This window comes from Amia ocellicauda, chromosome 5, assembly GCF_036373705.1.
Source record: "Amia ocellicauda isolate fAmiCal2 chromosome 5, fAmiCal2.hap1, whole genome shotgun sequence".
Taxonomy (NCBI): Eukaryota; Metazoa; Chordata; class Actinopteri; order Amiiformes; family Amiidae; genus Amia; species Amia ocellicauda.
The window spans coordinates 11,552,160-11,692,491 of record NC_089854.1 but is presented as its reverse complement, the minus strand read 5'-3'; the positions used below and the strand labels follow the sequence as shown (position 1 = coordinate 11,692,491).

Below are 140,332 nucleotides of genomic sequence, written 5' to 3'. Positions count from 1 at the left end.
AAATGAAAAACACTGACAAACATGAATGTATCTTTTTTTTGGCAATCAGATGTTTATTGAGAAGATTAAATTATACAACAAAAGGTATTAGTGGTTTCGTATTTACAAGAACTAAAACAGTGTACACTTTGTAAATTGGATTACATTTCATTAAAGTCCAAACTTTTAAGACCTAGGGCTAAATACAAACAAAGCTACTGTGGCATATTGCAGAGCATTGCTCTTTTATATCTTCTTGTGTTTGCACTGATTTTAATCTAGATCAACTATCCTTCGTCTAACCTAACTTTTACCAACCATGAGCCGTTTATATGCCATGTTCCTCTAGGTTTCGTAATTTCTTACTCCAGTGGGACCACAGACTCTCATAAATTTGACAAGGCACAGCAAATAACTCCAATCTTATCAATCAATGTCACTGACTCGCCTGGTTTTGTTGCCATGTGTTTGATGGGCATGGCCCTACTTTGCAGAATCTGATATTTCCTTCTAACTAATCCAATAACCCTTTCGACATGAATATGCACATTAACTATTTTTCTAGTTTGTTCCACCTGACAACTGTCTTTTCCCCTTAGTGAATGCAGGTATCTTTAGGGAAGCACAGTAGGATCCTACACTACCCCCAACATTAAACCCACGGTCTGCTAGAACAATATCTCCAGGTAACAGGTTTTTTAGGAGGTCATTCTCTTCAGTAATCTGTTTATCACTAACTCTTCCTCCCCAAGCAGGAGATATGTAAGAGACATACCCTTGGGGAGCAACACCAATCAGAAACTTCACAGTGTGGTGATGCTTATAGTTTGACCATGTTTGTGCTCTAGCAAGCAAATTAGAAGGTCTTTCGATAAATATTTCAAAACAGTCTATGATCACAGCAACTCTACATCCAAATGCTTGCCTAAATGCCATTGGCATTGTGGCTTGAAGTACATGTCGTTCTGGACACTCAATTAAAAACTCCAATCTCTCATGAAGTATGTCAATTAACTTGTGCCAAACTCTAGAAACAGTGGAGTAAGAGACGTTGAACCTGAAAGCCAAATCTTTTAGAGGAAGGTTTAGTCTCAACCTCAGCAAAACTAAAATTACCTGTTCAAGCACAGACAAATGGCCACAGGTGATATAAGGCTCACACAGCTGAAAAACCTGCATTAAAACTAAGAAGTTGGGAAGTCCAGTGTAAAAGACTCAAGAGTCTGAAAAGACTCTTGGCTAAACTGTGTGTCCAGTGCTTTAGTCCTAAGATCACCCAGCTCTGTTGTGGTTTGCTTCAGAACATCTTCCATCCTCTCAATGTCATCCATGGTTAGGTCTGTCTGGCATCCTGCCTCTGCATACAATATATGGCAGTTGGGAGAGGGATTAGTTATTCAAATTACTCTTCAAATTATTAATGATGTGAATTGTTGTCTAGTTCTACTTCTTAGTTGTCAACATTCTTACAAAGGTTCAAGTTATCTGGTCCAATGTATATGTTTATACACTTGTTTAACCAGGTGAGTTCATAGAGAATTTAGTTATCTATTGTGTAAACCTAATTCAAAGTTGACATGCATTATTTGTTGTCAGAATCACATCTGCCTTATACAACTATAATACTGGCAACACTTATTAATACCATTACTTTACCTTCGATCATGTAACATCTCTGTGTTGTCCTCTGGCTCTGGGTTCTCAGCTGACTCTTGGAGATCTAGCAAGGCCTCTGCACCTTCTGCGTGTCTATGTTGATTGTCTCCTCTCCTCTCGTATACGCGATGCTTCTGACTTGGGCTTACCTTTCTGATAACCGAGGATAACGGTAGGAGCCCAGTCTACAGACTCAACGTCGTTTAATGCACCAGGGCACCCCAAAGAGAACAACACCGTAGCAATAAGGCTGCACCCTGCAAAACACTTTTTAGTTAGCTTTGCTAATGTTACGTATTTTTGTTCAGTTACAGGGGTAAAAACTGTTGTAATACAGTGGGTTATAGTGAATAGTTTCTCCTCTCTAACGATTGAACATGACTTGGAACTTAAACTGATTTATTCCCGTATCAGCATCAACTTAAAATGTGGATGTGTAAGAAAAAAAACACAATAAAAAAGGGAACATTTAAAATGAAGAATATTGCCCAACCAGTTAAAATCAGTTTAGTTTTAATATGCCATATAGATGAATATAGCAAAGGTCCAAATCCTGCATTATGATTGGCCAGAGCGAAATAGAGTGACATCACTGCCTTACTGTAACATGGCGCATTGTGACACATGTGGTATCCATGACAACAACTTTAGAATGCTTCACATGTATTCTAATGGTCAACCAGTCAATACAGAGAGAGCCACGCCTTCTCATTGTTAACCAGACCATACAGAGAACCTAAAGAGTGCGCCAAGATGTGTAGAGATTTTGTAACACAGAAAGTTAAAGACTTTTTTGGCAAATTAGAAAAAAAACGGGCCCAGATGGCTATAGAAGAACCCATGGAGATTGATTTTAAATTTCCTGTAGATGTGGAAATGTAGACTGTGGCTCCCCAGGCTATTCCACTCAAGTACAAGTCCAGGAGAAGATGGAGCCACAGAATGCACCCATACTGACACCGTTAACTGGGCATGGTCCTCTCCTTCAAGGCCAGGTCCATCTGCTGGCCTCCCTCCTCCGTCCCCGAGGCTGTGCTGCTGGAGGCTCAGCCGGAGGGCTTCACAGAGGAGGAGGAGATGAAGATCTCGACCTCACTGTGGAGGCAGACAACAGCTTCCTCCTCTCCTTCAAGGCCAGGTCCATCTGCTGGCCTCCCTCCTCCGTCCCCGAGGCTGTGCTGCTGGAGGCTCAGCCGGAGGGCTTCACAGAGGAGGAGGAGATGAAGATCTCAACCTCACTGTGGAGGCAGACAGGAACCTCCTGCCTTTTTCCAAGTCCAAGTGTATTCGACCCATGCTTTCTCTTTTGATGATGCCTTTTGGATTTCCTTGATTGTCTTGTTCGTTCGATCACCTGACCTGACCACTCCACTACGCCTCTTGCCTAGCCCTATTGTACCATGCACCGGATTCCTGACCCTCAATCAGTTTTCTGACATATTCCCACTACCTGCACTTCGATCCCCTTCTCTCCTGTCAATTGTGATCCCCAAGAGTGACAGAGGGGGCGAGGGCTTCCTGGTGATGGCCTCTGCACTGCCTAACACCATTCAGCGGGCTACACCTCCCAGATCCAGGCACTAGGCATGTGCATGGGGCCCATGCTGCGAGGCTTCCTGCAGCAGAAGCAGAGTGCCTGTTTGGGGCAATAAATAGGAAAACCAAATGAAAAATCAAATCTCTAATATAACAGTAAATATATATATATTTTGTGGTTCTTGTTTTCCATCTTTGTTATTCAATTTTCTTGAACTGGTTTGATTACAAATGCATCCAACTATGTGTCCACAACCTGATTTTTAAAGGGGAATTTAAAAAAAAAGTTTTTTACAGTTCATTTCACACCTTTCATTTTATTTGTGTGTGGGGGGAGAGGGTTGGGATGGAACTGAACGAGCCTGTATTTACAAAAATCTCGGATATACTTTTTATGCCTTCCTAGCACATCCTGCCCCGATTCTTCTAACTTGTTGCAAGATTCCATTTTGTAGTAAACATTTCAGTTAACGTAGCACTAATTATGTTGTCATGTGCAGTAGGGTAGGCAATGCTCCAGGTTTGCTGGCTCCGGCTCCGGAGTGGCTCCAGAGTCTCAGTTCTAGCTCCAGGCCGGCTTAAATCAAATGGTGACATTTGCAAAAGTCAACACTGAGATCATTTGAAAAAACTCCTCCCCTGAACCCATATGAGTACTTTTACAAGTATGTGCCAGCTGAGATGATGGTTCCCAAATTTTCTGAGTGGTGCCCCCCCAAAAACATTTGAGTCACAGCTCATTCCCCACCCCCCCATGTCTCACACCGTCATATTTATATTAACATTTCTTTTTTTGAAAGCCCTAATGCTTAACAAGGATGAATACACTTTAATACTTGTTTGCATTTCACTTTTCACAATTTTATTTGTTCATTTACATTGGGATCTCTCTGCATGAACCTATTCTTACTCCATCTAGTGCTGCTCACTCAAATTAATGAGACGGGTGAGCCTGAAGATACATTAACGAGCCTCTTTCCATTTCATACAATTTTACCCATTTTATATATATTTTCAACTATTCGGTCTCATCCCTAATTATATATATATATTTCTATGTTAATGCGTTTCCAAAATATTGTAGCAGATTCCTGGCAAGCTCATTTCCCACGACTCAATTACATTTTGGAGCTGCAAGTTATTCTTATGTATTTATTTTACCGTAATTATCACCTCACATGCTGTGTATTTTGGTCTGAAACTACCAATTAGTGGCTTTAACAGACGCTGCTATCTGACAATCCACTATTCTCATTGGACTGAATCTCATTGACTGGATATGAAAGAGTCCAATAACTGAGAACTGATTTACACTCTTATTAATCGGGACAGTACAGTTTGTTTTTAATGTGTGTAAGTGTGGAAAAAGTCGTTTTATAGAGATAGGTAGATGCAAAAGAAATACGATTATCCAATCATGCGCCCCACAGTTTGGGAACCACTTTTTCGTGCACAACCAACGAAAACTTAATATAGGCTGAAAGTAGCAAGCTAACCTTAACTGTGAGGGCTGCTACTCGCGTCAAATAGTTAGCTAGAACATTACGTATATTGGTAAATGATTTAGCCTAGGCTACTAAAACAAACACCAAAACTTAACATGAACTGTTAAAAATGTTAGCAATTTATGCTAAAAAGCGATGGAAACCTACACGTTTCTCACCTTGACCATCTTCTTCAGGTATGGATCAATTTTCTGTTCTGATCTCAACAAGTCTGGGCAAGTAGGCACCAATCAGAGGCAGCATTTTATGATGTCATCATGTAGACTTCTCACAAAGTATTTTACAGTATTTTTAAAATACAAAATACAAAACACTAAAGTATTTTGATACAAAATATGAAGCCATTTCAATCAACCCTATCAAATACAAATTACAAAATCCTATTTTGTATTTGAAATAAGTATTTTAAATACATGTATCATAAATACTGCCCATCCCTGTCTCCACACCAGCCACCTCTGTCCCTAGTGAAAGGGTTTTTCATCAGCAGAGGACATTGTGAATGTGCAGAGATCTCATGGACATGCTATTTCTTAAAAAAAACATTCCAGGCTAGAAAAGAGCACAGGCAAAGCCTTAGTTTGTTTATATGAAGAGATTTATTTTATTTGTATTATTCATTCATTTATTTGATTTGGGATTTGTTTTAAAATTTCAATTCAGTTTTGTTATATGACATAAAAGATATATCAAATTCACAAAGAAATGTGCAGCATGAGAAATAATAAAAGGACACTTCTTCATTTATAATTTGTCTTCAATCTCATGCTGTGAAAAAAAAATCGCGAGAAAATCGTATCACAATACCAGTATCGTGAATCATATCGCATCGTGAGTTGAGTGAATCGTTACATGCCTAATACTGAACACTATATTCTGAGATGCATACACTTTATACTGAGACACAAATATATACTGATCACTATGTACCGAGACGCATACACGTTATACTGAACACTACATTGAGACGCATACACTATATACTGAGACACACACATACAGTGAACATTATTGTATGTATTGTATGTCTTACTATAATATACTTACTTACTATTGCATGCATGTCACTATACATATATATATATATATATATATATATATATATATATATATATATATATATATATATACTATATACAAAGACACATACACTATACACAGAGATGCATAGATGTTATACTGAACACTAAATACCGAGACGCATACACTAAATACTGAACACTATATACTAAGATGCACACACTAAATACTAAACACTGTATACTAAGACGCACACACTACATACTGAACACTATATACTACAACATATACTATATACTGAAATGCATTCAATATATACTGAACACTATATACTGAGACTCATACAATATATACTGCGACACACACACACTATATACTAAACCCTATACACTGAGACACTTACAATATATACTCACATTATACACATTATACTAAACACTATATACTGAGATGCATTCAATATATACTGAACACCATATACGGAGACGCACACACCATATACTGAACATTATATACTGAGACACACACATGCTATACTGAACACTATATTGAGATGCATACACTACACACTGAGATACACTATGTACTGAGACCCACACACTATACAATGAACATGATATACTGAGATGCATACAATATATAATTAGACGTATACACTATATACTGAACATAATATACTGAGACACACACTATATTACTGAATATTAAAAAGAGATACATACAATATATACTGAGGCATACACGTTATACTGAACACTACATGTGTGTCTCAGTATATATCTTAAAAATGGTGTTTGTGTGAGCTAATGGGTGTGGACCTGACCGGGAATGTGGCATATCTCAGTATATAGTGATCAGTATATAGTGTGTGCGTCTCAGTATATAGTGTTTAGTATATAGTGTGTGCGTCTCAGTATATAATGTTCAGTATATAGTGTGTGCGTCTCAGTATATAATGTTCAGTATATAGTGTGTGCGTCTCAGTATATAGTGTTCAGTATATAGTGTGTGCGTCTCAGTATATAGTGTTCAGTATATAGTGTGTGTCGCAGTATATATTGTATGCGTCTCAGTATATAGTGTGTGTGTCTCAGTAATGTTTAGTATATAGTGTTTAGTATATAGTGTGTGTGTCTCAGAATAAATTGTATGCATCTCAGTATAAAGTGTGTGCATCTCAGTATGTAGTGTTGTACCACGGAGTGAATTATGTCCCTAACGGCGCTGAGTTCAGTCTCTCAGTGTCACTCGGTCAATGCTGTGCGGTGACAGCAGTCTACCCTGTGTAAGCTGTGTTCAGCTCCTTGTTGAGCATCTGAAGCAAATTCTGAGAGAGAGAGAGTAGTGGGGCTGTTTTTTTTTTTTTGTCTGTTCTGTAAAATATAGAAGTGATTTTTCCTTATCATTCACCTCTCCACCCCACCCTCTCTCTCTTTCCTCTGCCCCTCAATCCTACTACTCCTCCTCTGCCCCTCTCAGTCATCTTCCCCCTCCTCCTCCTCCTCCTCTGCCTCCAGCTCCTCTGGCTCCTCCTGCGCTGCTCTGTGCGAATCCAGAACGGCCTGCAGCACCTGCTCTTCGTCAACGGTCGGGTCAAAGGACGCTGTGATCTCAGGGCCTCTGGGCTGCTCGTGTTTGGGGGGCGGGGGCACCAGGGGGGTGTAGCCCTCCCCCTCAAACTTCTGACCCCAGCCGATGTAGAAGTTCTCAAACTTCCTGAGAGAGGGAGAGGGGGATCAGGCTCTTACAGAGAGACACACAGGGAGACAGAGGGAGAGGCACAGTGAGAGACAGGGGCAGGTGGGGAGTCAGAGGGCTGCCTTACCTGCCAGTGGAGATGGCGTAGGCCCCGGGCCACAGGATAGAGCGCAGCACAGCGATGGCGAACTGCGGGATCAGTGAGGATGACACACGCACGGTCCAGGGAGGGGTGCCATTCACCTCTGTCAAACAGGAGACACACATTAGCACATCACTCAACACAATCACCCTATTATTGCATAGTGCCCAGACTGGAGACAGCTCTGTGGGGGTCTCACCTGCATCCTCGGACAGGGGGGTGAGAAGAGGGGGTCCCACCTCAGGCTCGTCGGGCTCCTCTTCCTTCTCTTCCTCCTCCCCCTCCTCCCCCTCTTCCTCCAAGTCCTCCTCCGGCTTCTGGGTCAGGTTCACCCAAACACAGCGGCCCTGGGGGAGAGAGAGTGGTGTACAGTACAGTGTCATTCTCTCAGTGCATACACAGTGCCCAGTGTGTCTCTAGAGTGTGGTCTATGGCCAGTGCGTGTGGGGCGGTACCTGTGGCAGGATATGCTGCTTGTGGTGGACCCAGGTGGACAGGGACTTGGAGAGTTGAGACACGGGAATGCCCTCAAAGTCGGGGTTCTCCTCAATGCCTTCCTGCGCTGTGTCTTCCTCCTCCTTCTCCCCGAACTGGTAGAACCCCAGCGGGCTGACATGTGTGCCGGCAGAGATGCGGGCGATCTGGGCGCGAAGGAAGTTGGCCTCATTGCCAGGGAAGGGTGGGTAGGTGACCACAGGCGCATCTAGCCGGCCGGTGAGCAGGTGGTGCACTTGGCGGGCGACGGTGATTTGAGCTGGGGTGACGGGCGGCAGGCGGACCCAGGGCCGGCCCGGCTTGCTGCACACAAAGTAGCTGAGCTTGTTGGTGCCGGAGCCGTTCTGCTCCCTGGGCACCACCGGGGGGTGCCTGTCGGAGGAGTTGGGAAGAGGGTCCATCTGAGAGAGAGAGAGAGAGAGAAGAGGGGGAGCAAGGGAAAGGAGGGGGTGTTAGTGTGTGGGGAGGGGCTCAACAATAGGCATGTTTACACTGCCAATTCTGATGCAGATCAAATGCATTGGTGCATTTCACCAGGATCAGTGGTGTAGCGTCTACAATGCCATTCGATCAGGATTAATTGTCAGCCGCCCCATCTTCACATGCTCAGTAGCATGCACGTCCCAACTTAATTATATGCATATATTAAATTAGTCCTTTAGAACACAGGGATATATCAAAAAGTTTAAGTTATTATGCACTATTATGCATACTCTTCCACAAACTATGCATTATAAATAAATAAATAAATATTTAATTTTATTTTTGCTAATATAAAAACAATCCATTTAGTGTTAATTTTAACAATTTTATTAATAATATGGGAAGTAGGGAGATGTTCTCTAATGTTCTCTCTTTCCTGAAATCCCCCCAATCTCTCTCCTCCCCCAATCCATTCCAATCCAATCCAAAAATCTTTTGTCCTGAAAGGGCAATTTGTTTTGCAGACAGTTAGCAACTATTAAAACACTGAAACACCATATATATCAATCACATAAAAACATTCCTGGACAATACAACAACCAATAAATAAATAACATAACATCACCATCAGCATGACCATCATAAATCATGAATATAAGTACAATCAGATAAAAAGGGTAATCCACAATCGATTGATATGTGTAACTCAGCCCAGTTTGTTAATAAACTCAATAGCTGAAGGGACAAATGATTTCCTGAACCTATTTGTTCCACACCGAGGAAAGCTAAACCTGCATCCTGATGGGAGCAGCCGAAACTCTTCATGGGTGCTGGTGGTCTGATAAAATAGCGTGTGCCTTTTGAGTGAGCTGTGCTTGATACAAATATGAAAGATTGTGGAAAGAGACACCAGTAATCTTGTGACACAGCTTCAAAATGTTCTCAAGCTTATTTTTGTTCTTGACACTTAGGTAACCAAACCAGCAAATCATTGGAAAGGACTGAACAGACTCAATAAAGGAAGAATAAAACTATTTCATGACAGTCTCGTCCACGCTAAAACTTCTTAATTTCCTTTAACTTAATTTCCTTTCGTTCTTACGCTTCTGACAAATAAAGTCTGTATTAAACTCAAAATGTAATTTACTGTCAAGGAAGGCCCCTAAGTATTTGTGCTGTTGCACATCGTCTACTCGCATGCCTTTAATGAGAGCTGGCACAAGGGATGCAGGCCTGCTACAGAGCCTTTTCTTCAGTTTTAGGAATGTTAAGTTGAAGGAAGGACTGGTCACACCAACTTACAAATTCATATACCACTAAACCATGGCCATTCTCCTCGCCAAATAAAAGGCTCATGATTACAGAATAATCCGCAAATTTAATAACGTGTCTTGACCTGAATGCTCTGACAGTCATTTGTATATAAAAAAAGAAAGTGAAGAGTACAGAGCCCTGTGGAGAGCCTGTAGAAAATGAAAACTTATTTGACAGGGCGCTATTCACTCGAACTCTCTGAGATCTATCAGTTAAAAAATCAGTGAGACAAAATATAATGTTAAAATCCATATCAAACAGGCTTCTTTCTATATGTGCAAGGACATGTGGCTGTGTACAATTAAAAGCAGAAGTAAAATCTTTAAAAAGCAGTCTAGCATGATTCTTATTCCCCTCTAAATGCTTCAACACTAGATTGAACAGAGTGCTAGTAGCGTCTTCCACCCCCCTCCTAGTCCAATACAATCAGGACCAGGTCTTTTACTATCCTTAATATGAATGAGATATCTGCACACTTCAGCCTCATCCACCTTAATCTTACTCTGTTCCTTTAAACAGAGGTCTTCCGTAAAATCAAAAGTATTAAACCTTGAGTAAAATGCGTTTATTCCTCTGCAAGAGTAATATCTGATTTCTCAGAACACAGCACATCCTTCCTTATACTCTGCATCCCTTCCATGGACTTAATCCCCTCCCACACCAAACATGAATTACCTTTACTCAAATTACTCAACACTTAATTTTTGTATCTCAGTTTTGCCATCTTTCTCTCTCTTTTGGACCACCTGACTCTGAATATTGTCCCCCTGATCGAATGTAATCTTCTTCTGGTTAAGAACACTTTTAAGAGATTTACTGTATTCACACAGAAACTTGTCTGAAACAAAATATCTCTCACCATCTCTTGTCCCACTCCGTCCTCATGATTGACCCTGGCCTCACTGCCATCTCCCTCCTCCTCCTCCTCCTCTTCTTTGTTGCCGTCCTCATCTTCTCCCTCACGGAACTCCACCTCGGCCACCAGGTAACTGCCACGTGTGCCCAGCACCTTGCCCCAGAGCCGGCAGTGCTGCAGGGGCTGTGTGTCCACCAGCTGCTTCAAGGCCATGAACACCTGCTGCGTCTCCTCTGTGCCCAGAGTCACCCCGGCCTGCTGTAGTAGGAACGCCAGTTCCGCAACATTGGGCAGAGGGGTCTCCACCTGGGGGAGAGAGGGGGAGAAAGAGTGGGAGAGAGCAGTAAAGGAAGGGGGAAAAAGGGTGATACAGGGAGAGAGGGGAGGGAAAAAGCTGAGATGAATATAAACCAGGAGCATAAGTTGGCCCTGCGTCCCCTGAGAAACAATACACTGGCATCGTCTGTCATTATTATTGCCTCTATCGATGTCTGCCTCTCTAATTCCTGTCTCTGTCATTATCCATGTCCATCTCTGTCATCTCCGCCCTACCGGGACTTACCAGCTCATTATTGAACTCGGCATCACCGCCCCCCCGCTGGAGGAAGAGCCCAATCTGCTCCTGGGCCAGCGCAAGGCCGGGGGGGGTCTCGGGCTGGTCGCGCAGGGTGCCCTGGCGGTGCTGTAGGCTGCTCCTCTTCACATCAGAGCTCAGGGTCTCCAGCACGTCCACTACGCTGTCTGGCCGCTCATTCAGGATACGGGACAGCACTGCGGACAAGTGGTCATAGCTGAGAGAGAGAGAAAAAAAGAGAGAGAGGGGAGACAGAGAAGAGGGGGAGCGAGGGAGAGGAGGGGGTGTTACTACATGTTTTTATGTATCACCTTTATCTTGCATGCATTGGCAATACCAAAGAAAGATGTCATGCCAATAAAGCTCAATTTGAATTGAACTGAATTGAGAGAGAGACAGTCAGGACATACAGCACTGCAGACAGGTGGTCATAGCTCACAGGCAGAGAAAGTCTCTCTCTGTTTCTTCCCCTTTGCCCTGTTCCTGAGCTCTGTCTCTGTCAATGTTTCAGTAGCTGTTTTTTCAGGCCCTTGACCTGTGTTATCGCTGTATTACAATGCAGATACTTTGGGTTATTATCTGGAACCCCCTTGAGGGAGTAAATGTTGTTGGGGGGACAAGTTGTACTGGGGTAAAGAACTGCAATGGAAAGCAGGGGGCACAGGTTTATTATTAGCAGAAGTGCTATGAGAATTAGTATAATATAGTATCATATGGGGATATCATATGGTAAATATTTCTTAAAAGCATGGTAAAATCATAGAAAATTTGCTATAGTGAATGAACTGAGGTGTATAGGGTAGTTTTATGACCAGGTTTCATAGGGCAAAGGTGTGAATAATATGGAATAACAATAAAATAATCCATATTAATAATAATAATAATCCATAGGCAGCATTGTGGAGTTGTGATTAGGCCTCTGGACTTATGACTGGAAGGTTGTGGGTTCAAATCCCGGGTGGGGCAGTGCTGTTGTGCCCTTGAGCAAGGTACTTCACTTAGATTGCTCTAGTACAATGCCCAGCTATATAAATGGTTACAAATGTCGCTGTGGATAAGAGCGTCAGCTAAATGACAATAATAATATTAAAGCCACGTATACACGAATTGAATGCAATATAATTACTTTTAGTAGTAGAAATGGTAAAAGTGTTAGTATAATTATATATAATATGCGGAAATCAGATAATATTAGGACTGCAAAAGAAAATCCCAGCACAACACGACAGACAGAATCTGACCGCGTTGAAAGAAGGCAAACTGTGGGAACCGTGACCAATCAATCACTATCGAACCTAGCCGTAAAAAAGCACAACTTATCGTAATGAACCACTGTAGGAAGTCTGGTATATGTACGGTAACAATTGTAGCAGGAGGAGTGTTTAGGACGAACGGAATAATAATAACTAGAATGTCCCTATTTCTTTTATTTTAGTTATGACTCACAGGTTTAGACCACTGTGGCGGCTGGGCTGAAGCAAAAACGCCTTAGCGCGGAGAAACGCCGATTCCGGTCGTACGTCTTCATTCACTTTCTGTAAACTAAGCGCACAGGCCTCGGCGATCGAACGCGGGCTAGCAGTATGACGTCATACTCACTTATTGACGCAAGCGACACGACACAACAATGGACGTATCGTCACAAATACTCCATGCCCTTCATGGAGCGATGAAAGAGTACGTACAGTGAATATCAACAAAGTACAGCTTTGTTTTCATATAAGTATGTATTATTAATCTTTGTATTAGTTGTATGTTAGTTTAGTATAATCAATTAAAAGAACAACATCATTTACAGTTGAGAACACATGACTATAAAAACTTCCTCTTTCACTAGGAAAGTACTCATTAGTATTCCCAGTGTGTGATATTAGTGCTACATTTCACATTAAAGCAAAGTTCAGATATAGACTAGTAGAAAGGTGTGTTAAGAACATTGTAAAACAACAAACTCAAAAAATGATAATGTCCTCCCCAGCCAATAAAATGAATTGTAGAGACAACTTTAATTTATTTTAGCAGTTCAATTTCCCTGCGTTTTCTTCTCATATCCCTCTGCTCAGCTTTCTTCCCTCTTTTGCTGTCGCCATTCATTGGTTTCTATGAGGGTTTCCAGCGTCTTGGTTCTTTTCGCAGACTGATCTGTAAAAAAATGTTCCTGCTGTATTTCTACCGGGTGTCTTGGCTTTTCTTTTCTGGGGGATGTGTTGTGGGAGGGAGGCTGGCATCTCAATGGCAGTCCTGATGTTGATAGCAGTGGTTGGGAAGAGACTGTTGAAGGGGTAGATTGTGGCACAGACACATTCTTGTTTGGGGGTAAAGTCACTGTGTCTTGCAGTGCAGACTATCCAGTGCCTGGGAGGATAATAAGTTACACAATTTAAATTGTCTTTCAGGCAGTTGTTATATTTATCAGGCATTTGGTTGAACCCTTCATCCACCCTGACATGCAGGGTTTTACAAATGTTCATGTAATTTATATATATACACACACTGTACACTCACCTAATGGATTATTAGGAACACCTGTTCAATTTCTCATTAATGCAATTATCTAACCAACCAATCACATGGCAGTTGCTTCAATACAAAGAATGGTGTGAAAAGGGAAAAACATCCAGTATGCGGCAGTCCTGTGGGCGAAAATGCCTTGTTGATGCTAGAGGTCAGAGGAGAATGGGCCGACTGATTCAAGCTGATAGAAGAGCAACTTTGACTGAAATAACCACTCGTTACAACCGAGGTATGCAGCAAAGCATTTGTGAAGCCACAACACGTACAACCTTGAGGCGGATGGGCTACAACAGCAGAAGACCCCACCGGGTACCACTCATCTCCACTACAAATAGGAAAAAGAGGCTACAATTTGCACAAGCTCACCAAAATTGGACAGTTGAAGACTGGAAAAATGTTGCCTGGTCTGATGAGTCTCGATTTCTGTTGAGACATTCAGATGGTAGAGTCAGAATTTGGCGTAAACAGAATGAGAACATGGATCCATCATGCCTTGTTACCACTGTGCAGGCTGGTGGTGGTGGAGTAATGGTGTGGGGGATGTTTTCTTGGCACACTTTAGGCTCCTTAGTGCCAATTGGGCATCGTTTAAATGCCACGGCCTACCTGAGCATAGTTTCTGACCATGTCCATCCCTTTATGACCACCATGTACCCATCCTATGATGGCTACTTCCAGCAGGATAATGCACCATGTCACAAAGGTCGAATCATTTCAAATTGGTTTCTTGAACATGACAATGAGTTCACTGTACTAAACTGGCCCCCACAGTCACCAGATCTCAACCCAATAGAGCATCTTTGGGATGTGGTGGAACGGGAGCTTCGTGCCCTGGATGTGCATCCCACAAATCTCCATCAACTGCAAGATGCTATCCTATCAATATGGGCCAACATTTCTAAAGAATGCTTTCAGCACCTTGTTGAATCAATGCCACGTAGAATTAAGGCAGTTCTGAAGGCGAAAGGGGGTCAAACACAGTATTAGTATGGTGTTCCTAATAATCCTTTAGGTGAGTGTACAATGCATCAGTAAAAAAACAGTATCACACCACAGTGACAAATATGGCAGAGAACAGTTGCATGGTCTGCAAGTAATGAAAACAGTTGTATTTTAGTGTTATATTCTACATACAATATGTGACCTACCTTTTGTACTTCTAATCAATTATAATATAGCAATTAATTGCTTCCCTTCCTTAACCCATGTCAAGATAAACAGTACTTAACTCAAAGTACTCCCATGTAATGTGGGTCTGTCCAGACTCCCTGCTTCGGTCCTTTGCCCTGTTATAGGTCACAAGGAGATCGTTCCATTTCTGTTTTAGCTTCTCAGCTGTAGTGTTATGTCCGCACAGCTGGCACTCATTCAGGATGTTTGTAAACATTTCAGGGCACTGAGGATTGTAAAGGTCCCAGTGACGTCTTGCTGCCTCTAGAGGTAATAGAGCTTTCATGGGTTCCTGTAAGAGGGACAGTGAAACAAGTTGACATTTTTTTTAATCATTGTTTTCAGCCAAGTTGTCTTTATTAAATTGAACATTATCACTATTGAACACTATCACCCTCAGGATCTGGAAACAGAACAGATCTTTCATAAAGACGGTCACAATATAGTGATAATTTAATTGCATGTATTGTCTTGACAAGTAGGCCCTCTCTGTGAGGCGTCCACAGATATACAGTGTAACTGTCCATTTAATTAACAGGTTATCACGTTAATTAAGTGAATGGTTTAAGTCAGTTATGCCTTTGATTGTATAACATGACCATGAGTAACTTTTATTTTGGTTGGAGAATCCATCATTCATTGGTAGTATATACAAACTAACCAGCTAATTTGAACTGTTTAATACATATTATGCAATGTAATTATATTGAATTGATACACAATGTATCATACTTGGGCATTGCATTCCATCATAAATACTGTATCTGCCTTAACTTCCCTGATGTTGTTTCCTTACGTGTGTTTATTTTGTAATGTAATGTTCATCGTCTCTGTGTAATGTTGTACAACACTGTATTGAAATGACACTCATATAAAACCACCTTTGATGGGCATTGGCTACTTTATTGTTATTAATATATTTAGCAACCATGAGAAATACATTACTTCAAATACATCTTACATATTTTACATTCGTGTGGATTATCAGCCTATACAGTAAGACTGATGTAATTCATTGACATTACCTTTTATTATTTTATCTGGAACTTCACATTGCGCTATTCAGATTCTTTGTTTTATATTAATTTGGCATCACCAATCATTTAGGCTACAGGTTTGTTATACATCATGGGTATTTATACATTATTGTTAAAATAATTGATGTAATTTAATTTTTATAATTTATTTCTTGGCAGACGGCCTTATCCAGGGCTAATACACCTTTGCCAGTGCTGTTCACGGCTTCAGTGTGTGAGAAGTTGACATTCAGCTCTGCTAACTAGGGGGCAGTAGTAGTTTTCATTCAGTTTAACACTTCCCTCTTTACCTGTGCATTGTCTCTTCTGTCTCACAGCCACAGCTCGCCTCCCGCAGCAGCTTCTCAGAGCTGCACTCTGCACAGATGTCTGCGGGGGCTTAGGGATGTCACGCAGCAACACTCCAAGAACGCAGATTTCTGAATTTCTGTGCAGAACTGCGCTTCACAAACATGACCGATGGCATTATTTCCACAAACGTGGTAGAATTCAGGTCGAATTTTTATATAGTGGTGTGCGAGTTAAAATAATACAATTAAAAAAGAAAAAAGTCAGACGGGCACTTTTATTTAAACAAAAAAGTCATTTAATACAATTATAAGATCCAATTCAAAAATAAAATAATTCAGACATTCAAATTAAAAAAAAAGAAAGCAAAAACTAAACTGTCTAAGCATATTAATAACTAACAGAAGCCTCCAGCCCTGGTCCTGGAGAGCTACAGTACTGTCTCTGGTTTGTGTGTATGTCTGGGTGAGAGTGTCAATATGCATCAGTGTGTGTGTGTGTGTGTGTCAGGTTGATTGTAGGCATTTGCATTTGAGTGTGTCTGTGTATGTGTTTGGCTTGTGTGTGTGTGTGTGTGTGTGTGTGTGTGTGTGTGTGTGTGTGTGTGTGTGTGTGCGCGCACGCCTCAGTGTGACAGGCTGGACACAACCAATCTGTTTTTCTCACTCCATCTTTTCATGCAGGAGCCATATATCTTGTCTCAGTCATTCACAGTTATTTTTCTCTCCTCTCCTTCACTGGTCAGATGCTCTCTCCTAATTCTGGCCCCGTGGCTCCTTCGCCACTCTCCTCCATGGCCTCTTCTGACTGATCGACTGGAGCGGCCGGCTCTGTATTGGAGTCCTCCATTGGCTCGTCCAGCTTCTCGGGGGGTGCTGGGGCCTCCTGGCTCTCCTCAGGGTCCTGGGGGTCCTCCTGAGGGTCCTCCTGAGGGAAGGAGAGGAGGATGGTGGAAGGGAAGGAAGGAAGGAAGGAAGGAAGGAAAGGAGGGGAAGGAGAAGGTGGGAGGTAGAGAAAGAAGTGGAGCACATGGAGAGAATGGAAAGGAGAGTGTGAGATACATTGAAAGAAAGGTGGAGGGAAAGGAGGGAGAGGGAGTTAAGAACAGAAAGGTAGAGGGAGAGAGAGAGAAGTTAAAGCAAAGAAAGAAAAAGACTACACACTACCCAGCCTAATACTGTATATTTTGTGGTGGCAGGCTGCAGGTCAGTACCTTGGTGCTGAGTGTGGGGGGGCTCACTGTCACGGGGGGGTCCTCCTGCTCCCCTCCCTCCTTCACCTCCATCACCGCCTCCTCCTGTGAGGGGGCGGGGCGCTGCTGCAGCTGCGGATCTGGCCGCGATGCTGTCGAAACCTCCGCTACCACGGTGCCCTGAGAGTCCTTCTGAGAGAGGGAGCGGTCAAGAGGTCATTGTTAGGTTCCTTTCAGTTGCTCCACTCTGTGGTCAATACAGTACAAGTCAATGCACTACACTAGTCATGGAGAACACTGCTGTTCAACACTGTTCCTGGGATATTAACAGGGGGAAAAAATTACTTTTTTGGCCACTAGCCACTGTGTCTGGTAGAAGGAAAAAACTTACCAGCCACTTGGTATTTTTACCAGCCAAAGGCAAAGATTACAAAAAACGCATAAGGGTGTGTAAATGGTTAATCAACATGTTAAAACAGGTGTGTATGAGGAAAAAGGATCTGGATAGAAAAAGCATGCTCCCACACACTGTTTCTACTTGCAAGTGTTATAAGGTCTTTGACCAAAACATTGCATTCTATTGAATTATAACACTTGCTAGTAGAAACTGCGGGAGCATCATTTTCAAATTAATCAATCACATTTGCAATAACATGGCAGCTAATGGGGATCTGTATAAACACTCTAAACTACACATGAGAAGGGGTGTTATATGATGACACACTGTCGCCCTTCATACTCCTCTTCCTCTTCACTGCTACTCCCTTTCTGGGTTCCCGCGCATTCTACAAGTCATTCAATTTGAAAGTATTTTCTTACTTTGTAATTGATGTAATTAATGAATACTTATCTTTGTTAAATAAATATTACTCTATGTAAAAATACCTTCCTATTAGAAGACGTATGGAAATTACATAACAGCAGCAATAAGCAACTGCCAGCTCTCAGGCATCTCGTGTCAGACTCTTGTATTATTGTTTCCCAACATTATCACAACTTTTTATTGTCATTTTCAAATTAACTATAAAGGTTGTGACTATTTGGGAACCTTCCATGTGCTTCATTGCTCTGCATGAAATTTGCTCTCCTGGATCAAAGGCTGTCCAGATGCTATATGTTTTCAAAAAACATGACATTATGGTTGGTCAAATCAACTAAGATACCAACAGTACAAAGTCAACAAATGATTTCTTATTTTGAGACATTTCGACCAATATGCTATGAGAAACTAAAAAAGTTGAGTTCCTTTGCACTTGTTGGCTGCCTGCCAAAGTGGCTGGTAAGATTGACAGATTTACCCGCCACTGGCTAAATCTACCCGGATGGCGGGTGTTCCCAGGATATTAAGATAGTTATTAAGTTATATATCCACCCCTCCCTCCTCACTGACCGGCTCAGTGTCCCGGGGCAGTGTCTCTGAGTCAGGTTTGGTCTCAGCCTCCAGAATCGCCATTACAGAGGAGGGAATGTGAGCTTGCTGGAGAGAGAGAGAGAGAGAGAGAGAGAGAGAGAGAGAGAGAGAGAGACTGTGACACTGTATACTTTGAATGCGTTCATTTTATGAAAAATGTCTGTAAACAGATGTTAAAATGTATAATTTGTGTTTACTGTTCCCATTGCCCTGTTCTTGAGGACTGGACATGTCTCTCAATGTTTTGGCAACACTGATGTCAATTATTCATGTCAATAAAGCTTTTTTGAATTGAACTGAATTGAATTGAGAGAGAGAGGATCAGCACTGTAGCTGGTACAGTGTGAAGGAGTGGAGAGAGGGATGGAGGGCTGGAAACAGATGGAGGGAGTGTACCTGGTGGGGGGTGAAGGAGTGCACGTGGCTGAGCAGGGGCTGCTGCAGCTCGGGGCAGCGCTGGAACACGGCGCTGAGCTGTGGGGGGGGCAGTTGCAGCAGCACGCTGAAGGACTGCGGTTTGGTGCGCTGACAGCACTTCACAAAACCCTCCCACACTTTGGGGTACTTCCACACCTGAGAGAGAGAGAAGGGTGGGGGGGCATCACAGCCTGACTGACAGACACACTGACCGACTGAGACAAGGCCCGACACACAGGGGCTGAGGAGTTGGGACCGAGACGCTACCTGTTTGAGAATAAGGCGGGACAGGATGTTCATGACGAAGCCGCCCAGGCGGGGGTACATGGTGAGGGACTGGATGACCGTGCGCATAAGCAGCATGGGCAGTGGGCTCTGCTCCATCAGCTGCTGCATCACCACGGCCAGCACCTCTGAGCTGTACACGTTCCTCTCACTGAAACACAGGTTAGTGGCTGGGGGGGGGAAGGAGAGACAGTGAGGTGGGGAGGGAGAAAGAGAGAGAGATGGGTTAATAGAGACGGTAGAGAAACATCAATATGCGTGGTCCATTTCCTGTCATATCTAGAGAGGGAGAGGCAGAGTGCGCTGCACCTTTAATGATGGACTTCATGTCACACTTGCTGGAGTCGATGTTGTGCAGGGCGATCAGCAGCTCCCCAGGGGTCAGGGGTGACACACTGGAGCTGCCCTCATCTGAAGAGAGACACACAGTCACTACAAACACCACACACAGTTACTACACATACTACACAGTCACTACAGTTCACTAGAATTACTGCACACAAGCGATCACTGTGATTTTACACTGGCACTAACTGTCACACACTGATCCCGACACACACACACACACACACACAAACTCTCTCTCACTGTGCTGTGTGCCCAGTAGCCGGTTGAAGACCTCCTTCACCACAATGGGGTTGAGCTTTATCAGCTTGGGCAGAGCCTGGATCACCTCCTTCTGCAGAGAGACGGGCGGAGAGAGACACTCAGCACTGAGGGACACAGGAACTGAGAGGTGGACGGTGGGGGGGAGGGAGGCTTGCTGACCTTGTCCAGTCCGGTGATGACTGGGATGAGGAATCTGACGTCAGGGACCCGCTTGTGGTACAGGTCTCGCACCCGCTCCACCAGCTCCGGGGACGGGGGCACTGCAATACACACAACACCAATCAATACACATGCACCTATCACTGATCAATACACACTGACCACTGATCAACACACACACTGATCAATACAAACTGAAACACACACATCTATCACTGATCAATACACACTGAAACACACACACCTACCACTGATCAATCCACACTGCAGTACAAACATACAACATTGATCCAACTCACAGTTCTGTACCCTTGGGTGTGTTGTGCTGTACTCTTGTCAGTGAGGATGTGCAGTGTGTTTGTGTGTTGTGTGCCGTACCCTTTTCAGTGAGGATGTGCAGTGTGTTTGTGTGTTGGGTGCCGTACCCTTGTCAGTGAGGATGTGCAGGCAGCGCGTCACCAGCGTCTCGGCTCCCTTGGGACAGTTCTCCACCAGCAGCAGAAGCTCTGGAGATGACATCCCCATTCCTCTGATCTAGAGAGAGACAGACAGAGAGAGAGGGGGACAATCAAAAACCAACAGAGGGGGGAGAGAGAGAGAGAGAGAGAGACAAGAGAGAGACTGAACACAGACAGACGGGCTGAGGAGAGACTGGGAGAGGGGGCAGGGAGGGGCGGAGGAGCGTGGCTGCTTACGGGCTGCTCGATGACACGCAGCACGGTGCGTTTGATGTCGGCAATGGCCTCGGTGTAGACGGACGCCAGCTCATGCACCAGCCTGTGGCTCAGTGGCAGCAGGGCCAGGTACAGGTACAGGCACTGGCGCACCGTCTCCTCCGTCCACGGGGATGCCACCTCTGCAGAGGGAGAGGGGAGCACAGGATTATCAGTCTGTGTGTCTGTACGTGTCGCTGTGTCCGCCCGTCTTTATCTGTGAGTCTGCTTGTGTCCACGTCTCTGTCTTTGTGTCTCCGTCTGCGAGTCTCACCGGTGTCCTTGTCTGCCCCAAACAGCAGTGAGGGAGGGTTGGGGTGCACCAGAAGCTGCATGTAGTTGAGGGCGAACTTCTCTATGTAGTCCCTCAGCTGGTCTCTCTCGTACATCCGCTTGATGAAGTTGAGAGCGTGGGTCCGCACCTGATGCATTGAGACACAAACACCCACACAAAACCCACACCACACAGACACATGCACACATGATGGAGAGAGAGAGACACACAAAGAGAAATGGTTAGCGTCGAACAGAAGCAGAAACAGATTAATCAACACAACTGTAGAATTACTGACATGTCTATATAATTGAAACAGACAGGTGGCCAGATGGGCAGAGACGGGAACACACAGGGGACAGACGGACAGACTGACCTTGTCGTTTTCGTGGGAGCTGAGGTCCAACAAGACGTGCAGGTACTGGAACTGCCGGGACGGCCGCTTTATTATCAGCTCTTTCAGAGTGGTCATCCCCAGATACACACGCGACTGCAACAACACAATCAACAACCACACGCAGATTCACCAACAGCTCCTTCAGAGCGGCCATCCCAAGAAACACACGCAACTGCAGACACAGACAGGTAGCGAGAGACTAAACAGGAGGTAAAGAACAGATAGAGTGAAGGGGCTGGAGGGAGACGAGGAAAAAGAAAAGGAGAGGCAGAGGGGAAGGGAGAGAGCAGGAGAGAGGGGGGAGTCTGACCTCGTCCTCACAGTAGCGGCGGATCACATCCAGAGCAGACTCAGTGATCAGAGGAGCCTCCAGGACCAGCTTAGTGAACAACCTGAGAGAGAGAGAGAGAGAGAGAGAGAGAGAGAGAGAGAGAGAGAGAGAGAGAGAGAGAGATGCTATGATATATATTACTTTTATGTATTGAAATGTACCTAATCTTACGATTTTCAAATTATTTTATTTATTAATTTAATCATGTTTAATCTTGTGTTTATTTTGTATTCTATTTTATATAAATCTATATTTTCCTGTTTATATGCATCAATTATATCACATGCTTTGGTAATACTTGCATATAAATGTCATGCAAATTGAATTGAATTGAGAGAGAGAGAGATTATTTTGTATTCCCCATTGTTTTGTTCCTGAGCACTGAACCGGTCTGCCAATGGTCTGGCGACACTGATGGAAATTAGTCATGCTGATAAAGTTTAATTTAAATTGAATCTGAATTGAGAGAGGGAGAGAGAGAGTGTGACAGACGCAAGAAAAGATTTGCTTTAAAACGCATCAAAAATGTGACAATGCTCTGGCCACCGCCCTCCCGCTCCCCCTCATCCCTCTCTCACCCGTCCCTCTGGTCGGGTTTCTCCTGCAGGCCGGACAGCAGGGTAAGCAGGCAGTGGTCGTAGCTCTCCAGCGCCCCCTGGGGCCCAAGGGCGAGGTAGCGGCTGTACTCCTGGTACAGCAGGGAGAAGGCCAGCTCGGCGCGGCCCCGCAGGTCCTCCAGCACAAAGGACAGGACCTCCCCCAACAGCCTGCCCTCCAGCTGACTGACCAGCCTGGCAAGCAGCTTCACACGCACCTGAGAGAGAGAGAGAGAGAGAGAGAGAGAGAGAGAGAGAGAGAGAGGGAGGGATGAGACCCTGCCAGTGCAACTATCCCTCTTTTAGGCTGGGGGCTATAGTGACTCACATGGGACATCCCTGTGCGGGCGATGGCCTTCTCTGAATGGAGGATGCGGTTGATGGCATTGTGTGTCAGCTTCTCCGCCTGGGCATCCGACAGAGGCTGGATCACGTCAGCCAATCGGAACACCTTCTTCCGCCCACCTGCCCCAGACGGTCTGAACAGAGGGAGGGAGAGAGAGAGAGAGAGGAGGAGAAATCTGTCAGTGTCTCAGCCAGTCAGTGTCTCAGACAGTCAGTGTTGCAGTGTGTATCATTCTCTTACTTGGTCTGGGTAGGAGGCAGGATGGGTTCTGGGAGCCTCTTCACCTGGGACGTTCCCCCAGTTCCGGAGGCCCCCGTGGCGCCCGCTCCTCCAGCAGCACCCGCCGCACTGCCAGCCACCGTCGCCCCGGTCCCCTTCCCCCCCTCCTCATCAGGGGACTGGCTCCTCGCGGCCCCGAGCACAGAGATGGCCTGGCCCAGCGGCACTGCAGACAGCTTCCTCCGGATGGACACACTGTCCACTTTGACCTCACTGCTCTCCGCTTCGGGCCCCTCCCTCGCTAACTCCTCTTCTCGCACCGACTTACACTGCACTACTCCTGAGGAGGTCAAAGGAGAACGGGTGGAGGGGGGAGAAGAGAGAGAGTCAGAAACTTACAAAGTGGTATTTTATTTTATCTATCTTCCCCCATAGCTCCATCATCCTCCTCTCACCTGGTCCTATGCCAGCTGCAGTCATCTGAGTGGCCATCAGTCTGGCCAGATGTTTGATCTGAGCGTCAGTCCCTGCTGACTCCACAGGTGTGTAAGTGGCCTGGAAGGATGCAGGCATCACATCTGGCAGGTACACCATACTGATCAACACCTGTACAGTGAGAGAGAGAGGTACACTGTAGATGTACAGACACAGATAGAAGACAGACAGACAGACATCCAGTGAAGAATTCCTCCTCTCTCACCAGGTTGGCCACGTTGTCGGGGGCGAGCAGAGGCAGCAGGAACTGTGCAGTCAGGTCGATGGCCGACTGTGTCGCCGGGGCAGACGAGCTCTGGGGCGCTGAGGGTGGGGCGGCCTCCAGGTCCTTATCCTCATCATCCTCCACAAGGGGGGGCTCTGAGAGAGAGCGGGAGGTTCTCTCAGTGTCAAACCCTAATCCCTCCCCTTCCAGTGGTCAACCCTAGTCCTGGAGGAACCCCTTCCCTGCTGGATTGTGTTCTGATAGAGCTCTCAATTACTTAATTAAACCCTTAATTTATGTAATAATTATTTGATTACATTTCACTCTTTAGATTGTGTAACTGATAAAAAGTTGGTTCCTTAATAAGATAAGTTCTATATACAATTTTATACTCAACTTATAACCCCTACTGTTTAAAATGATTAAAGGCTCTGATTTAGGAAATTATTTAAATTAAGGGTTGAATTAAGTAATTGAGAACTCTGCTGGAACACAAACTGTAGGGTAAAGCAGTGTTTCCCAATCCTGGTCCTGGGGACCCAAAGTCCTGCTGGTGTTTGGTATTTCAACTCCTTAATTGAACTTATTAATTGCCCTAATCAGAGCTTATTAAGAATTTTAAACCATTGGAGATGTCAGGTTGAATGTTACAGAATTTCGGTACATGATATAATTTTACTTTTAGAAATTTAAATTTTAGTCAAATAAAGTAAATTAGTTCAATTAAGTTTTTAGTTAATTGAGGGTGGATCAAAAACCAGCAGGACACTGGGTGCCCAGGACGAGGATTGCGAACCACTGCCTCCCATCCCAGCAATCCCTCTCCTCCACTGTCTCTACTAACCGTTCTCCCACTCCTTCCTTCCTCTCTTCCCTCGTCTCCGCAACAAAAACCTCACACCTGCCCCCCATCTCTTTCCTTATCTTCTCAATCCTCCCGCTCCACCAAGCCTCCCTTGGGCTCCCCTGCAACCTCCTTCTTCCTCCTCCCTCTCTCACCAATCTTGATCTTCTTGCCAGTGGAGTCCGTGTCGTGCCGGGCGGCTCTCTTGCGCTGGTCGCGGGGCGCGGGCGTGCAGCGTGCGATGTCCTGGGGGGGGGTGCCCAGATCCAGCAGCAGCGTGCTGATCTGGCTGTGGAAGGCGGCGCTGCTTGGGTGCCTCAGCACTGTCAGCAGGTGCAGCTTCAGGTTCTTGCGCACGCTGCTCACCTGGGACTTGGCCAGAGTGGGCGGCAGGTTAGCTGTGAGAGGAGAAGACTTATATAGAATATACACTTTACATACTCTGCTACCTCCCTCCTCCTCCTCCCATCCTATCCCTCAATTCCCCTCTCCCACTCCCTCTCTCACCGTGCAGTGTCTCGTAGGCTTGAATGACCTCGCTCATGAACATGGGCCGCTGCCGGGCGATGGTTGCCAGAGAGCCAAGGGCGGCAGTGAGGTTGATGCTGGAGATGGCCGGGTGCACCATGAACTTCAGTAGCTGCTCCAGAGCGGCTCGGCCCTCCGCACACAGGGCGTCTACACAACACACCACCATTAGTAACAGAGCCCCAACCAGCCTTCCGCACACAAGGTGTTTACACAACACACCAAACAGCACCAAAAGGATCATCTCCTCTCTGCCCCTCTAAATGTAGTTTATATAGGGGTGGTCTCCCTCTCCACCCTCTCTCTCACCATAGTGTATGTAGGGGTGGTCGCGGGGCACCCTGTCCAGGCTGAGGTCCGCCTCCTGGTGGCGGGGGGTGTGGGAGTCAGCCGTGCGGGGGGACAGCGTGACCACCAGCGCCTCGGTGAACTTCACGGCGTGGGTGCGGACGCCATCGTTGTCCGAGTCCAGCAGCGCCAGCACCTCGTCCTTCATCTGGCACAGCAGCGCCCAGCACGCCTCCTGCATCTCCGACACCGCCCGGCACCGCACCAGCCACTGGGGAGTGAGGGAGATTTATGACAGTCAAGTCCAGTGTCATTACAATCCAGTAGTGTGTTCATTCGTGCAGTAATGTGCTCTGAAGCTTCAAAGGCAAAAGTTATTACAGTACAGTGCTGTTATTTCAGTTGCGTTTTAAATCAGTTCAGTACCTGAAGGGCCACCTTGTAGAGCTGTGTGAGAGCGAGGATGGTCTTCTTCACCACATTGACACTCTCGTCGCGCAGCAGCATGTTCAGGTTGGCGATCAGCTTCAGCAGCAGCTCGTTGTCACGCTTACTGACAAGACAACCGATCAATAATCAATAACACCACAGCTACTCAACAAAATCACCTATACCATCACAAGTCACAAGGTGAACACTTCTAATGAACAATACCTAAACCACACAGTGCGCAATAACACTGATACCCATCATCAATATTAACCATTTTCAGAAGACAAACACAAAAACAAAAGTTAATTAATAACACTAATATGAATAATAATAATGAGTGCGTGCTCACCACGCCTCCTCAATGAAGCCGATCACAAACTTCCGCACTTCCATTGACTTGTCTGTCTGGAACGCTATGATCTCCTGAGAGAGAGAGAGAGAGAGAGATATCAAAGGTGGAAATAGAAGGGGTAATAATATTAAAGAAGCATATGATTTTAACAGTAGTAGTAGTAGTAGTAGTAGAAGGAGCACTGTTGAGAGTGAGGGTGAGACTCACATCCAGGAAGTTGTCCAGCAGGCTGGGGTCCTTGTTGATGATGAGCTCCTGCACCTGCTTCAGGACGGTCAGCTTGTTCTCCGAGGAGATCAGAGCCGCCTGGTTCAACAGCTCCACCACCTGAGAGAGAGCAGGGGACAGGGTCTGTAGCAGCGGTGTAGTGGTTCCGCAGTAGATGGAACATGTTGTTCGGTGTGATGCTGTGTGTCGTGCACAGTATGTTCTGCGGCTGCAGTGCGGTATGGCGGGTCGCAGTGCCTACCTTCTCGCTGGTGGTCATGTCGATGGCTGGGTCCTCCTCCCCGCTGAAGAACTGTGAAGCCACACTGGTCCTCACACCCCCGGCTGCCTCCCCGCTGCCTGACGCCATCCTGCACCACCCTGCACAGGAAGTATAACACGCAGGCCCTGAGTATAGCACACACACAGAGTATAACATTAACCGTATCTACTACTGCTATTTTGATTAACCCACATACTGTCACCATATGACCATAAACAATGACATATTCAGTCAAACTATCTTCAGACAGAACAAGCAGTGAGAATTTACAGTCCTTGTCATTCGCTACCTCTGCTTAAGATTCAATAGTAACCAGCACGGTTTGTACTGACATTAAACTGCATCAAGACAATGAGTAATATCAAAAGCTTTCATTTTAAAATACAAGTACATAACATAAAGGTAATATACAGCACCTGTTCATTCCCTATACAATAATAATTATGCTTCACTCAACCTCCTCTGTGTATAGTACTAAAATAGTAAGTGGGTATACTACATTATTAATTGAACTGTGTGGCCTGTCCAGGTTTTGTTTTTGTTTAGTTATCTTGTAAGATGCAGGCTGCTTGTGCATTTGTCGTTTTTACATCGTCTTACATTGTTGATTTATAACAGATTAAAAAGCAGAAGTCCCTCTAAACCCCCGCATACCCATATACTTTTGGTAGCTACATAATGTACATACACGACTGTACTAACCTACTGCAAGGAAATTCTGCCGGTTCACACAGAATACCTCACGTTACGTCACTTCTATAAAGCAGGTTAATGAAGAGAATTAAACAATATACTGTGGAACAGTGTTTAACGAATAAGGCACCGTCTATGTGCAGATAAAGAGACAGTTTAGTCGTTTATAATAAGGGAACGTAAGTATACGGTTTAATTTGCAGATTCGGTAACTTTAGGCCTGGTACCAAAACAAAAACTGTAAAACTTATAAACGCGTTTTACCTCCAAGATAAAACGCAGCTCTCTTTCTCTTTCGTTCTCTGATTCTTTCTGTAACTCTCTAGCCAGTCGGCAAAACAACTTGGCGGCTTTTCCACGCTCCGCTACACGATTCTTTCCACAGAAACGCAGTCAGAACCAATGTGAGGGAGACGCCATGTTGTTTTCCGACAGGGGCGGGAACAAGCCAATCGATTTACAATAAAAAGAAGTGTGCGGCGGTGAACGCGCGGGGGTTTGTGGGAAGTGTAGTTTTGTGGAGCGAGAGCAGTCGGACTTCCTGTAATGGTGTAACATTGATATTAATTTTATTAGTCGTTTTTGACTACTCGTATTCAACAAGCAAATGTATTATAGTATACTATAGCGGCCTACTGTCCTGGTTTGCGCTGTCTGTCTGTTGGTCTTTTGTAAACGTCACACCAATGGGAGAGCTCGGTGTCGGGTTGCCAAGGAAGTGCCGGCGACTCTCTGCCCCGGAGCCGTGGAGACCTCCTGGCGATGTAAACAACCGGAACACATTGGACTGATTATTCTCAATAAAAGTAATGATATCATAATAGTAATAGTTCAACACAACACTAAACGTGCTGCAGAGACTGAAGGTAGGATTGTCTTATTGGAAAATAATCCTTTGTGTAGGATAATGTGTGTCGAGTATTATCTGTTAACAGTGTTCGCAGATAGTCAAGTGTAAGCGACCGGTGTTGCACTCTATAAACTGTACAAGTTATAAAGTTACGCTATGTACTAATTACCCGTTTTCACTGGCGTATGTGCCTCTCTAAAGTGGAGTGGATTGCACTGGGAGATGAATGAACTCGATCCACGTCTCTCTCTCTCTCTCAGGATGGCTGAACTGCACGTTATTGGTCAGATCGTGGGGGCCAGTGGCTTCCCCCAGTCCAGCCTGTTCTGCAAGTGGGGCGTCCACACAGGTACACAGCGTGTGTGTTACAGTGTGTTACTGTGTGTGAAGCAGTGTGTCTCTACAGTGTTACAGTGTGTTACTGTGTGTGAAGCAGTGTGTCTCTACAGTGTTGCTGTGTGTGAAGCAGTGTGTCTCTACAGTGTTACAGTGTGTTGCTGTGTGTGAAGCAGTGTGTCTCTACAGTGTTGCTGTGTGTGAAGCAGTGTGTCTCTACAGTGTTACAGTGTGTTGCTGTGTGTGAAGCAGTGTGTCTCTACAGTGTTACTGTGTGTGAAGCAGTGTGTCTCTACAGTGTTGCTGTGTGTGAAGCAGTGTGTCTCTACAGTGTTACTGTGTGTGAAGCAGTGTGTCTCTACAGTGTTGCTGTGTGTGAAGCAGTGTGTCTCTACAGTGTTACAGTGTGTTGCTGTGTGTGAAGCAGTGTGTCTCTACAGTGTTACTGTGTGTGAAGCAGTGTGTCTCTACAGTGTTACAGTGTGTTACTGTGTGTGAAGCAGTGTGTCTCTACAGTGTTACAGTGTGTTGCTGTGTGTGAAGCAGTGTGTCTCTACAGTGTTGCTGTGTGTGAAGCAGTGTGTCTCTACAGTGTTACAGTGTGTTACTGTGTGTGAAGCAGTGTGTCTCTACAGTGTTGCTGTGTGTGAAGCAGTGTGTCTCTACAGTGTTACTGTGTGTGAAGCAGTGTGTCTCTACAGTGTTGCTGTGTGTGAAGCAGTGTGTCTCTACAGTGTTACAGTGTGTTACTGTGTGTGAAGCAGTGTGTCTCTACAGTGTTACTGTGTGTGAAGCAGTGTGTCTCTACAGTGTTGCTGTGTGTGAAGCAGTGTGTCTCTACAGTGTTACTGTGTGTGAAGCAGTGTGTCTCTACAGTGTGTTGCTGTGTGTGAAGCAGTGTGTCTCTACAGTGTTACAGTGTGTTACTGTGTGTGAAGCAGTGTGTCTCTACAGTGTTACAGTGTGTTGCTGTGTGTGAAGCAGTGTGTCTCTACAGTGTTACAGTGTGTTACTGTGTGTGACGCAGTGTGTCTCTACAGTGTTACAGTGTGTTACTGTGTGTGAAGCAGTGTGTCTCTACAGTGTTACAGTGTGTTACTGTGTGTGAAGCAGTGTGTCTCTACAGTGTTACAGTGTGTTACTGTGTGTGAAGCAGTGTGTCTCTACAGTGTTACAGTGTGTTACTGTGTGTGAAGCAGTGTGTCTCTACAGTGTTACAGTGTGTTGCTGTGTGTGAAGCAGTGTGTCTCTACAGTGTGTTGCTGTGTGTGAAGCAGTGTGTCTCTACAGTGTTACAGTGTGTTGCTGTGTGTGAAGCAGTGTGTCTCTACAGTGTTACTGTGTGTGAAGCAGTGTGTCTCTACAGTGTTACAGTGTGTTACTGTGTGTGAAGCAGTGTGTCTCTACAGTGTTACAGTGTGTTACTGTGTGTGAAGCAGTGTGTCTCTACAGTGTTGCTGTGTGTGAAGCAGTGTGTCTCTACAGTGTTACTGTGTGTGAAGCAGTGTGTCTCTACAGTGTTGCTGTGTGTGAAGCAGTGTGTCTCTACAGTGTTACAGTGTGTTGCTGTGTGTGAAGCAGTGTGTCTCTACAGTGTGTTGCTGTGTGTTCCAGGGGGAGCGTGGCGGCTGCTGTCCGGGCTGAGGGAGGGGCAGACCCAGGTAGACTCTCCCCAGACTGGGGACACGGCCTACTGGAGCCATCCCATCGACCTGCACTACACCACCAAGGGACTGCAGGGTAACTGCCTCTCCTCTCCTTCACCCACCTCCCTCTCTCCCTCCCTCTCTCTGTCTGTCTTGTTCTTTCTTGATAACTGTGATAACACCACCCCTCAAAACCATAAGGCAACCATCCTGCCCTCCATCTCTCTCTCTCTCTCAGGTTGGCCCAAGCTCCACCTGCAGGTGTGGAGTGAGGACTGGCTGGGCCGCTGCCAGCTGTGTGGCTACGGCTTCCTGCACCTGCCCTCGTCCCCGGGGCCGCATCGCCTGCGCTGCCCCACTTGGCTGCCCCTTGGGGGGACGTGGCCGGAGCGGCTGGCCCACAGCTTCGTAGGTGGGGGGCCCCAGCTGCGCTCCCCCGATCTCGTCTACACCGGGGCGCAGAGGTACCGGCTGCATACCGCCGCCGCCGGGACCGTGGAGCTGGAGCTGGCCGTGGCTCTCCGGCACTTCGATCGATACGGAGTGGAGAGCTGAGAGGTGGGGGAAGGGGAGAGAGAGGGGAATCAAGTCCACTCCAGTACAGTGTTGCAATACCACAAACTACACCCTATATAGGCTGTGACTGTCTCTAGGTATCTGTCTTTTGTCTGACTTTGTTTTGTACTGTGTCTGGTTGCTCGCTGCTGTTTTCAAACCTAGATACGACCACCAGGGGTCGGGCTGACCCCACTAATGTTTTCTTCCATGTAGTGTCACAGTCACAAACAAACAAGCAATATACTCTGTCAATATGTATATATGATTTTTATATAGATATATTCACAAGCCTTTTTTATATCCTGTAGTCTGTGTTACAATAATGAGCCTATAAGTTGTTTTTATTGTGTGTTTGTGTTTTTTCAAAAAAAAAAATTTTGTATTAAAAAATACTTTATAACAATTCTGTATCAGCTGTTTGCTATAGTTGTTTTTGAGAAGGGGGGATGGTGAGGGAAAGGGAAGTGTGTGTTTTCTGTGTGTTATTTATATATGTGTGTGTATCTGTGCGTCTCTGTCTCTATATTTGTATACCTGTGTGCGTCTGTGTTTGTCTGTCAGTCAGCGTATCAGTGTATCGGTGTATCAGTCAGTGTGCCAGTGAGTTAGCTAGTGACCCAGTCTGCCCGGTGTGTCAGTCAGTCTGCGATTGAGTCAGGGCTGGTGGACAGTCTGTTCGAGAGAAAGAAATCAAGAGAGCGGCAGAGCAATAAAGGAAGGGAGACATAAAAGGAGAGAAAGCGAACAGTTAAACACACCATCTCTGCAGTAGCTCCACAGATGTTTTAACACTATAACCGGTTGCCTTCATTTCCTGGGCGGAGAACAGACCTCTGTAACGGGAACCAGACGAAAACAAAAGAGAGAGAGAGGGTGAGAGAGAACGATAAAGGGAGAGAGAGAGAAGGTGAACACAAACCACACAAATCATTTTGTCACTAGCAAGCTCTGACAGGCAGAAGCACTGTTAGAGAGCACACTAAGGCGAGCAAGAGAGAGTGAGGGAAGGGGGAGCTGTTAACAGATGGAGAGAGAGAGAGCAAGCGAGGGAAGGGGGAGCTGTAAACAGACGGAAAGAGAGCTGTTGAAACAGAAAACAAGGCAGAGGAAGAACTGTTTAGAGCAAGAGAGAGAGAACGAGTTGCTTAATGTCAAAAAGCTGTAGACGGAGCTGATTAACTGAGAGACTAAGAAAAATAAAAAAGAGATAGAGAAAAGACAGAGACTGTGGTTCGATCAGATGTCTGAGAAGAGGAAAAAACCAGGACTTCTGAGCCAACTACGACAACTACTGCTACAACTGCTGCAGACTCAGACACACAGAGGCACAGCCAGGACCTGGTCTGGAATACATTTCTTATTATTTTTAACAAACCACCAGATCGATTTCTTGATTGTATTTGAGCGCTTTAAGAAGATTGTGATTTCTGCTTTTCAAAATCCCGGTTTCCTTTCTTTCGTTTCCTTCATGTCCATTCCTTTTTAAATTCTCCCTTTCCTCTTAAATTCCCCCTTTGCAGCATCTCACTTTCATTTTATGCCCTTAGAGGGGGTGGAGAGGGGTGGGGGGGAGAAAGAGGAAGAGAGAGAGGGGGGAAAGGGAAGAGAGGAGGAATGAGACTGAAACAGACTGAGGAGAGGGAGGGAAGTGTGTGCGTGTGTGTGTGTGTGTGTGTGGGGGGGGGGGTTCAGTTCCAGTACACTGAGAATTGACCTGCTGTCTAACGCTACAGCGACTGTGGGGTCAGAACAGACACTCACCTCAGCTCAGAGCTTAGACCTGCAGCTTCTTAAACATGTGAGGTGTCAATATCATGTAGATAATAATGTTCATAATTATCATTTGCATTTGATCTCTTTGTTATTCATGAGCTGCTGATCCGAATTCTGCCTGATTTATTGATTGTGCGTCAGCTCGTATATCTCTATTAATACTGCTAATAGTAACCATCCTTAATGGTAGACATGCTGCTCAGTTAATAATGATGGCTGAGTTGTTTTGTGAACCTGTTGCAGGGTGTCACGCACTCAGAAGGGGCCGTGATGAGTTGTGTGACTCTGTCCATGCGTGTGTGTTTGTGATTGTGTGTGACTGGGTATCTCCTCTCCTCCCTGTTCATCTGTAATTAGGAGCTCGGGAAGTCCAACTTGTCACTGAGAAATACCCTCCTGAGAGAGACAGTGACAGAGACTGAAATTTTAAGAGAGAGGTTGACATTTAAAATACCATCAAAATGATAAGGAGAGGGGAGAGAGGGAGGAAGAATGACAAAGTCAAAAAGGAAGAGAGAAGGAGAAGTTCCATCATTTTCCACTCCTACTACTGCTAATACTGTTATAAGATTGCTGTGTGTGTGTGTTGTATTGAGGCGGCGTTCCAGTGAGGCTGACCTGAGGCAGGGGCGGGAGGAAGGCAGGCTGAGGGAGATGAGGCAGGTTCTGCTGCTTTTTGATTCTCAGTTTTCTCTCCTCTGTCTTGCAGGGGGGTCTTTCTCCACTGGATACAGCACTGCCTGACCAATCAGGTCAGAGGACAGCAGTGTGACAGCAGCGGGACTGAGTATCTTCAGTTGACCAATTCGGATCTGGCCTCTCTGAGGGATGCTTTGACTGGAGAAGAGACTGGTCAACTGCAGTAACTCACTGCATGAACACCCTACACACTGTGGTACGAAGGGATAGAGCCAGGCCCTACTCTAATTAACCAATCTGGAGCAATTAATCAATTAAGGGCTGCATATTCTGGGGACAGATTTGGGACTCAAAATAAGACCCCCACACAAATTGATTGAACAATTAAACAATAACCGGATATCCACCCCGCTGCCATGCAAGCCCTGCTGCTCCTGCAGTCGCTGTCCGCACTGTGGTTGCTAGGCACCCTGTCTCCCGCCGTCGCCATGTCGACCTGCAAGCCCCTGGACCTGATGCTGGTGAAGAAGAAGCGCATCGAGGCGATCCGCGGCCAGATCCTCAGCAAGCTGCGGCTGCCCAAGGAGCCCGGGCCTGAGGACACCTCCCCCAGCGACGAGCCCCCCCCCGCCATGCTGGAGCTATACAATGCCACACTCAAGCTGAGCGAGGAGGGGCTGCAGGAAGCAGGGGGGGCACCGACCGGGGAGCTCACGCAGGACACACGGCCCAAGGAGTCCTTCGGCAAGGTGGTGCACCGGTTCAACATGAAGGACCGTGAGTTGGGGGGGGTACAGTCAGTGACTCTGCATGCTCAAATCCACACAAGCACACACACACACACAATGCAGAGGAAAATGTTGACTTCACTGTACTAATTACATATTGTAATTGAACAGTGTTCCTATACTGCACTACACTACAGTATATCGTAGTATACTGTGCTGTTAAGTATTGTAATATACTGTGCAATGCCGATGTATACTGCAATATACTATACTGTATTCATTTAATGCACTATACTATACTGGACTGCAGTGCACTGCTTTTTTCTATACTGAACTGTACAGGTATATATTTGTCCCTTTCATGTCCTCTTCCTCCTCTACCTCAGTGACAAATTGACATCAGTGTTGCCAAAGCATTGACAGACATGTCTCGATGCTCAAGAACAGGGCACTAATTATACATTTTATCATCTATTTACAGACATCAAATAACAGCCCCCCCCCCTCTTTACCTCCACCTCCCTCTCTCCTTCTCTCCCTCTCTCTCCAGGGACGGACTATTCTGATAAGGTCATGTTGTTTAACATGTCGGCGCTGCGGGAGACGTTGGGAGGAGGTGGGGAGGGCGGGAGGGGGGTGACCCGCGCCGAGCTGCGTCTGTTCATCAAGCGAAACAGTCTCCAGGAAGGAAAGAGTCAGAGACTGGAGCTGTACAAGGTACCCCAGCTACACAACTACACACCTGAAACACAGAGCACTGACCAGATTACTGTAAAGTGTATTATTTTGCTAAAACATATTAAGAGACATCAACACTAAACACTCTCTCCTCCTTTTCTTTCTATCTCTCAGGTCTCAGGCAATGACTCCCAATATCTGAACTCACGCTTCGTGTACAAGGACTCCGCCGACCGCTGGCTCTCCTTCGACGTCACACAGACAGTCAAAGATTGGCTGCCGGGGAACGGTCAGTCGCTGTGTTGTGTTGCTTCCGTGTTCCGTGACAGTTGTGTCATTGCGTTTCACTGTGTCTTGTGTAACTCCTGTGTCATTTTTGGTGTTGTCTAGCTGTTGTTGTAATGTAACAGTGTGTTGCTGTTGCTGTGGTGTGTAGGAGAGGTGCAGGGGTTTGAGCTGACGTTGTCCTGTGTTGTGTTGTTGCTGTGTTGTGTAGAGGAGGAGCAGGGCTTCAAGCTGAAGCTGCACTGTGACTGTGAGGACAAAACAGAGCCAAAACCCGGGTTTAAATTTGAGATATCAGGTGAGAAATGCAACAACACTCTCTCAATTTCAATTTTCGATTTAAGGTGCATTATTGGCATGACAAATTTGTGTTTCTCGAATTTCTCTCTCTCTCTCTCTACTCCTCCTCCTCTTTCTCATTCTCTGGTCCTCCCTCACCTTCCCGTCCACTGTCTGTCTTCATCTCTCTCTCCATCTTTCATTGTCCCTGTGTGTGTGTGTGTGTTTGGCGCAGTCTCTCTGTGTGTAATTAGTTTCCTTTCTCTCTCTCTGCAGTTATAGATCCTCCTTGGGGTGATATGAAGCTGGTATGGGACATAAACAAGAATCCGCCCCACTTGCTAGTGATGTCACTTCCCCCGGCTGGAGCTGGCCATGGCTCTCTAGCACTTCAACCGATAGAGAGCTAAGAGGTGGTGGGTGGGGGGGGGGTGGAGAGAGAGGGGAATCAAGTCCACTCCAGTACAGTGTTGCAATACCACAAACTACACCCTATATAGGCTGTGACTGTCTCTAGGTATCTGTCTTTTGTCTGACTTTGTTTTGTACTGTGTCTGGTTGCTCGCTGCTGTTTTCAAACCTAGATACGACCACCAGGGGTCGGGCTGACCCCACTAATGTTTTCTTCCATGTAGTGTCACAGTCACAAACAAACAAGCAATATACTCTGTCAATATGTATATATGATTTTTATATAGATATATTCACAAGCCTTTTTTATATCCTGTAGTCTGCGTTACAATAATGAGCCTATAAGTTGTTTTTATTGTGTGTTTGTGTTTTTTCTAAATATTTTTTTTTGTATTAAAAAATACTTTATAACAATTCTGTATCAGCTGTTTGCTATAGTTGTTTTTGAGAAGGGGGGATGGTGAGGGAAAGGGAAGTGTGTGTTTTCTATGTGTTATTTATATATGTGTGTGTATCTGTGCGTCTCTGTCTCTATATTTGTATACCTGTGTGCGTCTGTGTTTGTCTGTCAGTCAGCGTATCAGTGTATCGGTGTATCAGTCAGTGTGCCAGTGAGTTAGCTAGTGACCCAGTCTGCCCGGTGTGTCAGTCAGTCTGCGATTGAGTCAGGGCTGGTGGACAGTCTGTTCGAGAGAAAGAAATCAAGAGAGCGGCAGAGCAATAAAGGAAGGGAGACATAAAAGGAGAGAAAGCGAACAGTTAAACACACCATCTCTGCAGTAGCTCCACAGATGTTTTAACACTATAACCTTCATTTCCTGGGCGGGTGTTTGTGTTTTTTCTAAATATTTTTTTTTGTATTAAAAAATACTTTATAACAATTCTGTATCAGCTGTTTGCTATAGTTGTTTTTGAGAAGGGGGGATGGTGAGGGAAAGGGAAGTGTGTGTTTTCTGTGTGTTATTTATATATGTGTGTGTATCTGTGCGTCTCTGTCTCTATATTTGTATAATTGTGTTTGTATATGCCTGTGTGTTTATTTTCCTGGTGGTTATTATTGGCTTCGAATTTTCTCTCCAGTCTGGACTGTGGGGGGTGGGGGAGTGGGAGAGAGGAAGTGTGTGGGGGAAGATAATTCACGAAACACCGTCACCGCGCTGTCAGGCACAGGAACCTCAACGACAGGACTTCCTGTCTGTCTGACTTTATCACTCTGTCTGTCAGCGTGTCAGAGGGGTCCCTTACTCATTCTGGCAACAGAGGGAGGGACTGAGTCAGGCAGGGTGTCTGTCTGTCTGTCTGTCTATCTGTCTGTCAGTCAGTGTATCAGTGTATCGGTGTATCAGTCAGTGTGCCAGTGAGTTAGCTAGTGACCCAGTCTGCCCGGTGTGTCAGTCAGTCTGCGATTGAGTCAGGGCTGGTGAGCTGGAGTAGTTAGTCAGTTAATGGGCCAGACAGTCTGTTTGAGAGAAATAAATAAAGAGAGGGGCAGAGCAATAAAGGAAGGGAGACAGATAAAAGGAGAGAAAGCGAACAGTTAAACACAACATCTCTGCAGTAGCTCCACAGATGTTTTAACACTATAACCGGTTGCCTTCATTTCCTGGGCGGAGAACGGACCTCTGTAACAGGAACCAGACGAAAATAAAAGAGTGAGAGAGAGAGAGAGAGAGAGGGAGAGAGAGAGCGAGAGGGAGGTGAGAGAGAAAGATAAAGGGAGAGAGAGAGAAGGTGAACACAAACCACACAAATCATTTTGGCACTAGCAAGCTCTGACAGGCAGAAGCAAAGTGAGAGAGCGCGCAAAGGCGAGTGAGAGAGAGCAAGGGAAGGGGGAGCTGTTAACAGACAGACGGAGAGAGAGAGAGAGAGAGAGAGAGAGAGAGAGAGAGAGAGAGAGAGAGAGAGAGAGAGAGAGAGAGAGAGAGAGCTGTTGAAACAGAAAACAAGGCAGAGGAAGAACTGTTTAGAGCAACAGAGAGAGAGAGAACGAGTTGCTTAATGGAAAAAAGCTGTGGACGGAGCTGATGAACTGAGAGACTAAGAAAGAGAAGAGAGAGACAGAGAAAAGACAGAGACCACGGTTCGATCAGAGGTCTGAGAAGAGGAAAAACCAGGACTTCTGAACCAACTACGACAACTACTGCTACAACTGCTGCAGACTCAGACACACAGACACAGCCAGGACCTGGTCTGGAATACATTTCTTATTATTTTTAACAAACCACCAGATCGATTTCTTGATTGTATTTGATCGTTTTAAGAAGTTTATGATTTTTGCTTTTCAAAATCCCTGTTTCCTTTCTTTTGTTTCCTTTTGTGTTCCTTTTCTCTTAAATTCTCCCTTTCCTCTTAAATTCCCCCTTTGCAGCATCTCACTTTCATTTTATGCCCTTAGAGGGGGTGGGGGGGAGAAAGAGGAAGAGACAGAGAGGGGGAAAAGGGAAGAGAGGAGGAATGAGACTGAAACAGACTTGAGGAGAGGGGAGAGAAGTGTGTGTGTGGGGGGGGGGGTTCAGTTCCAGTACACTGAGAATTGACCTGCTGTCTAACGCTACAGCGACTGTGGGGTCAGAACAGACACTCACCTCAGCTCAGAGCTTAGACCTGCAGCTTCTTAAACATGTGAGGTGTCAATTTTATCAATCTATTTTATAAAGGTGAAATAAAGGTGAAAATACTGCTAATAATAACCACCCTTAATGGTAGACATGCTGCTCAGTTAATAATGATGGCTGAGTTGTTTTGTGAACCTGTTGCAGGGTGTCACGCACTCAGAAGGGGCCGTGATGAGTTGTGTGACTCTGTCCATGCGTGTGTGTTTGTGATTGTGTGTGACTGGGTATCTCCTCTCCTCCCTGTTCATCTGTAATTAGGAGCTCGGGAAGTCCAACTTGTCACTGAGAAATACCCTCCTGAGAGAGACAGTGACAGAGACTGAAATTTTAAGAGAGAGGTTGACATTTAAAATACCATCAAAATGATAAGGAGAGGGGAGAGAGGGAGGAAGAATGACAAAGTCAAAAAGGAAGAGAGAAGGAGAAGTTCCATCATTTTCCACTCCTACTACTGCTAATACTGTTATAAGATTGCTGTGTGTGTGTGTTGTATTGAGGCGGCGTTCCAGTGAGGCTGACCTGAGGCAGGGGCAGGAGGAAGGCAGGCTGAGGGAGATGAGGCAGGTTCTGCTGCTTTTTGATTCTCAGTTTTCTCTCCTCTGTCTTGCAGGGGGGTCTTTCTCCACTGGATACAGCACTGCCTGACCAATCAGGTCAGAGGACAGCAGTGTGACAGCAGCGGGACTGAGTATCTTCAGTTGACCAATTCGGATCTGGCCTCTCTGAGGGACGCTTTGACTGGAGAAGAGACTGGTCAACTGCAGTAACTCACTGCATGAACACCCTACACACTGTGGTACGAAGGGATAGAGCCAGGCCCTACTCCAATTCACCAATCTGGAGCAATTAATCAATTAAGGGCTGTAAATTCTGGGGACGGATTTGGGACACAAAATAAGACACACACAAGACACCTAACCTCCAATTAGATCAATTGATTGAACAATTAAACAATAACCGGATATCCACCCCGCTGCCATGCAAGCCCTGCTGCTCCTGCAGTCGCTGTCTGCACTGTGGTTGCTAGGCACCCTGTCTCCCACCGTCGCCATGTCGACCTGCAAGCCCCTGGACCTGATGCTGGTGAAGAAGAAGCGCATCGAGGCGATCCGCGGCCAGATCCTCAGCAAGCTGCGGCTGCCCAAGGAGCCCGGGCCTGAGGATTCCCCCTCCGGTGACGAGCCCCCCCCCGCCATGCTGGAGCTATACAATGCCACACGTGAGCTGAGCGAGGAGGGGCCACAGGAAACGGGGGGCCACTGGACCAGGGAGCCTGCGCAGGACACACAGCCCGAGGAGTACTTTGGCAAGGTGGTGCACCAGTTCAACATGAAGGAACGTGAGTGTGGTGGGGGGGGTACAGTCAGTGACTCCAGCATTATAGTCCAGTCCAGTCCTGTCAGTGACTCTGCAGCAGTCCGGTCCAGGACAGTGCAGCAGAGTGACTCTTGTTTTGAGATTAGTTTGCATTAATGTTAAACTGATTACAAACAGTGCAATGAGTGATTAATAAAATTAATAAAATAAACTGTAAATGTAGTCGGGGCTCTGGGGACCACAGTGAATTGCAGGGCTGTATGCAGATGCTGAAATTCATCATCATCATCATCATCATCATTATTTTTATTATTATTAATCACCTCTGTGGGGTCCAGCCTTGCACCCTCTGGCTTCCCTGCGACCCTCACCAGGATAAGTTTAGAAGATGGATGGATGGATGGATGAATGGATGGATGGATGGACCTCTGTGGGTGTGGGCTGTGCTGTTGGTATCCATGGTGATTTATTGCCAGACTTTATTGGTCTGAGTTTTGCAGCTCATTAAGGAAGTGGCATGAACGATGTTTGCACAGTGAGATAGAGTGTGGCAGTAAGGTCTGTATGTCTGCCTGTGTCGTCCAGTCAGGGACTGTGCAGCAGTCCAGTCCAGTCAGTGATTATTATTATTATTATTATTATTATTATTATTATTATCTGTCTCGTGTGGGACAGTGCTTACTCACAGTATGGAGATTCAATCCACACCCAAACTCTCCCTCCCTCCCTCTATTTCCATCACTCTCTCTCCTTCCCCTCCCCCTCTCTGTCGCTCTCTCTCTACTTCTTTTACATTTTTATCCACCTCTCTCTCTCCCAAACTTATCTCTCCCCCTCACACTTCCCAGACTTATTTTGCCAATAGTTGTTCTCTCATTCTCTCTCTCTCTCCCATCCCCCCTTTTCCTCTCTCGCAACAAAATCCCCCCCAGTGCTCCAGATAGAAAGAGAGGATCAGGAACAGGGGCTTTACACTGGGAGAGAGAGAAAGAGCAAGAGAGAGAGAGAGAGAGAGAGGGAGAGAGACAAATTCTATCTATTATTAAACAATTAAACACACAGTTCATGTGAGGAAGGGATGACCCCTTTTTCCCTCCCTCTTACCCTCCCTCTTGCTCTCTCTCTCTCTCTTGGGGATCCACTACTGGGGGGTTTCCTGTAACTCGATCTCTGAGTCCTCACTTTGAGAACAGCCCCACACTCCTCCCTCTCTCTCCCTCTCCCTCTCATTCTCTCTCTCCCTTATCCCATTACAATACAACACGATATCAGACATACTACAAAGGTGTCAGTCAGTCAGTCAGTGTATCAGTCAGTGCTTCAGAAACCTGCAATCTAACTATGTACATTACTATTGCAAAAGATAAAAAAAACTTACCAAACATCTCCCCAGAGTGAGCTGTAGTGTATGTAGAATACTGCACTTAAGCGTAGTATACTGCACCTGGATATAATAACACTGTGCCTACAGGCAGGAGAGACAGAGAGAGGGAGATGAGGCTGTAATTACACTGCACAAATCACCCACACCCAGGTAGACAGAGTTAGAGAGAGAGAGAGAGAGAGAGAGAGAGAGAGAGAGATAGAGATAACAAGGAAATGAATGAAGGCTAGAAATGAGAGAGAGAGAGCAAGAACAAGAGTGAGAGAGACAACCAGGGCGAGAGAGACAGGTGCAGAGAGAATGCTTTGGCAACACTTGTGTAAACTTGTCATGCCAATGAAGCTCGTTTTGAATTTGAATTTGAAACTGACAGGGGAGAGAGACAGTCTTTGTGATCGAGAGTTGGGTCGGGTGTCTTGTAATTAAACACAACAAACCTACCTGTCTCTGAGACCCTTCTCTCCCTCTTTCTCTCTCCCTCCCTTCTCTCTCTTGCTCTCTCTCTGTCTCCATGTCTGTGTTTGTGTCCAGTGCGCAGTGTGTATTTATGATCCAGGTGTACAGAATGTAATTGATACTTGTACTCCAGGTGTACTGCAAAGACCCCCCCCCCCCACCACACACACACATTCACACTTGCATACTCAAATGCACACACACACACACACACACACACACACAATGCAGAGGAAAATGTTGACTTCACTGTACTAATTACATATTGTAATTGAACAGTGTTCCTATACTGCACTACACTACAGTATATTGTAGTATACTGTCTGTGCTGTTAAGTATTGTAATATACTGTGCGATGCTGATTTATACGGCAATATACTATACTGTATTGTACTGTATTCATTTAATGCACTACTATACTGGACTGCAGTGCAGTTTTTTTTCTATACTGTACAGATAATTGTGCTACGGTATTTTTTGGAGGGGGGGTGGAAGGGAACAGTAACTACAGTAATTATACATTTTATCATCTATTTACAGACATCAAATAACAGCCCCCCCCTCTTTACCTCCACCTCCCTCTCTCCTTCTCTCCCTCTCTCTCCAGGGACAGACTATTCTGATAAGGTCATGTTGTTTAACATGTCGGCACTGCGGGAGACGTTGGGAGGAGGTGGGGAGGGCGGGAGGGGGGTGACCCGCGCCGAGCTGCGTCTGTTCATCAAGCGAAACAGTCTCCAGGAAGGAAAGAGTCAGAGACTGGAGCTGTACAAGGTACCCCAGCTACACAACTACACACCTGAAACACAGAGCACTGACCAGATTACTGTAAAGTGTATTATTTTGCTAAAACATATTAAGAGACATCAACACTAAACACTCTCTCCTCCTTTTCTTTCTATCTCTCAGGTCTCAGGCAATGACTCCCAATATCTGAACTCACGCTTCGTGTACAAGGACTCCGCCGACCGCTGGCTCTCCTTCGACGTCACACAGACAGTCAAAGATTGGCTGCCGGGGAACGGTCAGTCGCTGTGTTGTGTTGCTTCCGTGTTCCGTGACAGTTGTGTCATTGCGTTTCACTGTGTCTTGTGTAACTCCTGTGTCATTTTTGGTGTTGTCTAGCTGTTGTTGTAATGTAACAGTGTGTTGCTGTTGCTGTGGTGTGTAGGAGAGGTGCAGGGGTTTGAGCTGACGTTGTCCTGTGTTGTGTTGTTGCTGTGTTGTGTAGAGGAGGAGCAGGGCTTCAAGCTGAAGCTGCACTGTGACTGTGAGGACAAAACAGAGCCAAAACCCGGGTTTAAATTTGAGATATCAGGTGAGAAATGCAACAACACTCTCTCAATTTCAATTTTCGATTTAAGGTGCATTATTGGCATGACAAATTTGTGTTTCTCGAATTTCTCTCTCTCTCTCTCTACTCCTCCTCCTCTTTCTCATTCTCTGATCCTCCCTCACCTTCCCGTCCACTGTCTGTCTTCATCTCTCTCTCCATCTTTCATTGTCCCTGTGTGTGTGTGTGTGTGTTTGGCTCACTGTCTCACTGTCTCTCTGTGTGTAATTAGTTTCCTCTCTCTTTGTCTCTCTCCCTCTGCAGGTATGGATCCTCCTCGGGGTGATATGAAGGCAGTATGGGAGATAAACAAGAAGCCGCCCCACCTGCTGGTGATGTCACTTCCCCCCGAGATCGCACAACCTGGGTTCAGCCGCGCCCGCCGGGCCGCCCCAGAAGAAAACTGCGAGTCAGCACTGGTTATACATCTCCCCCAACTCTCTCTGTCCTCCCCTCATTCTTTCTCCATCCCTCGATTCCTACTTTGCTGCCCTCAGTGAGCTCCATTCCCTCTGCATCCCTCCCTTCCTCCCCTACTGTGCTGTCAGCCTTTTGTATACACCTTCCTCATCCCTCTCTCCCTCCTTCCCTCTCTCCTCTACTGCATATAGAGTTGACTGTTGAACTGATCAGTTCCTGCATTGTTGGATCAGTGTGTTGATCGGGGTATTGACGGTGCTGTGTGTGTTTTTGTGTGTGTGTGTGTGTGTGTGTGTGTAGGCCTGGACAGTCCTGCTGTGTGCAGAGCCTCTATATCAATTTCCGTGATGACCTGGGCTGGAAGTGGATCCATGAGCCAAAGGGTTACTATGCCAACTACTGCACTGGCTCCTGCACCTACATCTGGAGCGCTGACAACAAGTACTCCAAGGTACACAACAACACAACCCCACAACAGCACACTGCACCACACTGTGCCGGACAACACTGCACTGCATTGTTGTGTAGCGTGGATATAGTTTGCGTTTATAATGTGTGCAATCAGTTGTTTGTGTATAGTATATGTTGTGAGTGTACAGTGTATTGTATGTCCTGTGCATGTACTGTGTGTATAGTGTACAGTGTGGGTAGTGTGTATACTGTGTATTGCATACAGTCTGGCCTCTCAGGTGATTTCCATTGTATCACTGTTCATTTGTGGGGAATTCCCTTCGTCGTGTCACAGTTTAACACACACAACTCTGTCTCTCTCTCTCTAACACACACAGTGTCTCACTCTCTCTGTCAGTGTCTAACACACACATGCGCCGTGTCTCTGTGTGTCAAGGGCTCAAAGCTGACCAGTTCCTAATCTCACTGCAGACCAGAACACTGCCCCCTGGTGGTGTCTGTAAAGCAGGAGACTATAGTACATTATATCTATCTATAGATATATATAGACAAACACATGCAAACACACAATGTATTAACACCCTCTCTCTCTCTCTCTCTCTATCCCTCAGATCCTGGCTCTCTATAAGCACCATAACCCCGGGGCATCGGCCCAGCCATGCTGCAGTCCGCAGGTGCTGGAGCCGCTGCCCATCCTGTACTATGTGGGTCGACAGCACCGCGTGGAGCAGCTCTCAGACATGATCGTTAAGTCCTGCAAGTGCAGCTAGACTCCACACGCACTGACACCCACACACAGACACACACGCACAGACTCGTAGACACACACAGACACACAGAGACACACACAGACACACGCACAGACTCGCAGACACACAAAGAGACACAGACACACACACACACACACACACACACTAAGACACAGATACAGACAACAGACAGAAGCAAAGACACACAGTAACACATACACACAGATACACAATTAGAGACACACACACAGATCTGTCTGTACCATCGAGTCATTTCCAGCCCTTTTTACAAATTATTTATTGTTTTCCATTGTAGCTTGTCTCCCTAGTATTTGTTATTTGAGTGTAAGTGTATGCATGTGTTTTTGTGTGTGTGTTTGTGTGTCTGAGAGAGAGAGTGTTTCTCTATGTTCTCTATGCCAGTGGATTTAGATCCTTTTAATTATTTTGGTGATTGAGAAGGGGAGGTGGGGGGAGAGGAGCTGCAAGTCCAGAATAATAGAGGTTGTAGAATCACACTGCTACTGGACTGGACTGGACTAAACTGGACTGGACTGGACTATTGCTGTAGTGGACTGAGCTGTCATGCTATGCACTGGACTGGACTAGATATTATTAGGCTGTGCTAGGATACACTGGACTGGACTACACTGTAGTGGACTGGGCTCGACTGGGATACAGTGGGCTGGACTACACTGTAGTGGACTGGGCTCAACTGGGATACAGTGGACTGGACTAGGTTGTGATGGACTGGACTGGGCACAATACACTGGACTGCACTTGGCTGGGTTAGAACACAATGCACTGGACTACACCACACTGTGCTGGACTAGACCATTCTGGACTGTCCTCGACTGGACTGGCTGAGAAGGTCTGTTCTGGTGGTTTGTGTGCGCAGCTCGCTCCCTCTCCTCCTCTCAACCAGCACCAGAACCACCATTTCAATCTGGACCCAAATGGACTTCCGGGATGGAGTCAGGGTGAGACTAAAGGACAGTGTGGCTGATTTTGGGGGGGGTGGAGCCTGTGCTGAGACTGCAGTAGCCAGCATTCTTGAGGAACCGACCCAATTAGTAATTATGCGGGCGGGGCCTTGCCTGAAACGGAAGACTGCTGCGGGTCGGGAAGGGGGCAGCTCAAGTGGAAAGATCAAGAATCTTCCCGTTGAGAACTTTCAAAAGGATTGTGGAGTTCTGGAATCTCGGGACATTCCTCGCTGGCACAGAGTTCCACAGGGAGTGAGATCATCGCCGGCTCCAGACCATCAACTGTCCCCCGATCAAGACGACTGATTGTCAGTCAGCGGACTTTGAGTGCCTTGTGCCGGGCAGCACACACTGCGGACACACTGTCTCCTGGCTTTGCGTCGCAGGGTGCAGTGGGGGTAGTCATCACCTCTGCGGCAGCTGTAATTTGCATTTGTTCTTATGTTTGTTAAAAAAATTTTTTAAATAAAATATTTAGTACTAATGTTAATAAGAAAATGATTAATGGTACTGGTGATTATTTTTTCTTTCTTTCACACACTCAGACACTGCTCTCTGTACTACTACATTAAATACAGCCCCCCACACACACACTATAACCCTCTCTCCATTTCTCTCCCTCTTTAAAATATAAGATTTTTTTTTATTATTGGCTGAAGTTCAATAACAAGTATAGCCGAAACTAAACAACATCAAAACACTACATTACTAAATTACCCCCCACCCCCCACCCCTACTGTGTCAGTAATTACAGTCAATTACACAGGGCTGAGCAGTGCACAGCATCCACACTCACCACAGAGCAGGTCCGGGCAGCTGCCTCTCTCCCTCCCCCTCTGCACGGTACTCCAAGGCAACACAATACACTGCACGGCAACACAGCACACTGCACTGCAACACAACACACTGTACTGCACTGCAACGCAATACACTGACTGCACTGTACAACACAAAACACTGACTGCACTCCACTGCAACACAATACATTGTACTCCACTACACCACACAGCACTTAACTGCACTGCACTACACAGTATTGCACTACAACACAACACAACACACTGTACTGTACTGTACACTGCACTACACTACACTGTACTGCACTGCAATTCACTACACACTGTACTTCTATACTATACTACACACTACACTGCACTATACACCGATCAGCCATAACATTATGACCACTGACAGGTGAAGTGAATAACACTGATAATCTTGTTATCATGGCACCTGTCAGTGGGTGGGATATATTAGGCAGCAAGTGAACATTTTGTCCTCAAAGCTGATGTGTCAGAAGCAGGAAAAATGGGCAAGCGTAAGGATCTGAGCGACTTTGACAAGGGCCACATTGTGATGGCCAGACGACTGGGTCAGAGCATCTCCAAAACTGCAGCTCTTGTGGGGTGTTCCCGGTCTGCAGTGGTCAGTTCCTATCAAAAGTGGTCCAAGGAAGGAAAAGCAGTGAACCGGCGACAGGGTCATGGGCGGCCAAGGCTCATTGATGCACGTGGGGAGCGAAGGCTGGCCCGTGTGGTCCGATCCAACAGACGAGCTACTGTAGCTCAAATTGCTGAAAAAGTTCATGTTGGTTCTGATAGAAAGGTGTCAGAACACACAGTGCATCGCAGTTTGTTGTGTATGGGGCTGCGTAGCCGCAGACCAGTCAGGGTGCCCATGCTGACCCGTCCACTGCTGAAAGCGCCTACAATGGGCACGTGAGCATCAGAACTGGAGCACGGAGCAATGGAAGAAGGTGGCCTGGTCTGATGAATCACGAGTTCAAGGTGTTGACTTGGCCTCCAAATTCCCCAGATCTCAATCCAGTCGAGCATCTGTGGGATGTGCTGGACAAACAAGTCTGATCCATGGAGGCCCCACCTCGCAACTTACAGGACTTAAAGGATCTGCTGCTAACATCTTGGTGCCAGATACCACAGCACACCTTCAGAGGTCTAGTGGAGTCCATGCCTCGAATTGTCAGGGCCGTTTTGGCAGCAAAAATGGGGACCTACACAATATTAGGCAGGTGGTCATAATGTTATGGCTGATCGGTGTATGTGTACTGTACTATACTGTGCACTTCATACTACATTGCACTGTACTGTACTACATTGTACTGGGCTGTACTATTCTGTAGACGTTACACTACACTGCCCTATACTATATTGTACTGTACTGTACTGTATTGTTCACTGCAGTGTACACTACAGTAAAATACACTGTACAATTGTATGCAGTCCTGTAATATACTATACTATACACTATACTACAATGCACAACATTGTACTGTATTATAGTGCATACAATGCACACCACACACTACACTGCTCTAACATGGGAGAATGGCATCACAATCCTCCCTTTTAATCCAGTCACTAATTCCTGCTGTGGTTACTGTCCTTGCCACCCCCCTCCCCCGCCCCAGCCTGTACCTGGTCCTAATTAACTCCAGCTGCTGCTAATTACATTGCCCCCCTGTGTACCTTTAATGAAGCTTGGCCTGTTGCAATGGCAAGAGATGAAAGGTATTGCACAACACCCAGGATTTACAGGGAACAATAAAAAAGAGAGGGGGGGAGAGAGAGAGAGAGGATCCCCCCTCTCTCTCCCTCTCTTCCTCTCGTTCCCTCTCTCTTTCCACCTTCACCCACCCTGTCTCTCTCCTCCTCTGATTCCCTCTCTCTCTTTTTCCCTTCACTCCCCTCCTCTCTCTCTCTGTCGTTCGCCCCCCCTGCTGTCGTTTCACTGCTCCCCCTCTTCACACCTGTGGAGGACAGATAGCGATCACCCACACTTTTCCCCCCCCTCTCTGTCCCTCCCTCTCCTTCCTCTCGTCCTCTCATCCTCTCCTTCTCTTTGAGGGGTGCCTCTTTGAAGAGTCTCCTTGGACCCCTATCACCCTCACGAGAGAGAAAGGGAGAAGGAGAGAGAGAGAGAGAGAGAGAGAGAGAGAGAGAGAGAGAGAGAGAGAGACCACACACCTGTCACAGGTGAGAAAGGACAATATAGTCAAAGAACAGTAAAGGGTAATGCACCACTCTACACAACAGTAAAGTACCACAGTACAGCACAGTGTCTGTCAGTGAGTGTTACAGTGTGTTAGTCTGTGTATTAATGTGTGTATGTCACTCTGTTTTAGTGGTTGTATTACAGTGTGTGCTTTACAGTGTGTGTATGTTGGATGTTAGTGTTACAGTGTTTCTGTTACAATATGTGTTTTAGTATTACAGTGTGTGTGTTATTATGTGTTAGAGTGCAACAGTACGTGTGTGTTATGTCAGAGTGCTACTGTGTGTGTGTACATTGTGGGTCAATGTATATCATTCAGTGTGTCAGTGTGTTGGTATGTGTATTATGTGTCAATGTGTGTGTTGTTGTGTGTCAGTGTATTGCAGTGTGTGTGTGTGCGCTATTGCTGTGTGTTATGTTGTGTTAGTGCATTGCAGTGTATGTGTGTTTGTGTGTCAGTGTGTTGCTGTGTGTGTGTGTTGCTGTGTGTGTATGTTGTTGTGTGTCAGGGCATTGCTGCATGTGTGTGTTGTTTGTCAGTGTGTTGCTGTGTATGTGTTGCTGTGTGTGTATGTTGTGTGTCAGTGCATTGCTGCATGTGTGTGTTGTTGTGTGTCAGGGTATTGCTGTGTGTGTTGTTGAGTCAGTGCCTCGTTGTGTATGTGTGTGTGTGTGTGTGTCAGTGCATTGTTGCATGTGTGTGCATTGTTTGTCAGGGTGTTGCTGTGTGTGTTGTTGTCTCAGTGTGTTGTTGTGTGTGTTGTTGTGTCAATGCCCTGTTGTGTGTGTGTTGTGTGTGTTTGTCAGTGCATTGTTGCGTGTGTGTGCGTTGTTGTGTGTGTTGTTGTGTCAATGCCCTGTTGTGTGTGTGTGTGTTTGTGTTGTGTGTCAGTGCATTGCTGCGTGTGTGTGCGTTGTTGTGTGTCAGTGCGTTGTTGTGTGCCAGGGTGTTGCTGTGTGTGTTGTTGTGTCAATGCCTCGTTGTATGTGTGTGAGTGTGTGTGTGTGTGTGTGTGTGTTGTGTGTCAGTGCGTTGCTGTGTGTGTGTCTGCCCTCCCCCAGGCCGCTGGCTGCCTCAGTGACTCACTCTCTGGAACGCAGGAATAAATATTTGCTAAAGAAGGAAAGGTAGCAATTAAAGCTCTAATACTGCTCTCACACACTCCTCCCTTCCTGCCATCACACTCTCCCTCTCTCCTTTTCTCGCTCTCTGCCTTCTGCTCTCTTTCTCTTTCTGTTTCCTTTGCCTTCCTCCCTGGCTATCTCTTTCTCCACTTCTCCCTCACTTTGAGGGGGGTAGAATGAAGTTTGTGTTTTGTTTTGTTTTTTCTGTTTTTTGTTCAAATAAGTTAATAAAGTCTACCTCACTTGAAGTCCCTCTCTCTAAACTTTTGTTCTCTTTTCATCTTTCCAACCGTCACCCCATTTCATCTCTCCTTATCTCTTGATATTTTTAATCTCTTCCTCTTCTACTCTCTCTCCCTTTCTCTCTCTCTCTCCACAGTTATTCTCACCCTGAGGCAGTACCAAAAAAATCTAAACAATTTTCTCTGTACATTAACACTGACACACACAGGCACGTAGATAGGCATACACACACACACACACTGACAGAGACATAGACACACTGTGACAGAAAGACACACAAACACATAGACAGAAGGACACACACACGCTAACAGTAGGACACACAAACACACACACCCTGACAGAAGGACACACACACAAACACACACATACACACACGCTGACAGAAGGACACACACAAACACACACACATACACACACAAACATGCACACATGCTGACAGAAGCACGCATACACACACATGCTGACAGCAGAAGGACACACATACACACACTGACAGAAAGACACACACACACACACATACAAACATGCACACACGCTGACAGAAGGACACACACAAACGCTGACAGAAGGACACACACAAACACGCACACACGCTGACAGAAGGACACACAAACACACACACACGCTGACAGCAGAAGGACACACACACATACAAACACACACATGCTGACAGAAGGACACACACAAACACACACATGCTGACAGAAGGACACACAAACACACACATATGCTGACAGAAGGACACACACAAACACACACATGCTGACAGAAGGACACACACAAACACACACACAAACACACACATGCTGACAGAAGGACACACACAAACATGCACACATGCTGATAGAAGCACGCATATACACACGCTGACAGCAGAAGGACACACACACACACACACACACACACGCTGACAGAAGCACGCATACACACACACACGCTGACAGCAGAAGGACACACACACACACACACACACAGTGACAGAAGGACACACATACACACGCTGACAGAAGGACACACACACACGCACAGAACCTGACAGAAGGACACACAGACATTGACACACACTGACAGAAGGACACACATTGAGAAGCACTGAACTGCGTCACAATGATCAGTGCTGTACTTTACTGACTAGTGGTCCTGTAATGAATAGTGCTTTACTACACTGACCTATACAGTTCTCCACACTGACTTACCGGCATGTATACGTGGATGTATGTGTGTATATGTGTGTGCATGTGCGTGTGTGTCAGTGTATGTGAGTATGCGTGTACATATGCGGGCAATTGTACAAATGTGTGTGAGTGTGTGTGTGTGTATGTGTGAGAGTGAGCTGGAGGCCACACTGACTCACACTGACGCCCACTTCCTGTCTGAGGCCCTGCTTCGTGGGGGGGTGAGGCTGTGTTTGTGCAACCCCACTAAACACACTCTTGAGCCCCTCACCCTCCCTGAGCTGAGAGAGAGAGAGAGAGAGAGAGAGTATCCACAGTACATTGACAGGAAGGCCACTCTGAGTACAGAAACAGGAACAGGAAGTGCTCTGGCACAACATCCTGTTTGTATGTCCAAGTGTTATAGCAGACAGTGCTGACCCAGTGTGTGTCTGTTTGTGTTAGTGTGTGTGTGTGTTCAGTGCGTATGTGTGGCCGTCTCTGTGTGTTGGTGCGTGCATGAGCAGTATGCTTATCCAATGGCGTGTGTGTGTGTGTGTTTGTATCAGTTACCAGTGTGTGCGCACGATTGTATGTCATTGTATGCCTGTGTGTGGTCTGTGTGAGAGTGGTGTATTGTGTTAGTATAGGATTGCGGCAATGACCTCAATGCTTACACTGATGGGAGAGACAGGGAGGGAGGGAGGAAGGGAGGGAGACAGAGAGGGAGAGAGAGAGGGAGGGAGGGAATGACAGAGGGAGAGTTTCTATACTGTCTGTGTCTTTTTATAGAAGATGACCTGTTTTTATTTTTAACCTTTCACAAAAACTTCCATCCCTTATTTCACCCCTTCACCCTCTACCCCTCTTTCACCTCCTCCTCTCTATCTGTATATCCTTCCCACTCTTCTCTCTTTCCCTCTGCTCCCTCCCCCTCTCCCTCAAGCAAAGAGTGTGTTGTAGTTTGTCGATTCCTGTGTGTCTGTGTGTGTGTGTGTGTGTGTGTGTGTGTGTGTGTGAGTGTCAGCAGCCTTGTTCTCTTGGCCAGCACACATCAAACACTGACCTGCAGAGAGGGAGAGAGAAGGAAAGGGAAAAGGGATGGAATGGGAGAAAGGGATGAGGGACAGAGAGCAGAGATTAGATGGAGAGAGAGAATTGGGGAAAGGGAGAGAGCTGGCATTTCAAAGAAAGAGAATGGAGGGAGAGAGAGAGAGAGAGAGAGACACACACTGACACCCACACACGCACACATTCTTATACACACTGACACACACACACACACACACTCACGCACACTGACAAGCATACTCTCTCTCTCCCTCTCAGTGGGGTGCTGCGTAAAGAGCCGGACAAACACACACTGAGCCCCTGCCACTAATCCACTCTCCCCACTCTCCCCCGCAGTCCACTCCTGACTCACTGCCCACCAGGCACACATTCCACACACTCCCACTCCCCCGGCCCAGCTCCCAACTGGAGAGAGGGAGAGAGAGAGGGAGAGTGAGAAGGAGAGGGAGAGGGGAGAGATGACTCTTTCTCTCCCCTCTCCCTCTCTCTTACTTTCATGTTCTGTTTGAAGTGTTTTAACGCAACACATGTGGTTCTAATAACACAATAGCGTGTGTCAGTGTATGTTTCAGTGTGTCTGTGTGCGTGTGTTATTCAGTGTGACTTTGCAGGAGGGAGAAAGGGATAGATGAAAGAATGGAGGGGGAGAGAGAGAGAGAGAGGGGGTTGGAAAGAGGGGTAACATAATGTAACAATGTTCTGAACTATACAATAATGTACTATACTGCACTGTACTACATTACACTACCACAATGAACACAGTTTTTTCACATAATTGACAAAGTATGCATCAAAGTCAAGTTGCTCCCTCTCTCGCTCTCTCTCTCTCTCTCTGTATAAACTTTCCCAGGACCCCGAGCCCACGCAAAGAATCTCCCTCTCTCCCTCTCTCCGTCTTCCCCCTCTCGCCCAGTCTCTGACCGTCTCGTCCTCCCACTCTGTCTGTCTCTCTGTCTGCATGTCCCTCGCCTGCTCTCCGCTTGATCTCTCCCTCTTTCTTTCCCTCTTTCCCTCTTTATCTTCCTATCGGTTTGTGTTTATCGGGCTGCCCTCCCTCTGTCTGTATTTTCTCATTCTTTCTGACTGCCCCCCCTCTCTCAATGACTATTCTCTTTCTTCACTGCCTCAGTTTGAACCTCTTTCTCCCTCTACACACTAATACAGACAGTAACACACACACAAATACAGTACCTCTCAGGGTAGGTGTGAAGTCAACACAACACATCAACGCAACGCACTCAAGAGACATGGCTCATCATATCATACCAGCAGACACCTCACAGTGCATCACTGCTCCCCCACAGGGAAAGAGGGAGGGCAGGAGGGATACAGGGGGTCTCCCTCTCTCTCTCACTACTCCTCCCTCACTGCCTCCCACCACCCTTCCCTCTCCCTCTCCCTTTGTTTCCCTCTCTCTGTTCTCCCTCTCCCTCCCCACTTCTGTCTCTCTCTGCCCTGAGGGACACACCTGTTTGTAGAATAGCCCAGGCTGTCCAGCTGCCTCTTGTTAACACACTGCAGCTAATGAGTACCACAGCACACAGACACAAGCCCTACACACACACACAAACACACACACTGACACACACACTGCAGACACACAGCACAGTGACAGTGTGGTTAAGTACAGTACTGTCACAGTATAGTGACTGTGGTGAAGTATAGTACAGTACAGTGACAGTGCAGTAAAGTACAGTACTGTACAGAAAAGTGACAGTGAGGTAAAGTACAATACTGGACAGTACAGTATAGTGACAGTGTGGTATAGTACAGTGCAGTACAGTGACAGTGTGGTGAAGTACAATACTGGACAGTACAGTACAGTGACAGTGTGCTATAGTACAGTGCAGTACAGTGACAGTGTGGTAAGGTACAGTACAGTATAGTGACAGTGTGCTATAGTACAGTGCAGTACAGTATAGTGACAGTGTGCTATAGTACAGTGCAGTACAGTGACAGTGTGGTAAGGTACAGTACAGTATAGTGACAGTGTGCTATAGTGCTATAGTACAGTGCAGTACAGTATAGTGACAGTGTGCTATAGTACAGTACAGTACAGTGACAGTGTGCTATAGTACAGTGCAGTACAGTGACAGTGTGGTAAGGTACAGTACAGTATAGTGACAGTGTGCTATAGTACAGTGCAGTACAGTATAGTGACAGTGTGCTATAGTACAGTACAGTACAGTGACAGTGTGCTATAGTACAGTGCAGTACAGTGACAGTGTGGTAAGGTACAGTACAGTATAGTGACAGTGTGCTATAGTACAATGCAGTACAGTGACAGTGTGGTAAGGTACAGTGCAGTACAGTGACAGTGTGCTATAGTACAGTACAGTACAGTGACAGTGTGCTATAGTACAGTGCAGTACAGTGACAGTGTGGTAAGGTACAGTACAGTATAGTGACAGTGTGCTATAGTACAGTGCAGTACAGTGACAGTGTGGTAAGGTACAGTACAGTATAGTGACAGTGTGCTATAGTACAGTGCAGTACAGTATAGTGACAGTGTGCTATAGTACAGTACAGTACAGTGACAGTGTGCTATAGTACAGTGCAGTACAGTGACAGTGTGGTAAGGTACAGTACAGTATAGTGACAGTGTGCTATAGTACAGTACAGTACAGTGACAGTGTGCTATAGTACAGTGCAGTACAGTGACAGTGTGGTAAGGTACAGTACAGTATAGTGACAGTGTGCTATAGTACAGTGCAGTACAGTATAGTGACAGTGTGCTATAGTACAGTACAGTACAGTGACAGTGCGCTATAGTACAGTGCAGTACAGTATAGTGACAGTGTGCTATAGTACAGTACAGTACAGTGACAGTGTGCTATAGTACAGTGCAGTACAGTGACAGTGTGGTAAGGTACAGTACAGTATAGTGACAGTGTGCTATAGTACAGTGCAGTACAGTGACAGTGTGGTAAGGTACAGTACAGTATAGTGACAGTGTGCTATAGTACAGTGCAGTACAGTATAGTGACAGTGTGCTATAGTACAGTACAGTACAGTGACAGTGTGCTATAGTACAGTGCAGTACAGTGACAGTGTGGTAAGGTACAGTACAGTATAGTGACAGTGTGCTATAGTACAGTACAGTACAGTGACAGTGTGCTATAGTACAGTGCAGTACAGTGACAGTGTGGTAAGGTACAGTACAGTATAGTGACAGTGTGCTATAGTACAGTGCAGTACAGTGACAGTGTGGTAAGGTACAGTACAGTATAGTGACAGTGTGCTATAGTACAGTGCAGTACAGTGACAGTGTGGTAAGGTACAGTACAGTATAGTGACAGTGTGCTATAGTACAGTGCAGTACAGTATAGTGACAGTGTGCTATAGTACAGTACAGTACAGTGACAGTGTGCTATAGTACAGTGCAGTACAGTATAGTGACAGTGTGCTATAGTACAGTACAGTACAGTGACAGTGTGCTATAGTACAGTGCAGTACAGTGACAGTGTGGTAAGGTACAGTACAGTATAGTGACAGTGTGCTATAGTACAGTGCAGTACAGTATAGTGACAGTGTGCTATAGTACAGTACAGTACAGTGACAGTGTGCTATAGTACAGTGCAGTACAGTGACAGTGTGGTAAGGTACAGTACAGTATAGTGACAGTGTGCTATAGTACAGTGCAGTACAGTGACAGTGTGGTAAGGTACAGTACAGTATAGTGACAGTGTGCTATAGTACAGTGCAGTACAGTATAGTGACAGTGTGCTATAGTACAGTACAGTACAGTGACAGTGTGCTATAGTACAGTGCAGTACAGTATAGTGACAGTGTGCTATAGTACAGTACAGTATAGTGACAGTGTGCTATAGTACAGTGCAGTACAGTGACAGTGTGGTAAGGTACAGTACAGTATAGTGACAGTGTGCTATAGTACAGTGCAGTACAGTATAGTGACAGTGTGCTATAGTACAGTACAGTACAGTGACAGTGTGCTATAGTACAGTGCAGTACAGTATAGTGACAGTGTGCTATAGTACAGTACAGTACAGTGACAGTGTGCTATAGTACAGTGCAGTACAGTGACAGTGTGGTAAGGTACAGTACAGTATAGTGACAGTGTGCTATAGTACAGTGCAGTACAGTGACAGTGTGGTAAGGTACAGTACAGTATAGTGACAGTGTGCTATAGTACAGTGCAGTACAGTATAGTGACAGTGTGCTATAGTACAGTACAGTACAGTGACAGTGTGCTATAGTACAGTGCAGTACAGTGACAGTGTGGTATATAACTCTTGTTCCTGTACAGAATTCAGATTTACACAGCACTGCTCATTAATGGTCTCTGGCGCCCTCTGCTGGCCAGAGTATAGTATAGCAGGACACACACACAAATATTGACACACATGTACACAGTCAAATTCTCTTAAGCACATACTGAAACACATACATAGTGACGCTCTCTCTCTCTCTCTCACACACACACACACACCTACAGAAACACACATTCTTTCCCACACTCATACACTGACACTTTCTCTTTCTCACACACACACACATTCACACACAGTATTAATACTCAGTGTGCTCAGAGAGACAGACAGACACAGAGGCCGGGTTACCTACACATCTCCGACCAACTACCTGCACAATGAAACGAACTGAAACAGAGCCCAGCTTTGATTGTACCTGTGCTCCCATGGCGCTGCTCACGGTCCGGTTCGGGTGTCTGCTGCTCCTGCTTTCGCTCCTCGGTCCGGTCCAGTCGGGTGAGTTCCGATTATCGATCAGCCAGACACGATCACCTGACTGATTATCGATGACACATCAGCGCAACGTCGCAAGTCTTTGGCGCACTGAGTTTACTCTGCCAGTATATCTCTTTATCACTCTCACTCTTTGCATAAATAAATACATACATTAAGAGAGATGGAGAGATGGAAATAGAGGGAGAGAGGGAGGAGTGAGAGTAGGTGTGAATTGAATGCTCATGTTACCTTGAGTAAGCGTAGTGTCCCACTGAGACAGATACTAATAATTATAATAAGAATATAATCTGATAACAACAATACTATTAATACGTCGTGTATCATACAACTACATAAACTCTGATGAAAGAACGAATTACATGAATAAATAATAGAAAGAATCAGTTTTCTCTCTTCCGTACACTGGCACTTATCTCCCCTTCTGTTGATCTATCTAAATATCCATCAATCAGTCAGTCAATCAGTCTATTGATCTCTCTAGCTGTATGTCTGTCTGTGTCTGTCTGGTATCAATCTCCAGGTGTATAGATGTGTGTGCATTTAAAGTGTCTGTCAGGCTATCTCTCAAATTCAGATTCAGAAATATGAGGGGAGCAAAAGACAGGAATAGTGAGACAAAAAGAAAAGTACATTTTAGAAAAGAAAGAAAGACAGCCGTGCCTGAGGAAGATGCATTCGAGGTCAGCGTCCCAGAACGGCAGAGATGCGTCCCGCCGGCGTGGCGTGGGTTCAGCGCTTGGCGTGCGCTTGCCTTGACACGAGATGCGACCACTCGTACCCTCAGCTTGTCCGATCAGCAGTATTAATAGTAAGAATAATCTCTCCAATGCCCCTACCTCCTTCCAACCACCCGTCCCCTCGCCCCGCTGCGGCTCTCTCAGGCCGGGTGCTCAGGCAGATACAGCAGCGTGTCCTGCTGACCCAGCGGCACAGAGTGAAGCAGCAGCTGCACAGTGTGGCGGCACGGCGCCCCCTGCTGACGGAGGGCCGCATCGCGCAGCCCCTGGACCACCTCGACCGGCAGAACAACCGCACCTTTAGCCAGGTACACTGCACTACAGTACAGTACAGTATACACTTACACTACACTGCACTACAGCACAGTACAGTATACACCTACACTGCACTACAGCACAGTACAGTACAGTATACACCTACACTACAGCACAGTACAGTATACACCTACACTACACTACAGCACAGTACAGTATACACCTACACTACACTACAGCACAGTACAGTACAGTATACACTTACACTACACTACACTACAGCACAGTACAGTACAGTATACACTTACACTACACTGCACTACAGCACAGTACCGTATACACCTACACTACACTGCAGCACAGTACAGTACAGTATACACCTACACTACACTATAGCACAGTACAGTACAGTATACACCTACACTACACTACAGCACAGTACAGTATACACCTACACTACAGCACAGTACAGTATACACCTACACTACACTACAGCACAGTACAGTATACACCTACACTACACTACACTACAGCACAGTACAGTACAGTATACACCTACACTACACTACACTGCAGCACAGTACAGTACAGTATACACCTACACTACACTACAGCACAGTACAGTATACACCTACACTACAGCACAGTACAGTATACACCTACACTGCACTACAGCACAGTACAGTATACACCTACACTACACTACAGCACAGTACAGTACAGTATACACCTACACTACACTGCACTACAGCACAGTACCGTATACACCTACACTACACTACAGCACAGTACAGTACAGTATACACCTACACTACACTACACTACAGCACAGTACAGTACAGTATACACCTACACTACACTGCACTACAGCACAGTACCGTATACACCTACACTACACTACAGCACAGTACAGTATACACCTACACTACAGCACAGTACAGTATACACCTACACTGCACTACAGCACAGTACAGTATACACCTACACTACACTACAGCACAGTACAGTACAGTATACACCTACACTACACTGCACTACAGCACAGTACCGTATACACCTACACTACACTACAGCACAGTACAGTATACACCTACACTACAGCACAGTACAGTATACACCTACACTGCACTACAGCACAGTACAGTATACACCTACACTACACTACAGCACAGTACAGTACAGTATACACCTACACTACAGCACAGTACCGTATATACCTACACTACACTACAGCACAGTACAGTACAGTATACACCTACACTACACTACAGCACAGTACAGTATACACCTACACTACAGCACAGTACAGTATACACCTACACTACACTACAGCACAGTACAGTATACACCTACACTACACTACAGCACAGTACCGTATACACCTACACTACAGCACAGTACAGTATACACCTACACTACACTACAGCACAGTACCGTATACACCTACACTGCACTACAGCACAGTACAGTATACACCTACACTACACTACAGCACAGTACAGTATACACCTACACTACACTACACTACAGCACAGTACAGTACAGTACAGTATACACCTACACTACACTACACTGCAGCACAGTACAGTACAGTATACACCTACACTACACTACAGCACAGTACAGTACAGTATACACCTACACTACACTGCACTACAGCACAGTACCGTATACACCTACACTACAGCACAGTACAGTATACACCTACACTACACTACAGCACAGTACAGTATACACCTACACTACACTGCACTACAGCACAGTACAGTACAGTATACACCTACACTACACTACAGCACAGTACAGTATACACCTACACTACAGCACAGTACAGTATACACCTACACTACACTACAGCACAGTACAGTATACACCTACACTACACTACAGCACAGTACCGTATACACCTACACTACAGCACAGTACAGTATACACCTACACTACACTACAGCACAGTACCGTATACACCTACACTACACTACAGCACAGTACAGTATACACCTACACTACACTACAGCAAAGTACCGTATACACCTACACTACACTACAGCAAAGTACCGTATACACCTACACTACAGCACAATACAGTATACACCTACACTACACTACAGCACAGTACCGTATACACCTACACTGCACTACAGCACAGTACAGTATACACCTACACTACACTACACTACAGCACAGTACAGTACAGTATACACCTACACTACACTACAGCACAGTACAGTACAGTATACACCTACACTACACTGCACTACAGCACAGTACAGTACAGTATACACCTACACTACACTGCACTACAGCACAGTACCGTATACACCTACACTACACTACAGCACAGTACAGTACAGTATACACCTACACTACACTACAGCACAGTACAGTATACACCTACACTACACTACAGCACAGTACAGTATACACCTACACTACACTACAGCACAGTACCGTATACACCTACACTACAGCACAGTACAGTATACACCTACACTACACTACAGCACAGTACCGTATACACCTACACTGCACTACAGCACAGTACAGTATACACCTACACTACACTACAGCACAGTACAGTATACACCTACACTACACTACAGCACAGTACAGTACAGTATACACCTACACTACACTACAGCACAGTACAGTATACACCTACACTACACTACAGCACAGTACAGTATACACCTACACTACACTACACTACAGCACAGTACAGTATACACCTACACTGCACTACAGCACAGTACCGTATACACCTACACTACACTACAGCACAGTACAGTACAGTATACACCTACACTACACTACAGCACAGTACAGTATACACCTACACTACACTACAGCACAGTACCGTATACACCTACACTACACTACAGCAAAGTACCGTATACACCTACACTACAGCACAATACAGTATACACCTACACTACACTACAGCACAGTACCGTATACACCTACACTGCACTACAGCACAGTACAGTATACACCTACACTACACTACACTACAGCACAGTACAGTACAGTATACACCTACACTACACTACAGCACAGTACAGTACAGTATACACCTACACTACACTGCACTACAGCACAGTACAGTACAGTATACACCTACACTACACTGCACTACAGCACAGTACCGTATACACCTACACTACACTACAGCACAGTACAGTACAGTATACACCTACACTACACTACAGCACAGTACAGTATACACCTACACTACACTACAGCACAGTACAGTATACACCTACACTACACTACAGCACAGTACCGTATACACCTACACTACAGCACAGTACAGTATACACCTACACTACACTACAGCACAGTACCGTATACACCTACACTGCACTACAGCACAGTACAGTATACACCTACACTACAGCACAGTACAGTATACACCTACACTACACTACAGCACAGTACAGTACAGTATACACCTACACTACACTACAGCACAGTACAGTATACACCTACACTACACTACAGCACAGTACAGTATACACCTACACTACACTACACTACAGCACAGTACAGTATACACCTACACTGCACTACAGCACAGTACCGTATACACCTACACTACACTACAGCACAGTACAGTACAGTATACACCTACACTACACTACAGCACAGTACAGTATACACCTACACTACACTACAGCACAGTACAGTATACACCTACACTACAGCACAGTACAGTATACACCTACACTACACTACAGCACAGTACCGTATACACCTACACTACACTACACTACAGCACAGTACAGTATACACCTACACTACAGTACAGTACAGTACAGTATACACCTACACTACACTACACTACAGCACAGTACAGTATAATACAGTTCACACACCTTGACCACACTGTACCATAACCCTCTCTCCCTCTCTCTCTCTCTCTCAGAGGTATTTTGTGAACCTTGAGTTCTGGCACCGCTCTGGTGGCCCAGTGTTCCTTTACATCGGGGGGGAGGGCACCCTCTCAGAGTACAGCGTTCTGGCAGGTCTGTCTGTCAGTCAGTCTGTATATCAGTCTGTCAGTCAGTCAGTGTGTAAGTCAGTTAGTCTCACTGTGTCCCTCTGTGTGTGTGTTTGTCCAGGTCACCATGTGTCCATGGCAGCTCAGCACAGTGCCCTGCTGGTCTCTCTGGAGCACCGATATTATGGCCAGAGCGCTGCCTCCACCCTGGATAACGACCAACTGGACACTGAGCGGCTATCACAACTGAGCAGCCAGCAGGCGTGAGAGTGATGGGGAGGGAAAGGGAGGGAGAGAGGGAGGGAGAGGAACAGGTGGAGGGAGGGAGGGGCAGGAGAGAGGGTAAGGCATAGATGAGGTTTAATACATAGATTGTAAACAGATATTTAAAGGCAGAGAGAGGGAGGGGGGAGAGAGACAGAGAGGAAACTAAAATTACCTTTTTTGCATCTCCCCCCTCCCCCTCCCCCTCTCTCTCTCTCTCTCTCTCTCTCTCTCTGTCTCAGTCTGTATGACCTGATGTTGTTCCAGCAGTACATCTGCATGCTCTATGGTCTGACTTCCAGAAACACCTGGATCAGCTTCGGGGGATCCTACGCTGGCAGCCTGTCCGCGTGGCTGAGGGGCAAGGTACTGACACCTGCACACTGACTCAATGGCACACTGACAGCACTGCACTGCTCTGTATTGTCCTGCTCTGCGCTGTGTTAATATCTCTCTGCTGTCTGTGCTCCAGTTCCCTCACCTAATCTACGGTGCTGTGGCCTCCTCAGCCCCAGTCAAAGCCCAGCTGAACTTCACTGAGTACAACAAGGTATTACTGGGGAGGCAGTGCTAAAACACACAGACACACAAAGACACCCTGACAGACACCGACACACACTGAGATCTTGATACACGGACACACAGTGAAACACACTGAGACACGCAGGAGGGCTCACAACACCTTTTCTCTGACACAGCGCCGTTGTTTTTTTCAGGTTGTGGCCAAGAGCCTCAGCAACCCTGTGGTGGGAGGATCTGACCAGGTGAGACCGTTCGTCCATCTGTCTGTCCACCTGTGTGAGTCTGTCTGTCCGTATGTGTCTGTGAATATCCATATTTCCCCCTCTCCCTTCCCCTCTCTCTCTCCCCGTCTCTCTGTCTCTCAGTGTGTGTTGGCGGTGAGACAGGCTTTCTCAGTGCTGGACTCGGCTCTGCGCTCCGGCCGCCTGTCCTCGGTGGCCACGGATTTCCAGAGCTGCACGGCGCTGTCCGACCCCGCTGACCGTCGCGAGCTGCTGTCCAGCCTGGCAGGCATTGCCATGGGCGCGGCGCAGTACGACGGGCAAGGGGTGCCGCTGAGCATCGCCCAGGTCTGTGCCATCATGGGAAATTCCAGCTCTGCAGATGCCTACACCCGCCTGGCACAGCTCGCTCAGGTACTGACGCCCACTGCACGGTACTATAAACATTGTCAGCTGTAAGCATTGTACTACACTACATTGTACTGTAAACACTGTACTATCAACACTATACCACACTATACTGCACTGTGCTGTACTATAAACACTCTACAACACGATACTGCACTGAACAATGTACTACAAACACTGCACTCCACTGCAAACACTGTACTACACACATTCCATAACAATACACACACTGTACAGCACTGTGCTCTGCACTACTCACACTCTACTCCTTGACTACTCAGACTCTCTCCCTCTCCCGTCCCCAGGCGTACCTGCAGCAGGTGGGGGAGCCCTGTCTGTGGTCGTCCTTCCAGCAGCGGCTGTCTGAGCTGCAGGACATCAGGCTGCAACCCGGCGGTGTGGGGGAGAGGCAGTGGAGCTACCAGACCTGCACTGAGTTTGGATACTGTGAGGCCCAAACAGCACGATACTGTTTACAAACCAGTCACTATATAATACACAGTACAGATCAGCCACTGTTTAATATACTGTACAGATCAGTCACTATATAATATACTGTACAGACTAGTCAATATACACTATGTACTGACCAGTCACTATATAATATACTGTGGGTCCAATACCTGTTTGTCTGTGTCTGTCTTTGTGCGTTTCTCTCTCTCTCCCTGTCCATCTCTCTCTCTCTCTCTTTCTCTTTCCAGACCAGTCCTGTGAGGACCCCAGCTGTCCGTTCTCCCCCCTGCTGACCCTGCAGGCTCAGACTCAGCTCTGCCCCCTGGTGTTTGGTGTCAGTGAGGACAGGCTGGCCAGTGCAGTGCAATTCACCAACAGCTACTATGGCTCTGACAGCCCAGCCACTTACAGAGTACTGTATGTCAACGGTGAGAGGGAGGCAGAGTAAAGAGGGGTAAAGGAGAAGAGTGTAGAAAGAAGGGGTGGAGGGATGGAGTAGGGTAGGGGCAGATGGTGTAAAAGGGAGAAGGGTAATGTGGGAGCGTGGAAAGGAGAGAGAGAGAGAGAGAGAGAAAGGGAGAGGTAAAACTGCAGCTCAGAGAACAATGTGTCAATCTTGTCCTCCTCTCATCTTCATCTCTCCTCCCCATCTCTCTCTCAGGTGATGTGGACCCCTGGCACGTGCTCAGTGTCCTCCCTGGCAGCAGCTGCTGTGGAGGAAGAGGGGGCGGGGGGGAGGGCAGCCTGGCCCTGCTGATACCTGGAGCCTCACACTGCGCAGACATGGCCCCCCCCTACCTCACCGACCCCCCGGCACTCCGAGAGGCACGACAGGTGAGTGACGGAGAGAGAGAGAGAGCAAGGGAGACACGGAGGGAGAGGGGGACCAGGAGGAGAGTTGGGGGTGAGTGAGACAGGGAGAGGAGGATGAGCGAGTGGGGGGAAGGAGAGAGAGAAACACAGAGAGGGACAGAGAGAGAGGGGATTGAGAGAGAGCAACAGCGAGAGACAGTGAGTGACCCTTTTGGTCTGTTTGTACAGGAAATCGAGAATCACGTTGCCAATTGGCTGAATGCGGCAGAGCTGGAGGCCATCTGACACTGAGGAGCCAATGGGACTGCAGCATTGGAAGCTTTAACCCAGCAATACAACACTGAATGATCAGATTACTCTAAGCTTGTCATTTTTATATGTATCTATATACCTCTGGCTGTACTGACTGACACTGACACATATACACTGTTGCACCAATGTACTGACACACAATGATACAGTGAATTCTCATGAACACACAAAACCCCACACACACACTGACAAACTGACACACATATACACAGATACACACAAACACATATATGTAGCAACTTCACCTGGGCTTGTTTAGACTGTTACAGGCTACACGTTATTCTCCTTTTTTAAGCAATACATCACTCTTAATTAGGACGCTTGGTATTAAAAAGACAAAACATTAAATGTATTTTTCTCAATGACACTGACTTTCTTGGTTGTGTTTTGTCTGTCTCTGTTTAATTCCCCTCTCCTCGGGCCTTTCTGCTTTCACCTCTCCTCCTCTCTCTCTCCTCTCTACTCTCCCATTTCCTGTCCTCTCCCTTCCTCTCCCCACATCTCCTCTCCTCTCTCCCATCTCTCTCTCTCCATCCCACATTCAGAGGTAGCAAGAAGACTCAACAGTGCCGAGTTTCATTAAAATATAGAGTCAGGGTTTTAATTACAATAGAAACCCACAATATTTAACACCTTCCAGTAGCACATTGGCACAAATTCAGAAAATCAAACGACAGCACAGAAACCAGCAACCAAACCAAACCAGGTCTCAAGAGGAACTAAATAAACAATAAATAAATAAATAAATAAATAAACAAACAAACAATTAAATAAACAAATATATAAATTACCTTTAAATTTTTTACCAACTGATTAAAAAAAATCTGATATTACATTAAGCCACACCTTGGCAAAAATAAATAAATAAATGATAGAAAAATAATAATAACCGCAACCAGTATTCCCATCAATAAATTAATTAATTAATTAACAGAATGAATTTGTAACATTAAGAACATAATTACAGAACCCAGAAGAGAATCGTTAACAGACAGTTAAAATCAAAAGGCACATTAATTAAGATATCAGGGAGAGGAGCAGGGGCAGGGAGCTGGGGCTGTTACACTGATCTACACAATGTGGTTGTCAGTATGTGTATATCAGGGTGTGTATTTGTAGTGGTGTGTGTGTCAGTGTGTCTAGATGTGTGAGTGTATATCAGGGACGAGTGTGTGCATCAGTGTGTTTGTGTGCGTTACTGTGCATCAGTGTGTCTATCAGTTTGTGTGTCAGGATGTCAGTGTGCGTAGCAGTGTGAGAGTGTGTGAGTGTGACCATAATTGTCTGGGGCAGTATGCGAGTGTATGCATCAGTGTATCAATGTGTGTGTAAACGTGCGTGTGTAGAATTGTGTGCAAGTGTGGGAGTGTGTGTAGAGCTGTGTGTTTATCAGTGTGTGTGTATATCATTGTGTTTGTGTTCCAGTGTGTATGTGTACTAGTGTGTGTGGCAGTGTGTGTGTTGGGAGAATGTGGAGCAGTGGTGAATGGGGGGGGGGGCTCACTTCAGACAGTCTCAGCCTTGACAAGATTGGGGTGGGGGAGCAGGAGTGACAGAAGGCATGGGGGAGGGCTGGATTCGGGGCCCATGATTGAAATGCCATCTCTCCCCATGAAAAGCATCTCAGACTTCGTCGTCCTCTGTCCGCCAATACTGACCATTAATACCGATCCTGTTTCTTATATCGAGGGAAGCCAGTCCCTATTCAATATACAGCACAGACCAGTCCCTGTACAATATACTGCACAGACCAGTCACTACACACTGAATACAGACCAGTTACTATACAATATAGTGTACACACCAATCTCTATACACTGGGTAGAAACTCGTCCCGGTGCTCAGCACACTGTACCAGTCATTCTGTTACATATCCATTTCCTACTACAGTTGCAGGATCCCAGAAGGCAAGGGTCACCCCAGACCCCCCTCAGTGCAGCACGCAGCCAGCTGTCTGTTACACAGCTGTCATGTAACTCAATGTCCCCTTGTGGACACCTCAGGACCCCCAGCTACATATGCACACACACACACACAGGCACACACACTCACACAGACACGTACAGATACGCACCCACACACACACACACACACACACTGACATACTGACACTCAGACAGACAGTCACACACCCACAGACACAGGCACACACAGATACATGTCACATCACTGACATACTCACAGACACACACACACACACAGGGCCCTTCCTGTAGTGCCCTCCCTCCCTCTCCAAGATGAGACCTAGAGCCCACCCTCTCTCAGGTCCCCTCTGATATTCCACCCTAAAGATCACCACCCCACCCCCACATCCCCACACCCCCACAGCTCCCTCCACCACTGCCCTGTTGAGTGCCCTACCACTGCACTCCTCCTCCATCTCCTCTCCCACAGTTACCCCAGGCAGTACCCCCCGATCCCTTCCCCCCAAGCCCCAACCCTGCCGCCCCCCCCCCCACACTCACCGTAGGGCTTTATGCCTGCCCCCACAGCAGCCGCACAGTTCCCCGCAGCGCAGACACCCTCGCAGGGGCAGATACAGACACATGCAGGGCACCACCACGGACAGGGCGAGCACAGCCAGCCAGCGCGCCAGGCACAGGGGGTGGGGGCGGCAGCGACATCCGCCCTGCCCCCCGCCCCTGTCGTCGCCCCCCCCCAGTCCCCCCCCGCCACCTCCCGTCGCCCCTGCCCGGACCCCTCCGCTGGCGTCGTCCTCGCAGGAGCAGGGTTCCCAGAAGTCCCCCTCGGAGTCTGACATGCAGTGATACAGCAGTGTCTCTGCGCACCACACGCAGGTCCAGCGGCGCAGGCAGCGCAGGGCGGGGTCTGGGGCATCACGGCAACGGCCCCGCCCGTTCTCCGAGGGGTGGAACACGGCGCGGCAGTACACGCAGTGCGAGGGGGAGGCGGGCAGGGGCGGCGACGTGGACGAGGGAGGGGCTGAGGTGGGGGCAGGAGGGTGGGGGTGGAGGTGATGAGAGCCGGGGCTGGGGGTGGGAGAGCCGCCGCGGCAGCAGGGGCAGCAGCAGGGGCAGCAGCACGGGCAGCAGGGGTAGAAGGCTGGGGCGCCGATACAAGCTGTGGCCGAGGAAGAGGAGGAGGAGGAGGAGGAAGAGGAGGAAGAGGTGGGCACGGTGGCAGACAGGGGACACGCCGACGAAGCCGTTGTGGGGGCCCGCTCCAGGGAGGAAGATACCCCCCCCAGCCCCAGCCCCACACACTCCCCCCCTTTCCCTACCCCCCCACCTCCCCTCTCTCTTTGTTGCCGAGTCCGTGAGGGGCAGTGCGCCGGCTTGGGGGGGGCGTGGAGGCAGCAGGGAGATGGGGAGGGGGAGCCCTTGCCGGGGGGCGGGCAGTGGTGCGTGTGGTGGTGGTGGTGGTGGTGGTGGTGTGGCCCACCGATGCCCAGCCCAGGGGACACCGTGGCCCCAGTCAGCTCCTTCTCGAAGCGCACCACGCACAATTCCGTCTTGTCCAGTGATGAGCCCATGACCCCAGTGACCCCGCCGACCCCCCCCAGAGCCAGTGTCCGAGCTGTACCCGCCCGTCTGTAGTCCTCGTAGCCTTTTGATCCCCACAGGTCCTTACAGGGGTCGACAGAGCGCAGGTCCTGCTCCTCCAGCAGAGTGGGGGATAGAGGGGGAGGGGCGGAGGGAGGAGTGCAGGGAGGAGGGAGAGGAGGGGGGGGTAGGGGAGGTGGCAGTGGGGCAGGAGGAGGAGGCTGGGGGGGCGTCAAGGAGGGGGTCACTCGAGGGGGCGGCTGGAGAGGCCGAGTGTGGATCTGAGAGAGAGGGAGGGAGAGAGATAAGAACAGTTATATAAAACCAACTACATTCGTACATATTCGATCATCTTAAAAGAATACTTGCTCAGTATTGGTAACTTCAAACTGGACTATAGTATATTATAGTATAGAGCCCAGACTGGAGCCAGCGCTGTGTGGACTATAGTATAGTATAGAGCCCAGACTGGAGCCAGCGCTGTGTGGACTATAGTATAGTATAGAGCCCAGACTGGAGCCAGCGCTGTGTGGACTATAGTATAGTATAGAGCCCAGACTGGAGCCAGCGCTGTGGGGACTATAGTATAGTATAGAGCCCAGACTGGAGCCAGCGCTGTGGGGACTATAGTATAGTATAGAGCCCAGACTGGAGCCAGCGCTGTGGGGACTATAGTATAGTATAGAGCCCAGACTGGAGCCAGCGCTGTGTGGACTATAGTATAGTATAGAGTCCAGACTGGAGCCAGCGCTGTGGGGACTATAGTATAGTATAGAGCCCAGACTGGAGCAAGCGCTGTGTGGACTATAGTATAGTATAGAGTCCAGACTTGGAGCCAGCGCTGTGTGGACTATAGTATAGTATAGAGCCCAGACTGGAGCCAGCGCTGTGGGGACTATAGTATAGTATGAAGCCCAGACTGGAGCCAGCGCTGTGGGGACTATAGTATAGTATAGAGCCCAGACTGGTGCCAGCGCTGTGTGGACTATAGTATAGTATAGAGCCCAGACTGGAGCCAGCGCTGTGTGGACTATAGTATAGAACCCAGACTGGAGCCAGCGCAGTGTGGACTATAGTATAGTATAGAGTCCAGACTGGAGCCAGCGCTGTGGGGACAATAGTATAGTATAGAGCCCAGACTGGTGCCAGCGCTGTGTGGACTATAGTATAGTATAGAGTCCAGACTTGGAGCCAGCGCTGTGTGGACTATAGTACAGTATAGAGCCCAGACTGGAGCCAGCGCTGTGGGGACTATAGTATAGTATAGAGCCCAGACTGGTGCCAGCGCTGTGTGGACTATAGTATAGAGCCCAGACTGGAGCCAGCACTGTGTGGACTATAGTATAGTATAGAGCCCAGACTGGAGCCAGCGCTGTGGGGATTATAGTATAGTATAGAGCCCAGACTGGAGCCAGCGCTGTGGGGACTATAGAATAGAGCCCAGACTGGAGCCAGTGCTGTATGGACTATAGTATAGAGCCCAGACTGGAGCCAGCGCTGTGTGGACTATAGAATAGAGCCCAGACTGGAGCCAGCGCTGTGTGGACTATAGTATGGTATAGAGCCCAGACTGGAGCCAGCGCTGTGTGGACTATAGTATAGTATAGAGCCTAGACTGGAGCCAGCGCTGTGTGGACTATAGAATAGTATAGAGCCCAGACTAATGCCAGCGCTGTGTGGACTATAGTATAGTATAGAGCCCAGACTGGAGCCAGCGCTGTGGGGACTATAGTATAGTATAGTATAGAGCCCAGACTGGAGCCAGCGCTATGGGGACTATAGTATAGTATAGAGCCCAGACTGGTGCCAGCGCTGTGTGGACTATAGTAAAGTATAGAGTCCAGACTTGTAGCCAGCGCTGTGTGGACTATAGTATAGTATAGAGCCCAGACTGGAGCCAGCGCTGTGGGGACTATAGTATAGTATAAAGCCCAGACTGGAGCCAGCGCTGTGGGGACTATAGTATAGTATAGAGCCCAGACTGGTGCCAGCGCTGTGTGGACTATAGTATAGTATAGAGCCCAGACTGGTGCCAGCGCTGTGTGGACTATAGTATAGAGCCCAGACTGGAGCCAGCAATGTGTGGACTATAGTATAGAGCCCAGACTGGTGCCAGCGCTGTGTGGACTATAGTATAGTATAGAGCCCAGACTGGAGCCAGCGCTGTGTGGACTATAGTATAGAGCCCAGACAGGAGCCAGCGCTGTGGGGACTATAGTATAATATAGAGCCCAGACTGGAGCCAGCGCTATGTGGACTATAGTTTAGTATAGAGCCCAGACTGGAGCCAGCGCTGTGGGGACTATAGTATAGTATAGAGCCCAGACTGGAGCCAGCGCTGTGTGGACTATAGTATAGAGCCCAGACTGGAGCCAGCGCTGTGTGGACTATAGTATAGTATAGAGTCCAGACTGGAGCCAGCGCTGTGGGGACAATAGTATAGTATAGAGCCCAGACTGGTGCCAGCGCTGTGTGGACTACAGTATAGTATAGAGTCCAGACTTGGAGCCAGCGCTGTCTGGACTATAGTATAGTATAGAGCCCAGACTGGAGCCAGCGCTGTGGGGATTATAGTATAGTATAGAGCCCAGACTGGAGCCAGCGCTGTGGGGACTATAGAATAGAGCCCAGACTGGAGCCAGCGCTGTATGGACTATAGTATAGAGCCCAGACTGGAGCCAGCGCTGTGTGGACTATAGTATAGTATAGAGCCCAGACTGGAGCCAGCGCTGTGTGGACTATAGTATAGTATAGAGCCTAGACTGGAGCCAGCGCTGTGTGGACTATAGTATAGTATAGAGCCCAGACTAATGCCAGCGCTGTGTGGACTATAGTATAGTATAGAGCCCAGACTGGAGCCAGCGCTGTGGGGACTATAGTATAGTATAGTATAGAGCCCAGACTGGAGCCAGCGCTGTGGGGACTATAGTATAGTATAGAGCCCAGACTGGAGCCAGCGCTGTGTGGACTATAGTATAGTATAGAGCCCAGACTGGAGCCAGCGCTGTGGGGACTATAGTATAGTATAGAGCCCAGACTGGAGCCAGCGCTGTGTGGACTATAGTATAGTATAGAGCCCAGACTGGTGCCAGCGCTGTGTGGACTATAGTATACTATAGAGCCCAGACTGGAGCCAGCGCTGTGTGGACTATAGTATAGAGCCCAGACTGGAGCCAGCGCTGTGTGGACTATAGTATAGAGCCCAGACAGGAGCCAGCACTGTGTGGACTATAGTATAGTATAGAGCCCAGACTGGAGCCAGCGCTGTGTGGACTATAGTATAGAGCCCAGACTGGAGCCAGCACTGTGAGGACTATAGTATAGTATAGAGCCCAGACTGGTGCCAGCGCTGTGTGGACTATAGTATAGAATAGAGCTCAGACTGGAGCCAGCGCTGTGGGGATTATAGTATAGTATAGAGCCCAGACTGGAGCCAGCGCTGTGGGGACTATAGAATAGAGCCCAGACTGGAGCCAGTGCTGTATGGACTATAGTATAGAGCCCAGACTGGAGCCAGCGCTGTGTGGACTATAGTATAGAGCCCAGACTGGAGCCAGCGCTGTGTGGACTATAGTATAGTATAGAGCCCAGACTGGAGCCAGCGCTGTGTGGACTATAGTATAGTATAGAGCCTAGACTGGAGCCAGCGCTGTGTGGACTATAGTATAGTATAGAGCCCAGACTAATGCCAGCGCTGTGTGGACTATAGTATAGTATAGAGCCCAGACTGGAGCCAGCGCTGTGGGGACTATAGTATAGTATAGTATAGAGCCCAGACTGGAGCCAGCGCTGTGGGGACTATAGTATAGTATAGAGCCCAGACTGGAGCCAGCGCTGTGTGGACTATAGTATAGTATAGAGCCCAGACTGGAGCCAGCGCTGTGGGGACTATAGTATAGTATAGAGCCCAGACTGGAGCCAGCGCTGTGTGGACTATAGTATAGTATAGAGCCCAGACTGGTGCCAGCGCTGTGTGGACTATAGTATACTATAGAGCCCAGACTGGAGCCAGCGCTGTGTGGACTATAGTATAGAGCCCAGACTGGAGCCAGCGCTGTGTGGACTATAGTATAGTATAGAGCCCAGACTGGAGCCAGCGCTGTGTGGACTATAGTACAGTATAGAGTCCAGACTGCAGCCAGCGCTGTGTGGACTATAGTATAGTATAGAGCCCAGACTGGAGCCAGTGCTGTGGGGACTATAGTATAGTATAGTATAGAGCCCAGACTGGAGCCAGTGCTGTGGGGAGTATAGTATAGTATAGAGCCCAGACTGGTGCCAGCGCTGTGTGGACTATAGTATAGTATAGAGCCCAGACTGGTGCCAGCGCTGTGTGGACTATAGTATAGTATAGAGCCCTGACTGGAGCCAGCGCTGTGGGGACTATAGTATAGTATAGTATAGAGCCCAGACTGGAGCCAGCGCTGTGGGGACTATAGTATAGTATAGAGCCCAGACTGGAGCCAGCGCTGTGTGGACTATAGTATAGAGCCCAGACTGGTGCCAGCGCTGTGTGGACTATAGTATAGTATAGAGTCCAGACTGGAGCCAGCGCTGTGTGTACTATAGTATAGAGCCCAGACTGGAGCCAGCGCTGTGTGGACTATAGTATAGTATAGAGTCCAGACTGCAGCCAGCGCTGTGTGGACTATAGTATAGTATAGAGCCCAGACTGGAGCCAGCGCTGTGGGGACTATAGTATAGTATAGAGCCTAGACTGGAGCCAGCGCTGTGAGGACTATAGTACAGTATAGACTCCAGACTGGAGCCAGCGCTGTGTGGACTATAGTATAGCATAGAGCCCAGACTGGAGCCAGCGCTGTGTGGACTATAGTATAGTATAGAGTCCAGACTGGAGCCAGCGCTGTGGGGACTATAGTATAGTATAGAGCCCAGACTGGAGCCAGCGCTGTGTGGACTATAGTATAGTATAGAGTCCAGACTTGGAGCCAGCGCTGTGTGGACTATAGTATAGTATAGAGCCCAGACTGGAGCCAGCGCTGTGGGGACTATAGTATAGTATGAAGCCCAGACTAATGCCAGCGCTGTGGGGACTATAGTATAGTATAGAGCCCAGACTGGTGCCAGCGCTGTGTGGACTATAGTATAGTATAGAGCCCAGACTGGAGCCAGCGCTGTGTGGACTATAGTATAGAGCCCAGACTGGAGCCAGCGCAGTGTGGACTATAGTATAGTATAGAGTCCAGACTGGAGCCAGCGCTGTGGGGACAATAGTATAGTATAGAGCCCAGACTGGTGCCAGCGCTGTGTGGACTATAGTATAGTATAGAGTCCAGACTTGGAGACAGCGCTGTGTGGACTATAGTACAGTATAGAGCCCAGACTGGAGCCAGCGCTGTGGGGACTATAGTATAGTATAGAGCCCAGACTGGTGCCAGCGCTGTGTGGACTATAGTATAGAGCCCAGACTGGAGCCAGCACTGTGTGGACTATAGTATAGTATAGAGCCCAGACTGGTGCCAGCGCTGTGTGGACTATAGTATAGAATAGAGCCCAGACTGGAGCCAGCGCTGTGTGGACTATAGTATAGAGCCCAGACAGGAGCCAGCACTGTGTGGACTATAGTATAGAATAGAGCCCAGACTGGAGCCAGCGCTGTGGGGACTATAGAATAGAGCCCAGACTGGAGCCAGTGCTGTATGGACTATAGTATAGAGCCCAGACTGGAGCCAGCGCTGTGTGGACTATAGAATAGAGCCCAGACTGGAGCCAGCGCTGTGTGGACTATAGTATAGTATAGAGCCCAGACTGGAGCCAGCGCTGTGTGGACTATAGTATAGTATAGAGCCTAGACTGGAGCCAGCGCTGTGTGGACTATAGAATAGTATAGAGCCCAGACTAATGCCAGCGCTGTGTGGACTATAGTATAGTATAGAGCCCAGACTGGAGCCAGCGCTGTGTGGACTATAGTATAGTATAGAGTCCAGACTTGGAGCCAGCGCTGTGTGGACTATAGTATAGTATAGAGCCCAGACTGGAGCCAGCGCTGTGGGGACTATAGTATAGTATGAAGCCCAGACTAATGCCAGCGCTGTGGGGACTATAGTATAGTATAGAGCCCAGACTGGTGCCAGCGCTGTGTGGACTATAGTATAGTATAGAGCCCAGACTGGAGCCAGCGCTGTTTGGACTATAGTATAGAGCCCAGACTGGAGCCAGCGCAGTGTGGACTATAGTATAGTATAGAGTCCAGACTGGAGCCAGCGCTGTGGGGACAATAGTATAGTATAGAGCCCAGACTGGTGCCAGCGCTGTGTGGACTATAGTATAGTATAGAGTCCAGACTTGGAGCCAGCGCTGTGTGGACTATAGTATAGAGCCCAGACAGGAGCCAGCACTGTGTGGACTATAGTATAGAATAGAGCCCAGACTGGAGCCAGCGCTGTGGGGATTATAGTATAGTATAGAGACCAGACTGGAGCCAGCGCTGTGGGGACTATAGAATAGAGCCCAGACTGGAGCCAGTGCTGTATGGACTATAGTATAGAGCCCAGACTGGAGCCAGCGCTGTGTGGACTATAGAATAGAGCCCAGACTGGAGCCAGCGCTGTGTGGACTATAGTATAGTATAGAGCCCAGACTGGAGCCAGCGCTGTGTGGACTATAGTATAGTATAGAGCCTAGACTGGATCCAGCGCTGTGTGGACTATAGAATAGTATAGAGCCCAGACTAATGCCAGCGCTGTGTGGACTACAGTATAGTATAGAGCCCAGACAGGAGCCAGCGCTGTGGGGACTATAGTATAGTATAGTATAGAGCCCAGACTGGAGCCAGCGCTATGGGGACTATAGTATAGTATAGAGCCCAGACTGGTGCCAGCGCTGTGTGGACTATAGTAAAGTATAGAGTCCAGACTTGTAGCCAGCGCTGTGTGGACTATAGTATAGTATAGAGCCCAGACTGGAGCCAGCGCTGTGGGGACTATAGTATAGTATAAAGCCCAGACTGGAGCCAGCGCTGTGGGGACTATAGTATAGTATAGAGCCCAGACTGGTGCCAGCGCTGTGTGGACTATAGTATAGCATAGAGCCCAGACTGGTGCCAGCTCTGTGTGGACTATAGTATAGAGCCCAGACTGGAGCCAGCAATGTGTGGACTATAGTATAGTATAGAGCCCAGACTGGTGCCAGCGCTGTGTGGACTATAGTATAGAGCCCAGACTGGAGCCAGCACTGTGTGGACTATAGTATAGTATAGAGCCCAGACTGGTGCCAGCGCTGTGTGGACAATAGTATAGTATAGAGCCCAGACTGGAGCCAGCGCTGTGTGGACTATAGTATAGAGCCCAGACAGGAGCCAGCACTGTGTGGACTATAGTATAGAATAGAGCCCAGACTGGAGCCAGCGCTGTGGGGACTATAGAATAGAGCCCAGACTGGAGCCAGTGCTGTATGGACTATAGTATAGAGCCCAGACTGGAGCCAGCGCTGTGTGGACTATAGAATAGAGCCCAGACTGGAGCCAGCGCTGTGTGGACTATAGTATAGTATAGAGCCCAGACTGGAGCCAGCGCTGTGTGGACTATAGTATAGAATAGAGCCTAGACTGGAGCCAGCGCTGTGGGGACTATAGTATAGTGTAGTATAGAGCCCAGACTGGAGCCAGCGCTATGGGGACTATAGTATAGTATAGAGCCCAGACTGGTGCCAGCGCTGTGTGGACTATAGTAAAGTATAGAGTCCAGACTTGTAGCCAGCGCTGTGTGGACTATAGTATAGTATAGAGCCCAGACTGGAGCCAGCGCTGTGGGGACTATAGTATAGTATAAAGCCCAGACTGGAGCCAGCGCTGTGGGGACTATAGTATAGTATAGAGCCCAGACTAGTGCCAGCGCTGTGTGGACTATAGTATAGTATAGAGCCCAGACTGGTGCCAGCGCTGTGTGGACTATAGTATAGAGCCCAGACTGGAGCCAGCAATGTGTGGACTATAGTATAGTATAGAGCCCAGACTGGTGCCAGCGCTGTGTGGACTATAGTATAGTATAGAGCCCAGACTGGAGCCAGCGCTGTGTGGACTATAGTATAGAGCCCAGACAGGAGCCAGCGCTGTGGGGACTATAGTATAATATAGAGCCCAGACTGGAGCCAGCGCTATGTGGACTATAGTATAGTATAGAGCCCAGACTGGAGCCAGCGCTGTGGGGACAATAGTATAGTATAGAGCCCAGACTGGTGCCAGCGCTGTGTGGACTATAGTATAGTATAGAGCCCAGACTGGAGCCAGCGCTGTGTGGACTATAGTATAGTATAGAGTCCAGACTGGAGCCAGCGCTGTGGGGACAATAGTATAGTATAGAGCCCAATCTGGTGCCAGCGCTGTGTGGACTACAGTATAGTATAGAGTCCAGACTTGGAGCCAGCGCTGTGTGGACTATAGTATAGTATAGAGCCCAGACTGGAGCCAGCGCTGTGGGGACTATAGTATTGTATAGAGCCCAGACTGGTGCCAGCGCTGTGTGGACAATAGTATAGTATAGAGCCCAGACTGGAGCCAGCGCTGTGTGGACTATAGTATAGTATAGAGCCCAGACTGGAGCCAGCGCTGTGGGGACAAGAGTATAGTATAGAGCCCAGACTGGTGCCAGCGCTGTGTGGACTATAGTATAGTATAGAGCCCAGACTGGAGCCAGCGCTGTGTGGACTATAGTATAGAGCCCAGACTGGAGCCAGCGCTGTGTGGACTATAGTATAGTATAGAGTCCAGACTGGAGCCAGCGCTGTGGGGACAATAGTATAGTATAGAGCCCAATCTGGTGCCAGCGCTGTGTGGACTACAGTATAGTATAGAGTCCAGACTTGGAGCCAGCGCTGTGTGGACTATAGTATAGTATAGAGCCCAGACTGGAGCCAGCGCTGTGGGGACTGTAGTATAGTATAGAGCCCAGACTGGTGCCAGCGCTGTGTGGACAATAGTATAGTATAGAGCCCAGACTGGAGCCAGCGCTGTGTGGACTATAGTATAGAGCCCAGACAGGAGCCAGCACTGTGTGGACTATAGTATAGTATAGAGCCCAGACTGGAGCCAGCGCTGTGTGGACTATAGTATAGAGCCCAGACTGTAGCCAGCACTGTGAGGACTATAGTATAGTATAGAGCCCAGACTGGTGCCAGCGCTGTGTGGACTATAGTATAGAATAGAGCCCAGACTGGAGCCAGCGCTGTGGGGATTATTGTATAGTATAGAGCCCAGACTGGAGCCAGCGCTGTGGGGACTATAGAATAGAGCCCAGACTGGAGCCAGCGCTGTATGGACTATAGTATAGAGCCCAGACTGGAGCCAGCGCTGTGTGGACTATAGTATAGAGCCCAGACTGGAGTCAGCGCTGTGTGGACTATAGTATAGTATAGAGCCCAGACAGGAGCCAGCGCTGTGTGGACTATAGTATAGTATAGAGCCAAGACTGGAGCCAGCGCTGTGGGGACTATAGTATAGTATAGTATAGAGCCCAGACTGGAGCCAGCGCTGTGGGGACTATAGTATAGTATAGAGCCCAGACTGGAGCCAGCGCTGTGTGGACTATAGAATAGTATAGAGCCCACACTAATGCCAGCGCTGTGTGGACTATAGTATAGTATAGAGTCCAGACTTGGAGCCAGCGCTGTGTGGACTATAGTATAGTATAGAGCCCAGACTGGAGCCAGCGCTGTGGGGACTATAGTATAGTATGAAGCCCAGACAAATGCCAGCGCTGTGGGGACTATAGTATAGTATAGAGCCCAGACTGGTGCCAGCGCTGTGTGGACTATAGTATAGTATAGAGCCCAGACTGGAGCCAGCGCTGTGTGGACTATAGTATAGAGCCCAGACTGGAGCCAGCGCAGTGTGGACTATAGTATAGTATAGAGTCCAGACTGGAGCCAGCGCTGTGGGGACAATAGTATAGTATAGAGCCCAGACTGGTGCCAGCGCTGTGTGGACTATAGTATAGTATAGAGTCCAGACTTGGAGCCAGCGCTGTGTGGACTATAGTACAGTATAGAGCCCAGACTGGAGCCAGCGCTGTGGGGACTATAGTATAGTATAGAGCCCAGACTGGTGCCAGCGCTGTGTGGACTATAGTATAGAGCCCAGACTGGAGCCAGCACTGTGTGGACTATAGTATAGTATAGAGCCCAGACTGGTGCCAGCGCTGTGTGGACAATAGTATAGTATAGAGCCCAGACTGGAGCCAGCGCTGTGTGGACTATAGTATAGAGCCCAGACAGGAGCCAGCACTGTGTGGACTATAGTATAGAATAGAGCCCAGACTGGAGCCAGCGCTGTGGGGATTATAGTATAGTATAGAGCCCAGACTGGAGCCAGCGCTGTGGGGACTATAGAATAGAGCCCAGACTGGAGCCAGTGCTGTATGGACTATAGTATAGAGCCCAGACTGGAGCCAGCGCTGTGTGGACTATAGAATAGAGCCCAGACTGGAGCCAGCGCTGTGTGGACTATAGTATAGAATAGAGCCCAGACTGGAGCCAGCGCTGTGTGGACTATAGTATAGTATAGAGCCTAGACTGGAGCCAGCGCTGTGTGGACTATAGAGTAGTATAGAGCCCAGACTAATGCCAGCGCTGTGTGGACTATAGTATAGTATAGAGCCCAGACTGGAGCCAGCGCTGTGGGGACTATAGTATTGTATAGTATAGAGCCCAGACTGGAGCCAGCGCTATGGGGACTATAGTATAGTATAGAGCCCAGACTGGTGCCAGCGCTGTGGGGATTATAGTATAGTATAGAGCCCAGACTGGAGCCAGCGCTGTGTGGACTATAGTATAGTATAGAGCCCAGACTGGAGCCAGCGCTGTGTGGACTATAGAATAGTATAGAGCCCAGACTAATGCCAGCGCTGTGTGGACTATAGTATAGTATAGAGCCAAGACAGGAGCCAGCGCTGTGTGGACTATAGTATAGTATAGAGTCCAGACTTGGAGCCAGCGCTGTGTGGACTATAGTATAGTATAGAGCCCAGACTGGAGCCAGCGCTGTGGGGACTATAGTATAGTATGAAGCCCAGACTAATGCCAGCGCTGTGGGTACTATAGTATAGTATAGAGCCCACACTGGTGCCAGCGCTGTGTGGACTATAGTATAGTTTAGAGCCCAGACTGGAGCCAGCGCTGTGTGGACTATAGTATAGAGTCCAGACTGGAGCCAGCGCTGTGGGGACAATAGTATAGTATAGAGCCCAGACTGGTGCCAGCGCTGTGTGGACTATAGTATAGAGCCCAGACTGGAGCCAGCACTGTGTGGACTATAGTATAGTATAGAGCCCAGACTGGTGCCAGCGCTGTGTGGACAATAGTATAGTATAGAGCCCAGACTGGAGCCAGCGCTGTGTGGACTATAGTATAGAGCCCAGACAGGAGCCAGCACTGTGTGGACTATAGTATAGAATAGAGCCCAGACTGGAGCCAGCGCTGTGGGGATTATAGTATAGTATAGAGCCCAGACTGGAGCCAGCGCTGTGGGGACTATAGAATAGAGCCCAGACTGGAGCCAGTGCTGTATGGACTATAGTATAGAGCCCAGACTGGAGCCAGCGCTGTGTGGACTATAGAATAGAGCCCAGACTGGAGCCAGCGCTGTGTGGACTATAGTATAGTATAGAGCCCAGACTGGAGCCAGCGCTGTGTGGACTATAGTATAGTATAGAGCCTAGACTGGAGCCAGCGCTGTGTGGACTATAGAATAGTATAGAGCCCAGACTAATGCCAGCGCTGTGTGGACTATAGTATAGTATAGAGCCCAGACTGGAGCCAGCGCTGTGGGGACTATAGTATAGTATAGTATAGAGCCCAGACTGGAGCCAGCGCTATGGGGACTATAGTATAGTACAGAGCCCAGACTGGTGCCAGCGCTGTGTGGACTATAGTAAAGTATAGAGTCCAGACTTGTAGCCAGCGCTGTGTGGACTATAGTATAGTATAGAGCCCAGACTGGAGCCAGCGCTGTGGGGACTATAGTATAGTATAAAGCCCAGACTGGAGCCAGCGCTGTGGGGACTATAGTATAGTATAGAGCCCAGACTGGTGCCTGCGCTGTGTGGACTATAGTATAGTATAGAGCCCAGACTGGTGCCAGCGCTGTGTGGACTATAGTATAGAGCCCAGACTGGAGCCAGCACTGTGTGGACTATAGTATAGTATAGAGCCCAGACTGGTGCCAGCGCTGTGTGGACAATAGTATAGTATAGAGCCCAGACTGGAGCCAGCGCTGTGTGGACTATAGTATAGAGCCCAGATAGGAGCCAGCACTGTGTGGACTATAGTATAGAATAGAGCCCAGACTGCAGCCAGCGCTGTGGGGATTATAGTATAGTATAGAGCCCAGACTGGAGCCAGCGCTGTGGGGACTATAGAATAGAGCCCAGACTGGAGCCAGTGCTGTATGGACTATAGCATAAAGCCCAGACTGGAGCCAGCGCTGTGTGGACTATAGAATAGAGCCCAGACTGGAGCCAGCGCTGTGTGGACTATAGTATAGTATAGAGCCCAGACTGGAGCCAGCGCTGTGTGGACTATAGTATAGTATAGAGCCTAGACTGGAGCCAGCGCTGTGTGGACTATAGAATAGTATAGAGCCCAGACTAATGCCAGCGCTGTGTGGACTATAGTATAGTATAGAGCCCAGACTGGAGCCAGCGCTGTGGGGACTATAGTATAGTGTAGTATAGAGCCCAGACTGGAGCCAGCGCTGTGGGGACTATAGTATAGTATAGAGCCCAGACTGGAGCCAGCGCTGTGGGGACTATAGTATAGTATAGAACCCAGACTGGAGCCAGCGCTGTGGGGACTATAGTATAGTATAAAGCCCAGACTGGAGCCAGCGCTGTGTGGACTATAGTATAGTATAGAGCCCAGACTGGTGCCAGCGCTGTGTGGACTATAGTATAGTATAGAGCCCAGACTGGAGCCAGCGCTGTGTGGACTATAGTATAGAGCCCAGACAGGAGCCAGCGCTGTGGGGACTATAGTATAATATAGAGCCCAGACTGGAGCCAGCGCTATGTGGACTATAGTATAGTATAGAGCCCAGACTGGAGCCAGCGCTGTGGGGACAATAGTATAGTATAGAGCCCAGACTGGTGCCAGCGCTGTGTGGACTATAGTATAGTATAGAGCCCAGACTGGAGCCAGCGCTGTGTGGACTATAGTATAGAGCCCAGACTGGAGCCAGCGCTGTGTGGACTATAGTATAGTATAGAGTCCAGACTGGAGCCAGCGCTGTGGGGACAATAGTATAGTATAGAGCCCAGACTGGTGCCAGCGCTGTGTGGACTACAGTATAGTATAGAGTCAAGACTTGGAGCCAGCGCTGTGTGGACTATAGTATAGTATAGAGCCCAGACTGGAGCCAGCGCTGTGGGGACTATAGTATTGTATAAAGCCCAGACTGGAGCCAGCGTTGTGTGGACTATAGTATAGTATAGAGCCCAGACTGGTGCCAGCGCTGTGTGGACTATAGTATAGTATAGAGCCCAGACTGGAGCCAGCGCTGTGGGGACTATAGTATAGTATAGAGCCCAGACTGAAGCCAGCGCTGTGTGGACTATAGTATAGAGCCCAGACTGGAGCCAGCGCTGTGTGGACTATAGTATAGTATAGAGCCCAGACTGGAGCCAGCGCTGTGTGGACTATAGTAAAGAGCCCAGACTGGAGCCAGCGCTGTATGGACTATAGTATAGTATAGAGCCCAGACTGGTGCCAGCGCTGTGTGGACTATAGTAAAGTATAGAGCCCAGACTGGAGCCAGCGCTGTGTGGACTATAGTAAAGAGCCCAGACTGGAGCCAGCGCTGTATGGACTATAGTATAGTATAGAGCCCAGACTGGTGCCAGCGCTGTGTGGACTATAGTAAAGTATAGAGCCCAGACTGGAGCCAGCGCTCTGGGGACTATAGTATAGTATAGAGCCCAGACTGGAGCCAGCGCTGTGGGGACTACAGTATAGTATAGAGCCCAGAATGGAACCAGCACTGTGTGGACTATAGTATAGTATGGAGCCTAGACTGGAGCCAGCGCTGTGTGGACTATAGTATAGAGCCCAGACTAGAGATAGCACTGTGTGGACTATAGTATAGTATAGAGCCCAGACTGGAGCCAGCGCTGTGGGGACTATAGTATAGTATGGAGCCTAGACTGGAGCCAGCGCTGTGTGGACTATAGTATAGAGCCCAGACTAGAGCCAGCACTGTGTGGACTATAGTATAGTATAGAGCCCAGACTGGAGCCAGCGCTGTGGGGACTATAGTATAGTATAAAGCCCAGACTGGAGCCAGTGCTGTGGGGACTATAGTATAGAGCCCAGACTGGAGCCAGCGCTGTGTGGACTATAGTATAGAGCCCAGACTGGAGCCAGCGCTGTGTGGACTATAGTATAGTATAGAGCCCAGACTGGAGCCAGCACTGTGAGGACTATAGTATAGTATAGAGCCCAGACTGGAGCCAGCGCTGTATGGACTATAGTATAGAGCCCAGACTGGAGCCAGCGCTGTGTGTACTATAGTATAGTATAGAGCCCAGACTGGTGCCAGCGCTGTGTAGACTATAGTAAAGTATAGAGCCCAGACTGGAGCCAGCGCTGTGTGGAGTATAGTATAGCATAGAGCCTAGACTGGAGCCAGCGCTGTGAGGACTATAGTATAGTATAAAGCCCAGACTGGTGCCAGCGCTGTGTGGACTATAGTATAGTATAGAGCCCAGACTGGAGCCAGCGCTGTGGGGACTATAGTATAGTATAGAGCCCAGACTGGAGCCAGCGCTGTGTGGACTATAGTATAGTATAGAGCCCAGACTGGAGCCAGCGCTGTGTGGACTATAGTAAAGAGCCCAGACTGGAGCCAGCGCTGTATGGACTATAGTATAGTATAGAGCCCAGACTGGAGCCAGCGCTGTGTGGACTATAGTAAAGAGCCCAGACTGGAGCCAGCGCTGTATGGACTATAGTATAGTATAGAGCCCAGACTGGTGCCAGCGCTGTGTGGACTATAGTAAAGTATAGAGCCCAGACTGGAGCCAGCGCTCTGGGGACTATAGTATAGTATAGAGCCCAGACTGGAGCCAGCGCTGTGGGGACTACAGTATAGTATAGAGCCCAGAATGGAACCAGCACTGTGTGGACTATAGTATAGTATGGAGCCTAGACTGGAGCCAGCGCTGTGTGGACTATAGTATAGAGCCCAGACTAGAGATAGCACTGTGTGGACTATAGTATAGTATAGAGCCCAGACTGGAGCCAGCGCTGTGGGGACTATAGTATAGTATGGAGCCTAGACTGGAGCCAGCGCTGTGTGGACTATAGTATAGAGCCCAGACTAGAGCCAGCACTGTGTGGACTATAGTATAGTATAGAGCCCAGACTGGAGCCAGCGCTGTGGGGACTATAGTATAGTATAAAGCCCAGACTGGAGCCAGTGCTGTGGGGACTATAGTATAGAGCCCAGACTGGAGCCAGCGCTGTGTGGACTATAGTATAGAGCCCAGACTGGAGCCAGCGCTGTGTGGACTATAGTATAGTATAGAGCCCAGACTGGAGCCAGCGCTGTATGGACTATAGTATAGAGCCCAGACTGGAGCCAGCGCTGTGTGTACTATAGTATAGTATAGAGCCCAGACTGGTGCCAGCGCTGTGTAGACTATAGTAAAGTATAGAGCCCAGACTGGAGACAGCGCTGTCAGGACTATAGTATCGTATAGAGCCCAGACTGGAGCCAGCGCTGTGGGGATTATAGTATAGAGCCCAGACTGGTGCCAGCGCTGTGGGGACTATAGTATAGTATAGAGCGCAGACTGGAGCCAGCGCTGTGTGGACTATAGTATAGAGCCCAGACTGGAGCCAGCACTGTGTGGACTATAGTATAGTATAGAGCCCAGACTGGAGCAAGCGCTGTGGGGACTATAGTATAGCATAGAGCCCTGACTGGAGCCAGCGCTGTGGGGAATATAGTATAGTATAGAGCCCAGACAAGTGCCAGCGCTGTGTGGACAATAGTATAGTATAGAGCCTAGACTGGTGCCAGCGCTGTGTGGACTATAGTATAGAGCCCAGACTGGAGCCAGCACTGTGTGGACTATAGTACAGTATAGAGCCCAGACTGGTGCCAGCGCTGTGGGGACTATAGTATAGTATAGAGCCCAGACTGGAGCCAGCGCTGTGTGGACTATAGTATAGAGCCCAGACTGGAGCCAGCACTGTGTGGACTATAGTATAGTATAGAGCCTAGACTGGAGCCAGCGCTGTGTGGACTATAGTATAGTATAGAGCCCAGACAGGTGCCAGCGCTGTGTGGACAATAGTATAGTATAGAGCCCAGACTGGAGCCAGCGCTGTGGGGACTATAGTATAGTATAGAGCCCAGACTGGTGCCAGCGCTGTGTGGACTATAGTATAGTATAGAGCCCAGACTGGAGCTAGCGCTGTGGGGATTATAGTATAGTATAGAGCCCAGACTGGAGCCAGCGCTGTGGGGACTATAGTATAGAGCCCAGACTGGAGCCAGCGCTGTGTGGACTATAGTATAGAGCCCAGACTGGAGCCAGTGCTGTGTGGACTATAGTATAGTATAGAGCCCAGACTGGAGCCAGCGCTGTGAGGACTATAGTATAGTATAGAGTCCAGACTGGAGCCAGCGCTGTGTGGACTATAGTATAGTATAGAGCCCAGACTAGTGCCAGCGCTGTGTGGACTATAGTATAGTATAGAGCCCAGACTGGAGCCAGGGCTGTGGGGACTATAGTATAGTATAGTATACAGCCCAGACTGGAGCCAGCGCTGTGAGGACTATAGTATAGTATAGAGCCCAGACTGGAGCCAGCGCTGTGTGGACTATAGTATAGTATAGAGCCCAGACTGGAGCCAGCACTGTGTGGACTATAGTATAGTATAGAGCCCAGACTGGTGCCAGCGCTGTGTGGACTATAGTATAGTATAGAGCCCAGACTGGAGCCAGCGCTGTGTGAACTATAGTATAGAGCCCAGACTGGAGCCAGCGCTGTGGGGATGATAGTATAGTATAGAGCTCAGACTGGTGCCAGCGCTGTATGGACTATAGTATAGTATAGAGCCCAGACTGGAGCCAGCGCTGTGTGGACTATAGTATAGTATAGAGCCCAGACTGGAGCCAGCGCTGTGTGGACTATAGTATAGTATAGAGCCCAGACTGGAGCCAGCGCTGTTTGGACTATAGTATAGTATAGAGCCCAGACTGCAGCCAGCGCTGTGTGGACTATAGTATAGTATAGAGCCCAGACTGGAGCCAGCGCTGTGTGGACTATAGTATAGTATAGAGTCCAGACTGGAGCCAGCGCTGTGGGGAAAATAGTATAGTATAGAGCCCAGACTGGAGCCAGCGCTGTGTGGACTATAGTATAGTATAGAGTCCAGACTGGAGCCAGCGCTGTGTGGACTATAGTATAGTATAGAGCCCAGACTGGTGCCAGCGCTGTGTGGAGTATAGTATAGTATAGAGCCCAGACTGGAGCCAGCGCTGTGGGGATTATAGTATAGTATAGAGCCCAGACTGGAGCCAGCGCAGTGGGGATTATAGTATAGTATAGAGCCCAGACTGGAGCCAGCGCTGTGGGGACTATAGTATAGTATAGAGTCCAGACTGGAGCCACCGCAGAGTGGACTGTAGTATAGAATAGAGCCCAGACTGAAGCCAGCGCTGTGGGGACTATAGTATAGTATAGAGCCCAGACTGGTGCCAGCGCTGTGTGGACTATAGTATAGTATAGAGCCCAGACTGTAGCCAGCGCTGTGTGGATTATAGTATAGAGCCCAGACTGGAGCCAGCGCTGTGGGGACTATAGTATAGTATAGAGCCCAGACTGGAGCCAGCGCAGTGTGGACTATAGTATAGTATAGAGTCCAGACTGGAGCCAGCGCTGTGGGGACAATAGTATAGTATAGAGCCCAGACTGGTGCCAGCGCTGTGTGGACTATAGTATAGTATAGAGTCCAGACTTGGAGCCAGCGCTGTGTGGACTATAGTATAGTATAGAGCCCAGACTGGAGCCAGCGCTGTGGGGACTATAGTATAGTATAGAGCCCAGACTGGTGCCAGCGCTGTGTGGACTATAATATAGAGCCCAGACTGGAGCCAGCACTGTGTGGACTATAGTATAGTATAGAGCCCAGACTGGTGCCAGCGCTGTGTGGACAATAGTATAGTATAGAGCCCAGACTGGAGCCAGCACTGTGTGGACTATAGTATAGAGCCCAGACAGGAGCCAGCACTGTGTGGACTATAGTATAGTATAGAGCCCAGACTGGAGCCACCGCTGTGTGGACTATTGTATAGAGCCCAGACTGGAGCCAGCACTGTGAGGACTGTAGTATAGTATAGAGCCCAGACTGGTGCCAGCGCTGTGTGGACTATAGTATAGAATAGAGCCCAGACTGGAGCCAGCGCTGTGGGGATTATAGTATAGTATAGAGCCCAGACTGGAGCCAGCGCTGTGGGGACTATAGAATAGAGCCCAGACTGGAGCCAGCGCTGTATGGACTATAGTATAGAGCCCAGACTGGAGCCAGCGCTGTGTGGACTATAGTATAGAGCCCAGACTGGAGCCAGCGCTGTGTGGACTATAGTATAGTATAGAGCCCAGACTGGAGCCAGCGCTGTGTGGACTATAGTATAGTATAGAGCCTAGACTGGAGCCAGCGCTGTGTGGACTATAGAATAGTATAAAGCCCAGACTAATGCCAGCGCTGTGTGGACAATAGTATAATATAGAGCCCAGACTGGTGCCAGCGCTGTGGGGACTATAGTATAGAGCCCAGACTGGAGCCAGCACTGTGTGGACTATAGTATAGTATAGAGCCCAGACTGGTGCCAGCGCTGTGTGGACTATAGTATAGTATAGAGCCCAGACTGGAGCCAGCGCTGTGTGAACTATAGTATAGAGCCCAGACTGGAGCCAGCACTGTGTGGACTATAGTATAGTATAGAGCCCAGACTGGAGCCAGCGCTGTGGGGATTATAGTATAGTATAGAGCCCAGACTGGAGCCAGCGCTGTGGGGATTATAGTATAGTATAGAGCCCAGACTGGTGCCAGCGCTGCATGGACTATAGTATAGTATAGAGCCCAGACTGGAGCCAGCGCTGTGTGGACTATAGTATAGTATAGAGCCCAGACTGGAGCCAGCGCTGTGTGGACTATAGTATAGTATAGAGCCCAGACTGGAGCCAGCGCTGTGTGGACTATAGTATAGTATAGAGCCCAGACTGGAGCCAGCGCTGTGTGGACTATAGTATAGTATAGAGTCCACACTGCAGCCAGCGCTGTGGGGACTATAGTATAGTATAGAGCCCAGACTGGAGCCAGCGCTGTGTGGAGTATAGTATAGTATAGAGTCCAGACTGGAGCCAGCGCTGTGGGGAAAATAGTATAGTATAGAGCCCAGGCTGGAGCCAGCGCTGTGTGGACTATAGTATAGTATAGAGTCCAGACTGGAGCCAGCGCTGTGTGGACTATAGTATAGTATAGAGCCCAGACTGGTGCCAGCGCTGTGTGGAGTATAGTATAGTATAGAGCCCAGACTGGAGCCAGCGCTGTGGGGATTATAGTATAGTATAGAGCCCAGACTGGAGCCAGCGCTGTGGGGATTATAGTATAGTTTAGAGCCCAGACTGGAGCCAGCGCTGTGGGGACTATAGTATAGTATAGAGCCCAGACTAGTGCCAGCGCTGTGTGGACTATAGTATAGTATAGAGCCCAGACTGGAGCCAGGGCTGTGGGAACTATAGTATAGTATAGTATACAGCCCAGACTGGAGCCAGCGCTGTGAGGACTATAGTATAGTATAGAGCCCAGACTGGAGCCAGCGCTGTGTGGACTATAGTATAGTATAGAGCCCAGACTGGAGCCAGCACTGTGTGGACTATAGTATAGTATAGAGCCCAGACAGGTGCCAGCGCTGCGTGGACTATAGTATAGTATAGAGCCCAGACTGGAGCCAGCGCTGTGGGGACTATAGTATAGTATAGAGCCCAGACTGGTGCCAGCGCTGTGGGGACTATAGTATAGAGCCCAGACTGGAGCCAGCTCTGTGGGGACTATAGTATAGTACAGAGCCCAGACTGGAGCCAGCACTGTGGGGACTATAGTATAGTATAGAGCCCAGACTGGAGCCAGCGCTGTGGGGACTATAGTATAGAGCCCAGACTGGAGCCAGCGCTGTGAGGACTATAGTATAGTATAGAGCCCAGACTGGAGCCAGCGCTGTGTGGACTATAGTAAAGTATAGAGCCCAGACTGGAGCCAGCGCTATGTGGACTATAGTATAGTATAGAGTCCACACTGCAGCCAGCGCTGTGTGGACTATAGTATAGTATAGAGCCCAGACTGGAGCCAGCGCTGTGTGGACTATAGTATAGTATAGAGCCCAGACTGGAGCCAGCGCTGTGGGGACTATAGTATAGTATAGAACCCAGACTGGAGCCAGCGCTGTGGGGACTATAGTATAGTATAGAGCCCAGACTGGAGCCAGCTCTGTGGGGACTATAGTATAGTATAGAGCCCAGACTAGTGCCAGTGCTGTGTGGACTATAGTATAGTATAGAGCCCAGACTGGAGCCAGCGCTGTGGGGACTACAGTAAAGTATAGTATAGAGCCCAGACTGGAGCCAGCGCTGTGAGGACTATAGTATAGTATAGAGCCCAGACTGGAGCCAGCGCTGTGTGGACTATAGTAAAGTATAGAGCCCAGACTGGAGCCAGCGCTATGTGGACTATAGTATAGTATAGAGTCCACACTGCAGCCAGCGCTGTGTGGACTATAGTATAGTATAGAGCCCAGACTGGAGCCAGCGCTGTGTGGACTATAGTATAGTATAGAGCCCAGACTGGAGCCAGCGCTGTGGGGACTATAGTATAGTATAGAACCCAGACTGGAGCCAGCGCTGTGGGGACTATAGTATAGTATAGAGCCCAGACTGGAGCCAGCTCTGTGGGGACTATAGTATAGTATAGAGCCCAGACTAGTGCCAGTGCTGTGTGGACTATAGTATAGTATAGAGCCCAGACTGGAGCCAGCGCTGTGGGGACTACAGTAAAGTATAGTATAGAGCCCAGACTGGAGCCAGTGCTGTGGGGACAATAGTATAGTATAGAGCCCAGACTGGAGCCAGCGCTGTGTGGACTATAGTATAGTTTAGAGCCCAGACTGGTGCCAGCGCTTTGGGGACTATAGTATAGTATAGAGCCCAGACTGGAGCCAGCGCTGTGTGGATTATATTATAGTATTGAGCCCAGACTGGTGCCAGCGCTGTGTGGAGTATAGTATAGTATAGAGCCCAGACTGGAGCCAGCGCTGTGGGGATTATAGTATAGTATAGAGCCCAGACTGGAGCCAGCGCTGTGGAGATTATAGTATAGTATAGAGCCCAGACTGGAGCCAGCGCTGTGTGGACTATAGTATAGAGCCCAGACTGGAGCCAGCGCTGTGGGGACTATAGTATAGTATAGAGTCCAGACTGGAGCCAGCGCTGTGGGGATTATAGTATAGTATTGAGCCCAGACTGGAGCCAGCGCTGTGGGGACTATAGTATAGTATAGAGTCCAGACTGGAGCCAGCGCTGTGTGGACTATAGTATAGTATAGAGCCCAGACTGGAGCCAGCGCTGTGGGGACTATAGTATAGTATAGTATAGAGCCCAGACTGGTGCCAGCGCTGTGTGGACTATAGTATAGTATAGAGCCCAGACCGGAGCCAGCGCTGTGTGGACTATAGTATAGTATAGAGCCCAGACTGGAGCCTGCGCTGTGTGGACTATAGTATAGAGCCCAGACTGGAGCCAGCGCTGTGTGGACTATTGTATAGTATAGAGCCCAGACTGGTGCCAGCGCTGTGTGGACTATAGTATAGTATAGAGCCCAGACCGGAGCCAGCGCTGTGTGGACTATAGTATAGTATAGAGCACAGACTGGAGCCAGCGCTGTGTGGACTATAGTATAGAGCCCAGACTGGAGCCAGCGCTGTGTGGACTATTGTATAGTATAGAGCCCAGTCTGGTGCCAGCGCTGTGTGGACTATAGTATAGTATAGAGCCCAGACTGGAGCCAGCGCTGTGGGGACTATAGTATAGTATAGAGCCCAGACTGGAGCCAGCGCTGTGGGGACTATAGTATAGTATAGAGCCCAGACTGGAGCCAGCGCTGTGGGGACTATAGTATAGTTTAGAGCCCAGACTGGTGCCAGCGCTGTGTGTACTATAGTATAGTATAGAGCCCAGACTGGTGCCAGCGCTGTGTGGACTATAGTATAGTATAGAGCCCAGACCGGAGCCAGCGCTGTGTGGACTATAGTATAGAGCCCAGACTGGAGCCAGCACTGTGTGGACTATAGTATAGTATAGAGCCCAGACTGGAGCCAGCGCTGTGTGGACTATAGTATAGTATAGAGCCCAGACTGGTGCCAGCGCTGTGTGGACTATAGTGTAGTATAGAGCCCAGACTGGAGCCAGCGCTGTGTGGACTATAGTATAGTATAGAGCCCAGACTGGAGCCAGCGCTGTGTGGACTATAGTATAGTATAGAGCCCAGACTGGAGCCAGCGCTGTGTGGACTATAGTATAGTATAGAGCCCAGATTGGAGCCAGCGCTGTGTGGACTATAGTATAGAGCCCAGACTGGAGCCAGCGCTGTGTGGACTATAGTATAGTATAGAGCTCAGACTGGTGCCAGCGCTGTGGGGACTATAGTATAGAGCCCAGACTGGAGCCAACGCTGTGTGGACTATAGTATAGAGCCCAGACTGGAGCCAGCGCTGTGTGGACTATAGTGTAGTATAGAGCCCAGACTGGAGCCAGCGCTGTGTGGACTATAGTATAGTATAGAGCCCAGACTGGAGCCAGCGCTGTGGGGACTATAGTATAGAGCCCAGACTGGAGCCAGCGCTGTGTGGACTATAGTATAGTATAGAGCCCAGTCTGGTGCCAGCGCTGTGTGGACTATAGTATAGTATAGAGCCCAGACTGGAGCCAGCGCTGTGGGGACTATAGTATAGTATAGAGCCCAGACTGGAGCCAGCGCTGTGGGGACTATAGTATAGTATAGAGCCCAGACTGGAGCCAGCGCTGTGGGGACTATAGTACAGTATAGAGCCCAGACTGGAGCCAGCGCTGTGGGGGAATATAGTATAGTATAGAGCCCAGACTGGTGCCAGCGCTGTGTGGACTATAGTATAGTATAGAGCCCAGACCGGAGCCAGCGCTGTGTGGACTATAGTATAGAGCCCAGACTGGAGCCAGCACTGTGTGGACTATAGTATAGTATAGAGCCCAGACTGGAGCCAGCGCTGTGTGGATTATAGTATAGTATAGAGCCCAGACTGGTGCCAGCGCTGTGTGGACTATAGTGTAGTATAGAGCCCAGACTGGAGCCAGCGCTGTGGGGATTATAGTATAGTATAGAGCCCAGACTGGAGCCAGCGCTGTGTGGACTATAGTATAGAGCCCAGACTGGAGCCAGCGCTGTGTGGACTATAGTATAGTATAGAGCCCAGACTGGAGCCAGCGCTGTGGGGATTATAGTATAGTATAGAGCCCAGACTGGAGCCAGCGCTGTGTGGACTATAGTATAGAGCCCAGACTGGAGCCAGCACTGTGTGGACTATAGTATAGTATAGAGCCCAGACTGGAGCCAGCGCTGTGTGGACTATAGTATAGTATAGAGCCCAGACTGGTGCCAGCGCTGTGTGGACTATAGTGTAGTATAGAGCCCAGACTGGAGCCAGCGCTGTGGGGATTATAGTATAGTATAGAGCCCAGACTGGAGCCAGCGCTGTGTGGACTATAGTATAGAGCCCAGACTGGAGCCAGCGCTGTGTGGACTATAGTATAGTATAGAGCCCAGACTGGAGCCAGTGCTGTGTGGACTATAGTATAGAGCCCAGACTGGAGCCTGCGCTGTGTGGACTATAGTATAGTATAGAGCCCAGACTGGAGCCAGCGCTGTGTGGACTATAGTATAGTATAGAGCCCAGACTGGAGCCAGGGCTGTGGGGACTATAGTATAGTATAGAGTCCAGACTGGAGCCAGTGCTGTGGGGACTATAGTATAGTACAGAGCCCAGACTGGAGCCAGCGCTGTGTGGACTATAATATAGTATAGAGCCCAGACTGGAGCCAGCGCTGTGGGGATTATAGTATAGTATAGAGCCCAGACTGGAGCCAGCGCTGTGGGGACTATAGTATAGTATAGTATAGAGCCCAGACTGGAGCCAGCGCTGTGTGGACTATAGTATAGTATAGAGCCCAGACTGGTGCCAGCGCTGTGTGGACTATAGTATAGTATAGAGCCCAGACTGGAGCCAGCGCTGTGTGGACTATAGTATAGTATAGAGCCCAGACTGGAGCCAGCGCTGTGTGGACTATAGTGTTGTATAGAGTCCAGACTGGAGCCAGCGCTGTGTGGACTATAGTATAGAGCCCAGACTGGAGCCAGCGCTGTGGGGATTATAGTATAGTATAGAGCCCAGACTGGAGCCAGCGCTGTGGGGACTATAGTAAAGTATAGAGCCCAGACTGGAGCCAGCGCTGTGTGGACTATAGTATAGTATAGAGCCCAGACTGGAGCCAGCGCTGTGTGGACTATAGTATAGTATAGAGCCCAGACTGGAGCCAGCGCTGTGGGGACTATAGTATAGTATAGAGTCCAGACTGGAGCCAGCGCTGTGTGGACTATAGTAAAGTATAGAGCCCAGACTGGAGCCATCGCTGTGTGGACTATAGTAAAGTATAGAGCCCAGACTGGAGCCAGCGCTGTGTGGACTATAGTATAGTATAGAGCCCAGACTGGAGCCAGCGCTGTGTGGACTATAGTATAGTATAGAGCCCAGACTGGAGCCAGCGCTGTGGGGACTATAGTATAGGGGGCTTGGTTCCATGGTGATGGAGGAGGGGTATGTGTGTATGAATGTATGTCATTACCTGTACTGGGGTTGGCGTGGCGACGGGGTGTCCGGTTCCGTACCCATAATCCTCAATGGTAATGGCGGTGGTGGTGGCAGTGGAGGGGGCAGCAGGGGGACGGACAAACCGCGAGGAAGAGGAGGACGAGGAGGAGGAAGAGGACTGGCTGGTCACTATGGTAACAGGTTTCACCAGCATCTCCTTCCTACTACTGGAGGAAGACTCACTGTCCTGAGACTGAGACAGAGGGAGAGGGGCGGGGGGGGGATGGAGGCAGGGAGAGGTTGAGAGGTTGAGGGAGGGAGAAATTGTGAGGGGAAGGGAGAGGGAGAGAAGACAAGAGACAGATACCAGGTCACACACAGAAAGACACTGAGTGAGATAGACAGAGAGAAAGAGACAGACAAACAGAGAGAGAGAGACAGATAGACAGACACTGAGTAAAGCTGACAGTTTGTCAAACTTGTAGAGGGAGGAGGAGAGATAGAGAGGTGAGACAAGAGTGAGGGAGAGTGAGGAAGAGACAGACAGAAGTGGCACAGAGTGAGAGAGAGGGAAAGAGAGAGAAAAAGAGACAGGAGTGAAGGAGAGAGTGACTCACAGCCAGACCGTCATCTTCAGTGTCGCCCTCTTCTGGTGTGGAAGAGGAAGGAGAGTCCGACCCTGTGTGTGTTTGAGAGAGAAAGAGGAGAGAGTGAGACAGAGAGAGAGAGAGAGAGATAATTACTGTACTGCTTGGTTATTACAGGTCAGGTGACCCCAAACTGCAGGTCTGTGCCCTATCTTCACCTTCCCTCCATTGCCCCTTCTCCTTCTCCCTCCCCCTCCCCCTGGCTGCAGTACCTCTGTGCAGCCTGTCGATGGCGCTGTGGAGGCCCCTCTCAAAGGACACGGCATCAGAAGGACTCTGGAACGTCAAGCCGAACTTCCTGTCCTGAACACGCCAGTGGTGGAAGATGGGGTTCACCTTGTTATACACCAGTCCCCTCTGCACTGCACACTCCAGCACAGGCTACAGAGAGAGAGACTACAGTATAGTACAGAGCCCAGACTGGAGCCAGCGCTGTGGGGACTATAGTATAGTACAGAGCCCAGACTGGAGCCAGCGCTGTGGGGACTATAGTATAGTATAGAGCCCAGACTGGAGCCAGTGCTGTGTGGACTATAGTACAGAGCCCAGACTGGAGCCAGCGCTGTGTGGACTGTAGTATAGTACAGAGCCCAGACTGGAGCCAGCGCTGTGGGGACTATAGTATAGTATAGAGCCCAGACTGGATCCAGCGCTGTGGGGACTATAGTATAGTATAGAGCCCAGACTGGAGCCAGCGCTGTGGGGACTATAGTATAGTATAGAGCCCAGACTGGAGCCAGCGCTGTGTGGAGTATAGAGCCAGTGTAACAATACACACACACCAACTCACAATAAACAGAGGGTGACACAGACAGAGAGGGACAGACAGAGACAGACAAGAATGTATGTATACATGCAGAGAGGCAGACAGACAAAAGGACAGACGGACTCACTGCTCGGTCCCTCAGCCTCTCCCCCCGGATGATGTAATCTCTCTGCCCCCGGTCCTCCAGGCCACGCCCCCTGCAGATAATGACGTGACTGAGACCACCCCCCCCTAGGGGTACCCACCCCCCACTTGAGTCATCACGAGTCATCACCACAGCTCGAACCCGCACCACACTAACACAGAGAGAGAGAGAGAGAGAGAGAGAGAGAGAGAGAGAGAGAGAGAGAGAGAGAGAGAGAGAGGGGATTAATACAAATACACAGTTCTCAAACCTGCACTAATGACACACAGACACAGAAAAGCACAGACACAGAGACACACAGATAATATTAAACAGAATATTGGTATATAAAGTTCAAAATATGTTGTATGTAATATCTATCTATTCTATACCAAGAAAGTTGTCAGTGTGAAAAAACACCAAGTTACAAAATGAATCAGCCCTCAGTGGAGATATCAAACCCATGAGAAAAGTGATATTTACACTTGGTGTTTTTTCACAATGACCATGTTTGTGGTATAGATTGATCTTAAACTAACATTCTATTGAACTTCAATGATCAATTAGTTAAATGTGAATTGATTCTCAGTTGGATACCTATTTAATATTAAATTGGGCCATGCAATCCAGAGTGTTACCAACAATGCTAACAGCCAAGTCACCCCTCCACACACAAATCGGTATTACTGTTACTAAGGCAATTCCATATGTGTCCTACAGGACAGCCAAACAGTGTGAAACAAAAGAAAGTTTCTTATCGGACACCAGTTTCCATTAACAGAAGCTTGACCAATCGCAACAGCCACTCCACAGACAACACACCAATCACTGAATTACTTGTACTGCTATGGTGGACTTGGTGGTGGTTCTCAACCCTGGTCCCAGGGGACCTCTGTGTCTGCTGGTTTTCATTCCAACACAAACTCTTAATTTAACCCTCAATTGTCATATGACCACATTCTCAATTGTTTTGAGCTCAATTATTTGATAACTGTTCATTTAAATGGCTGGAAACTGGGCTGGAATGAAAACCATCAGACACAAGGGTGTGTATGCTTAATAGCATAATTAAGTAGATCTGTATTCATTAATTATGTATACACTAACTTTGAGAAGTTGTGTAAACGATTTTCAGTTACAGTGAGGGAAAAAAGTATTTGATCCCCTGCTGATTTTGTACGTTTGCCCACTGACAAAGAAATGATCAGTCTATCATTTTAATGGTAGGTGTATTTTAACAGTGAGAGACAGAATAACAACAACAAAAATCCAGAAAAACGCATTTCAAAAGTTATAAATTGATTTGCATGTTAATGAGGGAAATAAGTATTTGACCCCTTCGACTTAGTACTTGGTGGCAAATCAGCCTAGTATTACACCCAAGTATTATCATACATTATACTTATTCAATGTACTTTGCTATGTAAGATATAGAAAATGAGTACTGTATGCTTCAGAACTCGGTGTACGTCGACTTACTTGCCAAGAGACGCACTTGCGCACATATGACGAGTAAACAATGTGCTCAGTTGTGTTTTCATCTATTCAATCTAGTCATGTGCAGATTCTGCATTGTATATGTAATCATTTCTCTTTAGAAAATGTAGGCTATTCGAAGTTGTGCTCGCCTTTTTAGGAAACGTATTGGCTTTACCGTGACATATCCCTGTGTTGATATGTGTTGTAATTGTGTGACTTAAACTGTGACAGATATAGGCTACTATAAGAAACATATAGTATATCTGGCAGTGACGTATAATGTTACAGTACAGTGGTTTTCAAACCGGTCCTGGAGTACCCCCTGCCCTGCTGATTTGTGTTCCAACTGAGGTCTTAATTGCTTAATTGAATCCTTAATTGACCTAACAAAGTAATATACCATTCAATTAAGTAATTAAGACCTAGGTTGGAACAAAAACCAGCAGGGCAGGGGGTACTCCAGGACCGGTTTGAAAACGCATGTTACAGTATATCTGGCTGTGACATGTTCGTTATCTGCACGCTGGCGTCAGCTTCCCGTTGCTGTATAATGGTCAAGGAAAACCAGTATAACTCCAGTAGTTTCGTTCAGCGAACCCCTTCAAAAAGCACAACGAATAACACGTACTACATCACCACTACTGCTACGTTTCATACCTTAAAACTGTAGTAGAAAAAGACGATCCGAGAATCGGCGGAAACGAGAAGAAGAAAGATCCGATTGTAGATCAAAATGTCTGCGTCTCCACGCAGGCATAATATTAAAACTGGACAGCTAAAAGGTATATGGGATGTTTGAGGAGTCATACCTATGAAGTGATTTTGTGGATTAAACAATGTAAATTAGACAATTGTGCGGATTGCCTGCCTGCCTTGTTGTCAGGGCACACAGTGACATTACAGAAATTGTGTACATCCTGAAGAAAATGGAACTCTAAACATACAAAACTCAATCCTTAGAGCTGTAAACAGATCTTCGACAGAGCAGGAACATGCATGATATACACAACCATAATATGCTGTTGCTCACACTTCTGCAGGACAATCACGATGGATCCTGGAACTTGATTTATTAGCAGCAGAAACGTCCACTTGCATCTCAAATTATTATCATTATTGTTATTATTATTATTATTATGATTATGATTATTATTATTATTATTATTATTATTAATAATAATAATAATAATAATAATAATAATAATAATAATAATAATAATAATAATAATAATAATAGTCAAGTTCCTCCACACACACCGATCTCCGCTGCCCCTGATTGCCTCCATATTATACAGTCTCCAGTTTCATTACATCCCGGCTCTGTACGATACAGCACCGTACCCTGACATCAAGCCATACGCAACATAAACTGAGCAAGCCCCTGTATAAGTGTCATTCTAATAATAATAATAATAATAATAATAATAATAATAATTATTATTATTATTATTATTATTATTATTATTATTATAAAATGTATTATTATTATTTCTTTAGCTGCTCCTCTGTGAAATAATGTTCAATGGCAGCGAGGTACGTGCGAGTTTTTTTTTTCTTTTTTGTGAATGGACAATCACGTGACAGAGATGAAACGCGTTATTTTAACAGTACCCGTAATAATAAAAATATATAAATAATAATAATAAGCACACGGGTATAAACTATAATCCGTTTGTCTGTTGTTTTTATACTAGCTCACAGTTATCGTATTGCATCACAACCCGTATACGTGTGTCTCTATAGAGAGAGGTTTGCTTGTATGTATTACGCATTACAAAATAAAATAAACACGATTTGGAAAGACTGTGCAGAAAAGAGGGAGGAGTGGAAGCGAGAGAGAGAAAGAAAGACAGAGATGTATCATTGAAATACATGCCCGTTTGCAGCTGGAGGCCCAACGCGTTCTTCTGTCGACCCCAGAGTGTCTGCCTGTCTGTCTAGCTGTGTATCAGTCAATCAGCCTGCCTGCCGTCTGTCTGTCTGTCTGTCTGTCTGTACTCCGTGTTTCAGGACTGACACAGGCCCGACTGCACCCACACCACACTGCCCATTATTATTATTATGATTATGATTATGATTATTATTATGGACACGTCCCTGTAGCCGCTTCCCTCCCCCCCTGCCGCTCGACCTGAGTCGCGCACAAGACTGCTCTCATTTTATGAATGAAACACAATGCGGGACATTTTACCGATTCAAGAAAAGAGAAACAGAAGATACAGCAGACGAAGGAAAGAAAGAGAAAAAACAAATCGCGAATAAAGAATAGAAACAGCCCCTGCCATCTATATTTTTTTCCAAATAAATAAATGCATTATACTAAAAAGGCAAACGAGAGAACATAGGAGAGGGAGGGGAGGAGGATGGATGGATAGACAGAGAGAGAGAGAGAGAGAGAGAGAAAGAGAGAGGGAGAGTGGAGGGGGCGACAGGAGAGAAAGAGAGGGGGGGGTCTAATTCCATTCATAAAGTTTGGCTTTAAAAATCATAATGAAACAAAGATCCGTTGATAAAAAAATAGACATGGACCCCAGCTAGGATCTCTCCTTCTCTTTCCTCTCCTCTGTCTCTCGCTGTGTCGTTATTGTTGCTGAGTTGTAGTTTTAAGCACAACCGTATTCACATATATAAAAAAGAATAATAATCCCAATATTACAAATAATATAAATCACAATCGTTATTATTATATACAAATATGTATCCGTCCATTCATATTTTTCAACCCATTCATATGTATCCATTCCAGTAAACCTTCCAGATTGATAACAGCACAACATTAGCAACACGAACATTATTATTATTATTATTATTATTATTATTATTATTATTATTATTATTATTATTATTATTATAAATTTTAAAACATACACCTTGCTTCGTCACAAATTACATCGACTGTCGGCAATAACTTGGAATATAGCTAGCAGTACCTGCCTGCACAACACTCGCCACTGTATTTCCACATAATAATACATACAGAAAGAAAGAAACGACAGGACCGTTGCAGTTTGCATTGAGCTAAAGAGGTTTGTGTGGCGTGAGAGGATGGAGGATTTGACTAATATGTCCGTGTGTTGCTTGTGTCTACGTGAATCCGCGAGTCTCACGTGAGCTAGTGCAAATAAGCGTGAGGTACAATATATATATATATATTCGTTTGAGGTAAAATCATCATCATCATCATCATCATAATGACTGTAAATTGCTTGCTTCCTGAATGTTTTATTTCAATGAAAGGGGGGATGCGGGGGACTCACTCGCGCTCCATCGCTCGGTGTCGCCGCCGCCTCGAGCTCGCTGCCCCCCGGTCTGGTGTGGCTCTTCTTCCCCTCTCCCTCTCCCTCTCTCTCTCTCTCTCTCTCTCTCTCTCTCTCTCACTCTCTTTCTCTCTCTCTCACACTCACTCACTCCCTCCCTCCCTCTCTCGCTCTCTCTCGTCGCCGCTCAGTCGTTCATGTCTTTTATCCTGTCTCGCTCCATCTCTCGGGTCCTCTCTCGGTGCATCAGGACGGGCTCCAGCCTGTAGCAGCCATTTTCCGCTCGCAGCGGCGGCGGCGGCAGCAGCATCCTCTCTCCCGCGCCCTCGCCCTCCCTCTCTCTCCCTCTCTCTCTCTCTCTCTCTCTCTCTCTCTTCCAAATCACTCCCTCATTCTCTCTCCCTCCCTGTACCTGCTGCTTTTACCCACTGACTGCCGCTAGACCAGCAAAGGACAGACTGACTGACCCGCTGACTGACAGTCTGACTGACACACAGAGTGACACACTGAGCGAGTGACAGTCTGACTGACACGCAGAGTGACACAGTGACTGACTGACACACAGAGTGACACACTGAGCGAGTGACAGTCTGACTGACACGCAGAGTGACACAGTGACTGACTGACACACAGAGTGACACACTGAGCGAGTGACAGTCTGACTGACACGCAGAGTGACACAGTGAGCGAGTGACAGTCTGACTGACACGCAGAGTGACACAGTGACTGACTGACACACAGAGTGACACACTGAGCGAGTGACTGTGACTGACTGACACGCTGAGTGACACAGTGACTGACTGACACACAGAGTGACACAGTGACTGACTGACACACAGAGTGACACACTGAGCGAGTGACAGTCTGACTGACACACAGAGTGACACACTGAGCGAGTGACAGTCTGACTGACACGCAGAGTGACACAGTGACTGACTGACACACAGAGTGACACACTGAGCGAGTGACTGTGACTGACTGACACGCTGAGTGACACAGTGACTGACTGACACACAGAGTGACACAGTGACTGACTGACACACAGAGTGACACACTGAGCGAGTGACAGTCTGACTGACACACAGAGTGACACACTGAGCGAGTGACAGTCTGACTGACACGCAGAGTGACACAGTGACTGACTGACACACAGAGTGACACACTGAGCGAGTGACGGTCTGACTGACACACAGAGTGACACAGTGACTGACTGACACACAGAGTGACACGGTGACTGACTGAAACACTGGTTGACAATGACAGATTGACTGTGTTACACTGCCTGGCAGATTGACGGACTGACACACCGATTGTCTGCTACTACTACTTATACTACTACACTAGTACTAGTACCACTACTACTACTACCAGCGTGTCGTTGGGTTGCGAGTGTTCCGAGTGTGTTCTACTTGGCGAGCCGCAGCCGCGCATGTTTACACTCGAATCGACTTTTCCAAACAAAACAACTTTTTTCTTCTCCTCTCTCCTATACGATTTTCAAATCAAAAGACAGTCCCACTCAGCCACACAACACACACCCATTCACCGAGCGACCGGGCCGGGAGGAGCGCAGATCTGGCGGCGCCTCCGGAGGTAAATAAATAAATCGCATTTAAGAAAGGAAAGGTTTCGTTACTGGCACAACTACCCTTACACCCACTAATATAATTAATCATCTTAACAATAACGACAGAAAGATAACTCTTAAACATTCAAAATTACGTGCTGTCATTAAAATGTGTATTTTTGTAACTGATAGAAGTATAGGGAGATACATTATTATTATTAGCAGAAGTTGTAGTATTGGTACTAGGAGTAGTATAATTAGAATGTACCCCAGTCGTGTAAGGGGGTCAGTGTGTCAGAGTGTCAGGAGGGTGGTGGTCTGACAGCCTTAACACACTCTGTGTCACACACATTTCACACCCCAGTGATGTTTGAATTAGGGGAGCTGCTGTTGGACAGCCCTGACAGTATTGTCCCCCCCTCCAGGAGCATAGAGTGAAGGAGCATGGGTAACAGCCAACCTCAGCCACAGCAAGAGACTTGCCCACCAGCAGAAGGAGACACAGAGAGTGAGAGACACAGGGCTCAACAGAGCAAGAGAGACCAGGAGAAGGCAAGGGAGAGAGAGAGGCAGAATGAGAAAGAAAAAGAGAGGGAGAGTGAGAAGGAAAAGGAGAGGCAGAAGATGAGAGAGCGGCAGAAGAGAGAGAGAGACCTGCTCAGAGCCAGGAGGAGAGTCCTGTACCCAGTTCTGCCTGCCACCTTCTGCCCCACTCAGCCCACGCCCATCTCCCACCCCAGCCCCCATCCCCAGCAAGTTAAACCAGCTCCCATGGCCCCCCTAGGACCCAGCCAACCCCAGCCAACAACCCCCCCAACTCTACAAACTGACCCCAGACTGCAACTGCAAAACTGTCTCTTCCCCCCCATCCCACAAACAGCCCTGCCACACAACCTGTGGCCATCAGGGGGAGCGAGAGCCCCACTGCCACAGCAGATAGGGAGGCAAGATGTCAGCTCTGAGGCAGGTGGGGGGGCCGACAGCACTGTAGCTCTCCTTCAAACGCCCATGCCCATGCCCCCATGCGGCCCTGAACCTGCCACCCCCCATGCGCAGGCCTGGAGCGCACAGTGCCAATATTCACCGCAGAGGTGCAGTAGTGTTAGCAGTAGCAGTGTGAGAAGCCCTGGTGTTGGTAAGGACAAGGTTACTGATAGCAGCACTGGGGGCAGTAAGACGGGCAGAATTGGGTGTACCCAATTCATTCTGTCACAGGAAATCCTCAAGCAAGTGAACGCCAGGTATGTGTGTGTCTGTATATGTGAGTATATTGTGTGTGTCTGTGTGTGACTATGTAGTGTCTGATTTGGTGACTCCTTTACCCATCTGACTTGTCTTATTCTACCTCTCCCTCTCTCTCCTCCCCACCCCAGACTGCAGTTGCTGCAACAGCGGAGTATGTCCGAACAAATCTCTCGCAGACAGAATCTGTCAGTCTTGCAGTATGCCATGCCAAAAGCCAATGTGATGAAAGTGTATAAATACCAGACACCCTGTCCAGGGGTAGCCAAGGACATCATCACAGTAACCCCCAAGGCAACCTTCCAGGAAACCAGAATGGAACCCAGCATTACAAACAACTCTGCAACAATTTCAGAGAACGATCAAGTACCTGTCCCTGCAGGTAACAAGCACCCGCCCAGCCCAGCCCTCACCGGCTCCCACTGTGTTCCTGCGCTGTGTGAGGCAGACGGCAGCACCTGCCCAGCTCCTGTTGCGATGCTCCCGAGGGCCCAGCTGGACCAAGCGCAGAGTGAAAGCACACACGAGAAGAAAGATGAGAGGCGTGAGAGACAGGAGGTGGAGGAGGAGGAGGAGGAGGAAGAGATGCCCCCCCCCGGTCATTGCTGCCCACCATTCCACATCGACCACACCTGCACCCGCTGCTCCCGCTGCCAACACCGCACCGAAGCAGCACCACTACCCAGGAACGTCACCCAGTGGTGAGAGGGGAAACTGTGCCCAGGAAGCTGTCCATGTGTCCATCTTGGGCTCAGTCCAATTATGTTTGTCTCAGTATCGGTCTCTGCCTGTGGATCTGTCCAGAGCGAATAGGCCATTCTGTCTGTTCGTCCATTGTCCATGTATCTATCTACAGAGAACAGCTGTGTCCTCTCCTCACCTCACCCCTCTTTCACCGTCTCTGTCTCTCAGGTTGTCTGTGAGGCACAACATCCTGTGTGAGCCAGCTTGGGTCACCACGATCAAACTGGCCGCCTCCATGGCAGTCAGAGAAGGGCCGGGAGGCGAGGACAACATCATAGAGCAGTAGCTACAGCAACTACCTGCACCATCCAACGAAAGCCCAGCACTTCCAAAACTATGCTCCAACCATCGGAGAATTACATCCCTGCACACACAAACTCTAGATCTGATATTAAACTTCAACTGATTTCATACAAATTAAAATCCAATGACCTTTTCAACACAGCACACTACAATCAACTTTTTTTTTTAATCTTCAACATCACTGAAGAAATTAGAAAATTGTATCTTGAATTAAATGTCTTCAGATTAGTATAGGAATAAATACATAAATACCACATAACATCTCTGTAACTCACCTAATGTTTTTTTATATTCTGTACTGCCTACTTCTCACAATAAAATCCTATTCAACCTGCACTGTGCTGACAGACTCTAGTGTCTAGTTCTACACTGTATACAACCCTTTGCTCAGCAGGGCATTATAATGCTGTGGAAATGAACAGACTTGGTCCACATGTGGAAAAAAAAAAGTCATTTTATTATTGGATTCTTTTTTATTGGTTTATAATACACGTCTAAAAAATGTTTCGTCGTGACAGGAAGTACACCACCTATCTAGGGGGGAGAGAACACAAAAACTCTATGGCAGATACAGCACGGGTACCCTCCCGCTGCTAGGAGACGATGGATGAATTTATGAATGGCTGTGGGGGCCTGGCACCCCCCCCTGCTGGAGAGAGGCTGGAGCTACAGCTCAGTGACCCACACTACTGTAGGACTAGTCTGTGGAGAGCTGTGCTGTAAACGGCAAAGTCAGGGTGTTACAGTGTTTAAAGAGAGCCGTGGATACGTGTGTCCGGTGCTTATCAGAGTGTCTGCATCTGCGCCCACCTGCTTCCGTCTCTGCTTGTGTGTGGCTCTCCAGGTCTGTGCAGCTCTGTGTAGCTCTGTGTGTCCCAGTTTTTATGTGTGTGAATGTGTATGTGTGTGTGCGCGTGTGTGTGAATGCATCTCTGTTGAGGCCACGGTCCTCGGGTCCATCAGGGCAGTGCTACACGATCATCTCGAGCTGCCGTGCGTACTCGATCACCTGTTGGGCCAGCTGAGTGGAGGGGATGGGCTGCTCCTCCAGGCGCTGCTGCCGGCAGCTGAAGGAGTAATATCCCCCCACACCCTGAGACCAGCCCCGCTGAGAGAGAGAGAGAGAGAGAGAGAGAGAGACATTAATATAGAGATCCTGCCAGAGAGAGGCACACAGATACTGAGGGACTTGGGTAGCAGCTGCACAGTGGCAGGCAGAGGGCGCTCTCACCTTCTTGGCATAATCGGTCATCTTCTTGGGGGAGGAGAAGAACAGTACTCGCGTCGCCTCGCTGAACAGGATCTGCTCATAGGCCTTCTCTATACAGCCCGCAATTTCATCCCTGCCAATATAATCAGTAATCCATACAATTTCTCTACTGCCCAAAATCTCATCCTTGCCAATATAATCAACACACAGTCTCTCTCTCTCTCTCTCACCTGATAGTGTCCAGCAGGATGTCAATGAAGAAGGTGTAGCTCTCTGCTGGGATGTTTCCTTTTGCCAGAAACACCTTGTTATAGCTGCCCTCCATCAGGTACTGGGAGAGAGAGATAGAGAGAGTTGTCAGTCAGTGAGACAGTAGGTGCTATTTCTGATCCGGATCACATTAATAGGTAAATTTGAACAGGATTAGTGGTGTAGCGTTTACACTGCCATTTGATCAGGATTAACTGTCAGCCGCCACAGGGGTCTTCACACGCAAGTCCCAACTTAATTATACACCGATCAGCCATAACATTATGACCACCTGACTAATATTGTGTAGGTCCCCCTTTTGCCGCCAAAACAGCCCTGACCCGTCGAGGCATGGACTCCACTAGACCTCTGAAGGTGTGCTGTGGTATCTGGCACCAAGATGTTAGCAGCAGATCCTTTAAGTCCTGTAAGTTGCGAGGTGGGGCCTCCATGGATCAGACTTGTTTGTCCAGCACATCCCACAGATGCTCGACTGGATTGAGATCTGGGGAATTTGGAGGCCAAGTCAACACCTTGAACTCGTGATTCATCAGACCAGGCCACCTTCTTCCATTGCTCCGTGGTCCAGTTCTGATGCTCACGTGCCCATTGTAGGGCTTTCAGCAGTGGACAGGGGTCAGCATGGGCACCCTGACTGGTCTGCGGCTACGCAGCCCCATACACAACAAACTGCGATGCACTGTGTGTTCTGACACCTTTCTATCAGAACCAACATGAACTTTTTCAGCAATTTGAGCTACAGTAGCTCGTCTGTTGGATCTGACCACACGGGCCAGCCTTCGCTCCCCACGTGCATCAATGAGCCTTGGCCGCCCATGACCCTGTCGCCGGTTCACTGCTTTTCCTTCCTTGGACCACTTTTGATAGGTACTGACCACTGCAGACCGGGAACACCCCACAAGAGCTGCAGTTTTGGAGATGCTCTGACCCAGTCGTCTAGCCATCACAATTTGGCCCTTGTCAAAGTCGCTCAGATCCTTAAATTTTTCCAGCTTCTAACACATCAACTTTGAGGAAAAAAAAATCACTTGCTGCCTAATATATCCCAACCACTGACAGGTGCCATGATAACGAGATTATCAGTGTTATTCACTTAACCTGTCAGTGGTCATAATGTTATGGCTGATCGGTGTATATATATTAAATTAGTCCTTTGGAACACAGAAGCATTTTATATTAAAATACAATTATACATTTTTGCTAACATAAAATAACATGCCATTTACTGTAAAATATTACTTAAATTATTTATAATACAGGCAGTAGGGAAGTGTTCTCCTATCTGCTCCACTGATGTGAAGGCTGTTTGTCTGCCACCTGCCTCTAAAACAAACACTGCCGCAGTGCATACTGGGACTTGATGCATTTGATCCGGATCAGAAATGACAGTGTAAACGCGCCTAGTGCCTGCTGCAGTGAGAGAGTACCTGCTCCAGTGAGACGGGGTGCCTGATGTACACATTGGTCTGGATGTCGCGGGCGCTCAGGCGCTCCAGCTCAGTGTGGAAGTCCGACACACGGTTCTGAGACAGCAGGAACAGCAGGTTCAGACCCAACAACTGGTGCATATAAGCAGACTCTGGCAACTGCTCCCTAAGAGAGAGAGAGTGGAAGAGAGAAAGGGAGAGGGGTTACAATGATTTGGAGACTAAAGCTAAGGTCAGAGTACATGATCTTTAGTTGATTTTAGCCCTATTTGGCCCTCCCAACAAATCCACACTGATCGTGACGACAAGCAGCTTAGTCGAGGCGCGTACCCGCTTACGACGACCGTTTAGTGCGAGGCCATCGCAAGCCATCACTTGCCAGACGCTACGATTTTATCAAACATGTTTAATATTCATGACCGGCAGCAGCCAATGAGAGTCGAGCTAATTGAAGAGAAATAATACAAATAAAAAAACAGGAAGAATAATCATGACGTGTCGGAGCTCCACACGACAAAGGATTTCAGATCAGTCGTTAAGTGTGTGATCCCTTGTACTCAAGTATTGTGTAGTGTGCACTCCTTCACGATGCAAAAGACAAACTTGGTGAAAGACGGTCATTAAGTGTGAGCTGCGGACCGGTCTCAAAATCGGGCTGGATTGTAAAAGTCATATAGTGTGATCCTAGCATTAGGCAGAGATGGGCAGACAGGCAGACACAGACACGTAGACTGACTTGTAGTCAAAGTAGTAGCACTTGAGCTGAGCCATGTATCTCTCGAAGGAGGGGATGTCCTTCTTCAGGATACTCCACTGGGCCCCAATCTCCAACACATCACCTGACAGAGAGAGAGAGAGAGAGAGAGAGAGGAGAGTCAACTGGAGGGAATGGGGGATAGCGGGGTTAACAGAGGAGAGAAAGACCACAGAAAGGCAGACTCACGTGCTAAAATGAGCTGCTGTTTGGTGAGCTTGGTCCCGGAGGTGGGCAGGAAGTTCAACTCCAACAGAGAGATCTGCAGAGAGAAGAGATGGATGTGTATTGCTTATTAATCATCATTATTATATAATCATTTCTGTATTGAAATGCTTTGGCAACAGCACAGATCAATAGGCTATACTAATAAGACATTAATGCACAGTTTAAAATATTGAAACATTTAATTTATCAGAACTCATTTACATAATAGCAACGCTACCATAATGTCATGTTCTGGAGAATAGTCAAGATGTATGCGTTTTACTACCACGACTACTGTAATAACAATAACATTACACTATTATGATGATGCACAGGATTAATCTTCCTAACAAACTGAGGCAGCTACACTAATCTTAACCAGCAGATCAAATTAATTGTATTACTCTTATAATTGACAGACGAGTTAGTAGTATTTGTTCCGAAAACAAATTAATTGAACCACGGCTACTTCTAACAGGGAAATGGATCAATGTCGTTCTACAACACAGGATGATGCTGCGGTTTAGCATGACAACGGCGACGATAACAACAACAATAACAACGATGCACAACCGAGTCGTCATGTTAAAACGAATGACAAAAACACAACTGCTCATCTACCCCTGCGCCGACAGTGCCGTGCGTGGACCCCGCAGCGCCCCGCACACCGCACGGCTCGTTTCTGCGGGTTATTATAATGGTCCAGTCGTCGGTACCGCGCTGGTCTCACCTTGAGTTTGGCCAGGATGTCTCCGCACTTGTTTAAGCTCGGGCTCTTCTTGTTCCACTCGCTTTTCAGCGTCTCGTACAGGCTCGCCGTCTCCCTCAGCACCGCCGCCATAGTGATTCTGCAGATTGTGCGACACCGGCGGCCAACCTCCCCACTGGTTTACGGCAGAGTTACCAGGCAGCAGGAACCCTCACTCACTTCCGGGAAGATGGCGCCGCCCATCTGCAGATTTAATGTGTGCGCTCCCAGGGCGACTTACAGCTGTGAAAATACACCGTTTACAAAAAAGAAACACTACAATAAACGCAAAACTATAATATAGAAAAATACACAGTAGCAGTAAATATTTTAATTTGTTCAGTTCCAATTAAAATCAAGTAGTCAGAAGTGCAGTACTGACGTCAGGGTAGTGGGGTCAGAGCAAATCATGGGTACAGTAAAGCGATTCAAAATACAGTAATACCTACAGGATAAATAACAAGAGGGAGAATAGGTAATAGTGCAATTTAGAAAGTGCCGCATTGTCCTGAGTACGGGTACAGTGTGGACCGGTGTGTTGAGCAGACTCGTATGGCAAAGCAACGTATCATTTAGAGATATCTTCAATTGCATTTCAATAGATCTTGAAATATTGGAAGATATATGTAAATTAATTAAATATATCTCTAAATTAACTTCCGATATCTTTAAATGTTTTGAAGATTTGTTCAAATGTGCTTTACAATATCTGCATTTAATTTAGATATATCTCCAAATCATATTAATATATCTGCAATGCATTTGAAGATATCTGAAATGCATTTATAGATATCTTCAAATCATATGCAGATATCTGTAAATTACTTCTTGTTCATTTTGAGATATCTTTACATTATTTAAAGATATCGGCAAATTACTTCCTGTTCATTTACAGATATCTGCAAATGACTTCCCATATTTAGCCCATGATTATCACTTCCTGTTCACTTGTTCATTCATTTCTGTAAATGAACAGGAGGTAATTTGTACATACAGTGATCAGCCATGACATTATGACCACCTGCCTAATATTGTGTAGGTCCCCCTTATGCTGCCAAAACAGCCCTGACCCGTCGAGGCATGGACTCCACTAGACCTCTGAAGGTGTGTTGTGGTATCTGGCACCAAGACGTTAGCAGCAGATCCTTTAAGTCCTGTAAGTTGCGAGGTGGGGCCTCCATGGATCGGACTTGTTTGGCCAGCACATCCCACAGATGATTGATTGGATTGAGATCTGGGGAATTTGGAGGCCAAGTCAACACCTCGAACTCATGATTCATCAGACCAGGCTACCTCCTTCCATTGCTCCGTGGTCCAGTTCTGATGCTCACGTGTCCATTGTAGGCGCTTTCGGCAGTGGACAGGGGTCAGCACGGGCACCCTGACTGGTCTGCGGCTACGCAGCCCCATATGCAACAAACTGCGATGCACTGTGTGTTCTGACACCTGTCTATCAGAACCAACATTAACTTTTTCAGCAATTTGAGCTACAGTAGCTCGTCTGTTGGATCGGACCCCACGGGCCAGCCTTCGCTCCCCACGTGCATCAATGAGCTTTGGCCGCCCATGACCCTGTCGCCGGTTCACCGCTTTTCCTTCCTTGGACCACTTTTGATAGGTACTGACCACTGCAGACCGGGAACACCCCACAAGAGCTGCTCTGACCCAGTCGTCTAGCCATCACAATTTGGCCCTTGTCAAAGTCGCTCAGATCCTTACGCTTGCCCATTTTTCCTGCTTCTAACACATCAACTTTGAGGACAAAATGTTCACTTGCTGCCTAATAAATCCCACCCACTGACAGGTGCCATGATAACGAGATTATCAGTGTTATTCACTTCACCTGTCAGTGGTCATAATGTTATGGCTGTTCAGTGTATTTTGAAATGAACTGCAGATATCTCAAAATGAATTGGAGATATCTTGAATACATTTCATTTCAAGATAACTAATTTCAGATGTCTGTAAATGGAGTTAAATGAGATATCTCAAATTCATTTAGAGATATCTGTAAATTATTTAAAGATATCTCCAAATGATAATTTCACTTGCCATAGACTCACGAGAGTGGTCATGGACAGACATTATATCCAATAATACAAATGAAAGATGTGTGAGAACTTTCTATTATACTTATTAGCAATTGTTTGCTACATGTAGTAGCTACATGTCTGTCTTTACTAATAACATGTCACAAAATGTTTCTATCCAGTTAGTGGAGCCCGGAGGTGCTCCTATATAACATTTCTATCCTAATCACTCTACTGTTATAACAGATACGTCCTAAAATAATGCACATTCCAAGACCTTAAACTCTACACTAAATAAAATATTCTAAAGGAATCAATAAGGTAATGTGCACAATTCACAATAACCTATAACAATGATTTATCAAATTTGATACAATATAATTGATTCAGTAGTGTACAGTGCAGAAAATAGCTTATGGTGTGTGCATAATTCGGAGAGGCATATTGTCTTGCTTCAGGTTGTACGTAATTACGCAGTATATATTGTCTGGGATCATTTTCCATGTTGATAATAACAATCATTAACCATTTGCATTTTGATTTAGACGTTATACACAGTGACTTTAATGATATAAAATAAATCCACTTAATTGACAACTGACTGAAACAGTAGGGGTTACTGTTCATTGTGAGCCCATATAGTGCATTTCAGATTAAATCTATAAATAATGATCTGTAGAAACTTTAGTTTTTAACTAAAGTGTAGAAGAGCATCTTGTTAAGGGCAATACAACAATTATTATTAATGATAAGTTTACTAGTAATAAGTATCATAGTAATTATTGGTAATTCCAAATTATTAAGCAAATGAAAGGTACTGACTGCAAAAACAAACAAACACGAGAGTCACACACAACACACAGACTTTTTAACCCTTCTTTTTATTTGCTAATTAGGCATTTGCTGACACAGAACAGTTTTAACAATCCCTTTTACAGTTTACAATTCCCAGTCCTGTCCTGGTCACCCCCCTTCCCTTCTCTCTCTCAGTGCTGTCTGATTCCCCCAAGACACACTGACCCTGTATTCACCCCCCACCTTCCCCATGTAGCATGCAATTAGCGTGTGGTCATCGTGTGGAGTCTGTGCTCTCTCCGTGCACGTCTTCCTCAGCGAGTGCCATCGGGTAGCGTCCGTGCCACGTGACACTGTGGGCGCCGCCGTCATCAACCGCCGAGAGAGAGAGAACGAGAGAGAGCAGTCTAAGAGACAAGGAGGGAGGAGGCGGCAGGGAGACAGAGAGATTTCAAATTAATACTTAACAATACTGGGGAAAGATGCAGAGAGATACAGATATGGAGATGGACAAAGGGAAAGAAAACGGACACAGAAAGACACAGATTCACACAGATGTACACAGAGAGCTCCCCCTCCCTCCTTCTCTCCTCACCTCCTCCACAGTCCACCTCACTGCTTCAGACAAGCCTCGATTGCCAACACTAGTTTGGCCATCTTGGCATCGGAGTCTACGAAACCCTCACCACGCTGCCAAGACACAACATCATCATCAGCTCCCAAACCCACCACACAGTTTACTACATTAGTAAAGATAATGAAGATCTAAATCTGTCCTCCCATCACCAGCCACAGCACAAACAGACCATACCGTTATCATAAATGTGTGTGTCTCTCTCTCAGTGTGTCTGTGTCCCGCTATCTCACTGTCTCTCAGAGTGTCCCAGCATGTCCCAGTGTGTCTCACCTTCTTGGAGTGCACCAGAGATCCGTTCACCTCTACCTCAAACCAGCCAGACACAGACGGAGTGCTCTCCCCTGTCTAAACACACACACACACGTTAGCATGGTACAGTACAGTTTTATACAGTGTAATGTATTCCAGTAGAGTACAGTGCTTCATACTAGTATTACACACAGAGTCCTACAGTACAGTACAGTGATATACATGGCTTTCCGCACTAAAAATAAGAACAACAACAACATTGACTCACGATCTCAAGATCTCCTGGGAACTCATCCTCCAGGAAAGTCTTGAGTTTCTGGAACTAGAGAAACCAAGAGCCGGTCAGCCTTCCTCCATCCCTCCATCCGTCAGCCGCTTCTCGCTCTCTCAGTTCCTCTCTCCTCCACTTCCTTTACATCCCTCCCTCGATCACTCCACTCCACCCCACCAATCAAAACCAACCACCTCTCCCTCCTTCCCTCCCTCCCGAATGAGTTTTAAAACTTACCTTGGGCCGGTACCCTCATCCACCACTGAGAGAACGAGAGACAGAGAAGAGAGGGAGAGAAAGGAACAGGGAAAATAATGACTTCAGCAATACACTGCAAGTAAACTTGACACAAATGACTTTAATTCAATATATTTGAGACCCCCTAAGCACACAAACTACAGCCCAACACAACACACTGGAAGACAGTGCAGTCACACCCCTGTGCCCGGTCTATCCCTCCCTGCCTGCACCTACAACACTGCTATCAGCAGCATGTGTACAAACTAAACTTCAGTAAAACAACACAACACTGCTAGTACTACTACTACCAATACTCATGCGATGATGATTATTAATAATGATAATAATAAACATGAAGCTGTTTCCCTGGATTTTGTGCGTCTATTAGCAGCAGTGTATCCCCTTACAGTGGTGCCCTGGTTTAAACTCAGCCCACGACACCTACCAGTAAGTAATATGAACCTTCACGCCCATGCTGCAGACAGCGGGACCCACAGGGACGCAGCACAGTTAACACAAGTGATAATAATAAATACAGCCGCCGCGCACACTTCCTGTGTTTTGTCAAGCGCTGCTACACCACAGCCTCGCCAGCCCACTGGACTGTACCACCGCGCTGGGGGGGGGGAAAGGGGGAGTCAAACGCAGATATTTAAATATGCAGCTGTACTCAGGGCGATAGACTACAGGGTCCTCGCTGTGCTGTAATAATTCAATACGTTAGTGTTGTTCTCGTCGTTTGATTTCGGGCAGGAAGGAAGATTATCTTGAGACAGGCTACATTGCAGACGGGAGTCGGCGTGTGACGTCACGGCTGCGCAGACGGAAGTCCGGCCTTTCGCAGAATGAATGCAATCGAGGTTCCGTCCGTGCTGCCCCGGCTTCATGCACTACAGTGTGAGCAGAACATGGGCCCTTTAATCAGTTCACATCAGATTAAGTAGCTTTACGACCCTTTCATAAATTTACATTTGTACAATGTTTTATTCCTGCTCATTGTTGGGACACTTAAATACTAACATACTCAATTTTTTTTTGTACAATATTGTATTTACACTGGTTTACAATCTATATTAAATGTATAATTTGAAAGAAATACACATATAAAACATTTTGTATGTATTATTATGGATTTCCTTGCCAGGTGTGTAACTTACAAATGCACATAATACGTGAAAATTGGGTTTAACATGCATATTATTTTATTGTTGAACTGTCAATTTTTAAAATATTATATTTCTGTTGTACTTCGCCATATGTAGCATGGAGTTCATAAGATGCTCATGCCAGGACTGAGGGCGGCGGCGCGGCTGTCTCTGATTGACACACGTCTCTGTCACATAGCGCGGCTTGATTGTCTTGCAGCCGCGGCTGCTCCAGCGCAGTCCCTCTTGAGAAGCTGCGCAGCTGTGCGCATTTGTGGCCTGTGGATGCGTGACCTGGTGACGTCTTTTGCGCAGACGGCTAACTTGGACAGGTTTGTCGCAGAGTCTGCGCACTTCACCTCCCACACCACCCGACTCCCCTGCCTCCCGACGTACGCATGCGCGGTATGTGCAGACAACAAACGCAGCAACTGTAAGTGGAAAAACATGATTATAAATAATAATAATAAGGGGCAGGAAGGGGGGCAATTGTAAAGCCGTTCAGAGGGCTAAGGGGGACTGTTCTCTTTGTACTCTTTCATATTAATATTAGGAATTGAGGGAGTTGTGGATGTGTTTCTCATGCCTTTTGTATGTATTTTTTGAGTGAGGTTTATTTATCTATCATTTCTGTCCGGTAATAGCTTTGGCTAAATCAATGAAGAACAGACCATGCCTGTGAAGTTAATGTTTTGTTTGTGAACTTCTCTTACATTTTACAGGTTAACAGTGAATAGTTGAAAAGACCTATAAACCAGTGATCCGCAAACTTTTTATATGACGCCCACTAGCGCCCCCTACCGATGCCATTTACAAAGGTTAGACTAGTCATTTTTTTAACAACACTTTTTATTAATGAACTAAAATTCAAATTAAAGTTAACATGCATAAACAAACAGTGCATATTGATTAATCTAAACATGCTGTGTACGACTGAGTAATTATTCCTTTTATTCTTTTTTGAAAAAGTGTCGGTAATTACGAATTGGTGCAGAATCCTTGATGAAAATAGGCCAGTAGGCTATAACGTGCCTAAACAAATACGTTTTTTGGAGGACAGTTTACCAACTGAAGCTATAGACAATGAGGAGGTGCTGCTCCCGACACAGCTGGTGATATATGAAGGTCTTCAAAGCAGCATCCCCGTTTGAGAGCTTTTTATTTTTGTTCATTTGTGAATGCTCACTTGAACAAACATTACTTTTTGTGTGTTATTTTTATTTAAAAATATCAACCATGTATCCATGTTAACCTCCTGCTAGCTGTGGAGGAAAAACTAAACAAAACCACACAGCCTGCAGAGAGGTGAGCTGTGATTGGCTGACTGTGCGTCAATAGAGAGAGTGGGTATTTCTTTTGAGGCGGACATTTTTATTTTTATTTCTCTGAATACTGAAATGTCAAAATTGTCTCAAGCACCCCCCACTTTACGTAACTCTGCTTTAAAAAGTGGTGTGTGATTATAACCTATAAAAAAAGGTTAATTAAGGACCCCAGAGAGAAAGAGAGAGGGGGTGGGACAAGGGAAGGAGCAGGAAGGAGCAGGAAGGAGAAAGAGAACAGTGAGAAAGAGGCAGAGAGAGGGAGTGGCAGAGCGTGATGGGTGGATAGGGGTGGGGCAGGTCAGCGTGGCGTGGCGATGAGCCTGCAGGGGCGGGGCAGGTTGGCGAAGGCACCGGGCTCTGTGTTGATGTCCAGTGAGTCGGGGCCCAGCGGCGCAGACACAGTCAAGCGCTGCAGCACTGACACCAGAAACAGGAACAGCTCCATACGAGCCAGGGACTCCCCCACACATGCGCGCTTACCTGAGAGAGAGAGAGAGAGAGAGAGAGAGAGAGAGAGAGAGAGAGAGAGAGAGAGGGTGGTTAACACACACACACTGCACTCTCCTCTAGCAGATTCATCTTCAGGTCAGGTCTGAACAGCCTCTCACAGGTTAATGAGTAACTAAACCAGGGAAGAGTGCACCATCTCGCAGTGCAGCACTGACTCAATGACTCTCAGACCCACAGAGTGTAGCAGTTTATCGGTAAATAAGTCAGCCAGTGCAGTTGGTCATGAGGTGAGGGGGTATTACCTGCAGAGAAGGGCAGGAAGGCGGGGTTGCTCCTGTAGTTGCCCTGGCTGTCCAGGAAGTGGTCAGGGTTGAAAGAGGGAGGGTCCGCCCAGATCTGCTTGTCCTTCAAAAGAGAGTGGAGCATTGGGAAGATCACTGTGCCCTGAGAGAGAGAGAGAGAGACAGAGAGAGAGAGAGAGAGAGAGTGGGGTTAATATACTGCTCTGAGAGTGAGAGTTAAGGGATAGTGCGAGTGAGGGAGAGAGAGAAGCAGGGAGGAGGGATGTGGAGGAGGAGTGGGCCATACCTGTGGGATGCAGTAGCCCCTGAAGGCAATGTCTTGGGTAGCCATGTGAGGCACACTGAGAGGCACCAGATCCAGCAGCCTCTGAGTCTCGCTCAGCACCGCCTCCGTCAGGGGCAGCTTCCGCCGGTCCTCCATCACAGGGGCACGGTCCCCCCCCACCACACTGTCTATCTCACACTGCACACGCTCTGAGTGGGGGAGGGAGAGTCAGACTCTGTGGGATCAAATTAGCGCTGTAAGTATTGAATTCAAAATAATAAATATTGTAAACGAGAAAAATAAAGTTTTTTAGTAAAAGTGAAATAATGGATGTTTAAATAAAAAATAAAACAATCGAAAGCAAAATTTTTAAAATTGTAAACAAAAATAATTATATCAAATGCTAAAACAAACGAAAGCAAACCATTTTAAAGCGAGAGCAAAACTCTAACTGATTGAGTCCATTTTGCCTACGCTCTCTTCTGGAGTTACTGCTAGAACATTTGCTTTCACTGCTGGTTTCTTTGCTTTCGGTTTTTTATTTTTTCGAATTACGAGTTTTGGCAAAGTTTTTCCATACAGGTGGGGCTAAGAGGTGTAGTTCATGGGTCTCCATTGATACACCAGGTTTGTGTGGGTTTCTTCCTAACCCAATCAGTGAGCAGGGTGGGATGGTCTGCATTGGATTTTAAGTTTTTTGGGTGATTTCTATATGAGATGGTAATCAATTATTACTGTTTTAACTGTGTAATATGTAGAAAGCGATTGTAAAGGGATATGTCTATAACTTTTTTATTAAAAAGATGCCTTGTTTATAATCAAATTCCTAAGCCATGTAGTTGCACCCCACTCAGTCCTATGTGTACAATCACTGATAAAGTAAAAGATTTGGCATACAGTGGTGACATTTCAGAGCCGCTCACCCTGCTCATTGATTGGGTTAGGAAGAACCGCCACACAAATGTACTGGACCAATGGTGACCCATGATCTATGCCTCCCTATAAACACCGCCTTCATGGAAAAACTACCAAATCTATTTGAAAAAATAAAAAAGTGAAAGCAAATAAACCAGCAGCGAAAGCAAATATTCTAGTATCGTAACTAAAACCAGTAACTCCAGGTGAGAGTGTAAGCGAAATGGACTCAATCAATTCAAGATTTGCCCTCACTTTTATTTTTTCCTTTTTATATCAGTCTTTTTTTTTACAATTCTATACATTTTGCTTTTGAATGTTTTCTTTTTGATCTCAACATCCATTATTTCACTGTTACGTTTTCAACTTTATTTTTCTCATTTACGATATTCCAATACTTATGGCGCTAATTTGATCCCATAAGACTCACACAACGAAAGAGATTCACACGCACACATTCACACACACTCACACATGCTGGCATGAACACAATAACACACATGACATGCACGCACACACACTCTGAATTTCATTACAGCAATTCATAGTAAGTGTCCCAGTATTTTTGGGCTGTTAGTAAGTGCCCCTACCCTGTATGTGGGGGTATTTGGCGAGCAGCATGAAGGCGAATGTCAAGGTGGTGCTGGTTGTCTCTGTCCCGGCCAGAAACAGGTTGAGGACGGTGCACTCCAGGTTCTCATAGTGGAACTCTGTGGATGGGTTGTCCTTCTCCTGAGGGAGGGAAGAGAAAGAGGGTGTGAGTGAGGGAGACGAGGGAGAGGAAGAGGAAGAAAGAATCAGTTTCCCAGTGTGTTTCAGTGTGTCTCAGTGTGTCAATGTCTCCCAGTGTGTCTCAGTACCTGGTCCATCTTGAGCAGGTAGCAGTCAATGAAATCCCGGGGGGAGTGTGGGATCAGTGTGTCTCTGTGCTGCTGGATCTGCTCCCCGACGAAGCATTTGATTTCCTGCGCCCCCTGCAGAGCATGCTTGTGTGGCCCAGGCAGCCAGCGCATCACCCCTGGGAAAACATTATACAGCTGGAGAGAGACAGAGGTTGAGAGAGAGAGGAGTATAGGGGGAGAGGGGAATGGAGAGACGGGCAGGGAAAGGGAAGGGTGTAGGGGGTAAGAGAGAGAGAGAGACCGGAGGGGGCAAAGAGAGAGATATTCTAGTAACAGTAACCCTAACTGTTCCTCACCTGCAATTCTCTTCCTCGCTTCCCCTCTCACCTGTCCCCAGGCCCCTCACACCTGTCCCTCCTCACACCTATACCCCCCACTCACCTGTCCCCAGGGCCCACTCAGAACGCGCAGGATGGAGCCAATGAGGCCCAGCAGCCGCAGGAAGCGGGCGTCCTGTTCGTTGAAGCGCTGGCCGAACACCAGCGCACACACCACATTGGACACGGAGCTGCGCAGCAGGAGGGTGGGGTCACAGGGGGCACCTGAGAGGGGCAGAGACATTGAGAGAGTGAGATACTGAGTCACTGAGAGACATTGAGAGACTGAGACACTTAACCTAACGACTAAGAGACACCAGACGACGGAGACTCAGAGCAACAAACACAGATGCAATAAAAGACTGAATCCCCCTGAGAGACGCTGAGACACGAGTCCCCTCCCTCCCACTCTCACAGTGTGTGTTGCTCAGCGCAGTGACCAGATGCCTGCTCTCCTGCACGATCCACTCCTCCATCCTCTTCCTGCCCATCCCAAAGTCCCGCAGGCAGGTCAGCGTGAAGCGACGCAGCTGCTGCCAGCGAGGACCGCTACTGATCGCCATGCCTGTGGAGAGGGGGGAGAGGAGGGGTGGAGCGGGGAGAGATGGGGGGGTGGGAGGGAGAGGTAGACAGACAGATTAATACACATACACACACAGACACAGAGAGAGAGAGAGAGAGAGACTGGGCTGCAGTCTGAGTCTAACACTGTTCAATATTTACATTTTGTACTAGTGGTGTTGCAACCCCCAACTTCACTCTCCATGATTCTGAGATCAAGTTCCTGCTCTTCGCAGATGACCTGGTGCTGTGGTCACCAACTGACATCCTAAAGGTGCGGAGAATAAATCCTCATACTGCCTGCAGGGCTGCTACCCCCTGCTCATACCCATCCAGAAGAGAGCATTACAGTTCTGGATGCACCTGACAATACATCATATAGGCATTCCAATTAAGTACCATGAATTTAATAGAATTCAGAGAGACAGAGAGATAGAGAGCCTGGCTTTCAGTGGTGACTTCGTCAAATGGGAGAGGAGCCCCACAGAAACCCTGCATGTCGAGTTCTGCAGGAATGTACTGAAGCTCCACCCACAACAACGGCTGAGCTGAGCTGGGGCACCTGCCGCTGGGCTGCTCAGTACAGAGGAGAGCCTTGAAATACTGGTTACACAATGAATCACAGCGAACCACAGTCCCTCCAGCACAGCGCCCTGAGGCAGCATGAACGCTTTTATTAACTTTTATTTATTTTTTGTATTTATGCAATTCTCTTGTTATATTTGTAAATGCTTTGGCAACACGTGTCACGTCAATAAAACTCATTTTTAGTTTCCCTCCCTCTCCCCTTCCTTCTGATCCCCCTTTCTCCAACCCCCACCCCCTCCTCTCACCGTATCCCTTTGTCATGTCCAGCAACAGTGGTAGCTGCGCTCGCCCAGCAAAGTCCTCGGCCTGTTCCAGCAGTGCCTCCTTGATCGCCCCTTCCCCAGCCAGCAGCACCGTCCGCTGACCCCCCAGGTAGACCGTCACCACCGGGCCGTACCGTGAGCACAGCTGAGGATAGAGAGAGATGGGTTAATACACACTAACACACATACTCAGACACTGCACACACAGACACACACACTGCATGCAATCTTACACAAACCAGCACACTGCAAGCACATCACACAGGCAAACTCGCACTGCACGTAAACCAACACTACTAAAGCACACACACACACTTAAAACACGTGCACACACCCCACTCACCTGCATGAAGCTCTGAATAATGTTGCTGCGGTCCAGGGACAGGACGTTGCCGAGCAGAGGTAGGGGGGTAGGTCCAGGTGGCAGCGCCTGCCGTTTTCCCCCATCCCCACCTCGGGACAGCAGCATGAGCAGAATCAGAACCACAGCGCACAGAACCAAACTGACGAGGAGGTCCATCACTAACACGCAACTGCACTGCTCTGCTCTCTGTATGTCTCACTCTCAGTGTTTCTCCCTCACGACAACTTCTTAATTGTCTGATCCTCTGATCTCTCAGTCTTTCTTTCTTTCTCTCTTTCTATTTTCTATATGTCTCTGTTGCCAGTACAGTCTGCAAGCCTCACTCTCTCCTTCTCTCTTCTCAGCTCTGGCTCAGAACAGCTCAATTCAAATCTATTGCCAGTAGGTATTCCTGTTTAAATAGCTTACAGTGAGTGTGTGAGAGGTGACTATAGTGTGTTTGGGAATGATGAAGTCATGTGGCCCCTCTTGCTTTTCACCCAAAAACACACACACAACTCCTTCATGAAAATACCTGTAACTTCTTTACTTCTCTCTCTTTTTAAAGAAAAACAATATTGTGATGTTTATTGTGCTAATCAAGTAATTAACAGACCCAATTACTAATCAGCTCAATCAGAGCTCAGCAGGAATTTTAAAACATGTAAACAGACAGAAACACAGACAGACAAACATATACTTTTTCCCAATTGTTTACACATAAAACTGGAACTTAAGGCACAATGACCTAAACCTGTAACTCATTTACCAGAACCACTCACCGAATCTGCAATCTACTGGCACATTTTCTACTTTCCACTCGGATCTTTGTAACACACATTTGGCAAAACACAACACACAATTCTCTACATTTGGCAAACCCTTCACAATTAAAACCTCTTGTGTGTAAATGTAAAACATCATTGTTCAACAAACTAAACTCAATTACCAATTGACCACATTCACTCTTCACATGTTCATGAGACTTCACCTTGCAATCAGACCATTAGAATCCAGAGGGAACAAGTGAGGACTCCTGTGTGTGGAGAACAATGGAAGCAAACTTGGTAGAGTGAGAGGAAGAGGAGGAGGAGCATGAGATGAAGAAAGAGGAGGCAGTAGAACAGGAGTAAGAGGAAGACCAAGACCAACACCAAGAACAAGGAGAGCAATCTTTGAAATCTTTGATGAAATTCAGGCAACTTTGGTTGACCATGGTCTGACCTTGAGAGAGAAATGTCACCATATGCATCGCTATGATGCACAATGGGGTCCTCCACCACCATGCCACCCTGGGGCCAGACCACACTGGTTAAATTCCTGATCAACCTATAGAACAATCTTTTTCAACCACAGAGGAGAGGGCCAGTTGATCCTGAGCACCACATGTATGTTCTCATTTGGGACAACATTGTCCTGAGACATTAACTCCACACACAACCCCTATTCCCCAGTGTCAGCGCTGCCACCCTGTCGAGTGGATACACTCTGTGTGAGGTTAGGTAAGACTGTACACATATACACTACACACAGACAACAAACGCAAGAACTACAAATGGAAAAACTTTATTACTTTTAATTATTATTAATGCACCTGCAAATATTCAATACGACTTGCATAATATTCCAATCACTGACAGTGTTCTAGACACACAACATCAAGGGCAGCAACACATTATAATATAAAATGTATAGTAATAATATATATTAATATCATACTATGGTTGAGTGATGTCATATTACAGTATATATAGTATTACAATATATATAGTATTAAAGTATATATAGTATTACCGGATATGTATAGTGAGTGGATTACAGTCCAGTGCAGTATGGCACAGTTTCTAGATTACATACTGACTTTCACTGATTGTATATACACTGCGTTGTGTCACCAGCCAGGGGGCAGTTGTGAAGCTGCTCAGAGGGCTAAGGGGAGCTGTTCTCTTTGTACTCTTTCCTCTAAATATTAGGAACTTGGGGAGTTGTGGGTGTGTTTCTCATGCCTTATTTGTATTTATTGATCTATCATTTCTGTCAGGTAATAGCTATGGCAACATCAAGGAGCAACAGATCTTGCCTGTAAAGTTCATGTTTTATTTGTGAATGACTTCTCTACAGGCTGCAGCTTGAAATCTGAGCACATTGCACAGGTTTACAGTCAACAGCTGAAAATACCTTTAAACAATGGTGTGTGTGTGTGTGTGTGTGTGTAATTTTAACCAATACAAAAATCAACAGTTAATTAAGGACCCCAAAAAGAGAATGGGGGTGGGGGGGAGGGAGCTAATGCCACATGCTGTTTATTACCTGCCTGATACTGTTGAATAGGGAGGTGGGGGGGAATCTATCCGTATTCCTAACTGCAGATATATTTTGCATTGTTTTATTGTTGTGGTTTCCACTATTTCTGTGGCTGGAATATTTGTTTTAAGCTTTGGCAACACCAGAACATCACGCCAATAAAGTTCATTTGAATTTGAGGGAGAGAGAGAGGGAGTGGCAGGACGTGTTTGGTGTGACCACAGGGGTGTGGCCACATGTCAAAAGAGGCATGTCTGAGAGAGGCTGGGTAGGGGTAGGGCAGATCAGCGTGGCGTGGCGATGAGCATGCAGGGGCGGGGCAGGTTGGCGAAGGAGCCAGGCTCTCTGTTGATGTCCAGCGAGTCGGGGCCCAGCAGCGCAGACACAGTGAAGCGCTGCAGCACTGACACTAGAAACAGGAACAGCTCCATACGAGCCAGGGACTCCCCCACACATGCGCGCTTACCTGAGAGAGAGAGAGAGACAGAGAGGGAGAGAGACAAACCGGATGGTCTACATCTAAACAGAAGAGGGGCTAATGCATTGGGAGAGCGTATGGGCAGAGAAATTGAGAATCATTTAAACTAGGGACCGGGGGGGAAGGGAGCTCTGACAATGGGAGATGTTCCTCTAAGGAAAGAAAACAAAGGGAACCGGCTAGTAGGAAAGTCCTGAAATGTTTGTACCTCAATGCCAGGTGTATAAGGAACAAGATGTTGGACTTAGAAGCCACAGTGCTGGCATGTGACTGTGATGTTGTAGGAGTGACGGAAACATGGCTTACAGAAAAACGATGGGGATGAATACAGGTTAGAAGGATACACACAGTTTTTAGGAGGGACAGGCAAAATCAAAGAGGAGGTGGGGTAGCATTATATGTGAAAAATGACATTGAGGCAGAAGAACTAAAATTAAATCCAAGTAACGGAACAGAATCTTTGTGGGTGAAACTTTTGGACAAGAGATCTGGAGGATTAGTGGTAGGAGTGTGTTACAGACCACCCAACTCAGATATTCAGCAAGATGTTTCATTGTACAATGTAATTAGGACTGCATGTAGCAATGATGTGGCTGTTATAATGGGGGAAATCAATTTCCCAAACATAGACTGGGAAAGCCCGGTTGGGACTACAGTCAATTTGTCAGGGAACCAACCAGGGAGAGTGCATGCATTGACTTGATATTTTCAAATGACCAAGATAGAGTCAGAGGGACACTAGTTAGAGAACCAATGGCAAACTGTGATCACAATATGGTCAGCTTTGAGGCATTCTTTCAAAAAACAAGGACCAAGTCTAAAACAATGGTCTACAATTTCAGAAATGGTATGAGGCGGCACTTACAAGAGGTAGACTGGAGCACATTGGATACAGATTCAGTTGAAAATGGATGGTTTATATTTTAAGAATATTCTACTTTAGGCTGAGGAGAAATTTGTACCAAAACTTAGCAAATTGAGGACCAAAAAACATTGGCCAAAATGGTTTAATAGAGGTATGCAAAGAAATATCAAGAGGAAGAAAATGTTGTATAGCGCATACAAAAAGGCGAGACGAAACAAAATACATAGAATATGTTGAGCTGCAAAGAGATATTAAGAAAGGGATCAGGAAAGCAAAGAGGGAAATAGAAAGAAATATAGCTCTTAGAGCTAAAACTAATGCAAAGAGTTTTTTTCAATATTACAACATCAAGCGGTCAATAAAGGAGGAAGTGAAACAGATAAAGGGCAAAAATTGAAGTATATAAAAAAGGCAAACAGAATGCTGGGGTATATTGTCAAAAGTGTAGAATTGAGAACAAGGGCAGTAATGTTCAGACTGTACAATGCACTAGTTAGAGCTCATCTGGATACTGTGCACAGTTCTGGAATCCACACTTCAAGAAAGATATCGCTGCTCTAGAGGCAGTTCAGAGGAGAGCAACCAGACTTATTCCAGGTCTGAAGGGAAAGTCCTACTGAGAGACTGAGGGAACTGAACCTTTTCACCCTGGAACAGAGGAGACTATGTGGGGACTTGATCCAAGTCTTCAAAATCATGAAAGGCATCGACCACATCAAACCAGAGGAGCTTTTCCAGATCAGCAGGGACACACGCACCCGGGGACACAAATGGAAATTGGGCTTCGAGGCATTCAAGACGGAAAACAGGAGACACGTCTTCACACAGAGAGTCGTCACAATCTGGAACAAACTCCCCAGCAATGTGGTTGAAGCTGAAAATGTTAAAATTAGACTGGATAGGGTCCTTGGATCACTTAGATATTAATGGACACCAAACGAGCACGATGGGTCGAATGGCCTCCTCTCGTTTGTAAACTTTCTTATGTTTTATTTTCTAATACACACACACAGCGCTTTCCTGCATCAGATTCGCCATTGCTATCAGTGTATTAGTAAGTCAGTCAGTGCAGTTGGGCAGGGGGTCATGAGGTGAGGGGGCATTACCTGCAGAGAAGGGCAGGAAGGCAGGGTTGCTCCTATAGTTGCCCTTGCTGTCCAGGAAGTGGTCAGGGTTGAACGAGTGAGGGTCCACCCAGTTCTGCTCATCCTTCAAAAGAGAGTGGAGCATCGGGAATATCACTGTGCCCTGAGAGAGAGAGAGAGAGAGACAGAGAGAGAGAGAGGTTAATATACTGCACTGAGAGTGGGAGGTAAAGGGATAGTGGAAGTGATGCGAGAGAGAGAGTGTCATAAGACAGCCATTACCAAATGGGAAGAGCACTGAAGAGCCGGTATTAAAGTTTTGTATAAACTGTATAATGTTTTATATTAATAATATGTCAGCAGAGCCAATTGTATTAATTGTCAAGCAAGCAAATGTTAGCAAGGCTGTTTTTACGAGTGCTGACCCTGCAGAAGTCACTCCCAGCATTTGCTTCAAGGTTTCTGTGGCTTATCTTAAAGCTGGAGAGGTCACATCATAGTTATTGATTAACAGTTGTTACAGATGACATGGGACCAGACCTCACCCAGTATATCAAAGGAAGCCATCTGGTTTCCACATCCCACACCTTCCCCCAGGAAGACAACCATGAACATTACAAGGGCCAGAGACCTGACCTTGAGGTAACACTTCTTGGAAACATGTGACTGACCCACTGCCCACAGAACCACATGTCATGCTTCCTATAAAAGCAGTTAACTTTTGTGGTTCATAGAGACCCCACTCATGTGGAGAGCTTCCATGTCAGGGCCTTCCAGGCCGGACATGTTAAATAAATACATTATCCTCTGTGCTTGAAGACCTCAATTCTTTACCTGGGTTCAACAAGCATTCTGATCTACCAAACAGTGAAAGCTTGTACCAAAGCTGCCCAATAGAGGCCGTGCTGACAGTGTCTGTGAAAAGTCTCCTGCCAGCTGTAGCCTGCCATTTCTTTTTTCACTACACAGTGAGAGCTGCTTTGAGACAAACCTTATGTTTTTCCTCACTGCTTGAGAAGTGTGCTACCATCTCTTCTGAGTCGGTTTCTCTGCTCTTCGGAGCATTTTATCTTCACTCTTTGGAAATCAATCTGGATTAGGTCTGTGGTTGTAGTCTCACTCTGGAGCTGGTTTTGACTCCTCCATAGGGATCTACCATAGGTATTCCTCCTGTACCTTTCCTTTGCAGATTCAGAGGAGAGACAAGGGTTGCAACTGGCGATGGCTCGGTCACCCGGAGGAGCCCCACTGTGGAACCGCTTGTGATTACCCTCGATTGACCTCCTTGGCGTAAACAACCCCATGTCGATTGTGCGACAGATCGATGTTCAACGTCGACAGAAAACTCCATCGTCAAGTCTCGACCCCAAGTGTTGACACCTCGACGTCGACCTTAACTGACTGATTCAACCTCTACAACATTGTAGTGTTATGTTGGGTGTATTTTGATAAGAGCATTTTAGCTCTGAGCTGAAGCACTAATCTAAAGAAGACCTCTCCCCCCCAAAGTTATCAGATTTCCTTAACTCATCAGCTGTGAACTGGTTTATATCAAAGTGACAGTCTTGGGAGGATGGCACCGAGAATAGGCTAAATAGTTTGGAATCCTGCTGTGAGATGTCTGGAGAAGGGGGCCTGTAGGTAATAAAAACTCTTTGAAATGGACGAGAGCCGAAATCCCGACACAGAGCTACGAACCCGGGCTAACCGGCATTTCCAAAAGATGGCATGGATTGACATCAGTCATAAATCAAGCCCCCCTCCAATAGGACACTGGGGGCTGAAACCGAAATCCGATCTCAAAAACTCAAGAACCAATCATCTATTGATCTGACGTATAAAGGGTAGCGCACGGCATCTCTCTCGCTCTCTCTCACCCGAACCAGTAACCCGCTGCCACAGCTCAACCTACAGCTCTGTTGCCAGAACCGAAACGGAACCAACCAAGTCATTGCCAGCAACAGAAGGGTTAAACTAGGAGAAGGAGATTGAGCCGTACGAAGAATTTTTTAAAGAACTTTATTAAATAAAGAACTTTACAAACTGCGCTGCCCGCCTGTGCCCACCTGATCAGTGGAGTTTTACAGCTGGACAATTGACTAAGTCGACTGCAATACAAAAGTGTTCAGTCATTTAAATTGCTATTTGAGTCTTAAGAAACTTGACCCTTGGAAACTAACAGGGCCCTGCTTTCCTCAAAGACTTTGTCTTCTCAAGTAACTACGGTGGAAATCCTGCTTGCAAAGAAGATTTTGTGCACAACCTTGGAGCCTTCAAACCAGTGGAAAATCTGTTTAGAAAAGACTCTACATTCGCGAAACCCCAACTTCCAGGTGCATCGACTGAGTGGAAGTTCTTGGACAAAGCCGAACCGGACTGCCTTTGTTCCAAACCACACGGACCTCGTGCCGTGTGCTGTTATCTGAGCCCGAAGACAGAGAGGCCTCTCTGCTGCGAAGTTCAGATAAGTTTAACAGTTTGGAGTTTATGATTCATGACATTTGAGAAATCAATTAGAAATGTTATTCTGTGATTCATAACTCTAGAATGTGTAATATCATTTAGTTTTCTTAAATATAAATGTGTGTTGCATTAAACTGTTTTGTTGACAATTTTAGAAATAAAACCTGTCAACGCTGAGAAATATCTTCTCATTCCTGTTTAACTGTTTAGTCTGAAATTGACACACGTTAATAGACATTAGATTATTGGTGGCCCTGCCTATCCTTAATCATTGAATAATAATCAGTTAAGGGAAATTGTGGTAACAAGTAATGATAAGATCTTTCTCGGCACCTAAACGTAATTGAGACTGATATACATATATAACGAGAAGTTACCTGACATAAATACTAACCTGCGTAGTTATTTGTCCGACTAACAATACTAATGAGAGACTCACCTTCGTCTTACTAACTGGTATTGTAGTCAATGTGTTTATAACCTTTTTTGTTTAACGATTTGTGTTATCATATGCGATCCCATGGTCTTTGATTTGGTCACGGAAGTGATTTGTATTTAATTTGTTAATCTAGAGTTGAATTTTAATTAGTTTTTCCCTTTTTGTATGATTAGTGTAGTGCTACATTTAGTCTTTGTTTTTAATAAATTTGACAATTTATATCTTTGGAATCGGTGTCTGCGTCCAATTATTACGGAAATTGAGTTCTACAAGATTCCAGGATTCGTGATAAGGTGATACTATAAATTCACTTCTTTAATTGGAATTTATAAGTGAACCTTATGCTACAACATCGTCGACAGATCGATGTTCCGCATTGACAGGAAGCTCCCCGGTCAACCCTCGACCACAAGTGTCCACACCTCAACCGACCGAGTCGACCTCAACAAAACATCATCGATACATCGATCCTCAACATCGAAGGGACGTCTATTGACGTCGACCCACATCGTCGACTTCAACAATCATCAATGCCCACATCGACAACTGTCTCTCCGTCGACCCTCTGACACTCGACAGTGACGATATCGATGACATCGTTGGCTCCACTGCTGACCTCATCTCCTGCGAAGTACTGGGAGAACTGCCCTTGCCCCAGGATCTCTCGTTTTTCTTGGAAGGGCTCCATGAGGAAGAAATCCAGATGGACCACCATGCCTCCGAAACCGAGAGGGGCATTCCACCACTGTGTGAAGTGCCAGGGGAAGTTGCCCTCTGACGACTGGCACGACCACCGCCGGCCGCTCCTCTTTGGGTTCTGCGAGACGCTGAGCTCCCTGAGAGTCTCCGAGGAAGCTTCAAGCGCCAACTTCTTCCTCTTCCCTCCAGTCCAGAGGCTTCCCCTGAGGCTTCTCTGGCTAGGAGATCACCCTCTCCCTCCCAACCTCTCAAGAGAGATGCTCGCGCTCCCCCAGGAGAAGATCCCCGGTGCATAAGCAACCCCCTAGACGGACCCCGCCCTGTCGGTGGTGGAAACGTTGCAGTACCCTATGTCATATTCCATGGCAACCATACTATGCTTCCTGCAAGATTTGCTAGAGGAAGGCAAGTCCGCATCTGCCCTCAAAGTCTACCTGGTGGCTGTATCAGCGTATCATGACAAAATCGACTTCCTGGGAGCCCCCCTTTCTGGCTACTCAGATCCTGAAGGGAGCCAGACCGCTCAGACCACCATTGAAAGACTCATTTCCTGCTTGGGACTTGGAAATGATTCTAAAAGGACTTAGCGGAGCTCCCTTTGAGCCCATTTCCACAACGGAGCTCTGCTTCCTTTGCTCAAGGTTGCCTTCCTTGTAGTGATAACTTCAGCAAGGAGACCTGGAGAAATTCATGTCTGTGGAGAGAACCTGTCTGATCTTCTCGGGAAGCAATGACAGAGTCACTCTGAAGATGAACCTGGCCTTCCTACCCAAGGTTGTGTTGGCATTTCATTTCAACCAGCCTATTGTCCTGGAGTCATTCCACCCCCTCCACACAAGTCAGATGAGGACCGCAGACTTCACATACTAGTAATACTAGTGTCCAGTCAGGGCGTTGAGGTATTATATGGAGAGGACTGCACACTTTCGTAGCTCTGATCAACTTTTTGTCAGCTATGGGTCTACCACCAGAGAGCGGACTGTTTCCAATCGACTGGCACATTGGGTGGCTGGACACGATCAGGCTCACCTATGTTACTGCTAAAGTTCCCATGCCTGAATGCACTCAACAAGGGGACAGGCCACGTGGTGGGCTCTCTTTCATGGCGTATCACTAGGAGACTTGTATATTGCTGCGACCCGGTCTGGTCAACAGACGTTCACAAGGCTCTACCACCTCAATGTAGCAGACCAAATGCGACCCACACTGGGCACTCAGGTACTACAGGTGGCTTGCCCTCAGGTGCCGAGAGGCTCTGCTGTGCTTTCATAATGGGGTTGGGCTTACTTCAAGCATCAGGACTTGCGACAGCTTCCCATTCGGTAATGGTTTTCTTTTGACTTGAAAGGGAACGGTAGGCTATTATCATAGCCCCGGTTCCCTGAAAAAAGAACACAACCATTACCCTTCAGAGGTTGCTCAACCAGACAGCCTTCATGAGGAAGAAATGGCAGGCTACAGCTGACAGGAAGAGACTTTTCACAGATACCGGGGGTGGGTCTTCCTCCTGCCAGCAGGGCCTCTATTGGGCAACTTCGGTACAAGCTTTCACTGATTGGTAGGTAAGAATGCTCTTCCCATTCAGTAATGGCTGTCTTTCAGGGAACCAGGGATTATGATAATAACCTATCAATTTATTACTACTTATGAGCTATTATTCATGTATATTATTAATGAATATATTTGTATTTATTTATTTGTTTAGTTATTTTAATGATGTATAATTAATCTATGTATTTTTTAATTTCTACTTTATTTTCTATAAATATGCATTCTTGTTGATTGGTATGACAGAGAGGCAGAGATGGAGGGATGTGGAGGAGGAGTGCGCCATACCTGTGGGATGCAGTAGCCCCTGAAGGCGATGTCTTGGGTAGCCATGTGAGGCACACTGAGAGGTACCAAGTCCAGCAGTCTCTGAGTCTCGCTTAGCACCGCCTCCGTCATGGGCAGCTTCCGCCGATCCTCCATCACAGGGGCACGGTCCCCCCCCACCACACTGTCTATCTCACACTGCACACGCTCTGAGGGGGGGCGGGAGAAGGAGAGAGAGCGCGAGAGAGAGACTCACACAAAGAAACGATGCACACACACACACACACGTACACACACACACTCGGATTGTTATTACAGCAATACGTAGTAAGTGTCCCAGTGTTTTTGGGCTGTCAGTAAGTGACCCTACCCTGTATGTGGGGGTATTTGGCGAGCAGCATGAAGGCGAATGTCAAGGTGGTGCTGGTTGTCTCTGTCCCGGCCAGAAACAGGTTGAGGACGGTACACTCCAGGTTCTCATAGTGAAACTCTGTGGATGGGTTGTCCTTCTCCTGGGGGAGAGAAGAGTGAGTAATGAAGATGGTATAAGCAGTGTCCCAGTGTGTCTCAGTGTGTCTCAGCGGTACCTGGTCCATCTTGAGCAGGTAGCAGTCAATGAAATCCCGGGGGGCGTGTGGGATCAGTGTGTCTCTGTGCTGCTGGATCTGCTCCCTGACGAAGCACTTGATTTCTTGCCCTGCCTGCAGAGCATGGTTGTGTGGCCCGGGCAGCCAGCGCATCACACCTGGGAAAACGTTATACAGCTGGAGTGTAGTGTAGGGGGAGTGAGAGAGAGAGAGAGTGGAGGGGACACAAAGTGAAAAACAGAGTAGTAACAGTAACCCTAACTGCTCCTCACCTGCAATTATCTTCCTAGCTCCCCCTCTCCACTGCCCCCAGGCGCCTCACACCTGTACACCCTCTTACCTGTCCCCAAGCCCCTCTCACCTGTCCCCAAGGTCCGCTCACAGTGCGCAGGATGGTACCAAAGAGGCCCAGCAGCCGCAGGAAGCAGGTGTCCTGTTTGTTGAAACGCTGGCCAAACACCAGCGCACACACCACATTGGACACGGAGCTGCGCAGCAGGGTGGCGGGGTCAAATATGGTGCCTGGGGGGACAAAGACACTGAGAGAGTGAGACACTGAGTCACTGAGAGACAGAGATATGAGATGACAGAGACTCAGAGCTACATACACAGATGCACTAAAAGACTGAATCACTCTGAGAGACACTGAGACACGAGTCCCCTCCCTCCCACTCTCACAGTGTGTGTCGCTCAGCGCAGTGACCAGATGCCTGCTCTCCTGCACGATCCACTCCTCCATCCTCTTCCTGCCCATCCCAAAGTCCCGCAAGCAGGTCAGCGTGAAGCGACGCAGCTGCTGCCAACGTGGACCATTACTGATCAGCAGCCCTGTGGAGGGGTAGGGGGAGGGAATAGGAGGGATAGGGAGATGGGGCGGGAGAGGTAGAGAGACAGATTAATATACAAACAGAGAGACAGAAGGATTTACAAGTTGCCAAAACAGAAGGATTTACAAGTTGCCGTACACAGACACAGGACAGTACAGGTGAGAGGCAGCCAACTTGTTGTGTTCCTAGTTTTAACTGCCTTATTTGAAGTTAATCTTGTCTGAAGTTTGCCTTAATTCAAGTGAATTCAGTACAGCTGCTGAGTTGGTGAAAGTAAATAAGTTGAAGGAAAGGTGATTTAGGCAGGATTTCAGTTATGTGAGTTGTGTCAGGTGGAGTTTTGCTACTAGGAGTGTTGAGACCTTAGAGCAGGACAGCGTAGAGAACTGTTGGGTTACAGTAGGTCGTAACTGCAGAAAAGGGCGCATGCAACCCTTAGAGACATCACAAGAGCTAGAAATGCCCAACAGGTTCCAACTGATGGACAGTGATGGCTCCAAGGGTGATAGGAGGGCTGTTGTGCACCAGAGCACCATGATGTACACCCCCCCGGCCCTCCCCCCAAAGAACAGGGATATAGTTATAGTAGGAGACTCGATCCTTAGAGGTGTAGATCACACAGTGTGTTAAGGTGACCTGCATGGTATCTTGCCTGCCTAGTACTCAGGTTGCAGATCTCCCTAAACTAGTAGACGGGCTATTGGCCAAAGCTGGGGGGAATCCACTGGCCATGGTCCATATTGGAACCAATGACATAGGTAACGGAAGCACAGAGGTTCTGCAAGACAAATTTAAAGAGTTAGGAACAAAACTAAAGAGCAGAACCTCTACGGTAGTTTTCTGCGAAATACTTCTGGTACCACCTGCATGGCCAGGGAGACAGGCAGAGATTAGAAAGTTCAACACGTGGTTGAAATCTTGGTGTAGGGAAGAGGGGTTTACATTTATGGAGCATTGGTCTTTCTTCTGGGATAGATGGGACCTGTACAAACCAGACGATCTACATCTAAATAGAAGGGGGGCTAATGCATTGGGAGAGCATATGTGCAGAGTAATTGAGAATCTTTTAAACTAGGGACCAGGGGGCAGGGAGCTCTGACAAGATGTTCCACTAAGGAAAGAAAACCAAGGGAAACTGCTAGTAGGAAAGTTGTGAAATGTTTGTACCTCAATGCAAGGAGTATAAGGAACAAGACCTAGATCCTAGGTTAGACCTAGAAGCCAAGCCACAGAAACATGGCTTACAGAAAATTATGGGGATGAATACAAGTTGAAAGGATACACATAGTTTATGAGGGACAGGAAAAATCGAAGAAGTGGTGGGCTAGCATTATATGTCAGAAATGACATTGAGGCAGAAGAACTCAAATTAGATCCTAGTAAAAAAACAGAATCTCCATGGGTTAAACTTTTGAACAAGAGATCCGGAGGATTAGTGGTAGGAGTGTGTTACAGACCACCCAACTCAGATATTCAGCAAGATGTTTCATTGTACAATGTAATCAGGACTGCATGTAGCAATAATGTGGCTGTTATAATGGGGGAAATCAATTTCCTAAACATAGACTGGGAAAGCCCATTTGGGACTACAGAACCAGAAATAGAAATGGTCGAGATGGTAAATGACTGCTTTCTAACTCAATTTGTCATGGAACCAACCAGACCAATCTTTTCAAATGACCAAGATAGAGTCAGAGGTATGCTAACTAGAGAACCATTGGCAAACTGTGATGACAATATGGTTAGCTTTGAGGCATACTTCAAAAAACAAGGGCCAAGTCTAAAACAATGGTCTACAATTTTATAAAAGCAAACCTTGAAGGTGTGAGGCGGCACTTAGAAGAGGTAGACTGGAGCACGCTGGATACAGAGTCAGTTGAAAATGGATGGTTATATTTTAAGAATATTCTACTTTAGGCTGAGGAGAAATTTGTACCAAAAAACATTGGCCAAAATGGTTTAATAGAAGTATGCAAAAAATATCAAGAGAAAGAAAATGTTGCATAGTGCATACAAAAGGGATAGAGACAAAACAAAATACAAAGAATATATAGAACTGCAAAGAGATGTTAAGAGAGGGATCAGGAAATCAAATAAGGAAATAAAAAGAAACATAGCTCTGGGCTAAAACTAATTCAAAGAGCTTTTTTCAATATTACAACAGCAAGAGGTAAATAAAGGAGAAGTGAAACAGATAAAGGGCAAAAATTGAAGTATCTTGGAAAACTAACAAGATGTGGCAAATGTTCTAAATGAGTATTTCACAGAGGTTTTTACAAAAGAAAAAACAGATGACATGCCACAGGTTGACAACCAGTCCAGTCAAACCCTAAGAGAGATCAGGATAAATGAGGAGGAGGTACTGAAGGGACTAGCAGAATTAAAAACAAACAAATCACCTAGGCCAGATGGTATAGAAATTAGGGAAATTATTTATAAGCCACTAACTCAAATATTCCAAATGACACTTAGAACAGGGGATGTGCCAACTGACTGGAAGACAGCAAATGTCAAACCAATCCACAAGAAAGGGGACAAAACTGAGCCAGTAAATTACAGACCAATCAGTCTCACCTGCATCACCTGTAAAATGGTGGAGAAAATTATTAGACAGAAAATAGAGGAGCATCTTAATGAAAACCATATTCTTGGAGATAGTCAACATGGGTTTAGGCAAGGCAGATCATGTCTTACTAATTTATTCAATTTTTTAAACATGCAACTACAACTGTAGATCTTGTCAGAGACACAGCTTACAGCCAGGCAAGCTAGGCAGCATATGAAAGCATATGATATGATATACTTAGATTTTCAGAAAGCTTTTGATAAGGTTCCACACCAAAGACTGAACCTCTAATCAGGTTGTTAGTGGAGTTCCACAGGGATCAGTATTAGGGCATTTGCTGTTTCTAATCTATATTAATGATTTGGACTCTGGGATAGTTAGCAAACTTGTCAAATTTGCAGATGATACTAAAATAGGTGTCTCAGCAGATACAATCTCGGCAGCACAATCTATTCAGAGGGACTTAGATAATATTAAGTTGTGGGCTGACACCTGGCAGATGAAATTCAATGTGGACGGCAAGGTAATACATAATTACACTATGGGAGGAATAGAACTAGATGAACTAACGCAAGAGAAACACCTAGGAGTCTATGTGGACTCCTCACTTTCTCCATCCAAACAATGTGAAAATCATGAAAGGCATTGACCACATCAAACCAGAGGAGCTTTTCCAGATCAGCAGGGACACACGCACCCGGGGACACAAATGGAAATTGGGCTTCAAGGCATTCAAGACAGAAGACAGGAGTCACTTCTTCAGAAAGAGAGTCTTCACAATCTGAAACAAACTCCCCAGCGATGTGGTTGAAGCTGACAATTTGGGAACATTTAAAAATAGACTGGATAGGATCCTTGGATCACTTAGTTATTAATGGACACCAAACGAGCACAATGGGTCGAATGGCCTCCTCTCGTTTGTAAACTTTCTTATGTTCTTCTCTTATTTTCTGAGAGAGAGAGTGTAATTCACCCACCTCAATCCAGAGGAACAACCCTGAGAGTTAGTGCGTCTCTGCCAAGGCTTGGGCCTGTCCATCTTGAATGGCAGAAGCAGTGGGGACTCTTTAGGTCGCTTCACCTACTGCTCAGCTCTTAGGACTAGTGTTGTCGATCATGATGTCTGACTTGGAGCCCTCCTCTATCAATGCATTCACTGTCAGACCACAACCCCCCCTGTCAGACCACAGCCAAATCACAATCTTCCTAAAGAGAACAGGTCAGCCTAGCAACACACAGACACAGTCCTGCAGGGGCATGTCTAAGGGGTGACCTGGGCCCCCCATGGAATCTGATCAGCCAGAAATTCTGAGTCTGATTGGTCATTAGTCAAGTTGATCAAACCACAAAGGTGGGACCAACTACACTTGTGGAAAAGCTGATCTGTGCCCGTATTCATAAAGCTTCTCCTGGAAACAGAGGAAGAGTTCGGTTGTCGTTTGAGTGAGTGCTGGTACTGGTGTGTGGAGGTAAGCCGGGTAGAATTTCATTTTCCAGTGTTATATTTTAATTGTTGAATTGTGGATTTTAGCTTTTACTTTGGTACTTGTAGGGCGAGCAGTAGAGGAAAAGACTGAAGGTCTTGCCTGAGGTAACACACATTGTTAAAAGGTATATTATTATATTATAATTATAATTATAATTATTATTTATTTATAAGCAGATGCCCTTATCCAGGGTGACTTACAAAAGTGTAGGGAAAACTACGTGTTAATTATTTCTATTGTTTTAGCTTTATTTATAACCTGGTACTGTGACCCTTGTTTTTGCTTGTTATTAAGTAATAACATGAGGATTGTGGAGACTCTTTTTAATTCTTGTTTTTGTTTCCCTTGTAGAGGAAGGAAAGCGCCTCCACTGTAGTTTTATCATGGTTTTGACTGCTTTTATATATTGTTTTACAAATTGCCTTGACTGATTTTATGCACATACTTTAATACTATTAGTAAGAACTTCTCAGGTGACATATTTGTCTGGAGGCAGTTCACCTCCGATCACTGCGAGAAGAATAGAGTCACTGTGGTTTGCTTGTTTGTATTTTAGGCACTATTATTGGAAGTATAAAGTTTCAATGTTAAATGCACGTTTTATGGTTGTGGTGATCTGTTTGGTTTCATTTTGCACAGGTTATTTTATACATATTTTCTTGATATAATTGGACATGGTGGCTCTGTCCTTTTCCCCAGTGCTTGGTGGTGGACTGCCTTCATAGTTAATTGTAACAGATACATTGTTGTATGCATTTGTATTATATGGTATGCATTTATTTGTATCTCCAAGAGCTATCAGAGAAACTTAAGGCACCTGAACCCAGAAAAGCCTGTGGCCCTGACAAACTCAGTAACGAGATGCTCAAATACAGCAGCACTATATTGCAAGAGGCAATCTTTAAATTACTCTACCTGGTGCTGTGTCCAGGCTGCTTCCATGACATCTGGAACCAGGGGCTGATATCCCCAATAAATAAGAGTGGAGACAAATACAACCCCAAGGTTGAAGGTATTTTGCAGTATCATTAACTCGGCATTGCTTGCAGAGTACTGAGATCAAGTTCCTGCTCTATGCAGATGACATGGTGTTGCTATCACCCACGGCACTGTGGCAGAACCTGGCTCTGCTGGAACAGTACTGTACTGGGCCATGGTAGTAAACATGGAAACATCACCCTGAAACTCAGCAGACTGTATTAGGCTGCTACCCGCTGTTCATACCCATCCGGAAGAGAGCATTACAGTTCTGGAAGCACCTACAGTTGAGTGTCCTGGACTCGTTGCAGCACAAAGCACAGCACAAATCAAATTATAAATCAACCCAAAAATTAGAATATGGAACATTCGAATAAAGAGACTAAATCCCAAAACAAACTGGATTGCTATCTGGCAGAGTCTCTCTTCACTGTCAGAGATACGAAGCAGAGGCAGATCCTGACCAAGAACAGGCTCAGTGACCACAGTCTGGCCATAGAAACAGACCGACACAGGCAGACCTGACTGCCTAGAGAGGACAGGCACTGTGGTCACTGTGAGAAGGACCTGCACAGAATACTTTCTGAGCATGGAAATGCACTTTGACCAAATCAGCAGGTCCCTCCTGTGCTTCACACAAATGACTGAGCCTGAAAAAGAGAGAGAGAGAGAGACACAAACTCAGACACTGAACTCATATTGCACACACAAATTCACACACTGCAGGTAAACCAACACACTACCTCTCACCTGCATGAAGCTCTGGATGATGTTGCTGCGGTCCAGGGACAGGACGTTGCCGAGCAGAGGCAGTGGGGTAGGTCCAGGTGGCAGCGTCCGCCCCTTTCCTGGCTCCCCACCTTGGGACAGCAGCATAAGCAGAACCAGAACCAGAACCACAGCACACAGAGCCACACTGACAAGGAGGTCCATCGCCGATACACAACTGCACCAGACTGACTGCACTGCCCTGTGTGTGTCTGACTCTCACTGTCCTGTCCCCCCTCTCTGTCTCTGTCTCCCTTTCTCCCTCACAATTATTTTAATTGCTTTTTTCCCTCTTTCTTTCTATCTTCTGTTGCCGGTACACCCTCTCTTCTGTCTTCTCAGTTCTGTCTCAAAACAGCTCAATTCAAATCTCTTTCCCTAGATGTTTGTAGCTCCCTTATATATATATATATATATATATATATATATATATATATATATGTTTATTGAGGTTCCTGTGAGTGTGTGAGAGGTGACTACAGTGTGTTTGGGAATGTAGTCATGTGACACATTTTGCTTTTCACCCAGAAGCACACACAGAGTCGAAGCATAAGGACAGGCAAGGCAGGCAACTGCCTGGGGCCGACAAGACTCTAGGGGGCCACCAAGGGGCAACCAAGTCGAATCTGCAGCATTGTCAGCAACGTCTAAAGAAAAATCCCTGGATTCCCCGCCCCCTCCTAACTACTGTTGTGCAACGACCTCATCTCTCAAACCTCCCTAAAGGGGCCTCATGATTGTCGTGTGAGTTTGTTTTGAAGCAAACACATGTAACTGCAATGAAGAGGTCCTGTCTCTCCGGTAGCAAAAAAGAAAGAAAAAAAAGAGGACGTATTAAAAAGAAAACATGACAGTGGTAAGAGTGTACCGGACATTTACGTTTAATGTGACAGAAAGCCCTAAAAGTAAATTAACAGTGTAGCCCAATGTTAGATGCTAGCTAAGAAAAGTGACTCCATCATTGGCACTGTACTAGCAACACTAAAGTTAATAAAATATTTGCTAACTTAGCTTAGCTAGATTGGTAGAATATTTTTCTACAAGCAGTTACCCAGATTGTTTTTGGTTGTTGGAGCAAAAGTTATTTTGAAAAGGTGTGTATTGTAAAGTCTCATTTGTATTTAAAAATCTATCTGAAATTTAGGTCTAAACTGAGATTAATACAAATATATGCCTAATGGAGACTACAATGGTTTGTGAAACCAGAATGTGAAAAATATTTTGTAAATGAAATTGTATGATGATAGATATCTATGTATCCCTCATGCAGATTTATTTAAAAACAACTGTTTTCAACTGCTTTATTTTCTGTTAATATTCTGCTAAAATAAAAAACAATCTGTTCATATTCTGCAGAAACATTAGCTATACTTATTTGTTTGATTCATAAGTGGTAAATTGACTACACAAACATGCTATTTTACAGTCAACCCTTTCTTATCTTTCCACAGGAGCATTATTCAAGTTCCTGTCAAGAATAGCAAAAACAGAAGTCCATCCGCCTGTTGATGATGAGGAAGAGGACACAATACAAATTACCTCTACATGCACTACTAGCAGCAGCTAGTTGTTTACTGTCTATTTTTGAAATTTGTTATGCATGTATACTTTTTGAAAAGACCAAGAGCACTAAATGTGTATATAGATGTTATAGTTATTTACAATTATGTTATTCTCCCATTTGTATTATGTCAGGTCTTCTTAGTGTTATTACATTTGCTTTAAGTTTTTTTCAGCTAGTTATTTACAATTATTTTATTGTCCTGTTTTTGTCTGCTATGTTAACATGTTTTAATTTTTTTATTTTAATGTTAACCAATGTGAAAATAAAACTGTACTGTACTCTGATGTTTTTTGACATTTGATTATTTAAAGGGGGTTTCGGGAATATAATGGTAATGAACATTAGTTAAAAGGGTTATGGAAACAAATATGGGATTTTTTGCCTAGGGCCCCTTCAGACTCTAGAATCGCCTCTGCACCTCCTCCATGAAAATACCTGTAACTTTTACTTAAAAAAATAAAAATAAAAATTGCAGCTTCAAAGAAACACTGTAGGGTGGCACAGTGGTGTGGTGGTTAATGCTGCTACAACAGAGCTCCATGGGCCTGGGTTCAAGTCCTTGCTTGGGGGGCCTGTCTGTGTGGAGTTTGCATGTTCTCCCTGTATCTGTATGGGTTTTCTCTGGGCACTCTGGTTTCCTCTCACTGTCCACAGACATGTGGATTGATTGGTCTCTTTAAATTGTGTGTGTGTGGGGGGGAGGGATGTTGAGTGAAAGTGAGAGGAGTTGTTTGTCAGCATACATGTAAAAGACCTGAAATTGAAGCAGACTTATCTTAGACCATCCCCTTCACTTGATAAATAAATATGAGAACTAACTGGACTTGAATACATTAAAAATTAAAAGCGTGTTACATGTTTGTGTGATTGTAAATACTGTATAAATCATTTAAACATAAAAGATACAAAAATGTGATTGTACCTGTTCTTTTAAAAAAAAAATTGCATATTTTCGCAAACATTCAAATCATTTGGGGTCAACTGCAACGAACTTTCAGAGTTAGCACTAAGTTCTGTACTAGCTAGTACAGTATGAACTTGAGATTATTCCTAGTTATGTACTAAATTAGTACCCGTTGCAACAAAAAAAGAAGAGGAACAAAGTTGGAGACAGCCATTCGAAAGACAGCCATTACCGAATGGGAAGAGCCTTCTGACCTGCCAATCAGTGAAAACATGTACCAAAGCTGCCCAATAGGGGACCTGCCCCCAGCATCTGTGAAAAGTTTACTCCTGACAGCAGCTGCCTGCCATTTCACCTTGCCAGTGATACTGCTGTCTCGTTCGCTTGTGTGTGTGCTCTCTTGCTCTCCAGATTCAGATTTTTTGAATAACTATCCACTTGCACTCTTCTGATTTTTATCACTACTCTTGGAGCTTAGCTTCTCTTCAGAGGTAAGTCTACAGCGGGAATCTCGCTTGGAACCAACTTCGGTCCCTCCATTGAGATCTGCTATGTGATCATTACTTCCTGTACCATTTTTTTCCTACAGATTCAAGTGAAAGAGAAGGAGAAGCGCCTGAGCGAGAAAGCTTCGCTACTCCGGCAAGAGCAGTCTCCTGTGGTTTTGGTCGGCAGACCATCCTGCCCGGTTCTCTTCCCATCTCCCGGTCGGGAAATCCTCACGTTGACTTGATCTCTGCCAGCGGGAGTCTAAACCGTTTGGCACATCGAGAGCAACACAAAAGAACTCCCTCGACATCTACATCTGTTGACCTCTTATGACCTCTCGACCATACCGTCGACATCTGAACCTGGCTGTCGAAACTCTCGACCAAACACGTCGATCTCAACCACCACTGTTGACTTCCGGACCATCCCCGTTGATATCGACCACCACTGTCGACCTCTTGACCATCCCTCATCGACCTCTGGACCACCTCTGTCGACCTCTCGACCACCTCTGTCGACCTCTCGACCACCTCTGTCGACCTCTCGACCACCGCTGTCGACCTCTCGACCACCGCTGTCGACCTCATCCTACTCC

General features: G+C 46.9%; 12 protein-coding genes and 1 long non-coding RNA gene across 19 annotated transcripts; 6 read left to right on the top strand and 7 right to left on the bottom strand.

The window, feature by feature from the left end:
- Positions 1–6,852: 6,852 nt before the first annotated feature.
- Positions 6,853–12,861, bottom strand: LOC136750557 (radial spoke head protein 6 homolog A). The gene is made up of 8 exons (XM_066705700.1): positions 12,842–12,861; positions 12,645–12,740; positions 11,187–11,415; positions 10,628–10,930; positions 7,992–8,432; positions 7,736–7,883; positions 7,522–7,639; positions 6,853–7,412 (listed from the first exon to the last, which is right to left on the bottom strand). The coding sequence occupies exons 1-8, from the start codon at positions 12,859–12,861 to the stop codon at positions 7,172–7,174; spliced, it is 1,596 nt and encodes a 531-aa protein (XP_066561797.1). The 3' UTR covers positions 6,853–7,171.
- Positions 12,862–16,466: 3,605 nt separating this feature from the next.
- On the bottom strand, positions 16,467–27,916 carry sympk (symplekin). 4 transcript variants are annotated; one of them, XM_066703742.1, is made up of 26 exons: positions 27,748–27,916; positions 26,770–26,915; positions 26,508–26,627; positions 26,298–26,371; positions 25,943–26,069; positions 25,538–25,787; positions 25,208–25,378; positions 24,856–25,098; positions 23,857–24,011; positions 23,612–23,762; positions 23,178–23,496; positions 22,920–23,070; positions 22,574–22,809; positions 21,975–22,056; positions 21,644–21,757; positions 21,268–21,415; positions 20,976–21,136; positions 20,706–20,814; positions 20,281–20,381; positions 20,101–20,191; positions 19,822–19,923; positions 19,495–19,682; positions 19,207–19,383; positions 18,790–18,876; positions 17,421–17,591; positions 16,467–17,134 (listed from the first exon to the last, which is right to left on the bottom strand). In XM_066703742.1, exons 2-26 carry the CDS (start codon positions 26,875–26,877, stop codon positions 16,949–16,951), a joined length of 3,822 nt encoding a protein of 1,273 aa, XP_066559839.1. In that variant the 5' UTR covers positions 26,878–26,915; positions 27,748–27,916; the 3' UTR covers positions 16,467–16,948. The 4 variants fall into 4 exon arrangements, with proteins under 4 accessions (XP_066559839.1, XP_066559838.1, XP_066559840.1 ...); XM_066703741.1 differs by having other exon boundaries at positions 26,770–26,888; XM_066703743.1 differs by having other exon boundaries at positions 16,467–17,131; positions 26,770–26,888.
- A 104-nt stretch (positions 27,917–28,020) lies between these two features.
- On the top strand, positions 28,021–31,276 carry b9d2 (B9 domain containing 2). The gene is made up of 4 exons (XM_066703747.1): positions 28,021–28,349; positions 28,594–28,682; positions 30,284–30,409; positions 30,554–31,276. Exons 2-4 carry the CDS (start codon positions 28,595–28,597, stop codon positions 30,868–30,870), a joined length of 531 nt encoding a protein of 176 aa, XP_066559844.1. The 5' UTR covers positions 28,021–28,349; position 28,594; the 3' UTR covers positions 30,871–31,276.
- Positions 31,277–31,711: 435 nt separating this feature from the next.
- Positions 31,712–36,085, top strand: LOC136749441 (transforming growth factor beta-1 proprotein). 2 transcript variants are annotated; one of them, XM_066703745.1, is made up of 6 exons: positions 31,712–32,214; positions 33,356–34,062; positions 34,564–34,730; positions 34,866–34,980; positions 35,188–35,274; positions 35,532–36,085. In XM_066703745.1, exons 2-6 carry the CDS (start codon positions 33,702–33,704, stop codon positions 35,663–35,665), a joined length of 864 nt encoding a protein of 287 aa, XP_066559842.1. In that variant the 5' UTR covers positions 31,712–32,214; positions 33,356–33,701; the 3' UTR covers positions 35,666–36,085. The 2 variants fall into 2 exon arrangements, with proteins under 2 accessions (XP_066559842.1, XP_066559843.1); XM_066703746.1 differs by lacking the exon at positions 31,712–32,214 and having other exon boundaries at positions 32,570–34,062.
- Positions 36,086–36,934: 849 nt separating this feature from the next.
- Positions 36,935–45,841, top strand: tgfb1b (transforming growth factor, beta 1b). The gene is made up of 8 exons (XM_066703740.1): positions 36,935–37,857; positions 38,895–39,623; positions 42,049–42,215; positions 42,351–42,465; positions 42,673–42,759; positions 43,039–43,183; positions 43,495–43,645; positions 44,217–45,841. The coding sequence occupies exons 2-8, from the start codon at positions 39,263–39,265 to the stop codon at positions 44,373–44,375; spliced, it is 1,185 nt and encodes a 394-aa protein (XP_066559837.1). The 5' UTR covers positions 36,935–37,857; positions 38,895–39,262; the 3' UTR covers positions 44,376–45,841.
- Positions 45,842–56,605: 10,764 nt separating this feature from the next.
- On the top strand, positions 56,606–64,991 carry prss16 (serine protease 16). Its single transcript, XM_066705697.1, has 12 exons — positions 56,606–56,675; positions 57,557–57,720; positions 61,593–61,692; positions 61,789–61,930; positions 62,174–62,297; positions 62,404–62,481; positions 62,648–62,695; positions 62,819–63,088; positions 63,388–63,529; positions 63,784–63,963; positions 64,197–64,369; positions 64,577–64,991. Exons 1-12 carry the CDS (start codon positions 56,606–56,608, stop codon positions 64,631–64,633), a joined length of 1,548 nt encoding a protein of 515 aa, XP_066561794.1. The 3' UTR covers positions 64,634–64,991.
- A 2,130-nt stretch (positions 64,992–67,121) lies between these two features.
- spred3 (sprouty related EVH1 domain containing 3) lies at positions 67,122–95,525 on the bottom strand. The gene is made up of 7 exons (XM_066705696.1): positions 95,451–95,525; positions 94,617–94,889; positions 93,936–94,104; positions 93,694–93,755; positions 93,111–93,329; positions 67,359–68,444; positions 67,122–67,289 (listed from the first exon to the last, which is right to left on the bottom strand). The coding sequence occupies exons 1-7, from the start codon at positions 95,523–95,525 to the stop codon at positions 67,122–67,124; spliced, it is 2,052 nt and encodes a 683-aa protein (XP_066561793.1).
- Positions 95,526–100,863: 5,338 nt separating this feature from the next.
- Positions 100,864–103,573, top strand: LOC136749437 (uncharacterized). Its single transcript, XM_066703738.1, has 4 exons — positions 100,864–100,942; positions 101,342–102,157; positions 102,290–102,859; positions 103,071–103,573. The coding sequence occupies exons 2-4, from the start codon at positions 101,361–101,363 to the stop codon at positions 103,186–103,188; spliced, it is 1,485 nt and encodes a 494-aa protein (XP_066559835.1). The 5' UTR covers positions 100,864–100,942; positions 101,342–101,360; the 3' UTR covers positions 103,189–103,573.
- Positions 103,574–103,641: 68 nt separating this feature from the next.
- psmd8 (proteasome 26S subunit, non-ATPase 8) lies at positions 103,642–107,960 on the bottom strand. Its single transcript, XM_066703739.1, has 7 exons — positions 107,804–107,960; positions 107,056–107,128; positions 106,849–106,951; positions 106,113–106,278; positions 104,646–104,746; positions 104,437–104,548; positions 103,642–104,313 (listed from the first exon to the last, which is right to left on the bottom strand). The coding sequence occupies exons 1-7, from the start codon at positions 107,912–107,914 to the stop codon at positions 104,176–104,178; spliced, it is 804 nt and encodes a 267-aa protein (XP_066559836.1). The 5' UTR covers positions 107,915–107,960; the 3' UTR covers positions 103,642–104,175.
- A 2,754-nt stretch (positions 107,961–110,714) lies between these two features.
- On the bottom strand, positions 110,715–112,773 carry selenow1 (selenoprotein W, 1). 2 transcript variants are annotated; one of them, XM_066703735.1, is made up of 6 exons: positions 112,489–112,773; positions 112,041–112,065; positions 111,801–111,854; positions 111,458–111,628; positions 111,242–111,336; positions 110,715–111,053 (listed from the first exon to the last, which is right to left on the bottom strand). In XM_066703735.1, the coding sequence occupies exons 1-5, from the start codon at positions 112,515–112,517 to the stop codon at positions 111,259–111,261; spliced, it is 357 nt and encodes a 118-aa protein (XP_066559832.1). In that variant the 5' UTR covers positions 112,518–112,773; the 3' UTR covers positions 110,715–111,053; positions 111,242–111,258. The 2 variants fall into 2 exon arrangements, with proteins under 2 accessions (XP_066559832.1, XP_066559833.1); XM_066703736.1 differs by having other exon boundaries at positions 111,554–111,628; positions 112,489–112,647.
- Positions 112,774–112,879: 106 nt separating this feature from the next.
- On the top strand, positions 112,880–138,628 carry LOC136749436 (uncharacterized). 2 transcript variants are annotated; one of them, XR_010816749.1, is made up of 5 exons: positions 112,880–113,621; positions 118,400–118,499; positions 119,081–119,185; positions 137,309–137,636; positions 138,232–138,628. It is a non-coding gene; the product is annotated as an uncharacterized LOC136749436 (long non-coding RNA). The 2 variants fall into 2 exon arrangements; XR_010816748.1 differs by lacking the exon at positions 112,880–113,621 and having other exon boundaries at positions 118,243–118,499.
- Positions 114,013–120,750, bottom strand: LOC136749434 (cytochrome P450 2B11). Its single transcript, XM_066703734.1, has 9 exons — positions 119,420–120,750; positions 119,059–119,221; positions 118,080–118,229; positions 117,729–117,889; positions 117,306–117,482; positions 117,036–117,177; positions 115,552–115,739; positions 115,266–115,407; positions 114,013–114,993 (listed from the first exon to the last, which is right to left on the bottom strand). The coding sequence occupies exons 1-9, from the start codon at positions 119,594–119,596 to the stop codon at positions 114,812–114,814; spliced, it is 1,482 nt and encodes a 493-aa protein (XP_066559831.1). The 5' UTR covers positions 119,597–120,750; the 3' UTR covers positions 114,013–114,811.
- On the bottom strand, positions 120,970–136,945 carry LOC136750481 (cytochrome P450 2B11-like). The gene is made up of 8 exons (XM_066705642.1): positions 136,756–136,945; positions 130,833–130,982; positions 130,516–130,676; positions 130,155–130,331; positions 129,938–130,079; positions 129,589–129,776; positions 124,173–124,314; positions 120,970–122,189 (listed from the first exon to the last, which is right to left on the bottom strand). The coding sequence occupies exons 1-8, from the start codon at positions 136,943–136,945 to the stop codon at positions 122,008–122,010; spliced, it is 1,332 nt and encodes a 443-aa protein (XP_066561739.1). The 3' UTR covers positions 120,970–122,007.
- Positions 138,629–140,332: the final 1,704 nt, after the last annotated feature.

Bases quoted from the DNA above. Each gene is read 5' to 3' on its own strand.
- prss16 (XM_066705697.1), top strand. From the start codon at position 56,606: ATGGCGCTGCTCACGGTCCGGTTCGGGTGTCTGCTGCTCCTGCTTTCG. The intron at 62,482-62,647 runs GTATTACTGGGG...TGTTTTTTTCAG, and splicing joins ACTTCACTGAGTACAACAAG to GTTGTGGCCAAGAGCCTCAG. The intron at 64,370-64,576 runs GTGAGTGACGGA...CTGTTTGTACAG, and splicing joins CACTCCGAGAGGCACGACAG to GAAATCGAGAATCACGTTGC.
- b9d2 (XM_066703747.1), top strand. From the start codon at position 28,595: ATGGCTGAACTGCACGTTATTGGTCAGATCGTGGGGGCCAGTGGCTTC. The intron at 28,683-30,283 runs GTACACAGCGTG...TGTGTGTTCCAG, and splicing joins CAAGTGGGGCGTCCACACAG to GGGGAGCGTGGCGGCTGCTG. The intron at 30,410-30,553 runs GTAACTGCCTCT...TCTCTCTCTCAG, and splicing joins CACCACCAAGGGACTGCAGG to GTTGGCCCAAGCTCCACCTG.
- LOC136749437 (XM_066703738.1), top strand. From the start codon at position 101,361: ATGGGTAACAGCCAACCTCAGCCACAGCAAGAGACTTGCCCACCAGCA. The intron at 102,158-102,289 runs GTATGTGTGTGT...TCCCCACCCCAG, and splicing joins CTCAAGCAAGTGAACGCCAG to ACTGCAGTTGCTGCAACAGC. The intron at 102,860-103,070 runs GTGAGAGGGGAA...TCTGTCTCTCAG, and splicing joins CCCAGGAACGTCACCCAGTG to GTTGTCTGTGAGGCACAACA.
- LOC136750481 (XM_066705642.1), bottom strand. From the start codon at position 136,945: ATGGACCTCCTTGTCAGTGTGGCTCTGTGTGCTGTGGTTCTGGTTCTG. The intron at 130,677-130,832 runs GTGAGAGTGGGA...TTGTCCCCCCAG, and splicing joins TGCGCTGAGCGACACACACT to GCACCATATTTGACCCCGCC. The intron at 129,777-129,937 runs GTAGGGTCACTT...GCCCCCCCTCAG, and splicing joins CAAATACCCCCACATACAGG to AGCGTGTGCAGTGTGAGATA.
- psmd8 (XM_066703739.1), bottom strand. From the start codon at position 107,914: ATGGCGGCGGTGCTGAGGGAGACGGCGAGCCTGTACGAGACGCTGAAA. The intron at 106,952-107,055 runs GTGAGTCTGCCT...TCTCTCTGTCAG, and splicing joins ACAGCAGCTCATTTTAGCAC to GTGATGTGTTGGAGATTGGG. The intron at 104,747-106,112 runs GTACTCTCTCAC...TCTCTCTCCCAG, and splicing joins ACCCCGTCTCACTGGAGCAG to TACCTGATGGAGGGCAGCTA.
- LOC136749441 (XM_066703745.1), top strand. From the start codon at position 33,702: ATGCAAGCCCTGCTGCTCCTGCAGTCGCTGTCCGCACTGTGGTTGCTA. The intron at 34,063-34,563 runs GTGAGTTGGGGG...CTCTCTCTCCAG, and splicing joins CCGGTTCAACATGAAGGACC to GGACGGACTATTCTGATAAG. The intron at 34,981-35,187 runs GTCAGTCGCTGT...TGTGTTGTGTAG, and splicing joins AGATTGGCTGCCGGGGAACG to AGGAGGAGCAGGGCTTCAAG.
- LOC136749434 (XM_066703734.1), bottom strand. From the start codon at position 119,596: ATGGACCTCCTCGTCAGTTTGGTTCTGTGCGCTGTGGTTCTGATTCTG. The intron at 117,178-117,305 runs GTACTGAGACAC...TCCCTCCCTCAG, and splicing joins ACCTGCTCAAGATGGACCAG to GAGAAGGACAACCCATCCAC. The intron at 114,994-115,265 runs GTAATACCCCCT...TCTCTCTCTCAG, and splicing joins CTTCCTGCCCTTCTCTGCAG to GTAAGCGCGCATGTGTGGGG.
- sympk (XM_066703742.1), bottom strand. From the start codon at position 26,877: ATGGCGTCAGGCAGCGGGGAGGCAGCCGGGGGTGTGAGGACCAGTGTG. The intron at 25,788-25,942 runs GTACTGAACTGA...CTCACTCCCCAG, and splicing joins TCTACAAGGTGGCCCTTCAG to TGGCTGGTGCGGTGCCGGGC. The intron at 17,135-17,420 runs GTACTGACCTGC...TCCTTCCCTCAG, and splicing joins CCCCCACACTCAGCACCAAG to GAGGACCCTCAGGAGGACCC.
- spred3 (XM_066705696.1), bottom strand. From the start codon at position 95,525: ATGAAAACCAGCAGACACAGAGGTCCCCTGGGACCAGGGTTGAGAACC. The intron at 94,890-95,450 runs GTAATTCAGTGA...GTGTGTCATTAG, and splicing joins AGTCCACCATAGCAGTACAA to TGCAGGTTTGAGAACTGTGT. The intron at 93,756-93,935 runs GTACTGCAGCCA...AAACACACACAG, and splicing joins CATCGACAGGCTGCACAGAG to GGTCGGACTCTCCTTCCTCT.
- LOC136750557 (XM_066705700.1), bottom strand. From the start codon at position 12,861: ATGAAGGGCATGGAGTATTT. The intron at 12,741-12,841 runs GTGACGATACGT...CTGTGCGCTTAG, and splicing joins ATGAAGGGCATGGAGTATTT to TTTACAGAAAGTGAATGAAG. The intron at 7,884-7,991 runs GTACCGCCCCAC...TCTCTCCCCCAG, and splicing joins AGCAGCATATCCTGCCACAG to GGCCGCTGTGTTTGGGTGAA.
- tgfb1b (XM_066703740.1), top strand. From the start codon at position 39,263: ATGCAAGCCCTGCTGCTCCTGCAGTCGCTGTCTGCACTGTGGTTGCTA. The intron at 42,216-42,350 runs GTACCCCAGCTA...TCTATCTCTCAG, and splicing joins AGAGACTGGAGCTGTACAAG to GTCTCAGGCAATGACTCCCA. The intron at 43,646-44,216 runs GTACACAACAAC...TCTATCCCTCAG, and splicing joins CTGACAACAAGTACTCCAAG to ATCCTGGCTCTCTATAAGCA.